Source organism: Pseudonaja textilis, chromosome 1 (assembly GCF_049901715.1).
Source record: "Pseudonaja textilis isolate UNSWEBS1 chromosome 1, rPseTex1.2, whole genome shotgun sequence".
NCBI lineage: Eukaryota > Metazoa > Chordata > Lepidosauria > Squamata > Elapidae > Pseudonaja > Pseudonaja textilis.
Window position 1 is genome coordinate 224642667 of NC_141990.1, and position 132696 is coordinate 224775362.

Below are 132696 nucleotides of genomic sequence, written 5' to 3' on the forward strand. Positions count from 1 at the left end.
GCATAATTTCCTTTGTAAAATGACCAATGTTTTATGATTTTAAAGGCATTTCTCAGAGGAGAGGTCTATAGATTTCGCTGGACTCTCAGAAGGGTCCATGGCGCAGAAAGAATTATAACCCTAGTTTCAGGGTAAAGGTAAAGCCAGGATAAACTGGAGCCCTGACTATAATTTTCAAGTCACAAGTTTCAGAGAGTCAGCAAGGACACTCTGTCCATGACATTTAGCAAATTTCCTTTTGGGTGGCACCTGGTGAGGCTTAAAATGGTGCATCTGAAAGAAGGCATTTACTGACTGCTGTGCTTCTCTAAGATTCAACTGGCTAGCATCCTATCTGCCTTCTGAAGGCCATTTCACACAGGAAGTTCCTTTGCAACCTAGTGGGATCTTGAAAGAAAAAACCAATTAACAGACACCCATGGGAGGAACAGCAAGCTCTCCTTTGGAAGGTTTGCGCCAGCTGTCTACCCGTCAGATGACAGCAAGATAGCAACCATAAAACATACATGAAACCACCCCTAAGAAGTGCCAAACTCCCCTGCAGAGAAAGAAGAAAACAGATCCCTGTAAGAAGGTGGGAGTGGTGGTGAAAAAATAACCACAAGTAATCCAGAGCACCAGAGTGAGGAAGTAGTTAACCCCATTGGTGGGCAGTGGGGTGGGGAGGTCAAGAAGAAGTCTAATGCAGCCGTTGGGGCAAAACATCTGCCTCAGGCAAAGATGAGAGGTGTGTGCCAGGCAAGACTATTTCTTCACAAGCCCTTCTGTTGTGAGGAGATGCAAGCAATTGCCTCTTGAGAGCTAGCAAGGAGAAACTGCTTCCCTGGCATCTCCTCTTTATTCCTGGTTCCTCCCCACCCACCCGTTTCTGTGCTTCTGTGCGTGCATGCATGCACTGGCATGTCCCTGTCTGATCTTCTTCTGCCCACGTCTGTCTCCCAGCTTTTCAGCCACCCCCTTGTCTGCCCGATTCTGCTACCCCCACCTCAAAGAATGCGTGTCCTCCCTCTCTTGTCTCTGGGATCTCACAGGCGCATTTTTTTTAATGCATCCATTGCCTCCTGCTCACCCGCCCCCCCCCACCCCCACCCCTCGCACTCCACCCCGCCCTGGCCACTGCCTCCCCGTCTCAGCTCAGTGGGGTCTGCAGCCCCTCCGCTCTCCTGTTGCTCAGAGATGAGGAGGCAGTTGCTAAGAGACAGAGAAACGTCAGTACCTGGCCCTCAAGGAAGAAAGAGAGAGCGAAAGAAAGAAGGGGGAAGGAGGTGGGGAAAGACCTGGTTGGAATCACACACACACACACACACACACACACACACACACACACAAGCAGAAGCTGCAATTCAAGGAGAGACTGAAATTTCCTCAGTGTCCTTATTTTCAAGAGGAACAGAGGCACGAAAGACTCCATGGAATGGGAAGGCTGACCTGGTGGGAAGCAGAGGCATCTCTAATGGATTAAGGCAACATTTTTTTTTAAAAAACAAAACAAAAATCTTCAGCTCAGAGTAAGTAATTATATTTGCTGGTGAGATGAAACTGAAGGGATGTGGAGAAGGAAAATGGGGCTGCATGCTTGGTACCATACAACCTCTGGTTAAGGAAAGTAAGGTTTCTGGGTTCAGAAATGTGAACAGGGTGTGTCTTAGAAGATGAGGAGATTGCATCTCCTGAGGGTCCAGCGGGGAGAGTAAGGGCAAAGATATGAAAAGAAAGGCTAGTTTAAAAAAAGCATGTGGGGATGTCAGCTCAGCAGAGTTCTGGGGTAAATTATGTGACTTGCTTGTTCTTCAAAAGATAAGGAGAAATGGGAAAAAGGAGGATGGGGGCTATGCAAGGAAAAGATGACCATGGAAGGAGATAGCATCGGCAAGAAAAAGGAAGAGTGAAAATGTGGTACAAGAACTCCTGCCCCAAGGGTGCCCCAAGGGTGAGAAGAGACCTAGGGATTCCGAAGCACAGCACCAGTCTTTTAATGGCAAAATAGAAACCAGATTTTCTCTTTGTATGGAGTGACTCTCAAAACTGCTTCAGAGCTGCAGGAGGAGAAGCTTCAGCAGACCTTATGGATGAGCGGTGCCCTTCAGCTGGGCCCCGAACTGTAGGAAGTAACTGGGTGTTATTTTAGCAGAGCTGCAGACACAAGGTTGAATGCAGTCCCAGGTCCTGTTACAAAAATGTTGGTTGAACTCCCTTACTTTCTACTTTCAAGTAGGGGTGCTCACACTTGGGGATCAAGTGAAAAAGGTTTGGGTTCTTGTATAATAATAGATATGAAAAGGAATAAAAGGTATTTGTGTATTTAAAGAGTTTCAATAATTAATTCCCATTCACTCTCGCGTTCACTTGCTTTTACATGCCATCCCACAATCGGGTTGATCAAATGCTGATTTGTGGTATGTTTGGGAAGAAAACACTAAACAAAGCAGCAGATGAACAACTCAAGTCAGATGTCTCCCAGCCAGTCTAGTGATTCCACTTTCCTTTTATCTTCCAGCATGGCCTGTATATTCTCATAAACTTTACCTCTGAGTAAATCCTCCATGTTCAAGGGAGATTAACTACCAGATAGTTTGTCTTAGAACTAGGTACTCCCTTTTCTAGTGAAATTTGGTGTTATTTCCGGACACCTTCTCACCTAAACTCCTTCCCATTTCTCTCCTTTTTGGAATGATTGGTCTTTTATCGATACCAGTTGATGTCTGCCTTCCCACAGTCATAAAGGGCATCTCGGGTCATTTATAATAGACTTGTAAAGTAAAAGAGAGGTGGGTTACTGAATAGTTTAAGGCAGCTTTCTTCAACCTAATGCCTTCCAAATGTGTGGGGCAAGTAATGGATGAGGAATTTAATTCAGCTGGCTTCATGCTGAACTACAATGCTTTTCCTCCCTCTCAGTCAAAGCTGAATATATTTACTTCCTTGAAGATAAATTCACTCTTTGGCCAAACAAACAGTGCCTCAGCCTTCTTTCTTCTTCCCACACTTCTCAGTCCAGTGCTACAGTAAATGCAATAACAACTGCACATTGAAAAAAAAAACGTGTGGAGTTCCTAGGATAATGTTTATAATAGAGGACAAAGAATAGGGGCTTTGGCAGTGATTTGGGAAGAAAGTGGGGTGTGCATTACAATAAAAACAGATGGCAAAAGGAGAGCTATGTTGAATGCACGAGGGGTATATGATCCCCACTCCCCACTTTGATCTTTCATTATATTTCATTGACAGGTTGTCCTGGAAGAACTTTAATCTGGGAAAGAAGACCAAGCTTCAAGGACAGCATTACACTCCTTCTCCTGACCTTTATATTTGGACCCTGAAAACATGACTGTTCTTAGCATACAGCTTCCAGCTTAGTTTTTCAAGTTAGGCACAGCATGGATTCATGCACCCATTTCAGTGGCTCTAGTTCTGGAGGGGGGAATCTGCTCCTAAAGTGAAAGATAATGGCTAACCATCTTCCCAGACAAGTAATATTTTGGACTGCTAAAAGGCTCCTCATCTCCAGCCTTAGTTTTTCCTGACCTTTCCAAGAGGGACTCACTTGATCCAGTTTAGCAGCAGCTTATCAAGGGGATCTTCTCTCTAGACAGTAGCTTTCTGGCAAGCAGAAAGGGGAACAATCAAAGACAGCTGTTTCATTTATTTTAATAATACCTGAATGATTCCAGGGGAAGTTCCTTCCAGTCTGGCAGAACTGCAGGTAGAATTACTGAGATTGCAAAAAGCAGTGACCTGATTATATTTTTCTAGTGCAATGAGAAACTTCTGCAAGGCATCAGCAAATTATGTTTCCAGCACACCAATACAAAATAAAACACACTTTAAAAAGGAGCACATTGTATCTTAATTCAAGATCAAGAAATCTAGTGATCAGCTAGATTTTATCCAGATCCTGAATAAAAGTTATCAGCTTTGTTTACATTTTTATTATAATCTTTTAACTTCTCCATAGAAATTACACGTGCATGTATGCAGGTAGATTACTCCCTTCTACTTCCTACAGAAAAAAAAAGTTATTCAGGAAGCTAAACAAGCTAACAAAACTTGTCAGCTTCTCACTTAGTTAGAACTCTTTTATGGTCCTGTAAGTGCCTCAAGATCTGACAAACTTGGCTTCAATGTTCCACATTTCTCCAGCCATAACGTAGCAGTTTTTTGTCAGTGATTCCCGTGGCTGGAGTGTGTCTCCACCCATTGCTGCCCTTTCTTGATTGGCCTCTCTTTGCCATGTAGCTTCCACCTTGCCAAAATGAGTGCAGACTGTGTCCAGCTGGGAGGAGAGCAGTTTGTACCCCATTGCTCTCCTGCCATGATATTAAGCCCTTTCCTTGTAGCAGTGGTAGTAGTCTTTGCCAGTGCTGTCACTGGTTGCCCAGTTCTGTGCACATGCCGCAGCCAGGCCGTGGATTGCAGTGGACTACGGCTGTTCTCAGTCCCACCAGATCTTCCATTGGACACCAGAAACCTAAGCTTGGCTCACAACCACCTCACAAGCATCCCTCCTGGATACTTGACCTGCTACTTGGAATTGAGAGTATTGGATTTGAGGAACAACTCCCTTGTTGAACTACCAGTTGGACTCTTTTTGACGTCTAAGCATCTTTCCCACTTGGACTTGAGCTACAATAACTTGACTCAGGTGGTGGCTGACATGTTTCAGGAAGCCTACAGCCTGGTACATGTTGACTTAAGCCACAACCCTTGGCTGAAGAAGATAGACCCCCAAGCTTTCCGAGGCTTGGCCCAGCTACGTGCACTTGATCTCAGCTATGGGGCTCTGTCTTTCCTTAGCCTTGAAGCCTTAGAAGGTCTCACAGGCCTGGTGACTCTTCAAATTGGAGGCAATCCCTGGATATGCGGTTGTACCATGGAGCCACTGCTGAAGTGGTTGAGAAATAGGATCCAGAGATGTATGTCAGGTAGGTGAAATTAAGTGATTGTCCAGTTCTCAGATTTATGTCTTATTGCATCACTTATCTTGCTGTGAAGTCTATTCATTTGTTAATCAAGTTTGTATAGTCACCTATCTTATCAAAGACAACTCTGGGCAGCATACAACAAACCACATATAAAACCACATATAAAAACCCCATCAATATAAATATATATATATATCACCTAAACAGTAAATATTATTAAAGACAGACATACAAGCTCTAGGGAACAAAAATAGCCAGCTCAGCAATGGAGCCATCTAAGCATGTCTTAGAGACAGAGCTAATCTAATTTGGGAGGAGGGGAGGAAGGGAGGGAATGTTCCACAAAGCAGACGCCGTGGCAGGGAGAATATGTCTCCTAGGACCTATCACATGTAGATCCTAGCGGATGGTATCCACAGCATGCCTTCTCTGAAAGATCTTTTAGGCAGAATATTAAAGTTTCATCTGAAGTGTAAGAGAAACATTATTTTATCTCAAAGATAATATGAGGTAATGGGATTTTAATTCAGGTGAAATGTCAAGCGTTTCAAAAGTGTATATAGGGTGTGTGTGTGTGTGTGTGTGTGTGTGTGTATTTTTGGAACTTCAAACTATCTCTAAATAATCAACATTACACATGCGTATATATTATATTGATAAATAAATATTTCAGGTGTACATTTAATGTATACATTATATTATAACCTAGTTATCATAATATATGTACTGAATAAAACAACTCAGGCTAATAATAAAAAGCAATGTCAAATGATACACACACAAACATATTGACATTTATTTTTATTCTTAGCATGAATTATTTTATTTGTCTATTTCTTTTATTAAATTTATATAACTGGCAGTTCTGGGTCTCTAACAATTAAAATATCAATGAAATAAACAAATGCAATAGAAAAAATACATAAGAAAACGAAAGAGGGATAAACTAAGTTTGTCAGTTAATTTGTTAGCAACAAATTCATTCACTTTTAGATTCAATCACCTCCCATCTCAGAAAAAAAATCAAGTACTTAGAAGCTTTATAAAAGGCCAACTGGTATGGGATTAATCTAATCTCGAGAGAAATGGGTTTCTGATACAGAAAAGCCTGCCAGTCTGAGTCTGCCAAGTAACATTCTTTAATTGACAGGACCTGGCATATGTACCTTCTGCCAGATCTGATGGAGCAAGTAATGAGAGAGGGGGGGGAGAGAGAGAGAGAGAGAGAGAGAGAGAGAGAGAGAATAATTCTAGACTATATACGTGCACAAAAGAGACAACCAGCCACTTAGGCAACATTCAGAAGCTTATTGGAAACAGGGATGTACCAAGCCAGACCACTAATTGTTCATAATACCACATTCTGGACCACTTGTAGCTTCCAGATAATCTTCAATAGCACACTGCAGTAATTCCCTTGGAAGTTAATCAAAGCATGAGACACAATGTATGCTACCATCTGATTAAGGAATGGGTACACCACACCAAGTTAAACAACAACCCTCCTGCCCATGGGCTGTCACCTGCTCTTTGAATAGGAGCCATGAATCCAGGAGGACCCCCCCACCCCACCCCAAAAAGTGTTTACCAGTTCTTTCTGCAGCAATACCATCCAGAAGGGATGAAAAATCATTGAGTCAATGAGCTCTGAAACCCTCAATCATGTTTGGGTTAAACCAAAGTCTGTTCTTTGCCATGCTTCCACAGCCTTCAGACACAAAGATAGATCATGCTTATCATGTCATTTGGCTGGCCCACAGCAGAAATAATTTACTTATATGATTTATATGGCTGCAAATCTTACACAGGTGACTGCACCCAAGAATAAGCAATAACTCACTCATCCCAAAAAATAATAATAATACACACACACAAACACATCCAAGCCAGCAGAGTGATGACCCTTGTGTTGTTTATTAACTTCACCCAACAGTTCTTAGAGATGCTAAATAGGAGTGGGATGAGCATCAAGATTTGAACTGGTGATATGGGCTTAATCTCTCTCCCCATTGTCAGTGCTAACTGGAACTGACCCCAGAGGAAGAAGGAAAACCAGCATAAGTCTGTGCCTCAAATTCCTAATCCCAAAGTCAGTCCAGAAGGATATCATGATGGATGATACTGAAAGCTGCTGAGCAATCAAAAAGAGGCAGGATGTATACACAGCTCCCATCCCATTCCAACCAGAGATCATCCACAAGCATGACCAGTACTGTTTGGGTTCCATGCGTAGACATGAAATGCAACTAAAACAAGTCCAGATAATTCATTTCCTCCAGGATTCTGTGAAACTGCAACATGACCTCCTTCTTTACAACCTTTACTAAAAAGTGTCCCCAATTGGACATCTAGCAATGGTGTCTTAAGGAGCAGATCATTATTTTCTTCAGTGGGTCCATCCCTTCTCTCAAAGATGCATTCTCTATAATTTGAATATCTTGAAACAGGGCTGCCAGACCACTCTTTGTAGATGTGGGCAGAAAAGTACATGCACCTTTAAGAAATCATTTCTTGCCTGGAAGACTCCTATCCTGTAGCCTCTCTTCCCTTGTGGATCCCAAGGCTTTCCCTGGTTTACTATGGAGCAGAGGGGACTGAAATGAGCTATAAGATATCTAGAGAGCTTCTGGAGATCAACAGAGAATGAACCCAACAGAGGATAAATTAGACCTGCTATTGAGATCTACCTTGTCGCAGTAAAGGTGGCAGAACTGAAGACAGCTCCACAAAAAGCTGTCTTGGAGCTTGATGGAATGAAAAGTTGACAAGTAGACTGGCTCTTCAATCATTTCTCTCCAGACAAGGACAGATATTGAAATCACCAATAAGTGATCCAGACAATTGCTCTTCATTAGGAAACACTGCAAAACCTGCAGACCACAAGGATTTAGTACTCTGGGACAAAGGAACAGGTATCTTGGTCAAACTTCTGTTGTTGCCTGAAAGGACACATTTGCTTATGCTTACTACTTTTCTAATTAGAATTAGAAAATTAATTTTCTAATTAGAAAAGAAGTAAGCAAATGTTGCATTCTTTCAGGCAGAACTTGCAGAACTTTTAGAACCTGCTTGTTAACTGGTTTTCAGCTAGTAGGAATCTTTGGATCAACAAGTTTTACGGCACTGGGTGAATTTCCTACAATCCTTAGTGAAAGAAGTTTTAACTACAAATTTAAGAACTGGTTTTTTTTTTCATAAATAGCAAAAGGGTGATTAAAACTTCAATTTTAGAAAATTAGAAATAGACTAAGGGTCCAGCTAAATTTGAAGTAAAATTTTAGAATTAATTATAAAAAAATCCTTTCAATGGGAAAATGTTTTTGTTTTTATTTAAAAATAAATAAATAGTAAGATAACACTTTAAAAATTGGACATTGGAGGGAACTAGAAGGAACTGAAGTTTACACTTTAAGAAGAAGACCACTCAAATTTGACTTATAATTATACAATGTAGCAAAATAGTTTAACATTGGATACTTTGAAGGATATTTTTGAACAATGGTCTCAGAAGTTAATTTTAATAGTGTCTGCCTCAATAGATAGACAGGGTCTAAAACATATTATGGAGTAAGGAAAAAATTCTATTTCATAGGATTGAGATTTGATTTGAAAGTGAATTTAAAAATGACAGACTATACTTTTTCCAGGCATGGAAAAAGATGTTACACAGAACATATAAAAGAAATCAGTTGATCTCTTAATAATTAAATGGGATTCACAAATAGCAGACTAACAGGGTGAATTAGATGGTTTTCCCACATTGACTCTACAAAAGAGTTTTGTTAAAGTTTGATTTTTGGGGGGGACAAAAAAACATGAAAAGAAATCAAGTTCTACGACATTGTTCAAAGGGACTAAAGAATTAAATGGAAGGAATATAAATCAAGGTTAAAATAGATGTGTTGTTTGCTAACTTTTATTAGACTTTTGCCAATATCAGGATTGAAATGACAAGGATCTACAGATTTGTTAATAGATAAGCTGGTATTTTAAGAGAAGATAATAAAAAAGGAAAGCCACTTCCTTTTATATTTCTTTTTCTTTTGTCTTAATTTTATTGTAATTATAATTCTTAATAAAATTACTATTTAAAAAAGGGAAGAGAGGCTGCACGGGTGCAATCTGATCAAAAGCTCAGGCAGCCTTTTATTCCAAGTGGCAACCAAGGCTCACTATGTGTCATACCTTTAAAAACAACTCCAACTTTCCATCAAAACTCAACCAGGTCTGTCGGAATGATTATAGAATGTAATCTACCACACTGGTATGATGTGGGTTGCCAGATATTTTTCAGAATAGTTAGCTTTTCAGAGTAGCTGGTCACCTGACCAACTTCAATTAAGACTAGAAGGATTACAACTGGCTCTTCCCACTCCTATCGCAGCATCTTAAACATTACATACACTGGCACTCTCAGTTGTATGAATACATATATGCATGTGTTTATGCATGTATGTATCTGTCTGTCTGTTTAACTATCTCTCTGTCTCTGTATCTCTCCTGCAGAGATACTTAAGACTAGATTAAATATAGATTATGCTCAGTTAACAAAACAGTTAATGGCCAATTTCTCCTTTTAAAATGGCTTGCTTAAATTGACAGAAGTAATTGCTGCACTGGAAATGGAACTGGTCCCGAACTGGCTGATCCCCTCAGCAAAGCAAGGAAAGTAGATTATAAGCAACTTCCTCAGATATAATAAGGATGACCGGGAATTCCCTGGGTGTGTTGGAATCCTGGGATGTGGGGAGGAGAAAAACCCCATATCCTTGCTTGGATTGCATGCCTAGATTCCTGGGGTGGGTAATGTTTGAGGGGAGGCTGTTTTCAAAACCTGAACATTGGGGTGAAACTAGGAACAAAGCAGGCAACATATAGCATCTCCTTGAGTTTGGGTCATATTAGCAAGATGATTCCTGTTTCAGCGAGTTGCTTTATTGGTCATACTTTACAGATGTCTTTTTGTGAATGCTACTAAGATTGGGAAGTGGGGCAGGCAGTTTATCCAAATATTTATGTTTTGTTTATAGGCCAGATTTGGGTGCAAAGGTTCAAGAGGTGCTTTGAAAAAAAATCAAAGTGTATTAGGCTGAAAACCAGTATGGTGGTTCCTATTGCTTCTTCTGTCACCTCTCTGTGACCCTTCCTCAAAGCAAAGCATTGTTCTAATGCTGGCTATCAACTTAATATCTGCCTCTGCTGAAGCGCAGAGAGTCACTGCACACATTGTCTCACCCAAATGCTGACTGTGAAGAAAGTCCATCCAGATGGCCAGCAGACATGCAGGGAGTCCATCAGTTCAAGCCTGGTTCTTAGGATAAAGCACCAGAGTGAGCCGATCCCATGTATGGCTTTCCAACGGGCCCATACACCCTGATGATTTGTATTGGGGCCAGAACAAAGCAGCAGAGCAAGTGGACAGTGCAAAGGTCACTTCCAAAGGACAGGGTGGGTAGGAATGTCAGTAAGTACTTCCTGAAATTCACCACTGCTACTCTTAATCTTCCAATTATGGCAGAGACACGATTCTCTTCTTCGAGGGAGCACAACCCGGGCACATGAGTTGTCTATCCTTACCCTCCAGGACTTTATGAATAGAGATTTACTAGCCACAAGTTCTTCATTTCTGTCAATTACCAAGACCTAAATGGCCACATAACTGGAGGCTGCAGATGACTGCCCTCTGCCCCTGGGCAACAGAACCCCTGGAGGGAAACTTTGAAAAAGAGGAAGAGAAGAAGGGAGAAACAGAGAGAGGCACTTTTTTTAAGCAAAAAAAAAAAGTGAAAACATGGACAACAGCGGCAGTGTTTATTGTGACATTGTGGGCGCTCATTGCAGTCACTATTTCAGGAGTGTTTCAGATACTATCACACTATGAATCAAAACCTCTTTTGGAAGCACTCAGAGATGGGATGATGTCCTTCCAAAGTAAAGCATTGTCAGAACTGGATGAGAAGTACGATGCACGAGAAAGGGCTCTGCAGACATACCACCTTGCTTCTCTGCCCTTTCTGTGCCCTTGTGGTGGAAGATCCCCAGCTTGCATAATAATCAATCGGCATCCTTTCCCATTCTTTGCGGTTTCTTTTGTCCTGACACTAGTCTTTTTCTAACCTTCTTGCTTATCTCTCAAGCTGCAAGGGCCTGAGGGCCTGAGGACAGGAAATCCTGCTCAGGCAATGACAGCAGAAAGCAGCCCTGCTTGAACAGCACCTTCCTCTCCTTCAGTGCCCTTATGCCACTGAGTCTATGTGTATTTTTAAAAATTTGCATCTATCTCAAATGTGAGTAGACTAGATAATGAAGGAGAGGGTGTTATCCAGCATTTGGAAGCAAGGGAACGCAAGTGAAATTGATTTGGTCTCCTTAATCACTTGGGTCAGCAAGGCTAGGTGTTTTTGTTTTGTTTTTTTATAGAAATGTCACCGAGCAGAAAAGGTGGGCTTTCTAGGGGATTTCCATTAGTACACCTGCTATTTACTACCTAGTTACTCTTTACTGCATTATCCAAGATCTGTACAGAACCCAGTATTTTTAGAAGCAGTTGATAGAAGAGTGCAATGGAATCATGTGTATCTGTCAGTTATTATTAAGGACAGGTCCAATGGTGACTTTTATCTGTACAGTCATCAGGAATTAGAATAAATTCAATAGCACTTAATTTTCATTAAGAATGTAGAGTGGGCTTGAAGATATGAATGGGTCATATCAACCGGTCTTCACCTATCCATTCAAAGCAGCGTTAAATTTAGCAAAAATTACTAATTTTGAGTATTTCTACCTGTCACACTAATTTTTTTCAATAAACTAACATGTTTTTAATAAATAAAGAAATTGGTGGTGAGGAGGCACCCAGAAATCACATGAACTCTGCACTCTGAAGTGTTTAATCCAAAAACAGCTGCAGGGTGCGATTCCACTGCATGTGTAAAGTAGTTCTTGCCATTATAGGTTTATAAAAAAAGAAAAAGTGGGTGAGTGAGGCCAGTGATTGAAAATTAATTATGAGCAATAATGGAAGAATGGTGAAGCTTGGCCTGGAATAGTTCTGAAATGGCTATTTTTTAAAAAAACCAAAATTAGAACATATTGTGGAAAGTAATGTTTTATTTTTATTTGTTATTATGCTTTTTACTTCGCTGTTGGTAGTTCTGTTTGGGGAATTATTCAGAGATTCAGCTCTTAGAGGAGCAAGTATAAAAATGCAGTTCATTAATTGATATCCCAGCATTCGCTTATTTAGGAGATCTTTATGTAAGCTTTTATGCACTGGATACTATCCAACATTTGAATAGACATTCACTCATGCAGCAAGACTTTCCCTTGTTCCCCTTCCTCTGAAACCCCCAGATGCTTTCAAAATCTGCTCTGGAAAATGAAGGTCGCAGTGGCTTGGGTCTGGGGAATGTTCCTCCCTCCTTCAAAATGCATTGTTGGCTTTTATTTAATATCAAATCAGAGTTAAGGCTAACCTAATAGAAGTACTATTTTTTTCCATCCCTCAGTCAACTTAGGAATTTCTGATATGTTCTGAGAGAAATGACTAGCAAAGGGGGTGGGATGGGGAAATCAAGTCTTGCTACAGACATGGGCAAGATTATTACTTACCAGATTATTCTTGTTTTCAGATACCCAACTGGCAGAGTGCCGGGAGCCACCCGAAATGGAGGGTGCTTCTTTGCTTTCCCTGACAGAGGAGAGCTTCAAGGCTTGCCACTTGACCTTGAGCCTGGATGATTATCTCTTCATTGCCTTTGTAGGCTTTGTGGTTTCCATTGCTTCTGTTGCTACCAACTTCCTGCTGGGCATCACTGCCAATTGCTGCCACCGTTGGAGCAAGGCAAGTGAGGATGAGGAGATGTAGTCAGCTGGCCTGATCCTTCCTGCTCCTGCATCACTCACAGCCAAGGAAGGGAGAGGGGGCAAGGACTGTCATGCTCAGGGAAAATGAGGACACTTGTCTTTTCCCCCAATATGATGTTTTCCTGAGCCTTCCTCCTCACCTGCAGGCAGCATCAGGCTGCCGTCCATCTATCTATCTGCTTGTTTGGAGACAGGGCCTGTAGGGATAGGGAAGACTGAAGTGTGCCTTGTACAATTCTGTTTGTGCTGGAAACAGCCAGACAAGTCCTGAAAAACGAGAAAAACACATGCTCAGACCACCCTTCATCCTTTGCTTTTTCTTCTTTGCTCCTGCTTAATACATACTTACACCTTTTTTTTCCTATGTGCTTGTTGCATATTCTCTAAATTGCATAAGTGGAGTATATAATCGCTCAAAGATCCACTTGCAATACATATCCATATGACTATTGACCGATGAGGAAAAAAAACCCAAGACTTTCCTTTGGGGAAGCCTGAAGAATTCTGCCCTCCAGATCATTCCATCCCATAACTACATCAAGGAAAGTTGTTTGAAGAAGGTTCATTCTCAAGCATGAAAGCATTATCCTTTGAGCTTCTTCCACAAGTTCCAGTGGCCATCCTTGGGATATATTTATACATTCAGAACTTGCAGTTTTATCAGTAACTCCCCCACCTCAAAAATATTTTGGAGACAAAAAAAGAAGGGCAAATAGACTATTTTTCATCCCAGTTGCTAATTATTTTAGTATAGATGGTGCTACAATTTACACAAATGTCTGTTGGTTTTATGACAAGCCTCATGCTAACCGAACAGATGTTGGCTAGAATGGCCTGCCAAGAGAGTTCTTGACCTGAACTTCAAATATGGCAGTTATGCAGAGAATTACTATACTGCATTACAGGAGGGTAAAACCTGAAATGATTAAAATAAGTACCATTCTAGAATAAGGCTTTAATATATTGCTCATAAAAAAAAATAGATAGAAAGTTGGTTGGTTGGTTCCAAAAGTACTGTTTTGATAGGTGTGGACATTGAGGTGAACATTGGAGGATGATTGTGTTTTGGGTTGGGTGGAATGGACTAGCCTGAAAAGGGGGGGGAAGGGGGGGAAGGGGGGTACTTGTTGGAAATAATGTTTGTGGGAGGTTAAGAAGTATACGATGTTTCTCCTGTAGACATTTTAGAGAATCATCATAATCTAGCAATTTTCTCAATATATTGACTGCTTTGTTTGTTTTTCAATATCTTTCAAACTATATCTGCACCAGTCAGTTTTTATATCCACTTAACTGGATTTCTCTAAAGAATGGGGATGCTAAATGTTTTCCTTTAGGGAATCTTAGTAATGAAGAATTGTATCAAATTTAAATACATAGTGTAGCAAATTTATGCATAGTGACATGGTGCCAATGTATGACTAGCACTAGATGGTGCTAAAAGTCAGAATTCCAAGGGACATGTGGGAGATTTGAAGGAAGCCACGTTTAGTGTTACAAAGATTATTTCTCCAGATCTCACTGAACTGCATTGAAAAATAATGTGCATTTAAGATATAAGGATGATGTTGACAACTCTGTCTCATTGCTACATCCCTTTGCTATCCCAACCCATTCAGCATCTTTCATAAGAACATGTATTCTCTTTATTTTCACAACATGAAAAATCCCTAAGTACAGGAAGAAATTATTATGGAAGTGTCCATAATAGAATAATTAGAACAAATGGGGAGAATTAATTTTTTAAGCTACAAAATCAGGGGAGGGAATAGAACTGAATACTTCATTATTTCAACTACTTATTTACATAGTTCACAAACCCAGTTCCTAAAAATAAGTGTAAAAATCAGATGAACACCACCAAGAACATTGATTGATAACATAATTTCTGCATCTAGATCTACAGTGCTAATGGTGCACATGAAGATTCAGATGTCAAGCAGGCATATTAGACTGTAACTATAGTTAATATTCCTGTCACAGGAAGCACCTTATAAAGCCTGTAACTATCTCATAGAAATGTGTGTCTTCTGATTATAGTTAATATATTTCAACTTTTTAATTTTTTGCATAGGTATAGGACCAAACAAGATACTGAATGCTGCTATTGGGGGAGAGGAACTTGGGAGAGAGAAAGGATAGTAAAATCCCATTGTCCTCAATTACTCCCACTAAAATCAAGAAGGTGGTGAGTGAAGTTGTCATTCAAAGGACACCAGTCCTTTCCTTCTTCTTTTATGTACTTGAGGTTTTTTTATCCTGGTCATTTCATAGTGAGATCTACCAGGTGTGAGACCCATGAAGATCTGAGATCTCACATAAAGAGCCAACTCTGCCATTAGTCAAAATGAAGCAGCTTGCATCTGGCAGAAAATAAAATTGTTAATTATTTAGATTTGTTGCTGTTGCTATTGCTGTTAAGGAACCATTACAGTTTTCATCCCCAGATGCCAAATTGTCCCTGACATGATCATCATTCAGGAAACCTACAAATAAAGATGTTCAAAAATCACATCTTGACACATCACAGAGTAATTTGGGGGGGAAATATAACACTGTGATGAAAGGATTGGACAGAAGAACAACTAATTGTCGAGCAACTCTAAATGTTTGTTTTTATGAGGCTTTCAGAAATACCTGGAAACCAGTTGGTACAGGGCTAAAATTATATAGATGTTCATTTGTAAGATAAAATTATATCATGTGAATTGTTCTCAAGCTCTGTGTAACTTGCCTGTGTTGACTTATCATGAACCACACAAAAAATGTTCAGGTTATGTTTTAAGAATCCCAAGTCGCAGAGCAATCTGTATTTAATTTTCTAATTATCAAGCAAATAGAGATGGAAAAAAAAAGAAACATCATTATTTAACTTCTAATAACTGTTTCCTATTCTCAGTATTGAACACAGTACATATCTACTGGCCAAAGAGGAAAACATCATTTTATGTCTTGTAATTTTATACAGTCGTGGTCAAAAAAGTAGATTCTACCACTCCTTGAGCTTGCTTGATTTCTGTCCAAGCTAATCTAAAATTGTTCAAATAACAAACATCAAGGTGCCTTTCAGTTTGTAATTTCATCTTCACAAAGGTTAGTGGGGAGGATGATCTAAAAAGTATTTTTAGAAGTCCAGCTGGTGATAAGAAAATCATATGATTATTTATGGTATGTTAACCTGCAATTCTCTGACATTTGCAGCTGGCAAAATTGGTAAAAATGAGTTGAATAAGGTAGAGTGCAAACTGGGTTCTGAATTCTTCTGCAGAACTTTCATTGAATATGAAAGCTCACACACACTGAACTCTTCAGATATCCTCTCGAATTCCAATTGTGTTAATTGAATAAATTGTAGAAAAATAAATGTCAGTCACCATCTTCTACAACTCAACTCTTGTGGGATAATTCTACAGTCCAGCCTTCCTCAACCTGGAAATTCTCATAGAGACAGACTCTAAGAATACATAATAATTGCCATGCATTTTAAAGAATTCTTGAAACAGACATCTTGTGGCTGAATGTATCATAAAAACTTTGCCGTGTGTGCCCTTGGCAAACTAACTCCTAAGATGTGAACATTCTTCTTCAAGTAAGCCCATGTTATTTATGAATTATGGAGCCTACATACAGTGCAGGTCTATCAAGCACAAGAGCATATTGTTGAATCCAAATAGTTTGAGTGTAAACTCAAGGTGTCCCACCAGAATTCAGGAGTTAATTACAGACCTCAAAAGTTAAACTTGTTTCTTAGATTAAGAACTGAGATATCTCACAGACAGACTGTGGAAAAAGAATCTACTGCAAACAAAAATGAAGAGTTGATTGTCTACTATCAGTGAAAAATACAAGTGTTTCTTAACAGCTTTTTTTAACCACCATTCCTATGAGTTAACAGACCCTGTACAGCTAGCACTTAGCAATAGCACTTAGACTTATATACCACTTCACAATGCTTTACAGCCCTCTTGAAAAGGTTTACAGAGTCACCATATTGCCCCCGACAACCTGGGTCCTCATTTTACTGACCTTGGAAGGATGGAAGGCTGAGTCAACCTTGAGCCAATGAGAATTGAATTGCTGGGAGCAGAATATTAGCCTGCCATACTGCATTCTAACCACTGTGCCACCACAATGGTGTTGATCTGAGCAATTATTGAGTGTTCACATAAATACTAACTCTGCCCTGAGAGCTACTTTCAGCTTCTCGCTGCTACTGAATAATAGATGATCAGATGTCAATGGTTCTCTCAACCTGCACAAGAGAATATGCCTTGTCTCAGCCTTAATTTCAACTTCAGTTAGATCCTTTGGCAGTGTATTTTTTTCCTGCCACATGCCTGTGATCTTACCTTTATCTTGTCCCCAATTTAACTGTATCAATGTTAAATTTACATTCCCCCACCGCCCACTTCTTTTTCCACTACCCAAGGGCAGTCTCAAATTATGTAAAACCTATTAAGCTTTGTCATCTTTATCTTGGGGGAAGGTCAAGTGGCTAAATTAATTTGAAACATAGGCAATGGAAGGTAGGATAGGCAGAAGCAATGGGAGTAGTACATTGCATGCTAATATCATTTTCTGCCAATTCAGCCAACTCACTTCAACTCTTAAATGGAAGATGTCTCTAAGTGCACCATTTAATACAACCAAGTAAATTGCAAGGAGGTATGAATGTATCCTGAGTAACTAAGGAAGCATTGCTGCAGTTAGTGGAAAGTTTTGGGGTTCTCTTCATTTTCTTTTTGCATATATTTAGGCTTTATTTAGAAAATTGTTGGTAATTCTTAGAAAATTCAGCTAATCTACGTTTTCAGAGCAAGCATCTTTGTGTCTCTTTTTTTTCCAATTCCAATTTTACATTCTATTTTGGGGAGAAAGACCCCGTTATATATTACCTGTCATACCTAATTTATCTTATCCAACATACAGAACCAATGCAAAGCACTTTGCTTTCAAAGAATGATTCAGTTCTTTTCCACCCATTAAACAGAAGCCAAATGGACTGGCAACTAGTTATTTTGTCAAAGCTGAGGGATTATAGGTCAGGCTGGGTGCCATAACCCAGAGGAAGGAATAGCCAAGGGTTTCAGGAGGAATGGTTGGGAACTTGTCACATCCTTCCAGCACATAACACTTGTGGCAGTTGCCTACTTCTTTCAGTGCTACCAGCCCTAGCACCTTAGTCTCTAAAGCTACATTGATATTTCACTGCGAACCAACACCATGCGTTTTAAACATAATAAGGAGATGCGGACTGTTTGTTGGAGGCAAATGAAATAACTACGGTAGTCATAGTGCCTTTTGTGGTACTTGAGTAATATTGTAAAGCTAAATTAAAGTGTGCATACAACAATTTTTTAAAAGATAAACATTAAATGTTGCTATGAAATTCAACTTTGAGGATTAGTCATCAATAATCTTATCTGCATGACCAAATAAAAAACTTCCCATCATTACATTTTCAATGTAGAATTCAGGATTGTCTAACATTTTGCATTCACACAACATTATTACACTTGAGGAAATATAAATATATGAGTAAATTATTTTATAAGATACTTCTCATTAAAAAAAAAAATTCCCTCAACCTCTTTTTTTCACACTATCTAGCTCAGGAGTGTCAAACTTGCGGTGTCACATTGTCATCACATGACATATCACAATTTTTTTCCCCTCGGTAAAATGGAGGTGGGCATGGCCAGCGCATGACACATCTGGTCCATGGACTGCGAGTTTGACACTTCTGATCTACTTGACCCGGAAGGAAAATGGGTGGTCATCTTTGCTTTCTCAGGATGCTGTTTTTGAGGCCTAAGAGCCAGCAGCAGCCCTTGAACCACTATTTGACATAAAATGACACATTTTATGATTGTGGCATAAAAATCCTAGAACAGGGGTGTCAAACTCGCAGCCCATGGGCTGGATGTGTCATGCACTGGCCACGCCCACCCCCATTTTAGCAAAGGGGGGAAAGTCGCAATATGTCACATGGTGACGTGACACCGTGAGTTTGACACCCCGGGACTAGAAGTTCAAAGAAGATTTGTGAAGTTTCAAACAAACTGTGCAATGGGAAGATTTTTAATTCAATAAAAATATTTGTCTAAAATGTCAAGTGGAACATTATATAATATCACCAACACCTTGTGTTAAAATGTGAGTCAAGCCAAATTCATATAAAGTAAGCATGGATATTTAACATACAGCCTGCTTTAACCCATAGAAATGTAACCAACTTGCCATCATCTCAAGTAAGCCATAATATATAGATACACATGTAGACCCACACAGTACATACTTTACTCAGAAATCCTCAGAAACCTCAGACATGTTATCCAGCTAGTCTTAGACTGGGGTACACTGATTTTAGAAATAAATCCAGGTTAAAAAAAATAAAATGAGACAATGAATACTGGTTGGACACTGGTTCATCAACTATTTCTCCGATCTGTCTTTCTAAGAATTCCTCACCACCTTACTTATCAAAAGTAGTAATAGGTTTCCATCAGAAATAATTCATACCACCGCTGATGGAGAGAAACAGAAAATCTCTTATTAAAAAAAGCAATGATAAGTTTCATGTTACAGTATTTCAAGAGGAAAAGAGATAATGTATGCAAAGTTTTTTGCCCAACGAAGGAAGGTTTCAAGTCAAACAACCTAATAAGAATAATGGATAACTTTCTCTTTGCCTGCTTCAAATAAACTTTTTGAAATTTCTAAAAGCTTTTTTTAAATGAAAGTTATTAGTCCATATCTCATACATTCAGCAGAGGCTTGAACCCCTTTCAAGAATAGCAACACAAGATTTTTGGAAAGTTTCCTTAACCAAATTAGTTGGTTTCATTGAGATTCCACTAGCCTCCCCCAACTGGTATCCTCCATATATCTTGGAATTCAATTCCTATCATTCTCAAATGACAAGACCATATCAGAGAAGATTGCTTTAAAACAGGGGTGTCAAACTTGATTTCATTGAGGGCCACATCAGGGTTGTGTTTGACCTTGGGGCACCGGGGACCATGGCCAGGATGGGCATGACTAACTTGACATCACTCATGTCAGGGGCACCTGGGGTGGCCCAAGCACTCTGCCAGTGAAAACGGGCTCCTGAGTTCTATTTCTGGCTGCGATGGCCTCTTGCAGCCCTCTGCCAGCAAAAACTGATCTGTGGGGGCTCCCGAGCTCCGTTCTCGCTGGCAGAAGCACTGTGGTCTGGTCCTTCACTGTTTGAAGGGCAGCCCTGTGAGCCAGATCTAAACACCCTGCAGGCCAAATCTGGGCCCCGGGCCTTGAGTTTGACACCCCTGATTTAAATAGATCATCTTAAAATACTTTTCAAACTCTACCAGTTTTGAAGGATTGTTTTAAGAGTGGAAACTATGTGTTCTACCACCAGAACAAAGCAGACTCAAGACCGGAGTTGAATTCAGCTCTTTATTAACTGTTAGTAACTTCAACTAAAGTCGAGCAGCAGCAGCCCCTTTTATAGAGGTGGCTCGCGGCTCGCAACCAATGGCATTTATTTAAAACTCCCGCCGCTTAGGCAGCCAATCATAACTGTTATTATCTACCAATCGCTGGGCAGCAGTATTTGTCCAATAGGAATGCAGTATTACGAGTATGCAAAGCAAGTATACAACACTATGTATTATTTTTAACGTTTGAACCCCAAACTACAATTTGCCTTGATTAGACAAATATTTACATATATCACACCCATGTGTTATATGAATGTGTGTGAATATACATCACACGCCCATGCATACTCATACATATCGCTAAATATAAAATTATAAAATCTTATTGTCTGGTACTTTTATTTTTATTTATGTTTTTGTTTTGTCAATTGCTTACAAGATAATAGGTATAAGTAAAAACATAGTTATGAATACATGGATACATATAAGAAAAGAAAAGAAAAGAAACAATAGGACAGGGATGGTAGACATGTTGAAGTGCTTATGCACGCCCCCTACAGACCTCTTAAGAAAGGTGTGAGGTCAATAGTAGACAGTCTAAGGTTAAAGTTTTTGGAGTTTAGGGAAGAAACCACAAAGTCAGGGAGAGTATTCCAGACATTGATCACTCTGTTGCTAAAGTCGTATTTCCTGCAATCAAGTTTGGTGTGATTAACCTTGAGTTTGTATCTATTGTTTGCTCTTGTATTATTATGGTTGAAGCTGAAGTATTCATTGACTGGTAGGACATTGCAATGTATGATTTTATATACTATACTTAGATCGGGCCAAAGGTGGAGTAGTTCTAGGTTTTATAGGTCTAGAATTTCAAGTCTGGTGGCATAAGGTATTCTGCAACAAGTAGAGGAGTGGAGAACTCTTGTGAAATATTTCTGGACTTTCTCAACTGTATTAATATCAGATACGTAATGTGGGTTCTAGACTGATGGGCTGTATTCGAGTATTGGTCTAGCAAATGTTTTGTATGCTCTAGTTAGCAGTGTAATATTACCAGAGAAAAAGCCTTTTTAACGCCTTTTTGGCTATGTAGTTACAGTGGGCTCTAGCACTTAGATCATTAGAGATGAGTACTCCAAGATCTTTGACAGAGTTTGGATCATCAACAAGGTCTTAACTATTCAGCCTGTATTTTATTTTCTGATTTTTTTGCCAATATGTAAGACAGAGCATTTATCTGTTGAGATTTGAAGTTGCCATTTGTTTGACCATTCTGATACATGGTCAAGGTCTTTTTGAAGGGTAGCAGTATTGTCTGTGGTGTTGAATAGCTTTACATCATCACAAAGAGAACACAGTTGCTCTTAATATGATCACAGAGGTCATTTATGTAGAGTATGAAAAGAGTTGGTCCTAGAACACTGCCTTGGGGGACACCACTGTTGACAGGTACAGAATTTGATAAGGCGCTCCCAATTTTGACCATTTGTTGTCTGTTTGACAGGAATGCTTCTATCCAGTTATGCAGGTGTCCAGAGATACCATAAGATTTTAGTTTTAGGAGTAATTTGTCATGTACCACTGAATCAAAGGCTTTACAGAAGTCTATGTAGATTGCATCTATTGCCTTGCTCTGCTCGAGTTGTGTAGTCCATATGTTTTTGCAGTGTAAGAGTTGCAGATTGCAGGATAGCTTTTTCCTGAAACCAAATTGTTTATTAGAGAGTATTTATCCCTAAGTGGAGGATGATGGATTGTTAATAATTGATTCCATGACTTTACATGTGACACAGCATAAAGAGATTGGTCTGTAATTTTCAACTAGGCTAGGGTCTCCCTTTTTGAAGATTGGGATGACTGTGGCTTTTGACCATAGTTTTGGCAAAGAGCTGGTCCTGAAAGATTTTTCAAAGATTATGCTTAGAGGTTTGGCTATGGCAGTGGATAGCTTTTTAAAGAAGTAGGCACATATTCCGTCCAGTCCAATAGATAGAGATGGTTTTAGATTGCGTAGTGTTTTTTCAACATTGTCTTCTGTAAAATCAATATGTATTAGATCATTGTAGTTGTCTGTGGTTCGGCTAGGAAATATTGGGCATGATCCATTGCTGTTTACAAATACTGAACCAAAGAATGTGTTAAAGAGGTTGGCTTTAATGGTGTCATCGTTGCAGTCTTTACCATTAGGTCCTTTCAGGGGTGGGATGGACCTTGAGTCTTTTAGTTTGTTGTTTACAAATTGTACAAAGAGCGGGTGGAATTGGTGCATAGAAGGTTTTCCTCTTGTTTTACTTTTACTTGCCAGGAATACAGATAGATAATATTACAGCTATATTTTTATGTGGCATGTGTTTAATTTTTCTATTCACTCTATCAAAAAATAAAATTCAAAAAATGGGTTTTGTTATACTTTTGATTTCAGTATCTTCAGTCATTTTGTCGTACCTGCTGTTTCCTCAGCTTTTTATTAGTGCTCATCTTTAATTTTCCCTTTCCCATTTTCCCTTGTAGTTCACAGAAATTAATTTGGATGCTTCCAGAAAACTTTTTTTTCTTACTTTTCTTACTACATTAGAATGAGGAAGGAAATGTGGAACAACTACACAATGGCTTTTGGTAGATAGTGTTAAGCACCTTTAAAATGTGGAACAACTACACAATGGCTTTTGGTAGATAGTGTTAAGCACCTTTAAAACATGCCAATATTTTCCTTGGTAAATAACTTCTCCTTTAGAGTTCCTCCATATTGCAGTATTAGAAAATACAATGGCATCCCCTGAATCTTATGCAATAATTCCAACAATATAGAATATTTCATGAACATCTGGGTATTTATGGAACAGAAAATTAATATCATATCCAGTAGCCTTAACTTTTGTCATGTGATACCTGAAGATGTTCAAAACAGGTTTAAGTCTAGAAATATAAGTAAAAAGCCTGAATGAATAGTCTGGACTGTATTGTGCAAAAATAAAATAATTTGCACACTGCTTGTTCATTGAGATAAGTCCTGTGCAAATGTGATGAAACTTCCCACATCACCAACCCTGATTATGGGATAATACTAGTGAGTATTATCTTGGCTAGTTCACTGTCCTGCAGATCAATGTATGTCTCTACTCTTGGAAAGTGCAGGAAAGTTGGGGTATTCCCTACCTAATCATTTCTCCTTCTTCGTACTCTTCCATAGTTGAACACTTGTGGAAAAAATTGGGCATTTCCTACATAGCCGCAACTTCTTATTTACAGTCTTCCACAGTTGAAGATCAAATATCTAAGATGAAGAAACCATGTTTTCTATCCCTGAAGGCCCCTTTCATGATTTAAAGTAAGGGTGTTAAACTGGATTTGTTCGCGGGCCAGATCAGCATTGTAGTTCTTTCTCTGCAGGCTGACAGAGAGCAGTGGGGGAGACAAGACAGGATGGACACCTCCTGCAGCACTTTGCCAGCCAAAATGGGGTGGGTTAGTTTTTGGCTGGCAGAGTGCTGCTGGAGGCCATGGAGACCAAAAATGGGCCACACAGGGGCCTCACAGGGCCTCCCTGTGGCCCGTTTTTGGCTGGCAGAGTGCCACAGGAGGCCATGGAGGCCAAAAATGGGTTGCAGGGGAGCCACACGCAGCCCACTTTGGCCAGCAGAGGCACCGGGCCGGTCCTTTGATATTTCCAGGCCAGCCCCACGGGCCAGATTTAAGCACCCTGCCTTGAGTTTGACACCCCTGATTTAAAGCTTTATTTTATTCAAATTTCCCAATTGAGGGAGGCAACTCGGTGATTAAAAAATGTCCAGTTCAGATGTTTCCTTTCCATCTCCTAGAATTATGCAAATGTGGGGGAGGGACTTGAAAGACCAAGTGAGGCCCCTGATTTGCTTAGGCATGTGAATGCCCAAAAGGGCAAATAAGATTAATGTGTTTATTTTCTTTCTTTGTAGCTGCTGTAATCAAAGTAACTGACATAAAACAGTATTCCTACAATAATTCATATAAAAATTAAATCAGAAAATCTATTAGCTTTAAGCCAAAAGGTTATTTTTAATTTAAAAAGACAATTCTTTCTTTTGTTTTTGTAGTAGAAAAGGTAAACAAAGGAGTTGGAAATGTTTTTTAAAAATCATATTTAAATGTTTTTAAATATTCCTGCATGTTCAAATAATTATATTTGCTGTTTTTATTGGGCAAATAAATTTTTGCTTGATGAATTTTCCTGCTTGTTATATAATAATTTTTCATCAAGCTGTCTTCCACATCACCGAATTATCTCTTTCCCATTGTAAATAAGAAGGAATCTGAATATAGTTTAAATTACATATAAAAAAAGACTACAAGGCATTTTCACAGAAAATTTCAAGATGCAATCCAGTACAATTAGTCTGGAAGTATATTCCATGGGACTTAGAAACATATGCAAAATTTGCTTATTTACAGAAATAAATTCTATACAGTTAAAAGAATGTAAGTAGGCAAGTCCACGGAATAACTGTAATTGGTCTTCCAAATATGCCTACATAGATTTACCATCTTAGTTACTAGAAAATGAAAAAAAGAAAGCCACTAAATTGCACTTTTAAAAAAGTTGATTCATTTTAAATTTATTTTTGTCCCTCCTTTCCTATGACAAGGGGAAAAGGGCAAAAACATTTTCTTAATAAAAATAACTTTTCAATTTTGGAAAATGAAATTAAAATTACATTTTTAAAATGAGGATTACAAAAGAATATTTCAAATGTAGCTTTGGTCAATATTTCTTCATTAAATCTAAAAAGAAAAATAAAGAGCCCTTCAGAATGCAGACAATGGATTCCCTAGACAACAGGATTCCTAAAGTTCTTAATAATGGTTGGAGGAATTTTACCTCAGTCCCTGTTCTCCAAATGGAACAAGGAGAATTCTGGTCTAAAAGCTCTTGGCAGGTAAATGTACAGAAGTGAGCCTCTTTGGAACATATTCTAGTTAGACCAGGAGGCAGATTTCTGTGGAACTACACTCTTTTCTGAGATCTTTTTGTATTTTAGCCACTGCTGGAGTAAATGGGACCAACATAAGCATACACAGATATTATTAATGTGTTTTTTCCATATAATTGTGGGAATGTTTTTTCATGAGAATAAAAAATACTCATTTAATAAGTATGGTTATGAGTTAATATGCCATGTGAGGTGTTTTTTTTCTAATGTCACTTTTTTGGGTGAAAAATATAGATATAAGACCGAATAGGGGAGTTAGAGAACTTATTTTTTCCTTTAAAAAAAAAAAAACACGTATATTTAGTTGTATCTCTTTACTGAAGACAACCAAATCATTCATTTTGACTTGAGTGAAACTACAGATGAGTGGTTCTCATGCATGAATGCACCATCAAGGACCAAATGTCACAAACAGAATATTCACGTTATTTTAGGTCTGCTCAGAAAGGCTTTTTATGACTGAATTCATTCACATGGCCATCTGTAAGTGATCATGTGATGAGCACACCATATATCACAAGCAAGCCTTAGTGCATTTACCTTGTGATGGGCATCTGTACAGAAAACTGAATATCCACATTACAGAGTATGTGATACAGGTAAAAGGTCTGGGGGTATTCTTTTCTATTTATACCTATGTAGGAGTGTTTTGTGTCTCTGATTCCTCATCTGCCTATTTAACCTGGAAACTCTCTCTACAATACTTACTTACTGTATATAGATATGAGTTCTTGTACACACTGGTGGCCTTGTGGCTTTGGTGAGCAAGAGGATGTTCAAAGAAGCCAACGCCAAGAAGGATCATGCAGATTTTTCCTTACAGTACGTGCGTCTTCCTGCTTTCAGAGCATCCCAAGAGCCAACAGGAAAGACAAGTCTTTCTGTAGCAAGAAAGGGAAAAAACAAAAGCCCAAATGCAATCTGGAGAAGAAATTAGAAACATTTTCTCTGATCCTTTCTCCTAATCACACTTCCTGTTATTCTACAGCAGAGCCCCATAATCATAACCAAACTCAAAAGGAACTAGATGGATCCAAAAGATAGTATTGCTGTCTCACAGAAACTCAGCCTCAAAAGCCGGAGAAGTTGGTCTGAAAACTTCATCAGCTTTCATTGAGTGAGTTAATTAAATTGCTGGTTCCTTTTCCCTCCATAATTTCCTTTCACAATAGAAAATAGGAAGAAAGCAGGAAAAGGATGTAGAAATTATTATGTCTCCTTTCCCCTGAGGGATTGTTTTTAATTTTGCTAGGTGGAGATGTTTAATAATGTATCTGTTTAATATTCTTCCCCTGTTAATTTATAGCACAGCATTTCTCAAAGAGAGGATCTTGACTCACCATTGCGCCCCAGTGGTACTCTAGACAAATCTTATTTTATCGTCTTCCATCTTCTTGTCAACTCCTGTAAACTGATATAAAAAGAGTTATAAACAAATATTCCCAAAACATCCCACAGAGAAGGAATTAGACAGCAAAGACAATATTAATATTTTATCAATTTCTTTTTCTTCTTGTTAAAGTAAACATTGACCTGTGAAAGCAGATTAGCTTCCTTCTGTGGAGATAGCTCTGTGCTTCACCTCTGTCTCATCTCCGTATCTAACTTCTGAATATCAGGCATTTTAAGCCCCTAACAGAAAAACTCTGTTGAAGCCAAGAAAAGGCCCTCCAAATACAGCATTTCAATGCCACGGTGGCCAATCAGATACTGAGGGGAATTTCACACACACACACAAAAAAACCCTGCAGAAAAAGCAGAATAACATTTTCCAGTCATCTTCTGCAGCAACCAGTTCTGAGTAATATTGCTTAATGAAAACTATCATTGGTTTTAAAATTAAGTGTGTATTTTAGAAAGCACTGTGTTTGAGAAGTTGAGACTTCATTTGGTAAATCACACTGATTTGGCTCTATGAGGAAGTTTCTGCTTATTTAATAAAAGTCACTCTCTCTCAGCCCAACCCAATACCCAACTCACTGGATTGTTGTTGTGGGAAAAAGAGGAGGAGGAAGGTGTGTTAGGTATGTTTGTCAATTATTAAGTTATTTGCAAAAACAATAAAGGGGGGTATAAATAAATGAATAATCCCATCTCTGTATTCTCCATGCCGCCTGTGGTGGTCTTGGAAATCTTTTCCCAAATCAAGGGTTCCTTCAGAGCAATGTAGGAGCTAGTAGGAGAAAGTTTGGAGCGGAGAGAATCAGAACAATGAAGACATAGTAAAGGGTTAATTGGTTAATATTGCCAGATGATTGATAAATACAGCTGAAAAATAAAAATAAAAAGTTGGAGTGAATGGATTTAGCTGATCTTTTTCCTCAGCTTCCAGAGCCTTACTACTTTGTCCTTGTTTGGATTCTTTCAAAATGTTCATTGGCTCCAAGATACATATGGGAATATTGTTTTCCACAATATTACAAACTGTATTTTCAATTCCCTTATGAAAACTTAAAATAAAATAACTACCATTTGTTCTTTACAGTCTACACCAGAGGTCTCATTCTCGTGGCCCGCGGGCCAATTGCGGCCCGCAGGACGATATCCTGTGGCCCCCACCGTGATATGAAAGTATAATATTAGTGCGTTCTCCATGTGTCGCTAGCTGGCTAAATGCGTCTATGTGCGGCCCAGCCTCACCCAGACTCTGCCTCCAGCGGCCCCCAGGTAAATTGTGTTTGAGACCACTGGTCTACACATCTCTGGAAAAGCTTTCTTCATATACTATCTAAGAACATCCTGTAGATACTGTTTTTCTAGGGTTAGGGTTTAGAGCTTTTTAAAATCAAGTGCAGGTAGTCCTCAACTTACAACCACAATGGAGCCCAAAATTTATACTGCTAAGTGAGAAATTTGTTGAGTTTGTTTTGTACCATTTTATGACTTTTCTTGCCACAGTTGTTAAGTGAATCACTGCAGTTGTTAAATTAATAACACAGTTGTGTAGTGGATCTGCCTTCCACATTGACTTTGTCTGACAGGTCACAAAAGGTGATCACATGAACCCCCAAGACACTGGAACCATCATGAATATGAATTGTCAAACATCCTAATGTAAATCACGTGACCATGGGGATGCTGCATTGGTCATAAATGTGAAAAATCATCATAAGTCACTTTTTTCAGTGCCGTTGTAACTTCAAACAGTCACTAAGTGAATGATTGTAAGTGGAGGACTACCTGTACAAACAAAAGTGTATGCATGTTCATGGTTTTATAACTTTGGTTATTCAAACCTTTTGAAAGTTATAATTGTAAAGCTGAGTATGCAAACTTTTGAGATACTGTTTTATAAGATATACAGATGTAGTGAGAGATGTACATGAGCAGTGAGAGGTAAGAACCAACTATAACAAAGGGTCAAAATCCAATACCACATGCTTTCATACTTCCTTGTCAACCTTCATTAAACAAATGCCAATCAACTTTTAACTTCCATAGCTGGTAATTTCTGAATTTAAAATTCCTCACGGCCAGAGTTCCAGAAGTAAATGCTCATAATGGGAAGAATCCAAAGGTAATATCTCTCTTCTATTCCATCCCAAACTGAAACAAAATCAAACCAGCTTAAAAGTAATACAGTGGGAGGAAAGACATTTTTAAAACAAAAAGAATAAAAGATATCTCCACCTCCCTATCTTCTCCTCTAAGTCTGTCTGCAACCAAGTAGGCCCTGGGGAAATTGAGCTGCTTAGTTTCAAGATAGAATGGCTCTAGTCCCTCAGAGTTTAAGGATGCTTACTTGAAACTGACTACACATTTGCATAAACATGTGAAGTTGTGGCAGCATTGGATCTTACAATCTCACTCCCCATTGGTTCCACACAGCCCAGCCAAAACAAACTCAGCATAAGCTGTGCTTTCAAATTCCAAGGGAAGAAGCCCTAAAATGTAGGATAGAAGTCCTTCACATGGCCAAAGCATTCATAATCAAGAGGTTGTATGGGCAGTGCATATGGGGAAAGAAACCCTTCTTGATATTATGGAACTTGACATTATTTTACCAAATTATAAAGTTAATTTTTCGGCAAAAATGTGGGAATCTGGAAAATGAAATGGCTTAATGAAGTCAATAATGTACCATACCTGTTCTAAAGAGCATAAAGTAAAGATGTTAAACAGTAATACTTGTTTGAACATTACTATATGACTTCAAAATACTACTTTGAAAAGTAGCTACTTTTCAAAAGATCAAAATGTCTACGTTTGCAGATTGTTCCTCATTAGTCCAGAAATGTCCACAGGCTATTCATATTGCAGACTTTGGGAAGTGTAAGATAAGCCAGGAAAGTGGAGAGTGACTGGTTTCTATTTTAACATTTCCTTCTACTCTGGACTTAGACAAGGATTTGAACATTAGGCAAAGTCAGAGGTCACTGTAAACATTGTGCCTTTGGAACTAAAAAACTCAGAGGTCAAATAGCAGCTGGCATTCATGTCCTGAAAGAAGTTACCTTACTAGGATGTCTTTACTCAGCTTTCACCCCCTCAGACAAAAACAATATCTGATATCACCCACAGATGCAGGCCTCAGATTCATTCACATGTCCAACATTCATTCATCTAGAATGGATCTCTCCATCTCTAGAGCAAAAGGCAATGACTCGGAGGAAGTACTAAAAGGAAAAGGAAAGAAAGGAGGCACAGGGAGGTTTAAGTTATGTCTTCATTCAGGGGTTTTTTTTTAGAATGATTCCTCCTATATCTTTTTAATAATGAACAATAATTGTCCATTATTATTCAATCCTAAATCTAGCTTCTGGAGATAATATTGGATTACCTAATTAATGTAAATTTGGATTGGGTCGACATTTGGTCTTCTTGCCCCCATAACTCACTGTTAATACCACTCTTCAAAAAGCATCAGAAACCAAATGAATGGTCTAAGAAAAAATATCTGTCTTTCCCTGCTTGGCCTAATATTTTCTTTCCCAAGAAGCATTCACACAGATAAACAGAGACAGACAGACAGAAGAGAGAGGTAGGTATAACAGTTAAGGTCCGGCATTATGAACAGAGACCAAATTCTAATCCTCAGACACAAATACCAGCTGGGACTTTTGGCCAGTGCCTTTGTTTCAGCACTAGACTAGAAAGTTGAAGGGAAAAAAGGCTATCAAGTAGTGTGTATTGGAACGGCATGATATATTACTATATGCTCCATACTCTTCAGTGGCTGATAAAAGTGCCCACACGCTCTCCCTTTGATGTGCATGAGATATAGTAAACTGCAGCTCACAAAACTTTATATCTTTTAATAAAATTTGTTAATCAGTTAAAAAGATGCCAACATACTCCAGAATTTTACACATTCTATATGCATAAGTTCACGTTCTATCTTGCAGACACCCTACTCTGTTTGAAGGATTATCCAGCTCACAAGTATCTTCACACCACATTGTTTTCCTTTCTAATCCCTCATGAGACAATTTGAACCTGACTTGCTATCATTCTCCCCTCTTTGACTTCAAAAGGCTGAAAGCATCATGAGCTAATCAGCTCTTCCTCCAGCTAATTAGTATGAGAGTAGAAAAACCATCAAATCATCAGTATTCATTCCCTGAGCTGCCATAAGTCCTGTAGTAAGAAAAATCCCTTCTCGTTGTTTTCCACCCTAGGTTTATTTTTGTTATCGTATCTGCACACATACCTCTTTATAGATCCTCTAGTCCAATTCACCATTTATACTTCTTTATTACCAACTGTAAGTACACTAATACTTATAACTTGCTACTTGATATTACCCTTGTTTTATTTTTCTTCACATTTAACATTAATGCAGGGTTTTTTTTAACTTTTCATGTTTCCCTTTAAATCACAAATGTGACAACATAAAGTCCTTATAGAAGATAACCTCTCAAAAAGTATTAAGGTAAGTTCAATAAAGTTGGTACAAAAAAATTATCATAACATTATTTTAGTGTAACTAGTAACATTCTATTCTGAATAAGTGAGTTATTAATGTGCAAGTCCCATACAAAGCACAAAGTTTGAGCAACAAAACAATGCAAAATTGAGATCATTGTTTGCCATGCATTGCAATGACTTTACTTATAAGATGTCATGCAATAGGAGCCCAGTTTGAAATATCTGTACTCATTCAGGATGTATGAAATGATGAAATGTAAATAGAGGAAATGCAAGAATTGGAGTATAACTTTTGCAGAAATCTAAATTTTAGCAAACATAGTTAAGAACCTTCAATTTCCTATGGAATTATTAACATTTACCTTCAGAAAGCAACATCATGTATCAACAACCAAAACACACATAGCACAAAAACAGATTGTGAACTTATTAAATTAGTAGGTATGCTACCAATAGTAGATACATTGAGGGAGATTTGAAATCCATTTGCTAGGGTTTTTTTCCAACTTTTTTTATTTAGACATATAGCTAATCAATGAAGAATTTCAGAATTGCATTTGTAGCCTTTGTATTATCCTACTAAGAACTCTTACATGTTTTTGTTTTTCTATTTTGTCTCAGTAATAGGTTTAGGTGATTTAATATCATGCTCTGGGGTGCTTATCAAATTTTAATGAGACATAGAAGCTTCCTATGATGCCAAAGGAGTCAAAAATTGAAGCACCATGGGGGAACAGTGCCTACTGCAATCATACCAAAGGTTGTGTCAATCATTTCCCATGTAAGATTAGCCAATATGGTTTAAACTTTAAAGGCTGCTGAAGGAGATTCCATTTTCATTCATTGCAATGAAAGAGAGGAAACACAAGAGAAATGGACAGTTGAGAGGCAATGCTCACAGTTTTTGGATGACTGGATTTCCAAAGTAGAAGTATGTGTTAACATGTATGATTCTGTACACTTTGTACGGTAAGTGTATGATTCCAAATTATCTAATTTGGAATCACCAACTCTACCTAAGAGCAAACTGGCAACCTCTGATACTGGATTTTTTTTTTTTAAATCATTGATTTTCCACTTACAGAATCACTGACCATCCTGACTCAGTTAAGGACGAACAGTTTACAGGGGAACACTATTTCAATTTCACCAGAATAGATTGAGGATATTTTGAGTATTTCCTCCCTTTATGACTTCCCAGGGCAGAAAATGCTTCTGAACATTATGATCAAAGAGAATAAAATGAGAGAATAAATGAGTTACTGCTTTGTTGGGTTATATTTAGGTTGTCTAATAAAAGAAGATCTAATCCATTTTGCTGCCTGAGGTGGAACAACAAATAATGATGCTCCCTAAGTAGGCAATTAATTTACATATCCTTTCCCACTACTGTCCACTGAGGTCCTTAGCCCAGCTTCAAAATATAACTGTGTTTACTGACTGAATAAGGTGCATAAATAGATAATTGTTTCTTTTATTAAAGTTTTTCTGATTAACAAAAGTTTGGCTACATTCCTCTGTTCTGTGGCATATATAACTTTCCCTGATATGGTTGTAGGACTAATCATTTAATAAACTATTTAATAAATTATCTATCTATTACTTTTCCAGTACAGAAACTGATAATCAAAGCTAGAAGAAGACAGACAATGTTTTGGGAAGAATTCTTCCAGAGAGAGTAGTTTATAAGCAGGAACTAAAGGAGAAATGTTTAGGTTTTGAGGGAAAATATTTTTAAATTTCCTTCTCATAATATTCCATGCCAACATTTTCAAGAATTGTGTCTTTAGCCAGGGTTCATTTAGCACATCTACTGCCCTCTTAATCTTTACTCTCTGAAATGTCATGGCCATACTGTAGCCTTCCTCGTGATCATTCATGGTAGCATGCGCAAAGTTGTTAACTCAGCATATGCAAAGTTCAAGCTAGATGTGCAAAGAAGAAGGTGCCTTCTTCCTGTCAGTGAATGGTTTTTGGCTAAGAAATTCATGGTAACTACTATTTACTTGGAGCTGGGTGAAAATTCAGCAATGTACAAGAAAGTGGAAAGAACTTTAGATCTTTTAGTTGGCAAAAGCAAAAATCATTACAGCAAATTTTCAGTAATCTGGGGCAAATTGAAATGGGAAAATAATAAACCAGTCACAATGGTGTCTGGCTGTAACTTGAAACTTATAGTTTGTGTACACTAAATTACATTCTTGCAAATCCAGAAGTGATAATGCAAGTTGTTACCTGCATACAACTGGAATGTTAGTTATAAGGATAAGGGAATAATAGAAGAAGAGAGAGAGAGAGAGAGACAGACAGACAGACAGACAGACAGACAGACAGACCCACAGACCCACAGACAGACAGACAGAGGCATAGATAGAAATAGGTAGGTAGGTAGGTAGGTAGGTAGGTAGATAGATAGATAGATAGATAGATAGATAGATAGATAGATAGATAGATAGATAGATAGATAAGAGAGAGAGAGACCTAAGTATCCTTAAGAAAAAGAAATATGTTTATGAGTTTATATACTTCCTTGCAGTTGGAAGCATAAGAAGTTGGCCACCATTGTCATCATTCATGTTCAATGGGGAAATAGCCCCTACATTCACATGTATGAAGTCAGATATGGAATGCATGTTAGTGACTGGGAAGTTGCTACTGAAAACTGCCTTTTATTTTGATAATAAAATGTAGAAGTGATGAGTGTGTGGAATAAAGTCACCCTTTCCCCATTTGCAGTAGTCATTTGAAGCGACATGAAAAATAACCCAGCAATCATGGAGTACATTCTTCTCTTCTAAGGCTATATCAGGCACCATTCATAATGTGTTGTACTTATAAACCAGCCTGAGACCCACTTTAGGCCTAGAGTAGAACATTGGCTGTGCAAAATTAGAATACACTGAAGTGAGTTAATCTATGAAAATGTAGAATGTGCCATTTGATTTTTTTAAAAAATGTTTTTTATTTGGGCTTTACTGGAAGAACTTCATCTCATCAGTGAGACAATTTCATCCGGCATAACAGGATTTGTCACTGTCTCTCCCAATTAACTGGAGCAGCTCCCACTCTCACCATCTGCATGTTATTTATCCTGCTGGGCAATATTTGTATTTCCTGTTTCTGTAAGTGAGATGCCTGAAAACTCATTTTATTGAGTCCTCTTTCTTGGTTTACACTTGGCCCTTTCTTTTCTCCTCAAGAAGTCGGATCCCAAACAGCTGGACACAACATGGGGCGGGCTGTGGAGCTCTTTGATGAAGAAAAAGAAATGTAAAAGGAGACTTGACATTCCTCACTTCGTCTCCTACCAGGAAGTGGGGGGAAAGAAGTAAAGAGTGTCCTTTTTAGACAGCACTTGAGAGCATAACACCTAATTTGATTTGCCATATTGCTGGAAACTCTACTTAGAGGTAATCCATAGATGGTAAGAGTTGACTTATCTAAGTTAGACCCTGATCATCTATGTATTAGTTAACTAGAATTAAGTACCTCCAGAACAACCTTTCCTGATTTAATGCTCCTGCATTTGCTCTCATAAAGAGTATAATCAGTGGATTATACATCTGCATCTGATTATGTGAGGGTGATTTCATGATGTCTCCCTGCCTTTATTTTAAAAAATATTATTAGACTCAAGAGACACAGTTCCATTTAACTTTGCAAACTAAATATAACAGAAGAAGCAAGAATAGATAAAGCCATGATGGTCCGTGGGGAATTTTCCAACAACTAAAAAGAGGCTATGAATACCTTTTTAAATTAAAGTTATGTATTTTATTTATTACCTTTAGTATTAGGAGCCATTAAACTGCATGACTCTGACACCTCCCTGGTCTTACTTTTTGTTTAGTGTTTTGATAGACGTTACTTCTTCATCATGTACTCTGTGTTTAATTATTCCCTATATTTAAGGACCTTGTTTGAGGTCATTTTTGTTTTTTCTCCTTTATGATTTGTTCTTATTTAGAATACATATACCGGACCTTTTATGTTATCAATAGAGACTGGTAATTGTCTCTATAGTGCTATGCTTGGTTACATAGTCAGCTGGTTACATAGTCAACAGCTTTAGATTGGATTTGACATGTTTATCCACCTATAGAACCCAAGAATCTGGAATAGTGTTATTATTTTCTTTTATGCTCAAGACATAAGACATTTTTACAGCTATACAAAATGAATGCTGCTTACTGTGACCTGGGATGTTATAATATTACAGAAATGGCAAAACTCATCCAAAGGCTCATTAATAGAATGATTTTCCCCCTTTGACCTCTAACGATCAGCAGTGTCCTATTTTCCACTGTGTGGCCTACCAAATGGTACAGGAAAGCATTTCACGGAGGTCAGTCACTGGTCCTCCATGACACAAGGCTGCCTGATCTGCCTCAAATGGCCACCTCCACAGAAAGATTTTTCTGCATATACATATATACTACTTTTGATGAACAAAGTGCCACAATTATATTATCAGTCAAATGTAGAATACTCTCAAAGGGATACATCAAAGCAACATCCTGGTTTGAAGCCTAGCATAACTGATTTTTCATCTTAAATTCTAGGAAATGATGTCTCGAAAACCTTGACATGTAATACTATGTGCTCCAAGGCATTATGAGAAATTAAAATATCACTGCTCCTAGCTATTCCTGAAAATTTCCATAGGACAAGATGCTCCTCTATTGCACTTTCCCTTGAGCTTCCTGAAATCTGGACCTGCCCTCTATCTAAGAATGTACAGTTGTCATTACTACACCTTATTGTGAAGAGTGTGCCATAAAATAATGTTGGATGAAGACTTACTCCTGTTTGTTCTGAATCCAATTGCCAACCAAATTGGGTCATCTAAGGCCATAAGGTTGAAATGAGCCCTTATGTTGTTCACCACAAATCTGAAAGCTGAACAGAAGGAAAATTTGTTGAAGTCAGGAATAATAAAAATACATCAAAACAAGAAAATTCCAAATGATTAAAGCAATTGCAATCCACCTGGAAATTTGTCTAACATCAACCCAAAAACACTGATTAACACAACTGGCAAGAGCATGAAGTTTATTCATCCAGCTGAGCTTAGCATCCCAGAAGGCAAACTTGACAGTTGCCTCAGGTCTCCGCTACTACCTTCATTTGCCTGATTTGATGCAACCCAGAGGATAGAAAGTACCTTGTAGCAGCCAGGAGATATACAGCTATGCTTACAAAATGCAGACTATAGTTAGAAGTATTCACCTGTTTAGAAATGTCTGCCTCAACTAGTAAACTAAAGCTGAGTAGATTCTTTTTATATATATCCTGCCTTTATATTTATATATATAAAGAACAACTGTAAAAGTCTGACTCACAAACGACCACAATACAGAAGCCTGATGATGGCAGATGAGATTCTGCCGAAACGTTGCTACAACTTTAAAAGCACAACTATAATGACGTGGGAAAATACCCGAACAAAGCTGAATACCATTCATGTAAGTACCCACGAAAACTTAAGAAAACATATATGTATGTATGTATGTATGTATGTATGTATGCATGTATGTATGTATGGTATTCAGCTTTGTTTGGGTATTTCCCCACGTCAGTTGTGCTTTTAAAGTTGTAGCAACGTTTCGGCAGAATTTCATCTGCCATCATCAGGCTTCTGTATTGTACAGAATACAGAAGCCTGATGATGGCAGATGAGATTCTGCCGAAACGTTGCTACAACTTTGAAAGCACAACTATAATGACATGTGGAAATACCCGAACAAAGCTGAATACCATACATAAAAATACCCGTGAAAACTTAAGAAATATATATATATTTTTATATATATATATATATATACCCAAGACAGCAAATTCCTCTGCCTATTTTCGCTACAACCACAACCCAGTGAAGTAAATTGGGCTGAGAGAGAGTGACTGGCTCAAAGTCACCCAACTGGTGCTTTCATGCCTAAGGCAGGACTAGAACTCCCCATCTCCTGGTTTCTAGCCTAGTTTTCATATTTTTCAGGTTTCTCTTCAGCTTTAAATTAGGCTCTCAGATTCTTTGCATTGGAAAGTTTTGCAAAACTAGAATTGAGTGCTCAAGGATTATTTGGCTAATTCAAACAGGTCTGCACTGGCTAAATAGCAAGATAGGTCAGGCTTGAGTATTTCCTAGGGATTTGTGTAACTGAAATGTATATTACTTACCAAAGCATATTCTCTTCCTTCTAAATTTTCATTTCCCTCCCCCGCTCCCTCCTTCAGTTATAATTATTTGCAACCAAATCTAACATGGTTTGAAAGTTTCCTACACTTTTACTGGGGGCAAAAACATTTCAGTTCAATACAGACCATAACTTCGATTCATTTCCCCAACCCCTGCCTTCTTTCTCTATTCCCAGTTTCTACACACACACACACACACACACACACACACACACACACACCTCTCACATTTGGGTCATGATGAAGCACAACAACTCTTTTCAACAGTTTGGATTACACAGGCTACCAAAGCTTCTGTCAAGAACTAATTATCACTGTGCACATCTGCATTCTTTGTTTCCACAGCTTTCAGCCTGTGTGTGAAAATGGGAGTCAACTTGCAAAGGCGTAAATAGCTGTTAGGGAAGTGTGAGTTCTTCTCCAGCTTAATTTTGGATGCAGTCTGACTGGGTGAAGCAGTGGAAGAGGAACTGATCAGGGTGTCTTAATTGAGGCCATACCCCAAATCCTACAACTGGACCATGAGTCCAGCTGGATAGAATTGGTATATAAATTCCATAAATATTAAAAAAAATAAAAATAAAGGAAGAGTTGTAGGAACTTTGTATCCATAGGTTTGATTGGTTGTGCCAGAAGCCATTAAGTGCGAGCAGATGTTGGTATGCATATTTGTATGCTTAAGTTTACATGATGGTCTCTTGTATTGGAGCTAGACAAAGCATTTGGAAGGGTGCTGTCTGTCCCAACTCACCATGCAAAGCATCCCTTCAAGCACAGCTTCTCATTTCTAGTCATTGTATAAAGTTTTCTTCTTTTTCTTTGTATTTATTGAAGCTTGCCATTGGGTAATATCATTTCTAGAACTTGCTGAATGTGTGTGAGGGATAGGATCTGTCTCAAGAGCGGCAATGTGAACCTGGGACCTCCATGGAAGCCTTTTCCCTGGTAGGCACACTTCAGTGGGAAGGGAAAACGTATTCCTCCCATCAATAGCATTCCATGTTTATTAAATAAATGATTGCCTTAGCCCTTGCATAGACAAAAATGCGCGTGCAGCCTGTCCTCATTTAGCAACCACAGTTCATTCCAGCCAAATAATCACTAAGCAAACCACATGACACATACACACAAAGAGAGAGGGAGAGAGGGAGAGGGAGGGAGGGAGGGAGGGAGGGTGGGAGACAGACAGACTGCAAAGATCACTGGTTGCCGCTATCTTATTTAGATAAAGTTCCCTTGTGCAGCAACCCCAGCGTTATTCTCACACTGATATGCATTGTGGCTGGCCACAGAAATTTGGTATTAGTGCACGTATTGGTTAGAAAGTTTTTTACTCCAGTGTATTATCATTGTGTTTGCAAATGTTTGCTAATTGAGGTACTCGCTAAATGAGGACTGGCTTTAATGGGATTTGATCAAGTTCTACAAAACAAGTTCACAAAATTGAGCCTGCCAAAAATATACACAACATATAAAAGTGTGAATGCTCGCAAAGATACATGAACACAATAGTAAATGAACACATGAGGAGGCATACAAGAAAGGGGAAAAAAACTACTACCACTTATGCTCTTCACCAAATTAATATTCATCAAATAAAGGAAGATTGTTATCCAAATGTTTTATGTAGCCAGCACAATCCATCCCTGCATAAGAACATTAAAGAGGATTGATAGTATCTGCTCAAGCCTTTTTGTCCATTATTTTTGAAAGGTCTCAAAATTTTTATTCTAGAAACCATTTTTCCAATGCCTAAATTTGTTTTGCTGTGCAGCTTATAAAGGAGACTTTTGTGTTTAAATTTGTTTAGACTTCTATTAGGGATCTGTACTGTCAATTGCTGCCTAGTTTCCACTTTTGCAGATATCGTCACCAAGGTTCCTCTTTTCCAAGGCTGTGTCAGATTTGTTCCTGCAGCTGACAACACACCTTCTGTTCATTTTTTACAAAAAAAAAAAAAAGGAGATACACAGAAAAAAAGTCATTGTGAGAGAACGGTTTGTGCCGTTTGCGCAACCACGAGGAGAAGCATTCAACATCATCTGAAAATGTGTGGAATTTGCAAGGAAGGATTGTCTCTCCTACTCCTAGGTAAACCTGAGGAAGAGCAAGTGGCACAGATGGTAACAATTAATGACTTTAATGCCCCCAACTTTTTTTTCTTTGCCTTTTTTGGGGTGGGTGGGTTAATTCTTTTTATACAGGATCAAACTGTATTGTCCAGATTTTTCCCATTACGCTAAAAGGGCATAGCATTTCTCCTCCCCCCCTTTTTTTTTTTTACAAAAAGGCAACAAACTGGTAGAGTCCGGTGAAATTCCATGTATGTATATGCATGCATGGTGTATCTGTATGTGCCTATTTGCAGGGTACCCAGGCATTCCAGGAACAGACCCTGCCATAGTAGACAGAACTGCATTCATTCTGCAGTATATGGTTTCTCCTTGCGTGTCCTCCAGACACGATTTTCAACAATGGTCAGTGTGTTGACACCCACCCTTATCTCTTCCTAACATTTTGCTTGCATGCTCCTGCTGCTTCCTTTTCCCCACCCTCCTAATCTGGAAGCAGAGTCCTTGGTTCGGAGTCCTCCTGTTTTGTTTCTTTAAGTGTTAACTTTGAGGGCAGTTTGGCCATTTCCCTCCTTGAAGGGAAATGGAAAATGAGGAGGTGACCTGACAAGCCAAATAGATGCTGCTACTGAGCTGAAAAGTATTGTAGCATCACATCCCTACTTCTGCAAAGAAACAATGGGCAATCTTGTCTCTCCCGATTTTACTCCTTCCTCATAAAAAGTGACAAATCTTCTCAGAGCTCTTCCAGTGAAAATAGCCTCTCTCTTTGACAGAATGCAGGCAAAGAGGCACTCCATTGTTTCTCATCAGAGATGACTGCATTCAAACAAAAGCAGGCATCTCAAGGTAACAACAGGCCTGTCTGTGCTGAAAGTAACTTCCTTAAACAAAATTGTGTTTCTGTGTGTTTGTGTGTGTGTGTGTGTCCGTCCAGCATACTATCCCCTTTTGGGTTAAGCAAAGATCAGAAAGGGAATAAGAAATAGTAAAACAGAGAAAATAAAACCTTCAAAAGAAAAAAAGGAACATACAACATACTGTATAAGCAACTTATATAACATATTATCTAACATATAACCAATACAAACATGAATATCATTCACTATGTCTCCATTGCTTTCTCTCCTTACAACTCTTCCTTGCTTCAGTCACATTCACTTATCATGTGACCACTTACAGTTTAGCCTTTCAACTTCTAAACTTGTTTTGAGGAGTTCATCAGCTCTACCTAACCACAGTTTTTTCTGGCTCCTCTCCTCTGGATCCATTCATTCCTCCATCACATATGGAGTTAAATCAGAGGAGAGAAGTACATTATATTACATACAAGCAACACAAATTCTGGGCTCAATTGTGGTCACAAATCAAGGACTATCTATAATTCTGCCAAATTCAAGATGTTAAATTCTTACGTTTGCTCATCATTTTCTATCATTCTCTCAAAAGATTGAGGCAATCTGCCTTGAATTTGGGCTTACTAACAGGAAGGACCTTACTAAAGATTAAAATAGTGGGAACTTTGGGTGCAAATGAACATGCATTATTAGAGTTCTTGATTCTTAGAAAAGCTATGGTAAATGACGGCTTAAATCATGGATTTCAGAAAAACAGAGTTTAATAAATCAAGACAAATAGTAGGAAAAAAAAATCTGAAAGTGAAAGTTGGCTTAGCTGGCTGGGGCTCCTTGAAAAGGATATTTAAGGTTAATGCAGTGTCAAACAATGTTAGTGAAGAAGCAGTCTAGGTCTAGGAGACATCTAAAGCAGGGCTGTCAAATTCCTGGCCCATGGGCCGGATGCATCATGCGCTGGCCACGCCTACGCCTGGTTTAGTGAAGGGAGGAAAAGTCCCAATGCATCATGTGATGACAATGTGACATGAGTTTGACACCCCTGATCTAAAGGAACCAATGTAGTCGAGTAGGCAGCTTGTAAAGAATCTTTGAAGATGCTTACAGCAAGTTGAAGGAAAGGCTAACAACCAGGAAACCTACAAAGCTTCAGTTGAAATCACACATATGTCTTAAGAAAACCAAGCCCTCTGTGTTCAGCTTTATTTTGTTTCTCTTGACATAACTAGCTCTCACTTTCATATAACAAATATGTGAGAAGCACACACTCCCTTCAACATTCATCCCTCGCAGCTGAAATATCCTATCCCTTCCCTTTCTGCCAGTACATACCCCTCTTAAAAATTGTCACCCATTTTCCCATCATATTTCAAGTGAATCTGAAAACTTACATCAAAATAAGTCATTTTATAGGGGGCCTGGAAATGACACAATATTTTACGGAAACAAGTAGGTGACCAAAGATAATTAATTCATGTAAAGGAGAGGTAGAAGTTACAGAAGGACTGGAACAGATGCTCAGGTCACACATGAATGTAATATAACATATATAATATGGTATGACATTGTACAATACGGTATGGTATGATGAAATGGAATGGAATGGAATGGAATGGAATGGAATAGAATAGAATAGAATAGAATAGAATAGAATAGAATAGAATAGAATAGAATAGAATAGAATAGAATAGAATAGACCTTGAAGGTTTTCTAAACCAACCCTACACCATTTCAGACAAATGGTTGTCCAATCTCTTCTTAAAAACTTCCAATGTTGGAACATTCACAACTTCTCAAGGCAAGTTGTTCTACTGATTAATTGTTCTGTTTGGAAATTTCTTCTTAGTTCTAGGTTACTTCTCTTCTTGATTAGTTTTCATATGTTGCTTTTTGTCTTGCCCTCAGGGGCCTTGGAGAATAACTTGATTTGTTCTTCTTTGTGGCAACCTCTGAGATATTGGAACAATGCTATTATGTCACCCCTGGTCCTTCTTTTTCATTAAACTAAACATACCCAAATCCAGCAACCAATTCTTTATATGTTTTAGCCTCCAGTCCCTTAACCATCTTTGTTGATTATATGACAGACCCATGCCAGATATCCAGCAGAGTTTGGTGTGATGGTGAATGCTATAAAATAGAATAACTTTCACATGTCATGGATAAATGCCAGATATGGAAGATAATTATTCCTGTGATATACATGTTATAGAGGCATGTTAGCTCTTTACAATAAATCAATAGGTAGGCAATCTTTTTATTTGCTGAGCAACTCGAGGCTCATGCTTTTCTATCCCCTTAGGCTCTTCCAACTTCATCCAAACAAATGCCACCCCTCTAAGCCCTAATGCTCCATAAGGCTGTACAGCTTACAATCCAACACTCTACAGAAGTGATCCAAAAGGGAAACACCCCGTTCCCTGCCTAAATGTATTATGTGGTCTTGCACAGTTGAATCATTGCCTCATTCACCAGTCCTTAGCCATCTCCCCAAAATTCACCCCATCCCAGGCAGCCACAGAAAATTGTCCTAGCCTGGTCTGCATGCATGCAACAACTGAAGAGGAAAAAGAATGTGAGTCAGTCCTCAGATTTGGTCTGGCTCTGACCCAAGTACAGTAGCTTAAAAATAAATCAACCTACTGTGCATGGCCTTTGCTTGATTATTTTTTTTAATGTGGGTTAGGTAATAAATCTTATTACTCCTGGTGGAGTTAAAAACTCGACACAAACTGCACATGAGATCACCATGATAAGAAAGTTCGCACAAACAAGACTCAACAAAAGAAAGCTTCCAGATGGTATTAGGGTTTGCATTTGTTCTACTTATAAGCTGGGAGGGGAACAACATAATTTGCAAGTATACAGTACATAGATAGGGTGCCATATGGGCACAAAGAGACAATACAAATCACAAAAATAAGTAAAATAAATAGAACCACACATCCACCCTGACCTCTCACTTGATTTGGGATTTCCTTTAGATGCCTTTAAAAGTGGCAAATCCCAGGGTGGCTTGGGGCTTGAGGCCAAGAGGGAAGTGGTCATTTCACTGCTTTTATCTTTGTTTCAGGTGTACATAATTGTCTACTTGTGAGGTGTCTGTGATTTTTGAGGGGGTTTCTGGGTTTCCCAATCCATTTTATCATTCTGGAATATTCTTAATTTTGTGCAAGTGGTGCTGACCTTTCAACATGCAGTATATGATAACATCATCGCAGGGTTGCCAAAAGCGAACACATACAGCCCTGCTGTACCATCCCAAAACTGTAATTCTCTAAGGCTGACACAATGATGTCACACAATCCTCCACTTCACCAGGGTATTATCATCAGAAGTTTCAGGCTGAAAGAATAAACTAGACAGGTTTCCTTTTGCAATTTTTCAAGCAGTACAGAGAGTGCTGGGGGAAATGAATTCTATGTTTTGTTATACAGGTAGTCCTCAGCTTACCACAGTTCATTTAATGACTGTTCGAAGTTACCACATCACTGAAAAAAGTGAGTTATGACCACTTTTCACGCTTACAACCATTACAGTATCCCCATGATCATGCGATCAAGATTCAGATGCTTGACAACTGACTGATATTTATGACAGTTGCAGCATCTTGGAGTCATGTGGTCTCCTTTTGCAACCTTCTGACAAGCAACGTCAGTGGGGAAACCAGATTCACTTAACAACCCCATGGTACTAATTTAACAAGTACAGTGATTCACTTAACAACTTTGGCAAGAAAGGCCAGAAAATGGGGCAAAGCTCACTTAACAAATATCTTACTTAGCAACAGAAATGTTGGGCTCAATTGTGGTCATAAGTCCGAGGCTACTTGGGATTGACTAAAAACACTCAAACTAAAAATCTGCTTTTCAGCATTGGCAGAGAAGAGAGAATTCAACCCTCCAATGCCAATAGCTAATATTTGTAGCTCATAGTTGACATGAGGGGTCCTTGGTGCTCTCTGAACGTGCTTGTTTTCTTGTAGATTTTTCATTACCTAACTAGATAACATCATCAGTGCTGGTAAGAAGTGCATTCCTTACTAGCACTGATGATGTTACCTAGTTAGGGTAATGAGATGACTGCAAGAAAACAAGAGTGCTCAGAAAACACCAAGGACATCTCTCAAATGGGGAAGAGGATGGAGGGGCATCCTTGAAACCTCTAAGCATCACTTCCACACCTAGCTGTAATATCTAGATCGGTGGTGGGATTCAAAAAATTTTTTACTACCAGTTCTGTGGGCGTGGCGGGGGAAGGATAGTGTAAAATCTCCAGTCAGAGGTGGTATTTGCTGGTTCTCTGAACTACTCAAAATGTCCACTACCGGTTCTCTCCAGAGCAGGTCAGAACCTGCTGAATGCCACCTCTGAATCTAGATGGTCACTAGATGTCAAAGAGGAACCTTTTGTTACTCTCTAGAGGCCGTTCAGACTTTTACAGCCCAGCTCCAGTAGCCCTGCCGGTAATTCACCAATAACTCCAGTTTGTTCATTTCAGTCAGCAGCCAGGATTACATGCAGTAAATCTATCAATAGCTACATTTAGTCCAAAATGACCTTTATCATGACTGTCCTGCTTTGATCAACAAGCTTGGCATGAAATCCTGTTGAGGCCTCATGGCCTTATTAGGTTTCAGGAGGCAATGTTTTTGTCTTTCTTTTCCGGCTGCTATCTTTAGTTTGATTTCCCTAAACAATTCTCAGGGTGGCTTTTTTTTCCCCTTGTTTAGTTTACTTATTCCACACACAAACATACAAAGGGCATTTTAATTAATGAGTTCTGGCTTTTTTAAAAAATATACCTTTCTCAACATGAGGCACAAACTCACTTCAGCACCAGTCCAGTTTTTATAAGAATGGGTCATAATTGCCTGACCAGATTCCATCAGGCATAAACTAAACAGAGATTGCAAACGGGGCCAAATAAACTTGTGCTGATTCTGGGATTTTTCCATGGATTTGTTTCAGATTCCTGTCTTACACGGAGGGGAGGACTTCTAAGCTTTTTAGGATTGGCTCCTGCAGCAAGTCTTCTGGCAAACTCCTGAGTTAAAATCATTCATTGCATAAAAACAAGGGTCTTCAAACTTGGCAAGTTTAAGACTTGTGGACTTCAACTCCCAGAATTCCTAAGCTAACATGACTGGAGGAGGAATTCTGGGAGTTGAAGTCCACAAGTCTTAAACTTGCCAAGTTTGAAGACCCCTGCATAAGAGGGAAGGAAGGAAGGAATGTATGGTTTGTAGTTGTTGGATAATCCTCATTTAGTAACCTTACGGTGGTGGGAGGAAAGTAACTTTGGGACCAATCCTCACATTTATGACCTTCTTAGATTTGTAAAGCAAGAAAAACTGAGGTGAGATTATAAGCTCGGTCATGGTTTCATTTAGCCGCAAGTTTATTCACAATCAAATTGCTTTTGCGATCACTAAATTGTGGTTGTATGTTTCAGCAAATCAAGACAATTTGCAAAGTTTAGTTTTATGTACCAACTCACCACCTTGGGTACAAAGCTAGGGCTTCTGGACAAGGAGGAGTGGCTAACCTTTTCGAAAAGAAGGGGGAGATCTTGGTGGGGGTTCAATGCAAGTGCCTGCATCTGGGGAGGAAAAATGGAAGGGAGAAGTTTAGGTGAAGGGCACCAGTGTTGAGGAGCATCTGAGATTTTTAGCTCATCTCAAGTTGAACAGTAACTTCTATAAGTTAGACCAGAGTTAGAAACAAATACTATGTAGACCTAAAGCTACAGTACTTTTTTTGTTAAAGCAGCAATAGTAACAGAATCATGCAAGTCTGGATGTGCTTCCCTTCCTCCCTCTTTTATCTTCATGGGAATAAGAGTGGATAAGTGCTGCCTGAGGCTTTTTCATAAACCATTCCTTTGGCCTGGGCTCAGGCCTCATTTATCTGATCATTATCTTGGTAGGAGATTTTCTCTCTGTTCTTCATCCTCTATACCAGGGGTGTCAAACTCGCAATGATGCATAGTCATCATGTAATGTACTGCAACTTTCTCCCCCTTTGCTAAAATGGAGATGGGCCTGGCCAGCACATGATGCCTCCTGCCCATGGGCCATGATGTAGTGAATATAGAGCCCCTGCTCTATATTCACTACATCCAAAAACTAAGAGCACAAGGTAACTGCTAAATAGACAACTCCTACTTGGAGATATACTAACATAAATACAGTCCAGATCATGGAAAGTCATGATCTAACTGGAATGGACCCCACTAGGAATACTGGGTCCAGTTCTGGTCTTTACAGTCTAAAAGAGGCTTCAACATCTGGAGGAAGTTGAGATAGCAAGAGAACGAATAACCAACTTCTGGCAAAAGTAAATAAAGGAGTTAGGTATGTTCTGCTTTCAGAAGAGACCACTTAGGAGAGAAATGAGAGCAACCTTCAGATTTTGATTAGATTGTCTTGTAGAAAAGGGAGTGAATTTGTTCTCTGTCATGCAGTGGGTTGAAACTGTGGGTAATTAGAGCAGCTATCAGGAGGAATGTACTGAAGGTATTATACTCAGTAGAATATATCTATCTATACCAACATTTCTTTGCTACCAATATATGCAACTCTACAGTGACTCATTAAATGGTATTTTCTTCTTTACTGGAGATCTTTCATGACTGGATAACCAGGTATCTAAAATGCTTTAGTGAATCTGTACTAAGCTGAGGTTGGAGTGGAGGACCATTGAGATGCCTTCTAACTTTATGATTCTATTATATACTATTAAGCCTCAACTCAGCATTGCTTTTATTTTCTCACTTGTCTTTCATATGTGTGACTCTCAGGGGTAGCCAGACACCAATATCTTATCTATGGATCTTTGCAAAAGGAAAGTAGAAAGACCCCCATTATCACAACTGGCACAGTGGTCCTGCAGCTTGCCAAGGATATTTTTTCATCAAGGAATTTGCTAAAGTTGTCATTTGTATCCTTTTTTTTCCCCAATAGTTTCTGGAGAAGTAATTTCCAAATTTTTGCTCTGAGGCCGAAGTTACATATCCCAATTTCTTATTGATATGAATGTGTGAATTGGAGCTCAGTTAGGAGAGAGAGAGAGAGAGAGAGGGAGGGAGGGAGGGAGAGGGAGAGGGAGAGAGGTGAATATACTCATATACTTCAATACAAATATTAGCCTAAATATGTCGGAATAATATAGACATTGCCACCTTCAATATCCAATAATGGTATCAATCATTTTTTTTCATAATTAACTTGAATTATTAAAGTTGTAACTGAAAAAATGGAGGCAGTAGGAAAATTAACCACAAATCAACATTTGGCACATAAAACATACATCCCCACTACCATAGAATATCCTTTGCTAGATGATCCAAAATTGCAAGTAGTCTAATAGTTCATTTTGCCCAATATATAGTTGCAGGAACACCCAGAAAGATGCACTGAAAAGTCTATGTTGTTGGACATGCTGTTTCCATTCTGATTGTAGTTCTCTGTTTTTTATCTTGAATTCCCAGGAAAGACATTTTTTATCAATGTAAACTCTAGTACATTCTGTCACCTAGAGCAGGGGTTGCCAACCTTTTGGACCTCAGGAACCACCAAACTCATAATTTTAAATCCCGTGGACCACTAATATGAATTTTGACATATTTTGACAGTGGCTTGATGAGGGAGAGGGAGAGAGGGAGAGAGAGGGAGAGGGAGAGAGAGAGACTTTTGGCTTCACACAAGGAAAGCAGCAGAAGCAGCAGAAGTCTTTCTTTCTCTCCCCCTCTACCAGAAATGAGTCTTTGCCAATGCAGCCTCTTGGAGCAGGATGCCTTGCAGGGTCTCAAAGACTAATTTCTGATGGAGTTTGGGGGAAAGAAAGAAAGACTTTTGCTGCTTTCCTTGCATGCAGCCAAAAGCAGAAGAAGAAAGCAGTGGAAAGAAGCAGCCCGGTGGCCAGGTGAGGTGCGTGGGGTGAGTGGGGCAAGTTCCTCCCCTCTGCCCTTTCCCCCTCCCCTCACTACCTCATGTTGTTCGCAATGCAAGCGATGCAAGCCTTGTGTTCCCACAGGCCATATGGGCAGCGCAGCCTTGTGTTCCTGTGCAGCCTGGATTAATTGCTTTTTGGAGGGTGCTCTGGGGGTGACATTTTTCTGTGGACCACCAAAATATTCTCTCAGCCCAACAGTGAGCCACGGCCCACCGGTTGGCAACCACTGACCTAAAGCATCTCCATCATAAATTCACTATTGCCCACCTGATACTAATATGTAGTGATCACATGACCATTACTTTTGAGTAAATATGTTTTTTCCTAAATGCTGCCTTCCAGACTTTGAACTTCTTGAGGATTGTGGAAATTGGTATCCAAGACAATTGAAGTTCCTCAGTTAGAGGAAGATTGTGATAGATTGCTGTGATTCACACCAGTCTCTTGCAGACTGTGGATTTTTCACCCATATGGATCCATTATTGTGTCCATTTTTCTTTATTTGAACTGAGCTGTGAGCCAACAGATCCAACGTATTGTATTACTTGTATCACACCATATTGTACATGTATGCATACACACACCTAGAAAAATGCTTTACTGTCATATTTTAAGGTTGAAGATCTAACTTTCCTAAGGAAGTCTAATTTTAGCGTCCCTTGTTTTCTCTAGTGAAAGGAGAATTAGTGTCTTGCAGTACATTTTCCCAACAAACCCTTAAGCCCCTAACCTTATCAATTCAGTTTTACAACATTTATTTTATTTATCTTGCAACAGTGATAGCTCTGGAGAGAGAGATCTGCCTTGATCTTGCAATTCAGAGTTTGAAACATTTGTGTTACATTTAGGAGACACTATTACAACAGGGTTCAGCTGCTTTGATCTTTTTGCCAATTGCAACTGTTTACAAAACTCCAAGAAGAAATTAACATTTTGCAACATGCGATGTGAAAACTAAACAGAACAAAGGTAAAGAGATTGAATTTCAGAGCAGCAGGGAAGTAAATCAGCAGTCAGAGTTGATTTCTTTTTTTAAGTTTGTAATCTCACCAAACTGAAGAGTCAGCTTTTCTTATGCATCTCAGAAAAAAAATGGCTGCAATTTATACCTATTAAGATTTCAGAAGGCAACTCAAAAACACCACCTTTTTAGGGTGCAGCCAGAAATGATGCACCTAAAACCACATCGTTTTTGTATTTATGGACCCAGGGAAGTACAACTGAACTAAGTACAACTGAACTAACTAATCTAAGAGTAACACTAAGTGTAATCAAACTCAATAAAACCTATGACTAATTCTCATCCCAACACTAACTTTAAACCTCATACTGTAACACCTGATCTAATTTTAGGACTTTTTTTTTTCTCCCCACCACCTGCTTCCTGATATAGTGTTTGTGCCATTTGATTTGGCATAATAAAAACACTGTTGTCTTATTACAGATGTTGAATTCTTTGTCATTTTCATGTTCTCACACTATTTTTTTAAGGTTATCAAAAGGGATTATCAATCCTCTTTCCACTGTATGTATAAATGGATGCTATTTCTCCAGCATCCACAGCAATGTTTAGCTTTTGCAAGCTTTGGTAAAGAAGGATTTCCCCAAAACTCTCTTCGGCCAATATTTATGTATTCCAAACAACTGATATTTTGCCTTCTGGGTCTTATTCAAATGTCCATCTAAGCATTGTTAAAACTAAATTGTTTAGGAAATACAAATTACAAGAACATATGAGAAATTTCAATATGTTATTTAAAATAAGGAACACCTCCAGGGAAAAGATACTGGAGTGCCTCAGATCTATTAGCTAGAACAAAATCTGTCTTTCCACTTCCTAAAGAAAAATGTGCAATAGCCATCAAATTGTTGCCTGTTAGATTGTCAGCATAACTCCTGTGACCTGAAGGGACTGTTTGTTGTTTCCATTTATTCAATATCATGGTCAGATTACAGTCAAGTTGAAAGAAGCCAGTGAAAGTTACCAGATCAATATCAGATTTCAGATATCTTAGAGATTCTTACAGATAGATCCTATTGAAGGAAATGGCTTCGGATAGGATTTTTTCCCAGGAAATAAACTAAAGCCAAAAAAAAAAAAAAAAAAAACAACCCACCCCCTTCAGAGGGTTGATTTTGAGGTTGGGAAGCTTCTTTGATGTTCTTTTCAGTGAGCCTATCCCATGAAAGGAATCCACTTGCAAAGGAGATGAAATTAGTTTTCTTTTGACAGCTCTACCTCCAGATTTCCCACAACCACAGTTGGCTTAACACAATCCCATCACTTAAGTGAACCAGGAGGTTGGCACCTTGTTCACCATTTGTCCCTCTTCATTTTCAAAATGGGCACAGTGGGGAGACTAGAGAGAAAGCCTCATTTGGGACCTCCCAGCAAATAAAGAGACAAGACCTGGTACGTTTGGGTGAAACATTTATTTACTAAAAACAAAACCTTTAGCAATCTAATAATGCAGGAATATGCTTAAAGGCCAAAATCACCTAATGATTTGGAGTATCTAAGCCTAAGCTGGTCCCACATTTTCTCGTATCTACCATCTCCACCAGAGCATACCTGCATAGATATCAAAGGAGATTTTCCTGAATTGCTCCTTTCCTGGTCTCATAACTCTGGGTGGACTTCCAAGAAGCCCCCACCCTCAATCATCTTAAACATGCCTCCTGGCCTCTGAATTTATTTTTCCTCAATTCCTCTGCAGTTATGACCAACCTGAACCCATTTCATGGCCTCCACAATACTAACCCCACCATAATTCAATACCACCAACAAGATTATTTTGCACATTAGATTAATGTGTTGAGAAGCAAAAAATAATAATTTGAGTGTGCTTATATATTTCCCAGGAACAACCTGCCCACACTTTAATTGCAGCAATAAGGCAACCTTAAAATAAATAAAGAGAATTGACTGGAAACAAAATAAGTTTTCATAACCTGTAGACTTTATCCTACTCAGTGTTGGGATTTGTTATCCCTGTGGCCTGAATCTTTCCCAGTCTGGCTATCGTTGCCACCCTTACTGAAAATCTGGCAAAGCAGGCATGACACCATGCAAAGTTAGGTGAATTTGTTTGTGAAAACACTTACAGAGTAGAGCAGGAATAGGTAACTTTGGACTCTGTACAATCCCAGTATGACTAGTTCAGGAATTCTGGGAGTGGAAGTTCACGGGTCATAAAGGATCCATAATTGCCCACCCCTGGAGTAGAGGATGTTTGCAGTCCACTTCACACACCTATCTATGTGTAATGGATGAATAGCAGAATACACATTGATAACCCTCCCTATAGAAAAATGATAATGCCAAACAAAAACATATTCAAAAATATTACACCAGTGTACTTATTCTTATGGTTGCAAGCATTAGTGTCTCTTTGGAAAAAAATTTTCAAATCCATTCCTTCAAGAAAGAAATATTTTGGACAGTTACAAAAAGGAGTTTGCAGCATGGCATAAAACAATATTTGTCATTTCATCCTTGACATTATATAATTTCCTCTGCACTTAATGATTCTTCTGGCTTCCCCATTTGCTAATCCATTCAGCCCATATGTATATCTCTTCGGGACATTTTCTTTATCTCATTACTCATTTTCTTTATCTCTTGATAAGATGCACATTTCAAATTTTCAGGATTAGCATATTTTCAGGGCAGTTCACCCATAAAAATACCACTAAACGTATTATGTCTATTCACTGTATACAATTCCAATCAATCAGAGGATTTTTTTTTCACCTAACAAGGAATATGTATTTCAGCTAAGGACAAGCATGGTTCTAACAGCTGTATTTTATATTTTCAAATGAGGGAAGAAATCATCATTATTAATTAGCTTCTTCTCAGCCACCCATGGGAGATTTCCAGGTACAACCTGAAAGCTGAACAGCATTTGACACAACTGAATTTGAATGTCTGCAAATGTTCATCTGCCTTGAACCTTAACTAGAGTTTACTTTTTCATCCTCTTTATTTTCCTTTTATCACTTTGCATGACAAAACATTTTGGGAAATTCCAAAGCTCGCATGTTGGTTTCTAACTTTGGGGAGCTAATGTGGAATCAGAATGGTTCTCTGAGTTGTATTCCTGACAGGTCAATGGGTATCATAAGTAGACAGGACCTTATGAACCTGGGACATATTCTGCATTGTAACCAGTATTGCAGAAGGACTGACAACGCCCTCCATTACCGTCTTCCCACCCCCACAAGACTATTCCATATATGCATAATAATGTATGTCAGTTTTTCTTCTGCCTCACAGAATAGATAGGAAAGGAAGGAAAACATTCAAACCATATTCTTTTCAATAAAAACTCTGAGGTACACGTTCATTGAGGTTTTATTTAATTCTCCAGTTAAACACTCCATCTTCAGAAGTTGCCCATCTTCAGAAGTTAGGTGAGAAATTGTAGCTCAGTAGCAGAACATAACGTTTTACATACAAGAGGTCCCAGTTGGAGTCCCCAACATCTCCAGCTAGCACTGAAAGGAGTTACAGCTGTAATCTTTGATGGTTGCCACCACTCAATTTGGACAATACTGTCCTAGATGGATCCACACTCTGAATCAGTATCAGTCAATTCCCTGGGTTCTACCCCAGCTGTTCTGCGTCCATCACAATGAAGATTATATAGGAAAATTGAAAATGAAGCCCATGGATATTAATCAAAAGAATAAAAACACTCTTTAGCTTTTTGTTTTGCATTATCCATATTCATACCTGTACATAAAAGAGGAGTTCAGAGATAATTATCTGACAGTTCACCTCCTTCAGTGAGGACCCTATTCTTTCTGTTCCTTCTCTGGTATTTTTAGGCCCTGTCAAAAGCCATTCAACATACTAGATAAGGAATCTTAAAATCTATAATTTTATATTATGTTGAAAGCTAAAACAAAAAACAAAATGACACACCCAAGGTCATCTGATATATTTAACAGAATCAAGAAATTGGGGTTTGGGGGGGGGGAGGGTTGAGCTATATCACTTCTGGTTGTAGTTGCTTGCATTTAAAACCTACTATAGGCCTACAAAGCTAACATGACAGGGAAAATGTTTTTCTGAAATGTGGTTTTCTAAATTTGGAAAGGCAGTGTTTACTCTCAAGGGTATATTTAAAATTTAAACTTTCTATTTTTACCCTAAAATGGAACAGTCCAGGACAAACTTATCTCTTCATTCTTTTACATTTATGTGTCACAGTGATGAGTAGTAACATGTCCAGCCCTGTTTTACTAACTGATAAGAATGTTTTGTTTTATCTTGTATAAAGAAAACTGGCAACTACATTATAAATATTTTAAATCTATAATTCTATCCCCGCAATTCAGATTCAGAATAAACTGTAGAATCTAAAAGAAACTATATATTGAATAATAATAGGATAGTATGAACACAATTGAATATCTTAATTACTTTTTTAATTCAGAAAGAATATTTTCATGTTTAAATCAACTTTTCAGTTTGAAGCACTTCTTGTAAATTTAATTGCAACAAAAATTTTACAGGAAAAAAGATTTTTGATTTTTTTTAAAAAAAAATCATTGTCTCTATAAATGTACAACTTCTTGTCCAGTTTTATATTGCCCCTTAGTTATTAATAATAAAAGATGAACCTTTAAAAGCTTTATATAAAAATTCTTAATCAGCAGATCAATTCAGTGAAATCATTAAGAGACTCAAAGCATTTTTCTGCATGACTTAAAACTTTATTCAGTCTTTTTGTGATATAAAAGGACTGAATAAAGTGAATAAAGTATAAGGTATAGGCAAGTTGAATAATGACACAATCCCTACAAAGAAAACATTTTTATCAATGCAAGCATGATACTGTTTCCCAACCTCTGTTAAAATGGTGTATTAAGCAGCAGGAATTTTACATTTTATTGTGGGAGAAGAAAGAGAGGGGAGGGAGAGGAAGATGAAAATAAAGCTAGATTTTGCTGATGAACCATTTATGTATTTTTTTTAAAGAATAGTTTTGAATGGAGGGCCTTTATTTGACAGGACAAGCATGGAGCAAAGAACCAAGTACAATTGCTGTCTGTTTGAAGAAGCTGTCTTCATGCATAGGAAGAAATAGGCTTTCAGGCTGAAGTTTTCTGTCCATGGTGCCAGTTCTCCATTGCAGTGAATATTTAAACTCTAAATTTTAGGGGGCGCAGTCATTTCTTCCCATAGAACAAGGAAAATGAAAGAATTAGAAGTTGCCAAATGAACCAGGCCTCAAAGTGGCATGATAAGAAAAAGTAAGAAAATCTGGGGTGTAGGATTGAAGCATTTCTTAAACAGGACCTGTTCTACAGAGCTGGCTTGAAACACCAAAGCATGAGGATAGACAGACCAGATATGCAACAAGCTCCCAAGTGCATTCCCTTCAAAATGAACCCCCCCCCCCGATTTCATGCAACTTATGCATAGTTCTACTGTTTCACTTAACATTACAAAAAGCTATGGCAAGTTTTCAAAAACATTTCAAAACACAGGTCTGCAAATAGCCAGCCCAAGCCTCTACAAGTCCATTTAAAAGTCCATGTAATTTTCATTAGAAGAACCACCAGCTGTGTATGCAGCATTGCGTTTCAGAACATAATGAAATGCTTCCCACCCCCCCTCTTCCTAGCACAATTCCTATATAACATAGACATTGTTGCAGTGGATAACCAAGCAGAATACAGAAGGAAGGGATGAATATTGTGTCAGTTAAAACAGACTTACCAATTTAAAACATTAAGAAAAGAAACAGAATCAGATGGTAGAATGATGCAAGGGAAAGGAATTAACAGGAGAGAGGGAGGGGAGAGACTCGTTGTATGCAAAGTTTATCATGGCTGCTTGACATTATTCCATTTTTACCCATGAAGCAAAGTCTCTTGGCTGTCAGGACAGTGTTTCTCCTGCCCTGCTTCCATGTTCTTCCCTAGATGGTTCTGGCTATGGCCAGATGAATAGCTGGCTGACTTGTCTCCTGCAGCTCCAGGCAAATGCCCCGACGTGCAGCAGAGGACAGCCGTGCAAGCTTGTCGGAAGCGGGGATCAAAGAAGGCATAGAGAAAAGGGTTGAGGCAGCTGTTGACATAGGCCAAGCAGCTGCAGTACGGGTGGAGATTGCTCAGAAAGGCATGGAAGCTGCAGGACAAGGGCATCACCTCCCAGTCCATTAGCATGTAGATGGTTTTCACCAAGTGGAAGGGGAGCCAGCAGATCGCAAAAGTGGTCACAAGGACAATGATAATGGTGAGCAGGCGCTTCCGTTTCCTCAGCCCTTCACTGCGCTCCTTTCGGAAGTGACCTGCAATCGTACGGGCAATGAAGAAGTAGCAAATCAGCATGATGGCAAAGGGGATTACAAATCCCATCAGGGTAGAGGACAAGCCAAGCCCTGCTTCCCAGGCCGCCTCAGTCTTGTTGGTTGCCACGCTTGAATAATCCATGAAACATGTCACTTTGTCACTCTCAATGAATACTCCAGTCCTCCGGAAAATCATGGCTGGCAAGGCCAAGAGAGCTGCCATAGTCCAGAGCACAATGGTCATTAGAAGTCCACTAGCTTTTGACCTCAGCTTGGCATTGGCTACAGGGCGAACGATAGCCAAGTAGCGGTCAAAGCTGAGCCCTGTGAGGCAGAAGACGCTGGCATACATATTGACAAAGACCAGGTAGCTGCTGAGTTTGCAAGCAAAAGAGCCAAAAGACCAATGGTAGTCCAGGACCACATAAGTGGCCCATAGCGGCAAAGTGACCACAAAAGTCAGGTCAGCTATTGCCAGGTTTGCAATGAACGTGTCTGCCGACCGTCGCTTTTCTTGCCCTCCTCGGAAAATGGTCCATAGCACCAAACCATTGCCAGTGGTGCCCAGAAAGAAAACAAGCAAATAGATGGAAGGAATTAGGATTTTGGAAGAACTCCAGTCATCGTAGTCACATTCGTAGCTGCTTGAGTTATTGTCAGTATCGTTGCCAAATTCCATTTCTGCTGGAAGAAAAGAAGAATGTGCTCTGAAGAAGTAGTTCCTTTTTTTTTTTTTGCTCTTTATGTCCAGATCACTCAGCAGGATAAATCTTGGCAAAGTTCTTACGTAGAAGGAAGACCAAAAAAAAAAAAAACAACCCTGAGTTGCCCGGTCTCTCAGCTCATTTGTGTCTTTCTGTTACCTCCTTCTTTTCAAAGCTTTAGACAGTTCTGGCCAGTGCCTCCCTCAATCTGGGTCATCTCTCTCACACACCCACTCATTCCTACTGTAGTAGGAGCTTCCTTTTGACTGGTCTTAAAAATCTTTGCATCCCAGCCCCCTTCCCCCCTCCCCAGTCCCCACCCCACCCCTTTGCTTTCACTCAACATCCTTATGTGAATTGGATGAATTGACCCCTGTGGAGCTGGGCAGCTCCATCTGCCCTTTGGATCCTCCCCCTTCACAAACACTCTCTACATGTGCTCTCCCCCTAAGCTTCTCAGAGCAAGGAAAGGAATGTGGCTTAAGACAACCAGAGACGCTGCTGGGTGGGTGGCATGGAGTGATAATCCAAATAACAGGGTTCCCAGATGCCCTGCTAACCTCATCCCCCTTTTGCCTAAAAGACTCGGTTTCCCAATTGTGAGTTTTTCTCAGTTTCAGCAGCAAAGTGATCTAAGTGCTTTTTCCCCCTTTTCTTGCAAAACCAACCCTCATTGACTTTAGGACATTCTGTGATCACCTTATGATAGTGCATTAAGAAAAGTCTGTCAGTGCAAAGAAATGGCGGGTTCATCCATAGACGTAAATAAGCTTTTACTAAGGAAGTTGACCATGATTCTGCTTGGCTCCCTGAAAAGGCTTTGAAAACTAAGCGGGTGGGGACAGAGCTGGGAAGAATGCGGCCAAGGTGTTGGACTCCCAGCAAACATCTCAGAGAGAAGCCTGTGAGAAACGGATAATCTAGACATGCTCTGGTCTGCAGAGACCATTGGTGGTGAATTCTTCAAACTTTTAGGCACATGGGGTATTTCTAGAAGATCCAAATATTTGGAAAAATATTTTGGGAACTTGCCAAACTGTAGACTAAACTCAAGTGTTCCTGAGTTTTAAATATTTGATCAATAATTTATAACAATAATGATATAGTGTATGTATATGAAAATACAGGTATCCCTTGACTTAGGATCAAAATTGAGCCCAGAATTTATGTTACTAAGCGAGAAATTTGTCAAGTGACTTTTGTCCCATTTTATGACTTCTCTTTTCATGTTTGTTAGGCGAATCACTGCAATTGTTAGATTAGTAACATGGCTGTTAAGTGAATCTGGCTTCCCCATTGACTCTGTTTGTAATCAGGTCGCAAAAGGTAGTCACATGACCCCAGGATACTGCAACCGTCATAAATATGAACCAGTTGTCAAGCATCCACATGGCCATGGGGATACTGCAATGGTTATAAGTGTGAAAAATGGTCATAAGTCACTTTTTTCAGTACCATTGTAACTTTGAATGGTCACTAAGTGAATTGTTGCAAGTCGAGGACTGCCTTAGATTTTTACCTAAAAGAAGCAAACCTGAACTGAAGTCTTCTATCAACTTTAAAAAATAACAAAAAAGAGATTATTAAGAATTCATTGTAACCGGGGGTGGGATTCAACCGGTGTTACTGCTGGTTTGGTGACATTTTGCACTGTGCGCGCGTGTAAATAACCTTAAGTTGTGCTGCCCAAACAGCTGAAAAGCACTTTCCGTGAGTGCACAGCATTTGAAAAGCCTCTTTTTTTACTGCTTTTTCAACCTCAGCTGTGCCGCGCAAAGCAGCTGAGGTTGAAAAAGCAGGAAATAAAGGACAGGTAAGAGCCCGGGCGGGCAGGTGGGCCAAACAGCAGCAGACACAGAACTGGTTCTGTGTCTGCTGCTCTTCAGAGCTACCAGTTCTATAGAGCCGGGCAGAACTGGTAGCATTCCACCTCTGATTGTAACTGATCTAAACCTCTGCCACAGCATCTGAAATGCTCCAATTCCAGTTTATTCCCAGTCCCAAAAGAAATGTCTTTGTGCAGTTCCCACAGAAAACACAGCCTTTATTTGAAGGACATAATATCAAGAGTAAAGCAGTTTACAACTTAAATAAGAAAAGCTTTTCAGCTGTACAATAAGCAGTAATCCATCCCAATCTAATGGAGGTTAAGAAAATGGCCAGGTATAAGGAAATTTTAGATAACCAAGGGAATCTAAAGAGTAGACAGAAATTGGAAGAACAGGGAATAAAATTGAATTGGTGGACCTATATGCAAATACAAACAAGATACAAAAAAGACAGTGAGGAATTTGGAATAGACAATGAATTATAAAAACTTGATAAAATCTTGATTGGCCCAGATGAGAAATTATTATCAAAGTTTATAAACATTTATTAGAATTTGACAAAGTAGAAGAAATTGTGAAAGGAACAATGATTGCATGGGGTAGGAACATTGATCTAGAAAAATGGGAAAAGATTTGGAATATGAATTATAAAATAACAAAATTGGTGGCATACAAGGAAAATCAACATAAAATGTTATATTGTTGGCATATGGCACCCTTAAGATTGACTAAGATCTATCCAAATTTAAAACTGAATTGTTGGAAGTGTAGACAAAAACAAGGTACCTTCTTTCATTCTTGGTGGACATGCCCCGAAGTGAAAAAATATCGGAAAGTGATTCAAATGTGGTTAAAAGAGTTAACTAAAAACAAAATTGATTTTGTCCTAGAATTATTCCTTTTAGGAATAATTAAAAAAAACTATAACAGAAAGATAAAATATCTTGTATTACACGTATTAACAGCAGCAAGAATTTCCTATGCCCAGTACTGGAAGAAAAACTCCACACCACCTGAAAGCTTAATAATAATAAAAAATTTAGAATGTGTGGAAATGGACAAATTAACTATGGAACTAAAAGGGAAAGCAGACATGAAATACAATGCAATATGGGAAACATGGTATATTTGGATTGACGCTATAAGAATAGAAATGTATATAATAGATACGAGGGTATGAAAGTATTGTGTATTTTAAGTTTAGATAGGATACATAAATGTATATATAATGTCACAGCACTGTTTAATAAGTATTGGTGTTATGTATAAATAGAAAAAAAACTCAATAAAGCATTTAAAAAAGAAAGAACAATTTGAAACCAGGCAAACTCCACTATTCTAGTCTCTACTGGACAGACCCAGAGCATATTTGCTATCTGTCTGTAGACGATATCACCAGCTCCTTTGAAGTACCTGTAGCGATAGAACTACAAGCCACCTATCTTGCCTTTTGATGGGTTTTATCTGCCTTCCCAGGAATATCTGGCTTGCTGGATTAGAGAATGGCTTCATGATGACCATAACACCACTCTTACAAGCCATTTAGGGCTTTGGTGTTCAATCTTCCCTTTGTGCTTTACTGATCAGCCTGATATTTTCCGTCAGCTGTCCTGGTCATCATCCATGTGTCTGTGTTTATAACATAAGGAGTTCTGTGTTGCACTATCATCAGAAAAACAAAGCACCTAGCAAGTAATTCAGGCCTGTCCCAACTCTTTGAAATGTTAGAATTTTCCCTTGGTTGAAAGTAGGAAAAACAAAATATTCCAGAACAACTTCAAAATCCCTGTGACCTGCATCCTTCAGAGGCTCCAAAAATGACATTTATAACTCCCTCATTTAGTATATGCAGCCTCCCTGTAAAGTAGGTTAGGCTAAGATTAAATGACAAGCACAAAGTCACCCAGTGAATGAAGGGGGATTTGAACCCAGGCGCTCTCAAATCCAGGTAACCACTCTTCTCACTGGGATTAGTTTAGAAATTAAAGCAAGTATGTCTGGTTTAAACAAGGACTTAATTTGCTCAAATTATATAAATATCTATTGTTAGATAGTAAGTAACTGTTTAAATTCTTGGAGAACATATTGATCAATCAAAATCCTCAGTGGGACCAACCAAAATGTCAAGATAATCAGCACGCTTTTTAATTTTCCAACAGTCCGTGTCAGAATAAATAGAATGCAAAATGCTGGTCAGGAGAAAAAAGCTGTAAGAGTGTAAGAAGCCATAAAAACCTACTTGGGTCACCATCTTCAGATGGAGTCCAGGAAAAAGTGACAAGCATACTGAGTTATGCTTTCCTGCCAGATGCTATGTTGGTTTCAGGTTACCAGCAGTGATGCTTGAACAAAGACACATAGTAGGTGATTTGATCACCCGTGTTTGAAAAAAAAATAAAATCTAAAACTTATCTAGGTCTGTCTCAAATCTTAAATGAAACATACAAGGTGGGTTTAGACTATTGTACTAGGCCTGGACTTCTTAACCATAGTTTGTTGAACCAGTCAGCTTGGCTGGCTTGTGCAGGCATTGCACTAACCATAAGCCATGTTACAAACGGTGATTGGATATGCCCAACCGTCTAAACCAGGGCTGTCAAACTCGCAGCCCACGTACTGGCCACACCCATGCCTAATTTAGCGAAGGAGGGAGAAGTCCTGATATGTCACATGACGCCACCGTGATGACATGAGTTTGACACCCCTGCTCTAAGCTAAACCCAAACAGCCTACATTGGGTTTAGAACAATGTGTGAACCCAGTTAAGCAACAGCATTTTTTATTCAATCTCATTGAACAGAAGCTTGAAAAAGCATGGGCTGGTGCCAGAGGTGGTATTCAGCAGGTTCTGACCAGTTCTGGAGAACCGTTAGTGGAAATTTTTAGTAGTTCGGAGAACCAGCAAATACCACCTCTGACTGGCCCCACCCCCAGCTATTCTCTGCCTCCCAAGTTTCAGCTGATCTGCTGGCTGGGTCTTCTTTTGTTGCTCTGCACAAGAGAACAGAGCTGGAAAGCAGGTTAGTGGGGTAGGGAGGGAATGGGATTTTGCAATATCCTTCCCCTGCCGTGCCCACCAGGCCACGCCCACAGGACCGGTAGTAAAAAAAAATTGAATCCCACTACTGGCTGGTGCATTAATGAAGTATAGAGAGATTATATGCTTGTGTATGAGGCTCAAAGCACATCTTCCAAATATTTTTTTCAAGTGTATGCCTAGCTGTACTGTCAAATTTTTGATGTATGATCTCAAATAACTATAATTTAATATTTTGGAGCTGCTTTAGAATATTGAGAATATTCCATGCTTTACTTCATTAGTCCTTAACAACTCTACAATGTAGATCAGTGAGCAGAATATTGAATACATAAGTAGTTCTTTAGAAAGCAGCCTAGTTGTCAAGAATAGGACATCAGAGGCAATGACAAATTCTCAGATTTTAGTATGCTCTGATAGTACCACCCAAAGTATTTGGTATATTGCCCCTGTAGAGACAGCTGAATAAATGGAATCCAGCTTTTGTTTTCCCTTCCAAAGAAAAACTCCCCCATATAATTCAATTTGTAGTATAGCCCCCAACAAGTGAAAATGAGATCATATCTTTATTGATCTACAAAGGGTTGCTCCGTTGGTATATTCAACTACTAGGTAATTTCTGATATGTTGCTAGTTTCAGAATAGCAAAGTAGAACATTTTCCTTGATTGAGCAAACAATAGTTCATCTTCATCTTATCTTTCTGTTATCCCTACCAAATAAGGGGATAAGGAAGGAAGGAAGGAAGGAAGGAAGGAAGGAAGGAAGGAAGGAAGGAAGGAAGGAAGGAAGGAAGGAAGGAAGGAAGGAAGGAAGGAAGACCTCAGCATAGAGGATTTGCCTATCAATAAGTAGAATCTCTGTTACATCTAAAGATTTAACTTAATTATTTTAACAAAGGAATTTCTTATTAAAACCTTCTCCATCTGCAAGGCATCATGGTTATTGTGTAGTTACTTTTTTACACAAGGTTTTTTAAACTCTGTCATTGTAGACTTTGGGAACAGCTAAAACACTTCCTTTCCTAATTTTCCTAGAGGTAGGCTGAAGGTCTTGGTAGATCCTAGACAGACTAGAATATGTGGCCCTGACTAGGTCAGCCTATTATATTTATTTCTGGGCAATCCTTGGAAAAAAAGGAGGTCCACCCCATAAAATCCATATTCTCTATTAGCAGCACCCACCAATTGTTGTTCAGCTATAGACTTCAAACAAAAAAAATGGTCATATGACCCGAGGTTAGAGTTTATACTATGGAAAAAAAGCCTGAAAATGGGCTATGTTCATATGATTAAGCATATAAACCAGAAAGCTTGATTAATAAGCATGCATAACACCATTTTAAGACCCATGTGTGACTTTTAAACTACCTTAAGCCTAGTGGCTTTGTGAACCAAAGGTTGAATATGATTCAAGAATAAGCATGAGATATTATTTCTCAGTCAACCTTGGTGACCATGAGCCCTAGTTCTAATTTATAAACTGCGAGAAACCAAGGCCAAAATATTAAAATGTGTGCAGTAATGGTGAGGTCTTGCATAAAAATTGCTTCAAGATTGCATAAAGTACAATTCCTACGAGATGAAAGAGATACAGAGGAATGAGACCTGAAAGCTCCATCAAGCCTTAATAGTCAGAATACATTTGCTTTAGCAAGAATTGGTACCCCAGCTGCCATTTTTGTTGCTGGAATTCCTTCAATATTGGAAAGTTGTATCAATCCTTTAAAACTCATAAATGAGAATAGCTGTTCATTATTTTTCATACAGGCTATTTGTGTTTTTAAGATTAAAAAGATATAGAAAAGGCAAGGAAGTGAAGCATTGATTTGAGTCAAGTAGTTCAATGGGATAAACTACCTGATACCCTTATTGAAGATAAGCAGAGTGCTGTAAATCAAGAAGAGCTCTGGAGATTATTTTGTTGTTATTAGTTTTTTAGGCCAGAGTCATACTTCATGGAACAGCACAAAGAAGGAAAAGGTTTCTATATGAAAAGATTTGCTATTCAGCTGAAAGTTAGTCAACATTTTTTCCTTCGGCCCATCACCTTTCTATTTCTGTCACTTTAAACTCTGTGCTGCAAATGTGTGAAGTTAGGGGGGGGAAATTGACAAGAAATGGGGGTGGGGAGAGGAAATAGGATGGAGACAGGAAGGCAAGTCAGGAAAAGAAGAAATGGGTCCCGAGCCCAGGACATAGCAAGCAAAATATTTATAGTCTGTCTCACTGTAACAATAAGAGGATATGAATAGCAGAGAATCCCACTCTGGATGAGGAGTGGCTTTACAAAGTTTAAAAAGTTTTTAAAATGCCTGGGTCTTCCTCTAAGATCTCAGTAAATTGCGATAGAGTTAAGACATTTATTTCATGACAAACAAGCCATAATCCAGCCATATTATTGTTTGTAGAAAGGAAAGGAAAAATACTATCTCTTCGCCATTTTATATTACAGTGGTCATAATATAAACCCTTGCCGTTGCCATGCTGGTGGAGATAACAGGAATTTAATTAAGTGTACATTATCCTCTGAATATTTTATGTCGGCAACCATGGGACTCAAGATGGGCTTGATTCTGTCCCTTCACTGTCCCAGATGAACACCTTAATTCAGGAGTGGACCGGTTCTGTGGGTGTGGCTTAAGTGGTGGGCGTGGCTTGGTGGTCATTTGACTGTGTGGACAAGGCTTGGTGATCATGTTATTGGCTGGGCGTGGCCAACTCAATATCACTCACATCGAGGCATGCATCTCCTCACTGGCCTCTCCTGACTGTGGTGATGCTGCAACAGTCGTAAGTGTGAAAAATGGTCATAAGTCACTTTTTTCAGTGCCATTGTAACTTTGAATGGTCACTCCACACAAGCAAAGTACCAGCAAAGGAGGGGAAAAAAACTACAGAGATGTTCCTGAGACAGGAAGTCTAGTCCTACCAAGAACGTAATAAGGGTTAACAGAGAGGCAGTTTCTGTAAGCAACACCAAAATGTTTCCTTCCTGCCTTCCTTACAGGATTAGGCCGGTAATTTCTTCTAACAACTGGTTCTCTGAACTGCTTAGAATGTTAACCAGTTCTAGCGAATAGGTGCGAACTGGTAGAATTCCCACCCTTGCCTTAATTATAAGTAGTCCTTGACTTACAACCAACAAATTGAGACCAGAATTTATGTTGCTAAGTGAGACATTTGTCAATTGAGTTTTGCCCCATTTTATGACCTTACCACATTTCTTAAGTGAATCACTGCAGTTGTTAAATTAGTAACATGGTTAAGTGAATCTGGCTTCCCCCATTGACTTGGCTGGTCCAAAGCTCTCAAAAGATGATCACATGACTCTGGGACACAGCAACCATCATAAATATGAACCAGCTGTCAAGCATCCAAATGTAAATCACATGATCATGGGGATGCTGCAATGGTCAGAAGTGTGAAACATGGTCATAAGTCCCTTTTTTCCAGTGCCATTGTAACTGAACGGTCACTAAATGAAGTGGTGTAAGTCAAGGACTTACCTGTATTAATAACACAAATTATAAAAAGAAACTTAATTGTGTCCTAAATGTATAGCCTTTAGCAGATTCACATTTTAAATGGGTGTGGAATTTTAATAGGGATATAGAATAATAATGTAACAAGTAACGTAACGTATAATTGATAGCATGTCAACTTCATGTTAACCTATTTTACTGGGAGTACCCAGCCAGTCAGTGGTGGGATTCAAAAATTTTTACTACCGGTTCTGTGGGCGTGGCAGGGGAAGGATACTGTAAAATCTCCAGTCAGAGGTGGGTTTTGCTGGTTCTCTGAACTACTCAAAATTTCCTCTACCGGTTCTCCAGAACTAGTCAGAACCTGCTGAATACCACCTCTTCAGCCAGTATAGTATGCAGAACTATGTCAGACCAAGTAACTATAAGATCACAGGTCATGGTTTTTTCCATATGGATGGCATCAACTTAAAGATAACAGATGAATGGTAACGCAAATTCAGTTCAGTATCTACCTTTGGTGAAGGCAGAACTAGATGCTTTGCATTGCATATCATGGGTGAAAAATAGATGAAACTTTTGAAATGGACAACAGGGCACCTGACCTGACCTCACTTTCTTTTTGAGCAGCCTCTAAATAATGGCTTCCCCACCCACCCAGCTTTTAACATTGTGTGGCATATACAAAGACCAGCAGTTTTTATGTCAACAGCAAACCTGCATGTAATAATCCTTAATGGTTTATGACAGTGATGCAGCTATAATTCTTCACAACTATTACAGAATGAAGGAACACGCTATTTATGTGACATGGAAATGGATTGCTGGTTAAATTTAATTAAATTGACCATACTTTGACAAGCAGATCAAAAATATATTTTAATAGTTGGTGAAGTTTTGCATACAGTGCATACAGGCAGCTTCTTCAGTGAAATTCTGTTAGCCACTTTAGTACATGAGAATTATTCCAAAATTCATTGACAATTAATATATGAGTACTGTCCAAAACCTGCACCAGATTTTGGAAAAAGCTCAATAATCATTACCCCCAACCCCTACCCCAAATGAGCTTGAAAACTTTTTCAAAATGCCTTCATATTCTTTTATAGTCTAGCACAATATATGTGGTGTGTAAACCATACTGGTGGAGTTTCTTGAGCTTTTTGGTTTACTGTTTATAGCATTCTCAGTATAAATTGAATATTGTATGTAAGGTTATGTGAATGTGTGCATTAAAGGTATTATTTCATACAAAGCTGCTTTAATACTAATTTGCACGTAAAAGTTATGTAGAAAAGATGCCCCGGAATAGACTAGTTTATTTTCCACTGATGAGAACAGAAATCCATTGACCCCAATGCTTAGCAATATCATGCCTCCATATGGTCATATCTGTCATACATCTGTAATGTACAACTGTGATGTCATTTCTCGTATTTCATTTGGAAATCCCTGCAGAGCATGAATCCTGCAGGAAATTCTGTGGAGCCAAGGCACAAGACTGAAGGCAAAAATCATTAACTAGAACACCCCAGTCCATGGATCATTTTCAAAAAATGCCCCCTGGAAGGAAGAAAATGATACTGGTAGGACTTCAATACCATTCAAAAAGGTAGTCTAACAATTATAAATCTTGAAGATTTATTAAGTTACAAGTTGAAGTGTTCAAATGGAGAAAACAATATTCTTTAGATAGGGAAAATTGAGACTTTGTGGGTAAATATGGCTGTTAACTATAATATTGGTTATAGTGATGGATGGAAATATAAGCTCAGATCATTATTGCAAATTTAAGTTTGGCATAATTGCTTTAGATTGAAAAATGAAGGTGTAGATTCTGAAATTACCCCACAAAATCTCATAGGTTGAATAAGGGATTACCATTCCCATCTTCCCAGACTAGTCTTATTTGGTTGGCATTTCAATTTATCATCTGAAGCTACAGGTTCCCTGCTAATGTGTTATTAACGCTTCAACTTAATTGTTTAAAAATAATCTGTTATTTTAGCGTCTGGAACAAGATGTTAAGAGAATCACGTTAGCAGGTATTTTCTATTTAAACCCAGAAATTTGGGCTGTTAATCTAGCCTTCTTTCTTTTCTAGAAATCTCCTTTTGCTCTCACCACTAATTTGTTTGCATTCCCTAATTTCCCTTATTTGCTATTAGTTTAGCAAGTGCAGTAGTGGCCTCTGCTGGCTGAAATAACAGTTGCAGGCAAAACCCGCCACTCAGAAATAGCATACCAAAGTAAGGAATAAGATGGATGCTGCACTGTGGAACTCCACCCCATCTTCGATTACAATTAAGGGCAAAATAGAAACATCTCAGCTATATTTCTTTTTCCTAAGCTGAACATATGAAAAATGCTGACATACAGGAACCAAAAGTTCATTATCCTTCATGGCAGTCAACAAGCTGGTTGATTCCAAGTCAAGACTGTACAGAAGTATCATTTTAAAAACTATACATAAGAACTCTATTTGCATCCTTGCATAAGATAGGTAGGATCAACAGGGCCCTTATTTCCAACAGTACTAAGTATTCCCAGTTTAGGAGCTTGTATTGAGAGGAAAAAAAACAAAATTTCAGCCACTTAGCATGTATATACTAAGGATGTGGTTTCTTGTGTAATGTATCAAGTCCCTGATTATATCATGACTATGGAATTACATTCCTGGATAAAAATCACAGGAAAGTCAGTGTTAAAAGACCATGTATACTAATGCACATTTTAAAAAATGTGTCTATCACATGTACTTACCAGCAATTCCAGCCACAGGAGTTGTCCCTCACACCATGTTCTTGAATCAACCACACATTGTTTATTTGTGCATCTATCCATGTATCCATCTACAGTGTTGGTTGTTTATTTAAAGAATCAAGCACCTGTTCATTAAGTACTTTATTGAATAAATATTATGAATAAACGATCAGGTGCTTAATCAAAATAAAACTCAACAAAGCTCTTCTTCGTAAAGTGGAATCCACAAGGCCTAGCTCTTTTGCCAGCCTTAACCCAGAGAATGATTACTCAGATAATGGAATTTGCAAAAAGAAAACAACTTACAGTGTGACATATCCCAGGTCATAAAGTCAGCCACACCTCCTTCCAGTGTGCTCAAATCTAACTAACAGAGTTCCTTCGATGTTAGGCTTTTTCATTTACTAAACTTTCTAGATTTCTCTAAACCCCTGGTTAAATGTCTCCCAGTGAAAGTGAAATATCTTTCGGCTATCCAAGATTCTTGGAGAATGAGTCTGCTTGGCCCTTTAGTGCATCTGCATCCACTAGGCTTCCAGGCAGTACTCAAATTATTCCTCCAATTTTATTTGTGGCAAACTAGAACATGCCAAGATCTTGTGGCAAACAGAGATCTCACAGCTTTATTCGAGGTGCTTTTCACCCTATCAAGTTTTTTTTTCCTTCCCTAGATGTATGAATGGTTTTTAAGTCATAGGTGTGCATAAATGAGGATGTTGATTGAGATAGTGTACAGCTATTACTGTGGTGGCAGGAGGAGATTGTACTTTTGGGTCGACATGTGCATATATGGGAGAGGGACTGGGTATGTGGGTGTGTACGCAGGCTGACATCAGCACGTGCAGGTGTAGGTGCCCTCCAGCTTCAAGAAGTGTCATTTCCCAAGAACAGTAAACAAGTATGCAACTTGATTGAGAAGGTAACAGTTCTTGTTATGTACTTCTACATCCTTCAAATACCTGCAAGAGGTATGTCAATCTCCCAGATCAAATATTCACTATAGTGAAAGCTCTTTCCAGTAAATCAAAAGACATTTCTCCTGAACTCCCAAAAACCAAAATAGCCTGGCTTTTAAAGTTGTAGCAACGTTTTGGCAGAATCTCATCTGCCATCATCAGGCTTCTGTATTGTGTTCGTCTGATGATGGCAGATGAGATTCTGCCGAAACGTTGCTACAACTTTTAAAGCACAACTATAATGACGTGGGAAAATATCCAAACAAAGCTGAATACCATACATGTAAGCACCTGCGAAAACTTAAGAAAACAAATGTGTGTGTGTGTGTGTGTGTGTGTGTGTGTGCGTGTGTGTATCTTTGGTTATTCGGGTTAAAATTGGAAGTATCTAGGAGATGTTTCGATGAAGTCTCATTCATCATCTTCAGGCTTGTGTCTTCAGCTTTGTGCTTCTCGAAGTAATGTGAGCTTGCAGCTGCTTCTTCCTTTTAACTGCTAGTGGGGTGTGACTTGATTGGGTGGGGGTTTGGCTGTGTTCTGATTGGGTGGGGGTGTGTTCTCATGGGTTGGGGGTTTGGCTGTGTTCTGATTGGTTGGGGGTTGGCTGTGTTCTGATTGGCTGGGGGTATGTTCTGTTCAGGTGGGGGCTTGGTTGCGCTCAGGTTAGTCTTAGTTGCTGGGGGATTTGAGCTGGCGAGCTGTGATCCTGTTGTTTGGCTTTGCGTTCGTGGTTGTGCCACATCTTCATAGTGGGCATCCGTTCGCTTCATATATGGGTCGGAGGGGTTTGAAGAGGGTAGTGATGCAGCTGCGGTACGGCTTCTGGTCCGTGGTCATGTCTCATCTTCTGTGTGGGTGTGAGTCTGCTTTCTACGTGGAAGTATGGTGGTAGCATCTTGTGTGGCCCTCGTGGGTATGGGTCTGGTGTCATTCTTCATGTTAAGTACTCATTTGTTAATGAGGGCGGGTTTCCAAATGTCTGGTAGGTGGGAGGTATCATCTCGTTTATTCATGCTGTGTGGGCGTTTTTCTATCTCTATGGCTTCTCTGATTATTCTGTTGTTGAAGTGTTTGGTTTTGGCGATAGTTCTGGTATTTTTAAAGTCAATCTCGTGTCCTGTGGTTTTGAGGTGTTGGACCAGGGAAGAGGTCGGTTCTTCTTTTTTGATTGAGTTCTTGTGTTCTTCAATGTGTGCACTTATTCTTCTGTTAGTTTGTCTGGCGTATGTGGTGGAAGAGGCGGTGCAAGGGATTTTGTATACTCTTCAATTTTGTCTTTAGGGTTTCTTAGGATGGTGGATATTTTTCTGTTTGTGCAGAATGCTGTTTTAATGTTGTGTTTTTGGAGGATCTTGCTGATTTTGTCTGTAGTGCCTTTTATATATGGGAGGGGTTTTTTGCCGTTCTCTTGTTCTCTGTCTTGGATTTTGGTTGGGGTTTCTTTTTGGATTAGGTGGGTAATCTTCTTTCTTTGGAATCCATTGGCTGTTAGTACGTTAGTGAGTGTGTGTAGTTTGGTTTTTAGGTGTTGTTCGTCGGCTAAGCATTTTGTTCTGGAGATGAGTGTCTCGGCTACGGAATTGATCTGTGCTGGGTGGTGGTGTGAGAGTGCGTGTAGATAGCAGTTTGTATGTGTTTTCTTCTGATAGATGGTGTGTCCTAGGGAGCCATTGGATTTTTTTGCATATTAAGACATCTAGGAAGGGAAGTTGATTGTTAGCTTCTGTTTCCATGGTGAATTGTATTTTGGGGTGTAATTCCGTAGCTGAGACAATTCAATTCCGTAGCCGAGACACTCATCTCCAGAACAAAATGCTATAGCCTTGTCGGCTGCCCAGCTCTAGACTTTGTTGCCAAGTAACAAGGTTGGCTCTGGAGACAGATCAGAGGATTACATTTTAGCAAATACGACAGCAGGGCCTTCATAGCCATAAAACCTTTATTTGTTTCAAGTGACTGAAGAGGAAACAATCCTTTCCTCTTTGTCTGAAATGCAATATATGGCAGCAGAGAGAGCGAAAGCCTCACTTTCTTGTCTTGCCTCCCTATCTTAGTGTGAAAGAAAAGGGGCTAGTGCCAAGTATTTTGATTACAAAAAAAAAAAAATTCATAAAATTATATGGAACATGAGAAGGGGGAAGGGAAGAAATGGGAAATATAATGGCAAAAGAGAATTGACCGCCATATGCATGAGTGAGTGAATGTGATACAAAGTGCATAAATGTGCTTCATTCTCCCTCTTCCCACAAATCCCTTCCCTCCCCCAAATCCCTCCAAGATGTTAGATGAGAACTCCATCTCTAACCCATAAAATGCTGACCGGAAGATCTGCTGTTAAGGTCCCAGAAGTAGGGCAGCACATCTGCAACAACAACAAAGAATGACAAGAATTACAAAATTGGCAGGGTGTCTGCTGAAGCACTCCATCTCACCTACACACTTATGACAAGTCATTGACTCCAGGTCATGGGCAAATGTTTAGTCTCCCATGTAAACATTCTACAGAGGAATTATTGAGTCTGTCATCTGCACATCTATAACTGTCTGGTTTGGTTCCATAACCCAACAAGACAGACACAGACTTCAGAGAGGAATTAGGACTGCAGAAAAAAACAATTCGTACCAACCTGCCTTCAATTGAGGACCTCTATACTGCATGAGTCAAAAAGAGGGCTGTGAAAATATTTACAAACCCTCACATCCTGGACATAAACTGTTTCAACTCCTACCCTCAAAATGACGCTATAGAGCACTGTTCACAAGAACAACTAGACACAGGACAATTTTTCCCCGAACGCCATCACTCTGCTAAACAAATAATTCCCTCAACACTGCCCAATTATTTACAAAGTCTGCATTACTATTACTATTAATCTTCTCATCATTCCTTATCGCCCATCCCCTCCCACTTGTGACTGTATGGCTGTAAATTTGTCACTTGTATCCTTACAATTTATACTGACTATTTTCTAGTATGATTTGATTGCTTATTGTACTCTATGACTATTATTAACTGTGTACCTGATGATTCTTGACTATTGATGAATGTATCTTTTCTTTTAAGTACACTGAGAGCATTTGCACCAAGACAAATTCCTTGTGTGTCCAATCACACTTGGCCAATAAAGAATTCTATTCTATTTTATTCTAAACCAACACATTCCCTGGAACAACTTAATTGTAGCAAGGTGACTTTCTTAAACTCTTTTCAGTTGTGCATTGTGTCAGATCCCATGCAGTACATTTGGGTCAAGGGCTGCTATGGAAAAAGACTCTGTAACAAAACCATTTAAATCAAGGGCTGGTGACTTTTTCAGACTCTGCTACCCAAACACCACTTTGAAATATTTTAGAGCAAGACCACTCAGCTCTAACCGAAATTACTAGCTTCTTGTGAGCTCTTGGCATTCTTCATTCAAGATTCAGTGGGAATTCGGTAATATTTAATTCCCATTATTGCTACTATTACTACTAGTACTATTAAATGGGTGCTTTGGCAGGAACTGACTTAACTGGACAAACCACTATAATGAAAATTCAGTTAAAAGTCAGTCAATCAAAGAATGGCAAGTAAAATACAGGATGATTTATCAGGCCACTCTGCACTGGGGGACATTATTCATGCAATTCCATGGTGGAGAATGATAATGTAATAACTGCATAAACCGCAGAATGCTGATTCTTGCAGAACTATTTCCAAGCACGTCTCCTTAGGGTCACATCATACGATGAGCTCCAGGATCATTTTTACCCAGGCTATTCACAAAGAAAAATTACAAAGAGGGTCTGCAAATGTCACCATAGCTCAATTCTGCCAAGATATGGGTACCAATATCTGGCTGCCGGTAAAAGAAAAGCGGAGGCTATTCCATTGTGCCTGACTGCAGAGATTTCAACAAGCAAGAGCGAAAGTATAATGAAACCTTAAATTAATATACCTATTTAGGATGCAGGAGTGCCATTCTAGGCACAGCTGCAATGCATATCTAAAATAATTTACTGGTGCAGTCTTCTCTCCTTCAAGCAATTCTAAGGAAAAAATATGTCCTCTAGTAATGCTGGGCTCCCATCAGAACAAAACATTTAAATATATGAGATGCCCAAACTGACAGCATTTTTATTAAAAGCCAAAGGAGAATATAGACAGTGCAAAGTTTTGCCTAGAAAGTTATCTCCTGATCTTCAAAGAAATGGGATGAGTCCAGTGGCAGCAAAGAAACTAAATCAATTCACATTGCTATGTTACTGTATGTCAGAGGATGCAAATATTCCCCTAGCATCAATTAATTAAAAAGTAACTGCAATCTCAACTATGGAATGCTAATGAAAACTGTTTGACACTGCAAATATATCTCAAGTCAGAATGTGATGAAGCACATGGAAGAGATAATTTAGAATTTATGGATGCCGACAATTCAGAAATCTAACAGATACTCTTTATGATTCTTCCAAACATGTCAGCTAGAAGGAATGTTGGAGTTTAAGTGCCTGATCTTCCTTAGGGACAGCAATTCCAAGTCTAAGAGCAGCCATAAGCATTTTGCTGTGGGAACTCTGGCCCAGCTGCCAAATTCCACAAATGTTATTTGCAGCTGCAGAACCAAAAGGCCCAAGTGTGTGGTATGGAGCACATTTAATATGATTCCACTGCAAAACTACAGGATCAAATGCCTTCTTGGGAAGACAGATTCAAATCTCCTCCCGAGATACTTGCCTGAAAGTTGGTTGGATTTCAACTTTTCTTCTTTTTCAGCTTCAGAACCTGCAACCAGTTGGGCGAGGACGTTTCTGATCTGAAAATCAGAAAATGGTTAAAAAATAAGAATGGAAAAAAATAAGGGCCACGATGTGAATGTAATGTTGAATTATATTATAAAAATATAGAACCCATCAAAGAATGAAGAAGTTGATTTATAGTTCATGAGCAGCAGCTAAGGAGGTTCTTCTATTTTGGTGGAAAGATTCTATGCCATTCTGGATAGAAGATGCAATCTGATTAATTTGTTTATAAACATTGTCATACAGTATACACCTTCTCTTCACTTGTGTGTGATTCTCCAGAGACTAGCTGGACAACTCCCTGCAGTTTTCCTGGCAAGGTTTTTCAGAAATCTGAAAAATCTTGCCAAGACAGATTGTCATTGCCTCTATCTTGGGCTGAGAGGAAGTGACTGGCCCAAGGTCTCACAGCTGGCTTTATGCCTAAGGTGGGACTAGAAGTCACCGTCTCCCAGTGTCTAGTGGTCTTAACCACTACACCAAACTGGCTCTCACATTTGCTTTAGTTATATGTTATGTTTAATTATAATTTTTGATATATTCCAGTTTATTTCATTTTTCTCTCTCCACTATTCTTTGTTTTTTTATTCTTTTTACTTGATTATTATACTTTTCTCTTCTGTTATTGATGGAAAATAAAAAAAAAAATAATTAAAAAAATTAATAGTGTGGTTCTGTGGTATACAATTTGAAAAACGATCTTATGGTTTGGAAGCAAGCTTGAGCATATGTAGATTTTTCTTTTCACTCAACAGAAATGTACAAATGACTCTTCACTCCACTCTACCTTACCTCTCCTCTCTTCAGAAAATAGTTTTCAAATATTGAAATATTCAAATATTGCAAGAAGCACCTCTAGAAAGAACATTCAGCGTGTCAACTATGCAGACATTCCAGTGCAGGCTGAACAAAAATATAGTAACATTTATATGTACCGTATTTATCGGCGTATAACACGCACTTTTTCCCCCTGAAAATAGGGGGCAAACGATGTCCAGGGAGCGGAATCCTCTTTAAGGGATCCCGTTCCCAATAGTGCCTAGCGGCGGCACAGCGTCGTGACGTGATGTCAGCGCTGCGCCCGCCGCATATTTTTTTCCTGAAATTTCCCTCTTAAAGGGAATGCGTGTTATACGCCTGTGCGTGTTATACGCTGATAAATACGGTATTTCTTTCCACCCTCATTTACTAAAGCATACTGAAGGGACTTATAATAAAGCCCAGTATAATAATACAAACCATAAACATAAATCAATGAAATAAATCAAAGCAACAACTTAATGAAAAACTTGATTTGTGAATGCTCTCTGAAGCAATTTACTTTCTGAAAAGCAGACAATGAAGAAACCAAACATGTTCTTTGAGGGCTCCTCTGCACATTTATTTTTTGGGCCTTCTATCAGTGTTGACTCCTGGCAACTGCCTGTGCAAATCCTTGAAGTTTTCTTGGCAAGGGTTTTCGGAAGTGGTTTGCCATTGTCTCCTTCCTATAGCTGAAGAGAATGACTGACCAAGGTCACGCAGCTGGCTATGTGCCCAAGGCAGGCCTAGAACTTACGGCCTCCTGGTTTCTAAACTAGTACCTTAACCACCACACCAAATTGGCTCTGCACATTAGTGGCCCGCAAACCATTTCTCAAGGAACAAGTCAAATCAACTCCAGCCCAGGCCCAGTTCTCCATAAAGGCAAACACTGCACGTCTTGTCTTTCTCTGCATCAAAAGGATGTTTTCTGACTTCTCCTTGGCAGAAGTGCAATTGAGTTGTTCACCTGCTCTGGTTCAGTTCACTGGGGGTAAATGCGGTCACTTTAATTTTGCTATGGCAGAAACACCACCCTCTCTGCAGTCACCGATTCTGCCTACTATGCCTATTTCAACCTGAGCTGCTAATCTGCCAGCTCCTTCTTGAAAGTACCTTCCTTTGCTGGATTGGTGACCGTAAACTTGCTGTTTGTTTGGCCAGTGGACTTCCAAAATGATGAATCTTTCATTTAAAAAACAAAAGTTTATTGGTTCACCAATGAATCAATAAAATGACAACTGTTCTGCGAGTTTCCCCTTCTAGAACAAGTGACAGGAAATATAAAAATTGGACAAGGAGAATATTAGATAGTTTAGAACTAAAGAAACATAGATGGAAAAAGATAAATAAAAAGACATGCTTATAGAGCGATACGGCTGCTAGATTCTGTACAATAATAAAAATAATTTTAAGGGATGGGATATGTGCTATGCAACTACAGGCAACAGGTAATCAGGAATCACTACTGTTACACACTATAGATTTTACAACAGGGTTGGGCTTTCAAGAGAAGCATTGTCCAAATGGCAAATCCCTAAATCATGAACTTTGGTACTATGCTAAAGATACCGACAGGCCTCCCAAAAGCATATAGCTCTCCAAAAATTTTTTTTTCAAAAGGGTGAGTACAGTGAGGAAAACTTGTCACAGCAAAAGGTGCAGCACTGGAAATGATTGGGTGGCTCCATATTTTCTATTCAAAAACTTAATCCCTTGAAAACCAAGAGGTATTTCAGCATGGGTGGCAGGAGAAGAGGAGAAAAGGTGGGCATGAATAGCTTCTTTGCTGCCAGTTCTCTGATCAGTCCACGGCACCAACAAAGTGACACCAAAGACTTACTTCAGCCTTCTTCTCCCAAGGCAAGGAAAGCAGAAGAGAGAGAACATGGCTCTCTTCTCACCTGCCCCTCTTGCCTGGTGCATGAGACGCAGGGCAAGAGAAAGGGAAGGAGGGAAAGAAGAAGGGTTCCTCAGCTCCCAGTGTTGTGATCACTGTATGGGATTACTCTGCGAGGTTGGAGAACTGACAATGGAAGCACAGGTCTCTTCTGCTAATAACCCAGATAAAAGGAAAGGTTCCTGCCTTTTTCCCTCTGGGCTTTCCTTTTTGTTGCTGAGGCAGCAAAGGAGTCAGCAGTGCTCTTTAAGCTGGCAGTTTTCTCCCAGCACCCATTTTGGATAGTGGCAGTTAGTGCTCCTAGACAGGAAGACACACTCTATCTTCCTTGTGCTCTCTGACAACCAAAGAACACCGAGAGGACTTCTGCGGTAGAAGAGAAAAGTCTGAGGAAGTTCAGAAGGAGAATGTCATTCTAAAAATGCATCTAACGCTCCATTCAGTTTCAGCACTTTCATCATAAACTATCATGGAATTTTTTAGCCAAAGAACAAGCAATTACAGAATTCGTATACGGATTTAAAAGGAAGAAACCTACATGAAGCTATTGGATACAACTATCCATCTATGCCACTCTCTCTAATACGGAAGGGCAACCTTCGTTTTTTTTCCTCATAGGAAGGTCATGCTCCCTTAAGAAAAAGCCCTATAATGGGCAGGGCCAAAATTTAAACCAGCATACCCACACATACACTATATATACAACATACTTGATTAAATATTAATAAACTTGAACATGCTCAAATGTGACAAGTTAGTATATCTGAGGTTCATAAAAAGTCTCACCAAATAGCCTTCAAACATCTGAAACTAAGCAATAATAGGTACACAGTGTTTCAAACATGGAATGCTTTTAACTCAGCATTCCAGGGATTTCATTACATTCCAAGCACCTTGATTTCCCCTTTTCCCGCCTGGCATTGGGAGCTCATTCACTCCTCAATAGACTATTTTCAAGATCCGGTTTTAACACTTATATTTGTGTGTGTGATTCTTTTGTAAAACAAGGATTAATCAGAATCATTAAAAATTACATATAGTCCAGCTTCAGATATAAAACCAAACAGTTGACAAATTGATTGGAAGCATCACCCAATGTATCTACAGGACAGTTAAGCCACTGTACCAATTTTGCTAAATTGAGGAAAACTATTTAAAAAAATATTTTTTTTCTAAACATAGTAAAAATTAATGCAAAGTAAACTAAAAGGAAAAAAGAAATATGCAGAAAAAAGTAGTAAAGAAAAAAAGACAATAAGGAGGCTACCAATCTTCATCACATCAAGTATAAGCTAACAAACTAATTTTTGTTCCTCTTTTAAAATTACAAATAGAAAAAAATTCTTCTCCACAAAACCTATTATCTACCGTATACGCTGTCCAGAAATTATCATCTTTTTATTTCAGAAGTTAACATAAATATCAAACCAATAGTTTCTCTCTGGTCAAATAGTCTAATTTTATCATCTTTCTTTTTGCTCTGCACAATCTTTAAATCATTCCTGTGACATTGCAGGAATTAATTTTTCATCATGCTCTAGAATTTAAAAGAAGACTTCAAAGCTTTCACCAGCTATTTTGTAAATCTCATAGAGAGAAGGAGGTTTTTTGGAAGCTGTTCCATATCCAGATCTTTTTCTTCCTATAAAGAGGCATTGTCCAGAATTTCATTTTGTGATTGTTCCAGATCCAGATCCTTTTCTTGATTTATTTTTTGTATTGCCATTTTGCTCATCTAAATTTTATTGTCTTCCATGCCCTCAAACTATGACAGTTTTTTAAAAAAATCTCATTGTCTTCTAAAAGATTTTAGTTATTAATATTTCAGTCCATGTAAAAATTCTTTAAGATAAGAGAAAGTTATAGTCGGCTTAGTCATTTTAGCTCTTTTCTGTCTGGTCTTTTAGGTCCCTCTGGTATCCATCTGCAACCTTCAGCAAGCCCCAGTTCTTAACATAAATTTAGTTCCACTTCAGTTGTTTCCCATGAGCATATTATTCGATTATATTGTTTTTCAAATCTTAAAACAAAAATAAAGCATATTCCAAATCTCTCTGGTCGTCTGATCTGTTTAAAAATTACTTAATTTGGTTTTGCTATTTGCCAATTATATATTATTTTAAATTCTTAAGACTCAATTTCTTAAATCTGAAGAAGATAAAACACACTGGATATCAAATGGAGCTTGCTGTTTTGAAGGTCTCCAGTATCCATAAAACAGTTAAATTGATGATTTCCCAAGGTGATTAGAAAGTGATTTTGGCAGGCTTTATGTCCTTATGAAAGGCTCTGCCTTACTGAGAGGAAAGATGTCATCTCCTTCAGCTCCTGACACTTAAACCCATAGAAGACTGCTGTTTTAGTCTCCTCAGAGAAACTGCCATTCAAAGCCCTTGTGATCTCCCAGTGTCTCTGGAGAAATTCAAAGTACTGGTCTACTCACCAGTCTTTCATTCTGCACAGTGGCTATCATCTCTGTTTGTTTGCAGAGATGTCTTCAAGTCAGTCAGGACTCACACTAGAAGCCCATCAATCTAAATCTTTACACGCTATTTTTTCACGTTGCACAGTGCATTTCATTGGGACATTCCATATAGAACCAGAGCAGAATAAAGTAAAACAGAGTATGGATAAGTTAAATCACTATCATCATCATCATCCAAAGCTAATTTTTCTTCCAGAAGGTTTGGGCCTTCAAACTCCAGATAATAATTAACAATATTCCTAGAAATGTGGCATTATTGACAAACTGCACCAATATGAATATGCTTTTGAGGTGATGCTGGCCTTGAACTAACAACAAGATATTGCAAAGCTTAAGTAGAGAATTCCAGATTGAACTTAGTCAATTTCTACAAGGACTGAGCTAAAAAACTAAGAAAAAGTTCCTGAAAACACACATGGCTCACAAATACCACAGAGATTCCAAGTTAATATCATGTGATACCCTTACCATCAGTTCTCAAAAGCAGCTTCAAAAAGATCCCCTTTACAGAAGGACTTTGCCCTTGCAGTAGAGCTGGCACTGAATCATTGGCAAAACCCATTCCTGCCTAGCAGAGTACTATGTTCATCAGCTGCTGTCACACAAGGATCCTAGAAAAGGGGTCCCTAACCCCCAGTCCATGGCCTGGCACCTGTCCATGGTATGCCAGAAACCAGGCCATGCAAATAAGCGAAGCTCCGTCTGCATGATGCAGGCAGCACGCAAAACCACGCCCCCTCCGGTCTATGGAAAAATCTCTTTCTGCAGAACTGGTCCCTGGTGCCCAAAAGATTGGGGCTGCTGTCCTAGAATACTGAAACCAAATTTGCTTCGGTAACCTCCAGGATTCTTTTACCTGCAATTCTCCAGCCCCTCTTCCTGAACAACCATACCTACCCTGAGGATTTCTCTGGCTTAGGTGGCAGCACCAGAGGCTTCCCACTCGTGCTGCCCATCTTGCATGATTTAGAACGCTGTACAGGAGCCTCCTTTACTTCACCTTGTGATTCCCCTTCCTCAGCGGAGCGGTTTCTTCCTCGCAATTTAGCCTATGATCAAGAGCAAAAGAATTACAAGCAGGCCCCAGCAAAACTCTTAACCTTTGCTAATAAGCTATCCCACACTTCCTCTCCCAGTTCTTCATTATGATCCCCTTACTTTCATTACACCTTAACAGATTTAGAAGATCAGATGTTTGGGTCCCTTTTATATCTTAATCTCCAAATCCCACAGGCAAATTTGATTTCAATTTGGGATGATTTTAGCAATCCAGTTTCCAGAAACCAATGTGTCAATATACTCTAATCTCTTCTGTTTTGTCCTCACTTCCCTTTACACCTTACCTTCAAAGCTGAAGGACTGAGGCCTGGGAAGAGGGCTACCTTTACCCCCTTGGACAATGGAGAGCTTCGTGACTTCTTGCTCTTTGACTCCTCGTGGAGTTCTTCATCAGAGATTGTAGAAACTAACTGAGGCTCTGGGGAAGGGTGAGTAGAGAAAAATCCACAAAAATTAATGCACAATGAAGCATATGTCCTAAAACCAAAATAATGCCAGACAACTTGGTAAAATTTTGGAGCCTATAATAAAGGTTCAAAGCACTCATCTGAAACTGTGATTATCTAAAAAATCTGTCCCTTGCCTCCAATTCTCTTCTATTTTTAGATTGCTTTTATTTTTTATTTTTAGACTATTTCTAGATCATTATGGAAGAGACCTGCCTTCATGGACTCTTTCAAATATCAAGTACATAGAATACATACATACTTAGAATAGATTTCAGAACTTCAGTAAATCATTAATAATGAACTAACATAGGGCAAAGTATAGGTGGTGCCTTCTTTTGGAAACAGGTAAATCCATAACTAACAGTTAACTAATTGTTAACTAATAGTATGTGAGAATGATCTTGGGAGACAGGAGGAAGAGCTGCACAATAGGCAAAAGTCATATAAGAGGTTGTCAAGCCCACAGAAAGAATGGGGGTGTGGCAACCACCTCCGAAGGGATCTCTCTAGTTTCTAGAACTGTAAAAGCAAAGGGCGAGGGAAAGATGTACTTTCAGACTTGCAAGATTATGTTCATGAAACCTTCAAATAAAGATAGGGCTAGTACTCCTTGATGTGCTTCTTCTCTGTTCTGCCTCACAAGGCTGGCATTAACAAACACAACAGTGTCAAAGGAACATGATGCAAACAAATGACAGAACCAAGCAAAGCATATAGACACAACCCATAACACTGGTAACAAAAATCAGTAATTCATCCCCTGGTGGCATTTTACCTGTAGAATCTCTGAACATCCAGCTGTTCCTGTCATTCTCTAACACAGTACCTCCTGCTCGGGTGACTGGGGCTCGATGACCCCGCTTTCGGCCCAAATTTGCACGATCCCGATGTGCACTATTATCAAGAGTTTCTGTATCCTGAAAGCATATAGAAGTCAAAAACATGATATATTCTTAAGATGGTGTTATTTAGGATTTAATTACTAAATTATTGCCAGTATCATAACTCCCACATTGCTACACCAATGTTACCACAGAGCTTTCCTATCTTACAAGTAGCCACCTCTGGTAGTACTTGCCTCCAAGAAAATGAACTTTTCCCTTGTTAATGCTTCAGCTCCCTCCGAAGCACAATCGTCCTGGGAAACAGGTTGTGTGTCTTGACTTTCACTTTGCCTTTCAGGTGGCTTGCTCCCATTTCCACTGTTCAGCTGGCTGATGTCACCATCCACATCAGATAAAACCTCTCCTACATCCTCCAATGGGAATGGAGATGGCCTGACCTTTTCAACGGCCGGCGCCAGGTCCCTGGGCAAGTTATTCAGCTTCCTCTCTTCTTCTGCATGGCAGCTATGGAAGGAGGCAGGCCTCTTCTGCTGGACCTCTAGTCTGTTGGCACTACTGGAAAGCATTCCTTCCAGCAGGCAGCTGGGACTGGACAGGCGCTGACTATGGCATTTTCTGCTTCAGTTTGAGATAAAGAGACAAAGTAGAATTCTTAACAAGATTTCATTTTATTAGTTTGCTCTACCTGCTGTCCTGTCATCAACGTGCCCCAAGTTCAGCTGCTCCCTTTTTAAAAATGTTTTCTCACTGTAAAAGGGTAATGAAAATGTATGTACGACCAAGATGCACAGTCAATGGGAGTGGGAGGACTTTCTAGATATAATAAAGAGATATACTGAAGTGGACACGAGAGGAATCAAACAAACATACACTTTAGGGCTGCAATCCTAAAGTCTTCAACTTTACTGGACTCCTGAATGGCCACTTGTTATAAGAACCATTGGTCTAATGGTGATAGCGTACAATATGAAATGAAATAAGCAGTATAAACATATTGAATATGAATCATTACAAAAATTGTGAATCTTTTATGAGGCTGTACCACTTCAAAAATGCATGCAAGATTCAAAAAAATCCAAGACAACTAAACATTACACAGAAAGCAGAAGAAAAATGTATACTTCATCTTACCCTCGAATGAAATAGAATAGTGACTTTATAAGTGTGACTTCCATAGTGAACTATAACTACAACATCAATCCCCTTTATATGTAGTTTGTAACTCACAAGCTTACAAGATCCTGGCTTAAAGCCTTCTTGACGTTTTTTCCCCCAGAACAGCCAAACAATAGATATCGATATTGTGCATCAAGCATAAAATTGTTAAGTCCCCAAGCTATTCAATGTGGCTGCAATCCTAAAGCCTTTAACTTTACTGGACTCCTGAATGGCCACTTGTCATAAGAACCATTGGTCTAATGGTGATAGCATACAATATTCAGGCCCATTCTAGGTGAGAAGAAAGTGAAAATAACAATGGTTCGGGAATGCTGTATCGAAACAAAAGGCAGAATTCAGTAAGCCTTAATTAAGGAGTCAGAATAAAGTTTGACATGCAGATATATTCCTACACTTTATGTTGTCTATGAAGTTTAGAATTCTTTTAGTCAGATGCTTCAATATGCACAAATCTTAAAGATGAAGAGAAATGAAAGACAAGGATTTTTTTCCCATAATTTTTTATGTTGAATAAATTACTAGCTCCTTTAACCACAAAAAGTTTTGGAAGACTCTGAAAGTTTTTAAAGGTTCAAATACCAAGAAAGAGATTTTCAACATGTATAGCAATTTATGCAAGTGTAGTTAGTACTGTCCAAACTAGCAGTTTGAAAACATGTAAATGCAAGTAGATAAATAGGTACCACTTTGGTGGGAAGGTAACAGCTTTCTGTGTGCCTTCGGCGTAGAGTCACGCTGACCACAGGACCACGGAAATTGTCTTCTGACAATGCTGGCTGCCTCAGCCAAGAAACAGAGATGAGCACTGTGCCTTAGAGCTGGACATGACTGACAAGGAAACCTTTACCTTTTACCTTTAGTTACCACTACAATTCTGTATCAGAAGTTGTATTTCCTACTTATGGAAGATTCTTTGTGTCCTGTGCTTGTAAGACATTTTATGAAGGGAGTCTTACAATATAAAAGACAAGAACCCACACTTTTTGTCAGCTGCTTTTTGTCAGTTATTTAAGATGGGCAGCCATCTTTTAAATAAATAAAACAAAAAAATGTATCCATTGTCTGATGGCTAATTGATTCTATTCTTTATATAGTGTTTGCCATAACACTCCTCTAACCACAAGTCTAATAACAAACTGAAAGATCATCTGATTCCACGTATGCAACACTAAATTTGGTATAATATGTAAAATAACAGTTCAGAATTATCTTTCTAAAGGTTATTATGCTCTTAATCAGATTTTACAGAACTCTCCTAAAAAGTCTCAGGGATAGGGAAAACATTTTTTTTTTTGTAGATTAGAATTAAGTCTTTCTCTTCTCCCTTACTCGTTGCCCCATCATTTTATTCTGAAAATAATTTCCTCCCGAGCAGCATCCTTTCACTGTTACAATTGTATTATGTATATGCAAAAGTATACACAACCTGTTAATATGACAGGAAAAATTAGTTATGATTTCTTGGAATTACAATCTGGAGGGTGATTGAGAGGGGAGGACTGACATCATCAATGCAGAGTGAAACTTGACAATTGTTTACATTAAGCTGCCAAAATATCTCTCTCAGTATAGTGCTATTGTACAATCTGAAAATATCCTACCAATCCAGATTTTGAGCTGGAAAGAGAAACAAGATGCAACATTATTTAACATTATTTAGAATACTTCCTCTTCCCTATCTATTCAAACCAACTTGGCCAGTACTTCTTTTGAATAAGAGCTATTATTCATCTTTAAAAATTGTATGTGTGTGTGTCCTTGATTGTCATGTTTTGCATCTCCTTGACCCTTTACAGAAGCCAAATGAATATCTTTTAGCATCTTTTAGCATCATAAGCCTCATGAATTACATGATGGCAGTTTTGAATTATTTAAAATTGATTAACTTTTCCTCTTCAATATCTAGAGATGTATGGAGAACACAATTTAATGACATCAATGTGCCAACATTGTTATTGTTATAAAGAAGGACCTATAGATTTCTTTATAAAATTATGTAGAAGCATTTTCTCATATGCTCTTCCTTTCACAATGTCAAGCAGTGAGGGCATTCTGAGCCAAGAATCTATATGCCTTATTCCATGCAGTGAGATGAATTCCTCTAACAGTAGGATACAGAGAAAAATTGATTATAAGCCACAGAAAATGAGGTACAAACATGAATGGTACATACATTATTCCAGCTGAAAATGGACCCAATGTCAGTGCAAGACTGACAAGAAGAGAATGACAGAGTAAGAATAGTGGACTATAATTCTGCATTCCTGTCAAGCTAACTTGTTTTCAAAAATTTCTTCAGTAAAAGCAATAATCATGGTTCCAGAATTGAGAATCTCCATGGGGTAGTTCTGTTCCACTACTTTGGCAAGAGACAAAATTGTTCCATTTTTTTTTTACCACTCACATTATTTTTCCCTTTGGATGTGTTATCTACTAAATATAAAATAAACATCTCCTCAGGATAGGTGGGGAATTCCTGTTGCAACATTACTCCACACAGCTGTGGAAGCTCTAAATCTTCAGCCATACTTAAACTCCATCAAGGTCCAGGGTTCAACAGGAAAGATATATTGAGGTCATGTCAGGATACGGTTCAGTGAACATTTACATTAGCTATGAGTCCTTGCAATATGCTGATTGTTGTCATCAGTCTGCAACATTATACTTTTTTTTTTTACTGGAAGCTGTGTGATATTTCATGCAGAATAGCATGAGTCGCAATAGATCAAAACTGGAATGTGAGGAAGGGTGCTAATGAGAAGCTGTCATATAAGAAGATCCATGATCAGGAAAATAGGAAAGTCAATGATAGTCAATATATATATATTAAAAAGAAATAATCTCATTATCTTCTTAAGAGGATGGATTCTGAAGGTCCTTGGTGTTACTAATACTTTATAAATTTTGAGAATGTATGCACTTGCTAATAGAATGCAGAAGAAATTTGACCCTATTAGCCAGAAATTACTGATTAATATTGCTTTTTTAACTATCATCTTTCGGAATTAAAATTCAAGCATTGTGGAAAATGGAAAAATATCAGCAAGGCCAAAGTGAGATGTGGATCTCATTGTAGGTAAAATATGCTGAGAAGAGATAAAAACGAACAACAGTAAATTTTAGGAAAAAGAATACTGGATATTATCTTGCATTTACCTCAGAGGACACAAGAACAAGACAGGAGAGATCACCTTCAGAGAGAGAGTTGGCTGCTATTGTGCAAAAAAGACTAGAACCTGCAGATATAGACAGCTAAACTCAAGCACTGAATGGAATTTAGAAAATATTAAGTCCCCTTGCCATCCCTTCTGCAGAACATGGCAGCTACCCAAGACAAAATAGGACAATGGATGAATTACTGATCATACAACAGCAAATGGTACAGCTCTTGTACAAAACTCGAGATGAACTTTTTCACATTTGATCATTTGGAGCAAGTCCAACTGACATCTGTATATTCATTCTGTAGCAATGTTGGTATTCTGCTACATTTTCCCAAGTAAAAAAATCAAAGCAGTGTTAATTGTAACTAAGTCTACAATTGGGGCTTTTGGCTAGATTAGAATGCCAGGAAGCACAGCTTCAAGATTCATTAGATACTATTATTTCTCTATGCCTGCCTCTCTCTCAACAAAGAGCATATATATTCACTTTCCATTTGCGGTCATCCTCTTACATCTTCCCTGTCTTATTATTTAATGGACAAATTTATTGATACATATAGAATTTTAAGTATCAGTTCCCAATGACCCTAGCTAGCAATTCTACTTTAACAAGTGAAAAGTACAAGTTATTTCCCACTTGGCTTAAAACAGCATTTTCAGCCTGTGTATTAATCAGAGATGTGGCATTCAATTTCTAGAATTTCAATTCATCATAGCCTTACTGAGAATTCTGGAAATTAAAATCACACATCTTTGTGTTCAGTTGGGATAGGCTGTTTTAGACAAGAATAAACATAGCAACCATCTTAATTGTGAACTGAATTGTATTTCTGCAGAACTGCAATACAAGCATTGCAGATTTGGGCTCTTCCAATGCTGTCTGACTTTCAGAGCAAGTTGCAACATATTTCATCAAGTCTACATTAGCACTGCATACACCAATAACTGGTAACTTGCAGTGATGAAAGGAAGCACAGCCAAACACAATAAGATATGAGCAATTACTCATTCACCATAGTTGATTAACAAATAAATGCAAGAGCAAAATTAATTGCTACTTTTAATTCCTTGTCTTTGTCCATTGCTTCCTTCTTTGCATCTCAACTATCAAATAATTGTAACAGTTTTTACCTCTCTCCACATACTGGTGTTGCTCCTTGATGCTGCATCACATCATCTTCCAAACCAGTAGTCCCCAAAAGACATCTCTCATCCCTATATGCCACTTCAGCCCCATCCAAAGCTTTGGGTCTCAAATCAGATATATCTATCTTTTCGCTGTCAGATACATCCATATTGTTCATGAAATCTGCTTGTCCAACATCAGGTTCTCTGCCTCCTTCTGCATCTACCAATCTTGTATTTGATGAGGCAGATGAAGTTTCCACGCCAAAAGGAGGGACCCAGTCAAGGTGCTTCTCCACAGGTTTTTTATAAGCTTCTAAGCTCTCAAGTTTTAAGTCACCGGAGATAGCCAATTCTCCAGTGTCAAGATGTTGAGTCCATTCAGGTTCACCTTCTCCAATTCCTCGGGGTTCACCCATGGCCAAATTTGTTAAATTCCCAGCCTGATGTATTAAGTTGTCAGTTGATTCCTCTAAATTGACTGTGACTTTTTGATCAGACAAATCTAATGAGACAAATCCAGCTATTAGGTCCTGTCCTGTAGTATCATTCTGTTCACTTTCTGATAACTTAGAGTCTTTGATCCAATCTCCTCTATCAATAGTAAAACTATCCTCTCGTGGTTCAAATTTACCCAGGCAGTATTCATCAGACCAGACTGGTCTTCGGGCATAGAATTCCTGATTATCTACCTCCATTTGAGAGTTACTGCCTTTGATGCCACCATCTATTTCAATTCTACAACCCATCTCCCTATCGTATTCTTTGGCTCCATCTGACTTACCAGCACTGAACTCACTGCCTTGATTCTGGGCAATTTCTGTATCACACCTACTAGGCAAGTCATACCGTTTGACATTCAGTTTAGACTCTGGATAACTGCCATCATCAAAGCCGTATGTTTCAGGTCCCAAGTCCTGCTGAAAACTAAGCTGAGCTTCTGGGTGCTTCTGAGGTTCACTAGACAGTTCCACTTGATGGGCACTGAATTCTCTTTGTGGTTGACTGGTACCACTGCCAGAATCAGATTCACTAGGCCAACCTAAATGGCTGGCACTGAACAGAGAAACTGGGGCCCTGTCATCTGAAAGTTTTACACTGAACTCTGTTTCCAGCTGGCTCTCAATAGTGTATTCGCTAGGCACCTTTGCCGATTCGGGGCTGACATCTGATTCTGGACAACTGACATTTTCCATCTGATACTTTGGCCAGTCAGTCACTGTAGCAGCAGCATCATGATATTGGCTGCTCCAATCTGTCTTCTCAACTGCAACAAACTCACTGCTCTGTTGATCACTGCCAGCATGGCAGAGACTAGGCCAGCCGGGCTTCCTTATATAGGGTTCTGCGTGCTGACCCTCAGCAGTAGGGATGCTGTAGGTGCTGCTCCAATTTGATTCCTCAGTTGGATGATCAGCACAATGGCTACCGTAAGAAGCAAGCCACTCTTCTTGCACTGGACTGGAACTGCCCAGTAGTGGTGATCCTCTAGCCCATTCTTGCTGGCTGGTACCAAATTCCAAATCCTGACTTTTGGCATTACCAATAGGGTAGGAGTTTGGCCAGTCCTGTGAGCCAGTGCCAAACTCTCGATCCTGTTCCATTTCTCCGAGCCATTTAACTTTGGTCACATCGGCGGTCCAGTCCAAGCGAAAGGTATCAGAATGATCAGCCCCTACAATGCCAAACTCGCTATGAAGGTCCTTCCGTGACCATCCCAGAAGATCCTAAAAAAATAAAATAAAAAAAGAGGGGGGAAACAAGGCAAAGGGAAAAACTGTATGAGATTCTTATGGACAAAGGGTTGGGGATAATAAATTAAGAGAGAGGTGAATCACAAGAAGTACAAAGGATACAAAGCGGAGAAAAATAATCTAGGAACTATTCATATTTTACTTTTTAAAAAAATCAAAATATTTTAGCAAAAGTCCATAGTTTGCCCACAAAAGATACTGGTTTCAGCTTGTATACAGGTAGTCCTCGACTAACGACCACAACTGAGACCAAAATTTCTGATGCTAAGGCATTGTTAATTGAAGTTTTCCCCCATTTTATGATCTTTCTCTCCACAGTTGTTAAGTGAATCGTCGCAACTGTTAAGTTAGTAACATGGTTATTAGGTGAATGTGGCTTCCCCATTGACTTTGTTTGTCAGAAGGTTGCAAAAGGGGATCATGTGACTCCAGGACACTGCAGCTGTCATAAATAAGAGCCAGTTGCCAAGTGTCTGAATATTGATCATGTGACCATGGGGGATGCTGCAACAGTCATTGAAAACTGATCAAGTCCCTTTTTTCAGTGTTGTAGCAGCATGGAAGCTTCTGGTGCTAATACAGAACCAAAGCTGACACAAATGGTCACTAAACAAGCGGTTTCAAGTTGAGAACTACTTCAACCTGGGAAAGACCTTTGACAGCCATTTTTAAAATCATTCAGATATTAAGAGGTAAACATGTGTGGTTCTCCAAATATCGCTGAACTGTATAATTCGCAGCAATTTCATAATGTCCAATGTTACTGGAGCAGCTCAGATCTATAGTTCAGTTTAATGAGAGCTACAAATTCCCCACCTTGTGTATGGACCAGCGACTTTCAATTGGCCAGTCAGGATCAACAACTAGGACAGTCTATATCATATAAATGTTTGGTGAAACCTTCAACATTTGATCCAAAAGTCAAGATTAGAAATAAAAATTAGTCCCAATTGTGAAAAGTCTAAAGCACCACATTTTTCGCTCCAAAAGACGCACTTCCAACCCCCCGCATCCTCCCCAAAAAATTTTTTGGTGGAAATGTCTATGCATCTTATGGAATGAAAAATACAGGCTGCCGTGGCGGGGTCCTTTTGCAGTGTTGAACCCTGCCTCTTCTGTCTTTGTCATTGCCTGTCTTCCTCCTGTAAACCTAGGTGTGTTTTATGGTCAGGTGCGTCTTATAGTGTGAAAAATATGGTACTTGATGAGACAATACTGAACTAGATGGACAAGGGGCTCTGACTTTTTCACAGTAGCTTTCTACATTCCCAAGCTACGCATGAACTGTTTCTTAATAGAAGCCATTTCCCATAGTAAGACCATTCTATCTCTACACATAATTCATGTATTACGATCCTATTTACAGTTACACATGTTATCAATAGGTTTGAAAGCTATATCCAATCATACATAGATGCAGTATGTTACGAATACCCAAAGACAAAACAAATTCTCACGTTTTGAAATAGAAAAGCAGTATGCTGTATAAAAATGAAATATGCCATTAAAAATAAGCAATCACCTTTAAGGAATAATTCAGATATTTTGGCAAGAAAGATGAGAAAAGTATAGAGAAGTTTATATGGCCCAATGGGAACATATTTGTTGCAGTTGCGAAGAGAGATTAGAACAGCCAATATCAGGAATTTCCATTCAAATTTCAAACTGGAAAATTAATTTTCAATGGAAATTAATCAAGTCCTAAATCTATCAATGCTCTTGATTCTTCAGCTTTAATGACTACATCAATGGGCCCTTAATGGAATAAAGTCTCACTCAATAATTGACACAATGTATATAACTTAAGTCCTTCTTAACTGAGAACAACTACATTCACTTTTGGACAAGACTGTAATGGATCCAAACTATAACGTCTTAATAACCAAGAAATCCAACAATCAAGAGTATCGTTCATGCACAAAGAGAACTGGATCCGGGAAGAGAAAAATTAACTTCTCCCAGATGACTGGAGGATTATTTCATATGGCAGCACCTTTTGGCTCAGCCTCTGCCCTTGTACATTCTGCAACCACCCAACCAGTTTAACTACTTTGCAGCTTACTCAAAAAAAGGCAGCCTGCTGTTCTTAAAGACAAGCCCTGGCTCAGTCATCTAACTGGGCAGGAATGTTTACTCATCTAAACATGCTTGTGTCCATTTAACGCCTTCTATGCCACATTCTTAGGCGCTGAGGAAGTTTAATGCCAATAAGATCTTCTCATCCCAACTCTTTTTGAATAGAACACTGCCTTCCATAAAATTAATACCGAGTACAATGTTTTTACCTGTGGTCCTGTGGGGTCTTCTACCTCGGATGTACTTCTTTTCTTTGTATCATCAGCGCTAGGTGGAGGAGATGCCAGAAGCTCATCTAGCCAATGTGAACTAGGATCAGGTTCAATTCCACCCACTAGGTCAGAGTTCCCCATCTTGGCTTCCTGTGCCATACCCAGGGCATCACATTCTTCCTGACAGGTATCAGCTGTCTGTACCTGGGCGCTTTCTGAGAACAAGATGCAAGACTCTGCAGGAGGAGCAGTTTCTTCTACACTTGGTAATGGCTCCATTGCTCGTAGAGCCTCTTCCTCATAGTTTGGGGAAAATTGGAGGAAATCATCATGATCCTCTTGAACAGTAACCTCTTCAACCTCCACTGGGCCCTTTAGATTAGGGCTACCAATCTTTCTCTGAACAGAGGGACCACCAGGTGCTGACAACTCAAGAGTAGATTGGGTTTCTAACTGCCCCTCAATCTTCTTCCAGTTCCTTTCAGATTCCTTATTGGCACTGTGCTCACTAGTCTCAGTCTCCTCCTCTTTCCCGATTTGTCCTTCTGAACCTGCCTCTTGATATGATCCTTGAATGGGAGGGATCTCTCCACCCAATTCTGCTTCCAAAAGGTCGTCATCATCGTGTTCCTGAATGGGAGAGTTGGGAGGAGATACTAGTCTCTTCCCTCCCAACTCCAGTCCCTGGTTAGGGAATGACCATTCAAATGATTGTGACAGACTCCAACTGGACTCTCCTCCCAAAGTCTGCTCTACAGATGGGTCTTTCTCTCTTGGCAGTGCAGCTAAGGAACCTCCTAGTTCTTCCCTCACCATTTTTTTACCTTGTGGTTGCACTACTCCCTCTGAAGCACGCCGCTGATTTAGCAGGGGAGCCTTCTCCTTAAGAGGAAGAATTTGTGCTTGATTTTTGAGATAAGCTCTTTCCCTGTTGAGTAGGGTGTCTGGTATGCATGAAGGGGAACCTGGAGGCTGATCAGAATAAACATGGCACTTTGAAAGAATGCTAGGGGAGCCAGGGGATTCCGAGACTCCTGTAAGACATTGGTGAGACTGCAGATTATATTCAACGGGTGGATGGCTCAAACTAGCAGTATGCTCAGGGAGAAGAGGGACTTCAGAGTAACTTGAAGAAACATCTGCCAAGTCTGAAACCAAGGACTGTCCTGGAGAAGTCTTAATAGGGGATCCTGGAGGCCAGGGATCTGCAATGGTTACAGGGGAATCTGCAAACTGAACATGACTGACAGAGTCTACCAGAGGACTTCTGGAGGATTTAGCAGATCCATCAGGGGAGCCTGGTGGAAGCAAAGCTTCACTACATGGGACATCTGTTGGAAGGTATGGAGCACCAGGGGGTTGGGTTGTTTCAGAAGGGGCATCAGGAGATCCAGGTGTGACTCTGGAAGAGAACTTGGTCTAGGGGAAAGACACACACAGGAAGAACAAGTTAAATTACTTCCTTTCCCTGAAAACTTCCGAAACAATCTAGCAAAATCTTAGAACTTGATCATCTTGTATCCTACAGACCAAGAATTATTACTATTGGGCCCAATTATATCCCTTTTCATTGAATCACTCCATGTGCAGCATCTTCCTGTTTTTACACATCAAAAACTACCTTGAAAGCCCCCCTCCAAAGTATCTGCCCTATATTGTTAAAGCCAGAAGATAATGAAATGCAAAGAGCAGAGCAGGAAGGGAAAAAGAGAAGCTGAAGAAATCAGTCAACACTGTGAAGTAACAACAAAAGTCCAGGCCCCACCCACCTCAGCATTTGCCTTCTTTTTGATTAGATTTACAAAAAGAGAGAGAGAGTGTACAACACAAAGGAGAGCTAAATTAAACACACCTAATGAGCTGATGGCTCTCTTTCCTGAAGTAAGGCAAATGGAGTTAATCATTACCAGCACCCATTCACAGCAACCAGCAAGAGGCTGCTGGGCCTTCTCTACTAGCGAATTTGGCTACAAGCCGAGCAGTGGGAACTGTTTCATACATACCTGGCAGGTCATTGAACTACATACTGTGAGTCATAACTACTCCCTTCCCTCTGGCCATGGCCCTGTAACTTTGTACTAGCTTTGGTTCTCTCTGTGTAGTTAGCTTGGGCTCGTTTGTTTTTTTAAGATCTGAAGAAACATTGCTCTATTCTTCCTTGCTTGGATATGATTAGTAAAAAACAAAAAAAGTACTGAAATTACTACCTAGACTCTCACAATCTACTAACCAGCATAGCTAAGATTTCTGCACTCTGGGCAATGCCATTCAGCATGGGAAAATATAAATTACAGGTGATAACATCTAACACAGCTAGCAGAGCTGAATATTTCACTTTGAAACATCAAGCACTTGAACATATCGGCCTATAGAATTGTTTCTTCTGTTTACAATGCCATAGCCTGTGCCCCCAAAGAGCAACAAGTTTGGGCTAAGATAACCAATACTGATGCATGAAAAGTTCCCCGCTTCTTCTTGAAGAGAAGCATTAGTAGAGAAAGGAGACACGCACCCTACAGAGAGGGAGCCTGGAAGAAGAGAGGTGGCAGATACCCCTGAGACAGAAGAGAGCCTGGGAGGAGAGAGACCAATGGAGGAATTGCCCAGCTGCAGATAACTCACACCAGGAGAAGACGGTGGGCTGCTGGATTCAACTTGGTCTCCTTCACAGCTCACGCTAGGCTGGCTGGAGCTGCTAAGAGAAAGATGTGTTATCGTTACAGAACAGAATCACCTTTTATTACTTCTATTATTATGAAGGGAGGATGAATACCAAGTAAATCAACAACCACAAACACCAGAAATAAGGATAAGGGCATTGTGCCTATCCCATGTACAATCTACTTAACAATGGAGAAGCTAGCTATTCATGCCTAATCTAAATAAATGGATTATACTGTTAAGTGCAAAAATTAAGGGCATCATGCCAAACACACATGCAATCTACATAAGAATGAGGAAGCTCTTAGTGACTGAGGGACTGATTCTAAATGAACTGATTGCAGCATTAAAGCACAAAAAATATGGAAATGTTAAGTCTCGCTGAATATTCCAAGTATCTTGTATTTCATCAGATGTCATTTTCTCTGCTTATCAACAAATCACTTAGATCTGAGAGCTGCCATCTCTTGCAACCCTATATTCTTTATATCTGTGATTTGGCAAAAGATGGAACCATGAGAAATAGGCTCAATTTCAGACATGATTAGTCAGAGAAAAGTCACATCAAATTGAATGAGACTGACCCAAGTATGGATATATAGGAGGGCTTGAATCTTAAAAAATGTAGTAACCTTATCTTTTATTACTGTATTAAAGAAAGCATTTACCCCCCACTAATGCCAAAGGTAAAAGAACAAAAAAAGAAAAAAAAGAAACAGCCGGATACATTTGGTGCATTAATTTCATTTTTCTTGGAATGCTAGCACTAGAACACCTACTAATCTAGAATCAATCTCTGTTCTAAGAATGTATTTGATGAGTCTCATAGCAAAGCTGAATTCAAGGCTACTCAGCATGGTCCATTCTGGTTATATGACCCTCACCTGTCTGTAGGAAGGAAGATCTCATTTCTTTTGACCTCTGTCTCTGGCTGTTGAGATTCCGACGCATGCTGCTCATTTAAGCTCCTGTTTTCTTCCTTTAATTCCTTGTTCCTTGACAAACTCCTCTCCTTAATTTCACAGGAAACTCGGTAAGCAAGTCCTTCTGAATCTGTTCCTACTCCTTCTTCTCCACTGGAGCTTCTCCGGAAAGCAACATAACCCTTAGGCCCTAGGTGAACACTTGAACCACCATCCTGGCTGAAGAAAGAGCGTACCAGCCGAGGCCGGTCAAAGCTGGGTGAACTCTCACTGGGTTTTTCTATTTTGGCCAAGATTTCCTCCACTGTGGTCCCAGGAAAACGTTCTGGCTTAGTTGCTACGGGCACTGGTTTCACTTTGAAGGGGAGTGTGCATTTGGCTACACTGGAGGATTCTCTACATTCTTCCTTGGGAGCTGTTTCAATAGCACTGGATTTTTTGGTGGGCTCAGCATCTTCTTTATCTGCAGAGGACTTGCTTGCAGTGGAGAAAGAAGATGGAGCCTCTTTCCCATTGGTAACTTCTCTTGGAGAGCACTTCAGGTTAAAGGAGAGGCGCTTTACGGCACTGCCAGCTCCACTGCTATAGGGCTTAGGCCCAGCCAACAAATTGATCTTTTCTGCTGAAGGGACCTCAGAAAGAGTCTGCCGCAGTCCAGGCATAGGCTTCACTGGCACAGCTGGCTTAGGAAGAACACAAGGCTTGGGTTTCACAGGTGGCTTTGGGCGGGCATCCCCTGAGAGAAGCATTTAATAAGAAATCGTTAACACGTGGCAATTACATTATAAGACTCCAGTACAAGAATTCTTAGCCTAAATTAGTGTTACTAAAAGCCCTTTATGCTTAATTTCCCAATTTTCAGGGGATATGATTGAATCTGTGCTCTATGCTGAGGAAAGGTTTAACAGTCCACTGTCTTCCTGGCAAGCCTAGAGTAGCTTGCTTCTGAAAAGATTTAAGTCCTCTCATCCTTTTAGCAGTGGAAGCTTGTTCAGAGATTGCAAGAATCTGTGATTAGACAAGTGCAATAATACGCATGTATTTCAAACATCATTGCTTTTCTCTAATAAGAAGCCGTAAGCAATGTTGAGCTAAAAATGGAGTGGCAGTATTGGGGAGAGGGGCATAAAGTGAGCATGATTTGTTAATGTTTTCCACAAAGACTGTATGCAATCTGAGACCCAGGTCACACTGGACAGCTTACCAAGCCTGCAAATTCCCAGTGACAAAGAAAAATACAGCATAGCCCATGAAAGACCCCGTCGGCTTCATTTTAAGGTGCAAGAGTCTCAGGCTAAAAAGTAAGATCAATTCTTGATAGGACCACCAAATTCCCATGGTTAAAGCTCATGGCTTTATGATTATATCATTTCAGGCCAGCAATTCCCCCCCCTTTTTTTCCTTCATTACCCAAAATTATGTATCAGAAAGTCCTGTTTACCCAATGTAGGCAAAATATTTAAGGTCAATTTAAATGTTCTTGCTGTGATTGGATAACAACACATGAACCCATTACCCAAAGAAAAATAAATTTTTATCCATTTTAATGTTGGGTTTACCCAGGTATAGGGAGCACTGCTTTAGACTATAGGAGGAGTGGAATGTTAAGAATCCTAATCTGTGTCCTGAAAGTAACAACAAAATCTTCCTGAACCTACAGCATGGAATTAAAGTGCCCTTTAATTTAGTGTTTAATATTTCAGAAGTGGGAAGGAGAATTATGCATAAATTGCAATACCACAAAAAGAGTCATTTCATATAACATTCAGCACTTAATTCTTAGGAGAACCACTCCCTTATTATCAATAGAAAACCTGGCCGGTTGTCATGTGGTAAGGAACCCAGTTCTGCTGTCCTTTGGAATATACCTATCTCAGAGCTGCTTGATGGTAGTTTAGAGTCTTTACGGCCATTGGCAGCGGTAATGGAAAAGGAAGAACACAGCGATTGAGGCTTAGGATCCATCACATCAGGTGATGACTCAGAAGTCAGCATAAAGGCCAGCCCCTAAGACAGACACAGATACAAAAAGGAGGTTAGGCAATTTGCAAAATCCTCTTGAGAGATAACCAAGGCTTCTTATCAGGTGGCACAGCACTGATATTAAACCATCAAAATGAAATTTCCCCAATACTTTTGTGTACTATTTTTAGCTTGGTTGTAGCTTTAATACGAGGTACTATTCCTTGTCTTTCTGTTTCTGAGAGAGAAAGAGGAGGGAGGGAGGGAGGGAGGGAGGGAGAGAGAGAGAGAGAGAGAATGAATATCATTTTAGGCCACTCCCAGGGCAGGCTGGAACAAGGATGAAGGGAGCACAACTTTCACAAGCAACCAGCCCATGACTCACATTGAAAGTAGAAAACCTCAAATGTATCAGGTTTTAGGTTTCCTAACCTATGCTGCCCTGTTCAACATAGTACTTGCACCACCTTCGTCGCACCCTCTCCTCCTCTGCCAGCTTGCTATTCTCTCCATTTAATTCCGAATTTGTCTCTTCCACTCCTCTGCTGCTCTTTCTTTCTTTCTTTCTCCTGTCAGCTCTTGTCATTTTGCCACAGCACTCCCATTTGATTGCTGTTCTGATGGAGCCATTCTCCTCCTTCCAAGTTCCTTTCAGCTACCTCCCTCTCTTCACCACCACCACCCCCAGTAATGGGAGAAATTCAGCTCAGCGCCATCCCAGCTGTACATGTTCCCAACCAGACTGTGCAGGCCAAGGAGTAAACATCTGGAGTGCTTCCCCTCTCCTGATTTCTCAATCACTTGGCAAAGCCACTGGAATTCAATGAGGTAAAGCTGGGGCCTGCTCCCATCACTACAGCAACGACCTCCCACTAGATTTCAACAATGGGCCAAACTCTCTCTAAGAAGGGAAAACAGCATTACGAAGAGTGTGTGTAGCAGAAACTGTTCCAATTGACTGTATTCAAAACAGAACTGGACCCAGAATGAGGCCACAGAAGGGCTCATGAAGAGCTCCCCCTCAGTCAGATGGGGGGAACTGTCACAGTGGACAAAGAGGAGGAAGACAAAGTATCCCTGAAAGACCATAAAGACACCCCCATCCTCAGACTGCCTCTTGGGGACCAGCAAGCAACTTCTTCCATGCCTGAATGAAGGAGACTGAAGAACAGACTGACTGCTTATTGCTTAGTCCTTCACCTCATCCCTTACTATCTACAAGCCAACCTCTTCTGCGGATAACACGGACTCAAGTTGAATCTTTGTACCACCCACATACAAGTAGTCCTTGTTTAGCAACCAGAATTGGTACCAAAAACTCAATCATTAAACGAAGCAGTTGCTAAGTGAAATCTCACAGTACTTATGTTCTTACTTCAGCTTTCAGATAACAGATAATCAGAGTTGGAAGGGACCTTGTAGGTCATCTAGTCCAACCCCCCGCCCAAGCGGGAAACCCTACCTATACCATTTCTGACAAATGGCAGCCCAATCTCTTCTTGAAAGTCTCAAGTGATGGCGCTCCCACAATTTCTGAGGGCAAGCTGTTCCATTGGTTGATTGTTCTCATTGTCAGAAAGTTTCTCCTTATTTCCAGGTTAAATCTCTCCTTGTTCGGTTTTCATCCATTATTCCTGGCCTGGCCTTCGGGTGCTTTAGAAAATAGCTTGACCCCTTTCCTCCCTGTGGCAGCCCCTCAAATATTGGACTACCGCTATCATGTCTCCCCTGGTCCTTCTCTTCACTAGACTAGCCATGCCCAGTTCCTGTAGCTGTTTTTCATATGTTTTAGTCTCCAGTCCCCTAATCATCCTGGTTGCTCTTCCTTGGCCTTACAAGACATGCAAAGATTGTGTCTGCGAGGACTGGTTATAAAGTTACTTTTATCACCACTGTATCGATCAACAGTCATTAAACAAGGCAGTAGCTAGACCAGAACCTTACTGCTGCTTTGTAGCCTTTTCTCTCTTCTTAATATTAATTCCAATTATGCAAAGACAGCTCTTGAAGTACCATCCAATACATGCTATTCAATCTGTTTTGATCTATAAAGACACACAGTAGTTACAAGGGTTGGCATTTCTGGGTTGTAGTCCTATTGTATCTACAGAATCAGATTGCAGAAAACGTTCATCAACCAGGGTAAAACTGACAAACATTTCAGTCTGCAAAAAGTAAGGAAATGTAGCAGTATTTTATCAAGCAATCCAGCCAGTGCACACATAAGGTTAACCTACGTGTTACCTGTCTCTGAAAAGTAATGTATTTGGAGAAAGAGAGAATGCATTCATGTTATTAGGTGACTTAACTTTTGTCCCTGCACCGAAAATAATGTTATCCATATAAAATAAGTATGAAGTAACCTTCAAAGAGGAAGTACATACTTTGGGAAAATATGCACAATGAGTAAACACAGAACCAGGAAAAAAAAAAAAGCTCTGTTTGGCTGAGAATATCACATGATGAAAAAAATTTATTGTGTTTTTGAATAGGTAGAAATTATCACAGCAAAATTCTTTTCTTGAAGCATTTTTCATGTTGCAAGAACCCTGGGGGTAAGGGTCGAGGGATGACAGGAGGCTTCCTTTCATAGGTCTTCTACATTTTGGTTTGAAAGCCTTTAAAACAAATCAATTTTTCTATTACAATCTCTCAGGCAGATGCAAAATCTAACCATAATTAACTCCAATTTTTCTAGGCAGGTAGTCCTCAATGTACAACCATTTGCTTAATGACCATTCAAAATTACAATGGCACCGTAAAAAGTGACTTAAGACCAGTTTCCACAGCCATGACGATTGCAGCATCTCTACAGTCACATGATCAAACTTTAGGTGCTGGGCAACCAGCATGTATTTCCAATGGTTGCAGCATCCTGGAGTCCTGGAATTGTCAACCGCAACCTTCTTAGGAATATCTGACAAGCAAAGTCAATGGGGGAAGCCAGATTTATTTAATGACCCCTTGATTCACTCAATAACTTTAGTGATTTCCTTAACAATCATAACAAAAAAAAGATTGTAAAATGAGACACGACTCACTTAGCAACTATATTGCTTAGCAACGGAAATTTTGGGCTCAACTGTGGTCTTCGATTGAGGACTATCTGTAAGTACTTTCTCATAGAAAAAAACGTTGGGAGGAGTTAAAATTATTTGTAATGCATCTTCAAATAAAGTTTTTGGCCAAGGAAATACATCGTATTATTCAAATGAGACTTGGGCCAGTGATGGAAAGTAGATATGCAGAAAATAAATTTGCAGAATTGTATTAAGCTACAAGGACCTAAGAAAAATAGAAAGATTCAGTGTGCAAAGAAAAAAGTTGTTTATAAATCAGAGTAATTATTGCCTTCTATATAGAAATGTTCATTATACTTCCTTAGAATTTGGTGATGTAAGACAAAATTAGTTCCCTCTGTTTAGGGAACTAAAACAGAGAGAGACAGTGACTTAGCCAAGGCAGATAAATTAAGTAATAGCGAAGTACAAAGTTCAACTGAAGGATCTAAATCCATCTAGCGATTACATGACAAGCAATATGAGAAAGAAGAGTTTCCTAGAACTTGAATCAGAATCAAACCTACTGCAACTTGAGACATTGCAACTTTAAATTGCACAAGAGCCCCACCCCCTCCCTTTGGGATTATAAGAAGGATCTGGTTGAGGAAATCCTGGGAAACAAGCAAAGAGCAGAGAAAATATGGAATAAAGAAACTTGAGACACAGAGACGCCAAAAGGTATATGTAAGAAGGCAGAAGTGCCAAAACTGAACCAAGAAATAGAAATGACAAGAGTGCCCAAAGGGCACTGTTAAATATCTACATAAACTGTTGTAAAATATTCATACATCCAAGATATTAAATAAAATATCTCCTACAGAAAAATCCAAAGAAGACGTATTTTGTAGGCTTCTCTACACTACTGGTGGATTAAGCATCTATGACCATCATCATGATTATCGCCGTATAACCTGTGATCAGCTAGTTCAAAACCAATTTCTCTTGAGCAGAGATGGGGACATTTGGCTTGCAGGTACAGCAGTTTAGATGTCAACTCTCATGTCTACACAGCCAATGAGCATTATAAAGTATAATAATCCAATAATATCTACAAGGCTTTCTTCTTAACTAAGAGGGCCATTCACACATACAGTTCTATACAATACTTCTAGTTGCCTTTTCCAACATCAAGTCTTGTTCCTTACTTGCTTCCAGAAATTTAAACAAGTTTCCCTGAATTATTGCATTCTAATTTTTTTTCTATCTATTTAAAAATGCCGATCAACAGTAATTGATATAATGTAGGAATAAACATTCTATTGCAATATACATTTCTTATACGCTTGTACTGAACTAGCCTACCAGTAGTTGTTCCATTTGGTTGAAAATGTGACTCACAATATGTAAACTCTGCCTCTTACCACCCTAAGGAGTGTCCCTGCACTCTGTTCTAAACTCAATCTAGCCAGAATTTGAAGCTCTAGGAAGACACAAAAATGGGTGAAATTAACAAAGCCCTATTCATTTCAGATACATTTACCTCCAAAATTACACCTGAGACTGATTTTTCCACTCTACTATAAAAAAATTAGAACTCATCATTTATTTACATAAGCATTCTTCAGAAGTGGATGGACAGAGAAAGGTAAACTTACTAAACATTTCCTCCACCTTCAGCAATTCTATGCTAAAAGGAAGAAATAGATAAAAGTAGAAACTCTTGCCAAACAGATAAAATTGAATTCTCGTTTCATACAATGTTAACAGCCACATGGGAACCCTTACTTATAGGGAACGGGCTGAGTGGATTTGGGTTCCCTCCATAGTAGTGATAACTACTCCAGGTGTGGATAATAAGTAAAGTTTTCTTAGCACAACTATCTCTTCTGAAAGTGCTTCATTATGTGGGAACTCATGCAATTAGTACTCAACCAAGTTCCCAGCTGTATACCTCATCACATTTCTGCTTTGGTCACATTTCTCTTAAAGGAACGAGGCAATGAGGTTACTTCTTCAATGAAAGAAAGTAATGACAATGGTCCTCTCTTCCAAGGAGGTACGCCTGGCAGGACCCAGAAGAAAGGCCTTCTCCGTGGTGGCTCCCTCCCTTTGGAATATCACCTCCACGGAAATTAGACTGCCTTCCATTTTGACACTCTTTCTCAAGGCCCCAAAGATCTGGTTTTGCCAATGAGGAACCTAGAGTGAGATGGGAGTCTACCAAGTAGTTTGATTAATTGCTGTCACAGGGAGGGGGGCGGTGTAATATTTTTACTGTTTGTAAATTGGGTTTTAACTTTTTATAAGCCGCCCAGAGACACGGTGAGTGAGTAGCTATATAAATTCTCTAAGCAAATTCATTAATAAAAAGAATAAGTAGAGAAAGTTATCACCATGTCTTTCAAGAGCCCCCTCCCCCAACATGTAATACAGTCTGAACTATAATATACATTCAAGGAAATCCCTTGCCATTTGTGGATTCTTGTTTTACATACTAACCTGTCTATAAAATGTTGGCAGATAGGGCATTGATCTCTATTATATGTGTGAAAAATTTACCTGTAAAAAGCAGCCTTCCCGAATTGGGGGAATTTCCAGATGTGTGTGCATCAACTCTCAGACTTTTCCACTCAGAATGATCACTGATAAGAAATCTAGGGGAAATTGAAGCCCATACACCTGATGTCCATGGTTAGAGAAGACTACAAAAAGAATCCCAGCATGATCACAGCGCACACGCAATTGTTATAAAAACAAGGATTAAAAGCTCTCATGGGATGGTTAACCAAGAGGGGCCTCCTTGGGGAAAGGACAGCAGTAGAGACGTAGAGGAAATATAAGTAGGCGCAGATGAACTTTTTAAAAATTGCAAGAATAGGGGTTTCAGATGAAACCAAGCTGGCTTGATAAAAACCCAAGCATAAATTTTACGCTAAAGGCTTATTTTAACACCACTTTTCGTATAACTCTCTTCCAAAGCAGTTTACATTCGCCAAAAGAGAAAGGCCCTGCCCACTAGTTCATAACCCAAAAAGACACACACAAGAGACAGGGAGTGGAAAGGAAGAGCAATATGCTGGCATTTATATGTAATTTAAACTGGGCTGGTCTTGGCTGCTTCCAGCCCCTTTGCAAAGCAACATGTGCCTCTTGTTCCTTCTGCTTGAAAGGAACACCAAAGGGTTACCCTTCCAGTCTCCAGATAACTGTCCTTAGTTTCTGATGTTCCTTCTGGTTGGTGGAGAAACCAGTCTCTTGAGCCACTCCCCCCTTGTTGTGGTTTTCTTTTTCCTCCTCCTGGGAAAGAATAGTTGGTGGCTCTTTTAGTTCAAACTGATTTCTGAGTAACAGATCCAAATAAAAACAGGGCAGACGGAGGAGGTTATCTTAAGATTTTGAAAGCCAAGCCAAAAAGCTGCCTAAAGATCAAAGGATGCAAGCAATTCTGTTAGGCAGATTAGGAGATGGTTTTAAAAACTGGAAGGTGTGGAGGGATTTCTCACAAGGAATTTGCTCAAAGAGTTCCTATCAGATAAGGAGCTGCATTGTAAACAACTGGTCCCCCACCAAAGGCAGAAATCATGATGCCAAAATGCCGTTTGAAGAATTATCCTTGACTGACTCAAACTGCTCTTCTCCCAAGAAAGGCAGGGACTGGGAAAGAACGCGTTTCAAGAACAGGTCAGAGGGTGTATTTTAGGGTCACACAGCTTGCCTCCATTAATTGCTATTCGGTAAGTTTTAAAAGGAGGTGTGTGTCTCTACCTGGAACCTCAGCCAAGAGAGGGTGCGGTTGGAGAGAGGTAGCGTTGCAAAGTACGAGGAGGAGGAGGAGGAATTTAGAAATAAGATTGACCCCAGCTACAGGAAAACGAGGCACCACAAGGTTCCAAATTTCGGCGAAAAATCAGGGCAAGGAACAGCCTCCGGGAGTCCAGGCGACACACCAAGTAGCGCAGCCCCATACCATATGGCACCAACCTCATTGGCCTTCCCGCTACAGCCAGTCCGCCATCCTTGCGCCCCTACTACGAGCCGGTCAGAGTCTTCAGACCAGGCCTTTTACAAACCCTTGCAAGCAACAACTAGGGTCTCCAGAACAGATCGCCGCCGCGGTGGCTCGCCTCTCCTCCCTCGTCGTAACCTTCCCCTCCCGTTTCCAAGATCCCAACTCTTTTAACATCTGGGATGGTCGTCACGGCCTCCCTCCCCTTTTCTTTTCCCCACATGCGCTCAGCGTACCTTCGGGCTCTTTCCCCCTTTCTTGCACCCCTTATCTCTCCCCCCCCCACCCTCGGCCTCCACCCCTTCCCCCTACCTCTCCCGCTGAGCGCCTCCGGCACCCCGCCACTTTCTGCAAGCCGAAATTTCCCCGCGCGAGATGCGAGAAGAACCACGCGTCTCCCCACCACCTCGGGGAGGGGGGGGCAGAAAGAGGGGGCTGTCCGCGAACAGCTTCTTACCAAGCTGCGCAGTTTGGGGCCCGACTGAGGCTCCGGCGATCCTTGCACTGTTTGCATATTCATGACGTTCCCTCTCAAGGCCCAGGCTTGGCCCCGCCCGCTCTACTTCATATTCATGGCCTCGGTGACACCCAACCCCACGTGTCACGGCGAGGAGGCCAGAGTGGTGAGGGAAAAGGCCGGGCTATCGCAGGGAGTCTCAGCTTACGTTGGACGAGAACCCGTTGCCTGCCGCCTTATTAAGGAAAAAACTGGTCTCCGAGAACGGCTGAAGGGTGGGGCTGTGCGGATGCGCCTCCCTTTTGTAACCTGAAGCATTTCTGCAACCAGCTCCCCGCCCGCTAAAAGCATGGATGCTAACGAGCCTGTAATTTGCATTTGAAGTATGCGCAATAAATACGCGGTGCTCCTTCTGGCTGGTTGCGTTCCCCTGTAGTTATGACTAATGAGCAAAACTTTGAAAGCAAGTCCCTGCCCGCGCAAGCCTCCAACCCACGCAGCTTTCCTTCTTCGATAACACACAGATATAGATATAGATATATAGAATATATATATACCGGTACTTGCCGAAAAAGAAAAGCTACGTGGGTTGGAGGCTAGAAACATATATCAACTGCGTTACTAATCTCGACTCTCCGCTACAACGGAGACGGGCAGGCAGCATCTAACAGGCACCACACCCACCCCAAAAGGAAGGCAGTCCCTTGATCCTTAAAGCTCTGCCCAGATACCGATGATCGCAACTCTATGGGGTGAGGCTCTCTTCTGAGAGCTCAGACGTCCGAAGACTGAAAAATGTGCTTAGTAATAGTCTGCCCCGGCAACTATTTTGGGGCTGGGAGGTCACTCTTTCATATTTCTTCTCTTTTAGGCTAGACATCATAGTCTCTAAAACGGGTCTCAAACTCGTGGCCCACGGGCCAATTGCAGCCCGCAGGACGATATCCTGTGGCCCCCACCTTGATATGAAAGTATAATATTAGTGCGGTCCGCAGGGGGAATGGACCTCTGAAGGAAGTCCCGCCTGCTGTTCCTCGTCGTGGCTTCTTCTCCACCCTGAACTTTAACAAGACTTACTGATGATCATCTTCAAACCATACTGAGGGTCTCAAGTGCCTCCTCTCTCAAGCCAAATGTGGCTCAGATATGTGAGAGGAAGCGTCAAATCTCTGGCAGCAAGGAGTAAGCTGGAGAAGCCATGTTCTGAGGAACTGTTCATGATCTTCATTCAATGTTCCATTCATGTGTTCAGGACAGTTCATGTATTGGAGAAATCATTAACTGTTGATGACATTTGAGGATATTTTTTTAACAACGTTCTTTGTGGAATCCCTTATGCGGCCCAGCCTCACCCGGACTCTGCCTCCAGCGGCCCCCAGGTAAATTGAGTTTGAGACCCCTGCTCTAAAATGAGTTAGCAGTAGCAATGGTGCTTGTATACTGCTTCACAGTGCTTTCCAGCCCTCTCTAAGCAGTTTACAGAGTCGGTATATTGTCCCCAAACAATCTGGGTCCTCAGTTTACTGACCTCGGAAGGATGAGTCAACCGTGAGCCTGTGGGACTCGAACTGCTGGCAGCCAGCAGACATCAGAATAGCCTGCAATGCTGCATTCTAACCACCGACATCACTGCTCTTACTTTTGAGAAAGCTTAGTATGTAACAACAGTATATGTGACCTATTAACTTACTCCCTTATCAGCAAGGACCACTGAACCACATTAAGCCCATTGCGTTTTAGCACTGTGCGTTGCATAAACCCAATAGCCAGTTTATTGTGTGCCATAAGGTTGGTGCAGACTCAATTACCTGTAGCCAGATTATTTCTGGAATGATCTGTCCCCAACCTGGCCTTACGGGTTTACCAATGGTAGATCCATCAGCCTTGTACAGTAGCACAGTGCATCCATCTGCTGGTGGTAGCACCACCTTGGTGCCCTAGGTTTATAGTTAGATCTTCACATAATGTGTCCAAAATGTGATAACTTGAGCCTGATCATTTATCCCATGAGTGAAAGGTTTGAATTGATTTGTTCTATGAGCCATTTGTTTATTTTCATAGCTTTTTATGGTGTTCCTGTGAGTTTTCTGCAACACCAAAGTTCAAAAACATTTAATATTCTTTCTGTCCTATTTGTTCAAAAGCCAACAATGGGAAACAAATGCTAGCCAGATTCTGATCTTTATATAGATACATTCAGGCATCTGAATAGCTTCCTCAAGGCCTTCATTGCTACTCTTAGTCTGTGGCATATTCCTGGACTGCTAGTTCCTTTACTGTTGTTAGTCCAAGAAAGTTACAAAATACCTGTTTCCTTCATTTGTTTCAATGTCAGACAACTGAAGTCAATCTACCCAGTAAATGCTATTTTCTATATTTTGTGTGTTTTCAGTAATTTTTATGTTTGATTCTCTCAGACATTTCTTTCAAAATTTCTTTCTGTATATGTGCTGACTGGCACATTTACAGTTTGTGATTTTGCAATGTATGGCCAAGTCTTCCCTTTGTATCTACCTGATTTACTCAAAATTCCAATGTCCCAATTTTCTGTATCAAAATTCAAGGCAATGCCTCCTTTTTCATTGCTTTGCTTTGCTAGCTTTCCAAGTCCAACTGACTCTCTTCTACCAGAGAATTTATAATCCTTTGGAGAATCCACTCTGAAAAGTCCAGATTCCAATAGGGTTTCTTTCAAAGTGGCTCTCTGTTCTTACTTGTTCTTGAGCAACCTCTATCAGCAAATTCAACCTTAAATTTCTTCTGGACTACATAACTCACGTTCAGTAAAATGGAGTCCAGATTTAGAAGTCCAGTGCATCTACCACACATGCCTCTTCACCAGTCAGTCTGGATTATGTCCCAGCAGTCCTTTGCAAATTTATTTGCTTCCCATTTGTCCCTATAGTCTGCCCTTTGCAACCTGTATTAAGATCAACAAAGAAATCTTTATTTTTAAACATTGGAACAGTTGCTCCACTATCCTGGGTGTTTACCTGAATAGAGTTCAATTGGCTACCCTCTTTGGAAGTTCTAGCATCTAAGGAAGGGCACCACCTACTTCATCCCAACAGGCGTCATTTCCTGTCATTTAGGGCGTTAGCCCTATCTTTTTCATCTTGTCTATTTTGCCTTCCTTTGAGAGTATAAGCCTTCCTTTTGGCTAATTCTCCCTCATTTGCCTCTCTGATGGGGGAGGAGGGGCTTTGCTTGCTTGGGTTCAAAATGCCTTCAAATGTGATCTCTGTTTGCAGACCAGGTAGAATTTTTCTCTAGCCTAGAAATTAGAGGCTTTGGGTAATGTATCTGTTTCTGCTAGTTATTCCTGCTCATGTATTTTGGCTATTATAATCTTGATTATTGCTTGTTTCAGTGCCTTAAAACACAGAGGCAGAGACATCTGAACAAAAGTACCTAGAACTTCACCACCATTTTTAAAATCACGTTTATTGCAGATTTTAATTACAACAGTAAAAGCAACTGCAAAAACTCAGAGAGAAGGAGAATAAAAGGTGCAAAGAAAGGTAAAGGAAAAGAAGATAGAAAAGAAAGAAAATAAATATAGTAAGAGGTGACTTCTGATCCTCATCACAAGAAGTATAAACAAATTGGATGTGGTGGAATATAGTCTGGATTCCCAGGAGGGGAGGACTGCACTCCAGAGGGCCAAAAGACAGTAAAGCTTAGTTTGGGTGAGTGCTAAAAGGCTTCCCCTTAGCAATTCTCGAAGTATATCTTTAATTATGCAAGTAGTTGTTTTATCTTGGCAAGATGTCTCTGTATAGATGAAGAATAATAAAGGGAGTTGCTCAGAAGTAATTATACATATCTTTCTTGGTTCATGAGGACTGACATTTGATGCCCCTTCCCTACCTATAAGGCTACAAACAAGTATCTCTTCTTCTCATAATCCATCACTTATCAATATGCAAATGCATAAATTCTCAATATTTCAGTCCTGGTGTCAGCAAAAAGTCCATAAGTTTTATTAGCATAGAAATATGTCTTAGATTAACCCTGGTCAAACAAACCAAGTATATACTTCTTCCTGTACATCAAACAATCTTTAATTCGTTCAGATATTGTCATAGGATTTGGTTTCTCTTTTTTAATTTTTCTCCATCTTTGAGACTTTAATAAATCTCTTGCAAACCCAATGAAAAATCATTGTCTGAATCATTCTCTTGGTGTTCAGCCTGCTCAGTTCAGAGATTTGGCCTGATGCTTGCATTCTTAAAGAGCTCATTCTTTCAGTCGGATATACAGTGGAGCCGATAGTCTTTGTATGGTCAGCTTTCTTTCAATTTGACCTAAACCACTCCCATATTTCTCCATTCTCTCATATAAACACATTGCTATGCAGATGGGTTTTCCCATTTTTGCCTTACCAGGCTTGTTGCTCCTCACCTGCAGAAATGCTTTGCATGTCCAGGACTTGCCATAATCCAAGAATTTCCAAAAACATCACCTAATAAACCTACTCTGCCCAAATCTAAGCTATGAAGATAAAAAGGATCTGGGATGTTTTGTCTATTTGAACCTGTTTCTTTGCCCCTTGCAGGATAGGATAGGACAGGGCAGGGCAGGGCAGGGCAAGGCAGGGCAGGGCAATCAATCAAACCACAACCATCTCAGCTGCCTGTCTTGCTTCTCTACGCTTACCCTGCCTATCCAGGGATACTTACACTCTCTTCTGTGCTTCTTTACTCTGGATTATTTTGCAGCTTGGAAGCCAATATGGGCCTGTTGCATTGTGAGAGATTTTGAATTCATTGGAAACCATTGTTAGAGAAGTGCACCTGAACCCAAGCAGAGTACTAAAAGAATACAGGGTAATTAAACAGCAGAACTTCCATAAAAAGAATAAAATAAGTTCATAGTATGGCTAGCTTGGATTTGATCCTATCATTGGATGCAAATAAATGTTCATTGTCTTTGTGGTAATATGATAGAAAAGCTTTACTTCTATCTCAGCTATACTTTGAAGAGGAAGAAGCATGAATCTTTTGTTTCTTAAACCCAAGAGATTCATTCCACTAACAATAGGTGAGTAAGAAGCCCAGGGGCAAAAATAATAATAACAATTGCAGGGGTTGACATGGGCTGATAATAATAGATAAGAGTCTCAAGTCCTTATCTATTATTATCAGCCCATATCAATCTAATGAAAGACAGTGGTTATTTCACTGAGATTATGAACTATAATATGTCCCACCAGTTCAATGCAGGCTGGTAGGTAGATGTTTTTTTAAATTTCCCAGTCTATGGCTAACAGGCACTGACTGGCCCAAACACACCCAGTTAATTTCTATGCCTCAGGAAAGACTGGAACCTTCTTCACTCAAGGCATTTTCATCACTATGCCACAGTTGCTCTCTCCCCTTATCTGTGTCTTGCTGTTTGCTTCAATTGACTAAACAACCCCCAGAAGCAAAAGATGAAACATTTCCCAGGTGTTACATTCTTCTGGGTTAAAACATTAATTATTCATATTTTCAGGACAGTGCTATAGAAACAGGTGGGGAAATGTCTCATTTAGTTCAGTTCTATGTTATTTCTAGCTATGTTTGTATACAATCACAGCCTTAATTGTTGTATTGGGAAAGTAATCCATTCCATCATTCTCCCACACTGCACATGCTGGCAGGTGCTACTTTCAGTAGTAGTACAACAGCTGCTGGACCAAATTACCTTCCTTGATATAATTTTTTTAAATGTCATTATTTTCTTGCATTTCTGTTTTGTTACTGTGTAAATTAGTTACAAAAGATACTGAAAGAGATCTGAGAAGCAGACATCTACTGCTCTTTCATTCATGTTTCCGAAACCAATCATTGCTTGGCCTTCAATCCCAGCTGCCTATAAAATACAGTTTATCTGTTCCTGTTGAAAATAATTTCCCCCCTTTCTTTTCCTTGTCATGTATACTTATCAGCCTATTGTTCCCTCTGGAAGAATACAAAAGATTAGGACTGAGCAACACTTCAAACTGGGGGTGGGGGGATAGGTTGGAGTTCCCACAAGTGCACATATAGTGATCTGTCTGCAGCTGTTTAAACCAAGAACATTTCCCCTGGCATTGTATTGCAGCTGCAGAAAGCAGTCTTTGAAACCAGGAAAAGATACCGCTTCTTTAAGGAGCTATTGACAAGTGGCATTTTGCTGTATCACAGAATCTGTGATGTCAACAACCTCAAATGTGACCCTAAATCTCTTGGCCATATTTCAGTCTTCTTCTTAAGGTTACTATAATGCACATTTAGGGTTCCACAGGCTTTACCCACATTATTTCAGAAATAAACTCAACAATTCATGAATGCTGGCTGGAGAATTCTGGAGGTTGAAGTCCACAAGTCTTAAAGTTGCCAAGTTTGAAGACCTCTGCTCCAGACTGTGAAGGACTATATGTAAGAAACTACATGGTTTGGAAACTAAATCAAGTATAATAAAATGTCTGGAGAATTTACCTATTAGATATTCGCAAAAAATATGGTTTTAGACATGCACTATGGTTGTGAACTGTTATTACATATGGCAGAAACTGGCAGCCATATTTTTAAAATATGCTATAAATAGCAGGGGAAAACACATGGCTAATTGTCTTCTTTTTATATGCAACATGAAGAGATTGTATATTTAAGAAACTATAATACTATATAAATGTGGCCACCAGGTGGAGACTTAGCACCTTAAAATGGGTTTTTAAACTTTTTTCAGACCACAGATGCTATTAGTTGGGGGGAGGTTGGAATTCCTGGAAACCCTAGTCAAGAAGCCAAGTTCTAGTGATGGAAAATTGGCTGGGTCTGAGTAAATTATTATTTTTTCTCTCTGAGTCTCTCATTAAGTTCTCACAGAACCTATTCTGAGGAGCCCTTCCTTAAAGGAGTACCTCGGTTGGGCTCTATATTCTTGGTGATTTCATGGGCAGATATGTCCGTGACATTTTCTTGATAACATGGCCTTGACTCCCTTTTTAAAGTCAGCTGGAAACAGCTATCTAACACTGATCCCTCTGTTGTAAGATTTTGGTAATTACACTCCTTATCATCAACACAGTCATTTGTTTGGTCTTACTTTCTTCTTCATACCTGCCAACTGTCCTCCGTTCCAGTGGTGGGATTCAAATAGTTTTACCACCGGTTCGGTGGGCGTGGCTTGGTGGGTGGGCGTGCTTTGCGCCAAACACACTTTGCATGTGTGCATGTGCCAAACGTGCACTTTGTGCAGGCGCAGAGGCTTTCTAACTCACCTCCTGCAAGCCTGCACAATCCTGGTTGCTTCAGCATCTGCCGTGCAGCCCTCTTCTATGCCGTGCAAAGCACCTGCACTTCATATTCAGAGGGTAAAGGTGAGTATGGGAGCCTGGCCGAGCAGGTAGGCCCAACAGCAGAACCGTGGAGAGAACCGGTTAGGTCTTTGCTGCTCATCGCTGCTACCAGCTTGTCTGAACCAGTCCGAACTGGTAAATACCACCACTGCTCCATTCTCTTTTCCCCATAAATACAAATGCTTTCACTGCTAACAAGATGGGGGGGGGGGGAAGCTATCAGCAAAAGGCAGGCTAAGCAGTTCTGTCAAGCAGAACAGCATCTTTGTATTCTGTTGAATGTGAATTCTCTGATGCCTGACAATGCCTCCCAGGTGGAACCTAAAAGTAATCCACAAAGGAGGAGGGGTGAGATTTATTTATTTGCAATATTTATAACCTATCCTAATTCTAAAGGATTGCGGGTCTCGTATAGCGAATACATCACAAAGAGAGAGAAAAATGACAGCAAATTCCTCTACTCAACAAACATATAATTACCTCCTGCCAGCCCTTTGAGATAAGCCAGGTCAGGAAACAGACACGACTAGGATTCCACTTATTGTTACTGGGTATAATAACAATAACTTGAAATCCTGACAGAGTTTCCCTCTGCCCCTTCTTATCCCAACAGAATCAAAGTCGGGTTATTTTGAGCCACTTTCTCATGCTCCCTCCTTTCCCAGGAGCTGAAATGTTATTTACTGTTTCTTATTAGCTAAGAGCTCTTGCCTACTTCAACTTCATTTCTGTTTTCACCTACACCCTCAATAAAATCAGCTGGGGCAAAAGCTTTATTGAAATAGCATTGCTTTTTCTTATTTGTAGAAGCTAAGAAGTATGCCTCTCTGGGAACAGGGTATTCCAGAAGTGGAGCTGCCATGGAGAAGACCGTCTTCTGGTTCCTCCCACCCCGCTCCAATATTTTCCTGGGGTGGGATTTTTTAAACAGGTCTTCTTTAAAAGATCAGATCAGCAAATTGAGTTCTGATAAGGTATAGACTTGTGCATCTAGTGCTGGACCAAAAAGAGACTTTCTAAGTGTTAACCAGCACTTTCCACTGAGCCTGGAAACCAAGGGTGGGATTCTACCAGTTCGCACCTATTTGCTAGAACTGGTTGTTAACATTCTAAGCAGTTCGGAGAACCAGTTGTTAGAAGAAATTACTGGTCTAATCCTGTAAGGAAGGCAGGAAGGAAACATTCTGGTGTTGCTTACAGAAACTGCCTCTTCATTAACCCTCATTACATTCTTGGCAGGACTAGACTTCCTGTCTCAGGAATGTCTCTGGAGTTTTTTTTCTCTTCCTTTGCTGATACAATGCTTGTGGGGAGTGACCATTCAAAGTTACAATGGCACTGAAAAAAGTGACTTATGACAATTTTTCACACTTACAACTGTTGCAGTATCTCCACAGTCATGAGAGGCCTGGTGAGGAGATGCGTGCCTCGATGTGAGTGATATTGAGTTGGCCACGCCCAGGCAGCCACATGACCACCAAGCCATGCCCACAAACTGAGCCATGCCCACAGAACCAGTTGTTAAAAAAATTGAATCCCACCCCTGCTGGAAATCTACTAGCAATCAATGTGCTGACTTCAGAATTGATATTATTCTACACTGGAGAGTTGTTCCACCAGTTATCCCACAGACTACTGCATTTTGTATCTGCTGAAGCTCTTCTACAAAGACATCCTTGGGTTTACTATAGTGCAGTGATGGCTAACCTTTTTGTCGTCACATGATGAAAGTGCGGTTGCGCATGCGTATGTGTCTGTGCCCATCATGCAATGCATGTGCCACCCCCCTGCCGCCTACACATGCATGCACGACACCCCCCATGCCCCATGCCTCTGCGCATGCATGTGTGTCCCTTCTGCGCGTCCCTTCCTCCCTGTGCATGCGCGTGCGACTCTCACATCCATGTCTCCCCCTGCGCATGCATGGCATACCCAACAATCAGCTGGCTGTCGGAGGGGCATGTGCACTTGCGCAGTGGATCTGTTCCAGGTGACAGCTCGCATGCTGGCAGAAATGGCTCTGCATGTCACTTCCAGCACGTGCCATAAGTTTGCCATCATGGCTATATTGCATTACATTAATCTAATCAGGTGATGATCCAGGTGTATCTTATCAATGTCAGGGCATCCTTGGATAGGGTTGTACTTTGAGCCAGAGTTGTACAAAAGACCCACTGGCCATGTTTCTATCTGCTGTTTGAGTAGCAATTAACAGTCCAAAAGGATGCACCTCCCTCCCCAATTTCGAACTACATTTTTCAGGAGTTTCTCCATCCAAAGTAACTGCTAGAACTAGTGTTATGGGGTGATCTATACGTTTACTGATTACTTTCTTTATTCAAACTTGTTTTAGTCCAATCAATCCTTGTAGCCTTCAAAACAAGTTCAGGACTTTTATGGCATCTTCTGTTCATCCTGCAGTGTCAAAGTATATAGTAATGATATAATGGATCTTTCTCCAGGAGTTTGTATAGATATTGAGCAGCATGGATGGAACCTTATGGGATTCTATATTAGCATACCCATTGGGTCAAGCTCTTTCCTTTCATGACCATTGACTGGAATTAACTATTCAGCAAGAGCAGAACGGCAATAAAATACAGATAGTCCTTGCCTTACGACCACAATTGAGCCCAAAATTTCAGTTGTTAAATGAGACTTTTGTTAAGTGAGCTCTGCCTCAGGTTACAACCTTTCTTGCCACAGTTGTGAAGCGAATCACTGCAGTTGATGCATTACCAGCACGGTTGTTAAGTGAATCTGGTTTCCTCGTTGATTTTGCTTGTCAAAAGGTTGAGAAAGGAGACCATATTGTTCTGACCCAGGCTTCGTCAAACACAAACTTGTTTGAAAAGCAAAACCTATTTTAATGCAACACTGGGAATTATTTTCATTCACAGCCAAAACTAACTTAAACAAATAAGCACACACCTGTCAGTGCTGTGGAATGATGCCAAAACAAAAGTATCCCAAATTTGAACAGTACCAGAAAAAAACCGACCAGAATATGCAGAGCTTCAAGGACTTAGAATCTATTGAACTGCTTTGCTTCCTGCAAAGCGTTCATCATTGAGGTCTTACTTTTACCCCTTATGGGAGGGGCAATCACCTCCCAGCCTTACTCCCAAGTCACCCCTTCTGCTTCAGTTGCTCTCCCCTTCTAGCAGCTCTGCGCACACGCACACTGGGAACAGGCTCCCCTGGGTCCTCTGCTTCGCTGCTGCCAGACTCCAAAGGCAGCACCCCACTCCCAGATGGTCCTGGCCCCATTCCTGCATCGGATGCAAGACCCTCATCTGAGTCCTCTCCAGACTCCCTGACTGGTTCCCTTTCATCCTCACTGTCCGATACCTCTGCCGTCTGCACCGGTGCCGGCGAACCACAACTCATATGACCTTGAGATACAGCAACGGTCATAAGTATGAACCAGTTGCCAAACTTCTGAATTTTGATCATGTGACCATGGGGATGCTACAAAGGTATCATAAGTGTAAAAAATGGTTGTAAGTCACTTTTTTCAGTACCGCTGTAACTTTGAATGTTTACTAAATGAATTGTTGTAAGCCGAGGACTATATGTAGTACCCCTGACTTCCAAACCTTGTAGTCTATCCAGCATTCCACAGTTGATGTAAGAAAAGCCAATACATCTGGGAAAAGTAACTCTAAAATCTGGCCCAGAAGGCAGCATTGGCAAACTACTTTTATATTGTCCTCAAGGAAAATACATGGCATAAGCTTGATTAATGCTGTGATTTATTACATTTCTTTTTTGTATTGTCTATTTTTGACTACTCAATGGCTGTAACATTGAGATACGTTTGGATGCCAGATGTTGAGACGCCACCCACCACTACTCCATCCAAGTTGGAAAGACACTCCTCAAATATTTGGGAAGATCTGGAGATGCTAATGTATCCAAACTAAAGACACAGAGTAGTCTGTTTACTGATGGTACCAATAATGAAAAGAAGTTCCTCATTTTGCAAAGACCTCATTATATCTGTGAAAAAATGTAATAAGTACATCATGTTGCTATAGATGCATTGAGAAAAATTCTGAATTAAAGCAGATGTTTTACAGTGACCTAAATTTGTGATGTTCTGGGAAGAAATTATTGCACATTAAAAAAAAAAGCCATTTGTGGAGAAGCGGGGGTGTGATATAGTTTCAAAAACTCAGTATACTGTTCTTTAAATTTCTATGGGTTTCTATCTTCACTCTGGAAAAAATATGTAATCGTCAATGGAGGTTTCAAGTTCTCAAATTTTGAAATACGCATCTATTTTGAATAGTATTACATTCCACAGACTTTGCATAGGGTAATTCTCCTTCCGAGACACAAAAAGGATCTTTTGATAATTGGAATGCTTTTGAATTTGAAATATGATACGATAGAATATAGTATAATGAATTGTGCCACTATTGTGTAGATTAAAAAATTGCGGTATACTGGACTAGGCTGTGAATCAGAGATGAGTACTGCCCCCTAGAATCAGACACAACTGGCAGAGGAGACCTTTCTCTTTCCCTTTTTATCCTGGACTATATCTGGCAAATTCTATTTTAATCTTTTTCTCATGCTAAATTAACATTACGAGCTAATCCAAACTTTAAAGTTGCTTAAAAGTACATTATATAGATTTGGATATGTGTTTGGGTTGGGGTTTTTTTTTTTTTTACTTTAGATCAATTATTGGACAAAGATTCTTTAAAAATCATTTTCTTTGTCAGAGGATAAATACAATTTGTCTGTAGTAGTCATTCCTCATACTGACATCTTAATTTGAATCGGTATCATTTTCAGCTTAAGAGAGACCTCAGTTATTAGAAGCGATCGTTGAACTTTATGAAATAAAAAGCCTGCAATTTATTTCTATAAATGAATTGTTATTGATAAATCAATTTGATATCACAACTGATTTAACATTACCGTAGAATCAAACATTTTAGAAATTCTTAAATCAAGTCCTCTTCAGCAAAAAAGTTATACTTTGGGCTTATTGGATCCAATTGCATTTATATTGAAATGAAATGAATAACGTCAGGTTGGCGATTTAGTAAATATCTTGATTAAAGCATATGTTGTTATAAACTTATTGTCTTCTGGGGAGATGTAATGATATATATCAATTTTATTTTGGGACATCCATATTTTTGGAACAACATATATGGAAATGTATTCTCCAGGTTGTTCTTACTGTTAACAGGCTTGTCTTTTTACATTGGAAAGATGCATTGTATTTATGGTCTTAATTACTGAATGAATTGAAGACTTCACAGCAGCTGTAATTTATGAAGGGGTTGCTTACAGACGGATTATATATGAAGAATTTCAATGAAATATGGATACCCTTTATTGAAACCACAGAGGAAAATGTTAATTCGGTATGAATAAATATGGAATAAGTTAGTATAGTTTAGGGATAAGAAATATGGTGTATGTCAGACACCGAAACAGAAAGATACAAGAAATGTTCACATTATCAAATCATTAGTTCCTCATACAAAGTTTTGCTCAAGAAAAATGCAACCACAATACATGAAAAAATGCCAAACAGGTAGGTTTTATAAACAACTAAGCTACCCCAAATCAAATAATTAATATAAGATGGATGTTAGAAAGGACAAGAGATGACACAAAGGGGGTTTGTCTTTACTTCATTGGCAATTTTAGGGCCTTTGACTATGTGGAACATGCCAGAATGTGGAACCTATAAAGACTAATGAGTGTACTGGAATGCTTGATTATTCTCCTGAGGAATCTTTTCAATTAACAAGATGCTCCCATAAAAACAAGTTTTGAAAAAATAGAACTGAGAAAGGGATGCATTAAAAATGGCAGGATTGCAAAGCCTGACAGCTGGAGTAAAAAATGAAAGTGGAAACAATACCAGAGATGTAGACGATGCCATTTTATTAGTTGAAAATACAGATATATCACAAAATTTATTGTGAAACTGCTTTAATATTATACATTATATGAACCAACTAATGTCAACCTGCATACTTTGTGAATTCACACTTAATGGGGAAAAGCTATTTGATAACTTTGACTATAAAGATACCCAGAAAGTTGGAAAAGTAATGAGTTTAACTTTAGAGAGAAGGCAATGGCAAGCCCAGACAAAGATATTCTTTACACTGACAGTAATTAAAATAGTTAAATCAATGGTCTGCTTAATAGCAATGCATAATTATGAAACCTGAACACTGAATGAGGAAGAAAGACTTTAAATGCCTTTGAATTATGAATTTGAAGATAGCTATTGTAAGAGTACCATGGACTGTAAGGAAAATTTATCAGTTCTGGACCAAATAATAGTTGACTTCCCCCTCAGGAAAGAATTAGCAAGTAGATAGGCATACGATGTATTTTAGATATGGGAAGTGAGCAGATAATGAACTAGGGAAAATGTTGTGTTTGGCAGGATGAAGAAACAGAAAAGGAATATACTGGAAAGAATTGCCAGGATTAAAGGAATTACAGAATTGTTCTTGTAAGAGCTAAAAATTATCACTAAAGACATTTTTTGTATAATCAACAGGAGTAAACCAGGGGTGGGATTCAAATTTTTTAACAACCGGTTCTGTGGGCGTGGCTTGGTGGTCATGTGACTGGGTGGACATGGCTTGGTGGTCATGTTACTGGCTGGATGTGGCCAACTCAACATCACTTACATTGAGGCATGCATCTCCTCGCCTGGCCTCTCATGACTGTGGGGATGCTGCAAGTCGTAAGTGTGAAAAATGATCATAAGTCACGTTTTTCAGTGCCATTGTAACTTTGAATGGTCACTCCACACAAGCAAAATACCAGCAAAGGAAGAGAAAAAAACTCCAGAGACGTTCCTGAGACAGGAAGTGTAGTCCTACCAAGAACGTAATAAGGGTTAACGGAGAGGCAGTTTCTATAAGCAACACCAGAATGTTTCCTTCCTGCCTTCCTTACAGGATTAGGCCAGTAATTTCTTCTAACAACCGGTTCTCCAAGCTGCTTAGAATGTTAACAACCGGTTCTACTGAATAGGTGAGAACTGGTAGAATCCCACCCCTGGAGTAAACCCAATTCTGCAACATTTAACTATGTAGGGAATATATACAACTGCATCCTGGTTAGTGAGCAAGTCGGTGAAAATACTTGAACGCTTTCCACCAAAGTCTTCAATATCACTTGGATTCCAAACAAAAATTTTCTAATCAATCCACAAGATTATTTTAGAAGTCCCATATTTTTTTATAAAAGCCTACGTGAAATGCATATTTGGTGCTTAGCACAAATAGCAAGGTGTCACCAAATTCCTGCTTTTTCTTCAGACTTTGTATTTCACATATGAGTAGAACTTAGTGTTCTTGTAAGAGTCTGTGAATAAGAATTGAAATTAGCTACAGCCCCCAAAAAAAAAAAAATGTAAGTGCCAGGAAAAGCAGGAATGGTGTAATAGAAGGCTGGTGTGGTGTAGTTATAAAAGTGTTGCTTAGAATCTGGGAGATCCTGGTTCATGTTTCCCCTCAACCCTAGACATTCATAGGCTTATCACTAGAGGGATAGATCACTAGAGTTCTGGCAAACGGACTGAAAAAGATCATGGGACAAAGCCAAACTCAGACATGAGGTTTTCAAAGACAACAACTAAGATAAGGGTAAATGGGTGGAATGCAGAGCTCCTACTTTCAAGTGATAGTTAACAGTTATCTTTGGAGACTAGAATAGAATAGAATAGAATATTTGGAGGGGACTTTGGAGGTCTTCTAGTCTAACACCCTGCTCAAACAGGAAACCCTATAGCATTTCAGACAAATGGTTATCGAATCTCTTCTTTAAAACTTCAAGTGTTGGAGCATTTAAAACTTCTGGAGGCAAGTTGTTCCACTGATTAATATTGAATGTCATGCAAAACACCAAGGGGTCATGAGTTGGTTTGTGGCATAATTCATGTGTAATCTATTTTTTACAAGACTACCCATATATTCAAGTACTAGGTTCTAGGATCTATTTTTTTCTTTCTCAAAACAGGTAGTTCTCAATTTACCAGTTTATTTAGGGACCATTCAAAGTTAAAATGGCACTTAAAAAGTGCCCATTTTTCCCACTTACGGTTGTTGTAGCATCCCCATGGTCCTGTGATCAAAATTCAGGCGCTTGGCAACTGGCCCATATTTATGACGGCTACAGTGTCCTGGGGTCATGTGATCAGCTTCTGTGACCCTCTAACAAGCAAAATCAATGGGGAAACCAGATTCACTTAACAACCAGGGTACTAACTTATCAACTGCAGTGATTCGCTTAACAATTGTGGCAAGAAGGGTCATAAAATGGGGTGAAACTCCCTTAACAACTGTTTCACTTATCAGCAGATATTTTAGGCTCAGTTGTGATCATAAGTCAAGGACTACCTTTACTTCTCATTTTTATGCTCTACACTGTATATTTTTACAGTCTGAATGAGTTTAGCACTAATTGACTTTGTACCTGTAAAAACAAACTGTTGCTTTGCTAGCTAGCATTTTTAATATTCAGATAACTGTGCCCTACCATTTTTAGCCCCTTATATGTAGTTGATGAACCAGTAACTTGCAAAAACCCATGCTATAATAATGCAGTTTATCTTTAAGTCACCATGACACCCAATATTTCTTTTGTTAAAAAAATAGCTAAAAACAAAGTCATAGAGGGCAGAAGAGCATGCAAAGTGAAGCAGAATTTGCCACTTAGTATGTCTACATCTTTCCCTTAACCCCTCTCTCCACTAAATACTAGTTACTGCCTATCTGGAAATGGTTGCAAAAAGCAGGTGCCTTCTCTCCTGGCCAAAAGGAGGATGGGCTATCCACAGGAGATCAACAAAATTCAGCTGGCCTTGAAACTGTCAAGTTGAACTAACACTTTTTACAAAAATGGTTGCCTATCAAAACAAGAAAGATGAAGACGCCAGTCCAGAAAAAAAGGATTGTTAAGGCAATGCAATAGGATGTTAATAGCTCCCATTTGCCCAACCTTGTTACTTAGATCGAGCACCCAAGCAGGGGAATGAAGCACATCCCAAATTATTTTTGGCTACTGATCTGTACATCCCCAGTGAATGCAAGAATCACCAGACTTGGGGTAGTAGGGGAAGGGATTCTAGATTTGCTTTGCTTCCAGTTGGACCAAAAAGTATTTGTCTCTGATTTCCATCGTACCTTTCTTAAGCCAGCTTTTGCAGCCCTGAAGCATTCAGTCCTCAGTCTTGCCCTCACCAAGTAGCAGAGGAAAGAACAGACTCTTCCCTGACAGCTTCCAGCAAAACAATTCAGTACTTATTAAATTATCCCATAGCAGAAAATGTAATCTGACAGGCAGGTGATGGGAAGAGAGTCTCAGAGGTTTCCACATCCTTTTAAATGGATGGCTGAAATCAGGTAATCCACTCTAATTGGATCATGCCTCTCGACACAACACACCCCTTCCCATCCCCAAATGTATTGTCCTAGCAGATTGGGGGGGGGGGGAAGCAGAGCCACTTCAGGCGTTCTAACCATAATATAGTAGGTTGAATATCCACGATCACCAAGCAATTACAAGAGATTTAAAAAAAGAGAGTTAAAAAGAAAAAAAAACCAAGAAATTCCAGTTGCCTCCTGAAAAAGCACCTTTGGAACATGATCTGGATGACTGAGAATCTCTAGACTTTTGGCTATACAATTTGGGATGAACACCCTTTGAATGGTGTGGGAGTAGGAATGGATTTCCAGAGGAAAAACTGCAGACTACAGGAACCAGGAGTACTACTCAGGTGACCCTGAGGACACAGATAAACCTCCAACTGCTTCAACCACCCTCTAAAAGGATGCAAAAGTCTAGCTGTCTCCAAGGAATATAAATCCTTCCATTCCACACTGTCCTGTCAGAGCTGAAGAAGCTTCTTGGATGAGAAGCGAAAGTTTTCAAAAGAAAAAAGTCCAGTTGCCTCCTGAAAAATCACCTTTGGGACAACCATGACCTGGATGATTGAGAATCTCTACAAAGAGATTAAAAAAAAAAACTACTACAGAGATGGAAAGCAATGATAGGAGAAAAGGAGAAGAAAATAGGCATTAAAAAAAGCTTTTTTGCAAGAACTGACCAGATCCTAAGGACCATCAAATATTATATATTGCTTGTTGCATAATATTCTACAAATATGGATGAAAACTGCTGAGAATATGGACTAGACGTGACCATAGCAAGTGTGTAGGTTTAGCTGTCATGGGTGGACAGGAGTTTACATTTAATAACTCTAAGAAATATGCATATGGAGATAACTAAAATGCTCCATCCACTCCATAATTTTTCTAGGTATATGTATGTTTTCCTTTCCTTTTCCCCAAATATATTCCCCCACCCCCAACATCAAAACTAGATGGAGAAAATCATTCAAAGATAAAAGAAGTCATAAAGAAAAGCCCCAGAAAAAGTTCAAGACTTTCAAATTAATCTCTTGCATTTACAAAGGCACATTCCTACTTTCTTTATATGTGACTGAGGGAATTTCAGACTTAAATGCATTAAACTGCCATAATTGCATTTGAGTAAAAGACCAAGCAACTTCACACGATAATTTATGTTGGAAAATTAAAAATATTTTTATTAGGGCAATATTCTTCTTATGCAGCCATCTTCTGAGTTTTAAGATAGAGGAGTCCAGAGTTGCTTTAATTCGTGGAAAAGAACAAGAGCCAGTAAAATCTCCTGCTAGATACAAAACAAATTGTGTCCATTTGCTGTGTGCCTGTGCTCTGTGCCATTTCAAAAAACTATTCTGGAGGGTAGACTGCCTTTTCTTTTCTTTTCTTTTTTACCAAGTAGAGTTTTCAAGGCAGTCAAGCCTTGAATAGGAAAGAGGAACGGGCAGATTGCCTCCCCTCTCTTCCTTTAGCATAAACTTCACATCCAACACTCCATGCCAAGAGAGAAGGGCACATATAGTGCATCTGCTGCCAAAGATGGAATACGGTAGGCAACCTTATGTATGTTGAAATCAAGAACATTTGAAGTTTTCCTCCAAAAAAATCATGGCTACCTCAGAAAAGCTGACGGCCAGCTGGACTGTTGATACACCAACAGAATATTCTCAGAGCTGTGAAATTGTGATAGAGACCTAGTAAACCAGTGGCATTCCATTTCCCTATTCTTTTAAGATCTTCCTGCCGACAATGCCACATCGAAAAATTGGAAGCCAAGTCACCACGGTACAAAGCAGATCTTTCCAAAGGTGATTATTTTCAAGAGGCAACTGGACTTCTTTGTTTTTCTTTGAAGACGTTTCGCTGCTCATCCAAGCTTCTTCAGCTTCGACTGGATCGTGGGGAATGGAAGGATTTATATTCCTTGCAGACAGCGGGTCAAATCCTTCCATTCCCCACCACCCAGTCAGAACTGAAGAAAAAGGTTGGGATAAGAAGTGAAACGTCTTCAAAGAAAAACAAGAAAGTCCAGTTGCCTCTTGAAAAAAGCACCTTTGGGACAACCATGACCTGGATGAGGGAGAATCTCCATAGATATAAAGCAGAACTTCATGTTTATTTCAGTTTATTGGCTGCTCAACTCCAGTGGGCTTTTGTTCTGTGGAAAATATGATCCCAGGCAGTGGTCTATACACATATAGGCATAGTATTTGGTCATAGCATGACTTCAACCTTGTCGGAAAATAAGTTTAGAGCCACGAAGATGGGTATATTCAGGGTATATTCAGAAATCATTACGAAAAAGGGCAGAAGCATTCCTTGAGCTCTGGGGGAGAAGATGGCTTTAGGAAGAGATTGGGGATGGGTCCTCCGTGACCAAAGAGAGTATAGGAGGGAGGGAAGACATAACACAAGCAGCGCTGCAAGACTATCTTCCCACATAGATAAATAAATAAATAGGTATAGATTTATTTATCTATACCTATTTATTTATTTATCTATGTGGGAAGATAGCCTTGCAACGCTGCTTGTGTTATAGATTTATTTATCTATACCTACTTATAATTTCCCAGAAAATTAAAATACAGGCATAGCTTTCCTGTAGAGTTGGTTTCTTGATGTGTCTGCACCCTAGAGCTGATAGCATGTTATTTTTTAACTGGGAGACATTGCTAAGGATAAAGAATTGAGAAAAGTCATGCAGTTATTCGTGGGGCAGGAGAAGAAAAAATCCAAGAAGGAGAATCCATTAAATCTGTCAGAAGGTTGAAAGGTAATGAGGCCTAAGGCTTTTTTTGCCTTTGATAAATTGAAGCCCTTTTTCAGCAGAAAGGTTAGTAAAGGCTATGTATCCTATAGTTTAATTCCTCTCATCCTGCTCCTAAATTGTTATTATCCTTTTGGAATTAGAGGAAAACTAACACTATGTCAGTGTACAAACTCATAGAAGACATCTGTTATACTGTATCTCCTTTATTTGATCACTGGAGAGAGAAATCTAAAAAATCCTGATGTGCCGGGAAATTATATCACACCTTCACTTTTGACATGTTGTTTAAATGTCTTGTAATCCTATGACAATCATGTTTCTCTTTTATGTTTACCTTTAGAATAATTAAGAATTAAGAGAAGCGTGACACATTTTATGCAAAAAATTATCTTATGTGTACATAAATACAGCGTTGATCATAATCACTGAAGGAAGATAGCTATGAAACAGAGAACTACAACTTAATTGACATTATTAGTAAAAAAATAAAACCTTCACAGCATCTAACTGCAGGGGCAAACTATCTCTTTCAGCCAGCGGATATATTTTTTTTAAAAAGATGAAAAGGTACTTTCATAAATCGCCAACCAAAACCAGTTGAAACATTCCAGAAGCCAAAGAGCATCCTTAAGTGTTCCCTTGTTTTGTCTTTTTTCCTGGGTAGATGAGGATTCTTACAGAATTTGTGGACTACAGCTATGCTACAGGGCCAAGGTGAGAAATAATTTTTAAATAATGAAGCTCGATTCTGGACCTTCACAAGTACATAGCCTCTCATTTATTCATTAAAAGAGCAAAGAATATCAAATAAAACCCCATGAATTCAGGTTGTGCAAGAAGGGAAGAACTAACAAAGGGGTCTGCCTAGGATTCTACATAATTTGTCTCTGCGGAATAACATAAATTATATCATAGGTAGCCAATATATGAATGCAGAAATGTATTTTTGACAGTTCAAACATCCCCACGAAAGGGGGTCAACTGCAGATTATCTGTCCATAACAACCAATAAGGGCACCTCCTGCTCCCATCACAAATGTGCACACATCCCGTTTCAGAGGGATATAGAAAAGAGACAGGAATAGAAGAGGGAGCATCTTATTTTGCCCAGGCAGATAGGATTCAAAGCATGTTTGTTATTAATGACAAGACTTTCTGGTCATTTCATCAGGAAATTAATAAAATAAAATGGTCTATATTAATTGTGAATGTTATTTTATGAGAATGAAAAACACAAGAAGCATTAGACTGGTACGTGCAACTAGAGTAATATGGGGAAATGAAATCTGGAAAACCAGCCATTCATTCCTAATGTCTAAACAGCCAGGTTGGAACATATAAATTATTCAAAGCAATGCCTAATACGTATGACCCAACTCTCTAACGATGTGACAGCCGGTAGCATGCACTGGTTTTCCCTTTTCAGATTTTAGCCAAGAGAAAATCCTGTAACAATGCAATATGCCGATTGGGATAAATGATTTCATTGCCATTCTGCTTCCATGTCTCTCTAATGATTTTTCTTTCATATCCAGGGGACAGAATACTGATTAAGCTGGAATCTGTTTTATGCCAGGAGAATCCTTAATGTAGAGGCTGGTGAACTCTGTGGGCTGAATCAGGAATACCAACTGCTTTTATTTTTGTATTCATGAATCTTTGGGCAGATTTGAGGAATAACCTCCTTATCAATTAAAGAGCCACTATCATGCAACCAGAGACCAGACCTAATCCACCATTAACCCTTCCAGAGTTGTGCATATCGGTAAGTGCCTTCCTACTGGTTGTTATGGACAGTTAATTCTAAGAGAGAAGGAAAAAAAAAACCACACTGTTAGCACTGTGTTCCCTTCTGGCCTTTACTAGAAGGCCAGAGCACAACAGCCTCTCTCTCCCCACCCTGCCTTACGCAGCAGCGCTTGTAGGAGAAACCAGGAATGTCCTAAGTGCTAATGCCAAAGAGGCTCAAAGCCATTACCTCTGATGGGAGCCTCCTGCACTGCCAGACCTCTATACTATTGACTGTTCCTTGCATTAGCCAAGTCCCAGCAGCACACAATGGCTCTTTAAATACAATTAGTGCTGTTGCTAATGGAAGGCAGTAAAGTTAAGACCCTTGGCCCAAAGCAGAGGAAGATACAGCTGCCACACTACTGCCTCCAGGGTAATCACTGGCTCAGGTCAAGAGAGGTGGCGGCAAGGGAAGTCTTTCCCTGCATTTGCTGCTGCAGGAACCCTTGGCTACTTTTTCCTTTCTCCTCTTTGCAGCTCTCCAGATTGAAAAGACACTTGCTCATTGGTCTGGCTGTTACCTTGGATTATATTACAACAAACCCCATCTATAGCCATTTTATTTTTTATTAATTCAGTTAGCCATGATAAAACAGAAATGCGAAGAGAACTTTTAAAAAACCGGGAAGGGAAAGATAGAAATACCAACTGAACTTGACTCTGGAGACCGTACAGTGTCCCAGCTTTCAGCTGTATGCCATTCAGTTCGCCATCTGAAAGGATACAGTGCGCCTGCAACAACATGGAGGCAGAAAACAAGGGAGGGCTGGCTTTCTCAATTTTCTTTAGGTGGCATCCTTTCTCTCCAAAGGCAGTAATTGGCTCTGACTAATTACTGTGGGATTGGAAGGGAAAATAGCTGAGGAGGCCAGTGAAAAAAGAAAGATATCCCTATGCCTTGCCAGGTCTTCAGCCTATTGGCCTGGTTGAAAATGTCCAGTCAGTCTCCCCTCGGCAGTATAGCTACCATGCCACCTGCAGGAGGGCTAGGGGAACCAGTGTGATGGCTTGAGTATTCCTGGCTAATCAGAGCCAGAGGCAGATTCTGATGAGCTAGGTGGCGTGCTGGCTATCTCCTCCTCATCAGAGTCCTGGAAGAGAAGGAGTGCGGTTAGGAATATGGAAGACAAATAGGATTAGATACATGTTTTACAGGTTCTAAATTAAAAGAATCCTATCCAAAAAGAAAAGCTAGCATTCCCTCCCCTCGTCCTATTTTAATACTCTTGCATTGGGGTTGGCAAATGGTGACAGATGCTGACCACTGGGAAGATGATGTTTGGACAATCATCTCATCCAGTCTGATGGTGTGCAGGCAAGTGAAGTAGTGATGTATTCCACATGTGCTTTCAGCCCAGGGGAGTCCAGGCACAGGGCCACTCCACACACCAAATTGCAAGAGAGAAGCTTTAAAGAGTAAAATGTTCTGAAGTCGATAAAACCCAAGTATTCAAGGCTAAATGCAAACCTAATATATTGTCTCAGATCAACAAAGCAATTGGGATTAATTCTGAGTGTGACAATTTACAATTTTTAGAGGGATGTTTACGTAGGTTTTTCTGAAGCAAGCCCAAGCATTAAAAAAGAATCTGGATAAAATTGAGCAGTGCCTTTTTCTGGTTTTTTTTTTTTTAAGTTTACAGTCAACATCAAGCATTAGCATTAGCATTAGCAATATCACTTAGGCTAATATACTGCTTCACAGTGCTTTACAGCCCTCTCTTAAGCTATTTACAGAGTCAGCCTATTGCCCCCCGACAATCTGGGTCCTCATTTTACTGACCTCGGAAGGATGGAAGGCTGTGTCAACCTTGAGCCTGGTGAGAACTGAATTGCTGGCAGTCAGCAGGATTAGCCTGCAATATGACATTCTAACCACTGTGCCACTATGGCTCAGCATCCACCTCCACTGTATTTTAAAACTCACCTCCTTCTTGTCTTCGCCTGAGGAACTTTCATCACTGGACACAAATTCCTTGCTCTTGAAGCTCTCACTTAACTGTTTAGGAGGAATCTTGCTAGCAGATTTTACAGGTGTTGCTACCTTCTTCTCTGTTTTGCCTTTTCCTGATTTATCAGGCTTTTTCTTTTTGGCTTTTTCTCTGCACACATACAAAACACAGACAAGTTTCTGCAATAGCAGAGTCCTTTTGGTTTAGGAGAGATGGGGTCGGGGGAACAACTCTCATATACCTGCTCACCTCTTGGAACTGTCCACTTTGCCCCCCTCACTGTAGTCCTTCATGGCCTTCTCATAATCCCTCTTGGCCTCTTCTGCTTTGCGCTCCCATTCCTACAAGCCAAACAGCCAGTTCTACACATCTTGTTTAAACTGCATAATCCCCATGCATACATATAGTACCTGTTAATGCATATAATATTCCTACTAACTCCTGAGTGTATCCTATCCAAATGTCATGGAAACAGAAAGTTACACTTCAAAATCCCAACTTCTTTAAATCAATAGTGTTTTCCCCTTCGGCTGATTTGCTAAGGTTTTGAAGGTCAGTTTTAGACTCAAAAGCTGGTAAGAGATTTAGTACTCCTGTGGGAACGCCTAATGATCAGGAGAGGATTACTCTGCCCTAGAAAGTAAAGATATGCAAAATGTTCCAAAGCAAAAGATTCCAATCTTGGAACAGACTAGAGTGTGATCTTACCAGAAATGGACTATCACGAATTAAACACTCAAATGTATCTGGGGAGATAGACACAGCGCATTAGGGAGTTGAAGCATTTCGATCTTGAAATGGTTGTTTACCTCTAGTGAATAGCAGAACAGCGCAAAAGTTTAGCAGCTCTGTTAAATCCAGCACAGACTCTCACTGGGTTCAGGAAACCCCTAAATCCTCAGCAATACCAATATAGATCATTCATTTATTTGGTTTAAATCATGCTTAATATTCAGGAGTTCAGGAAAGCGGACACAGTACTTCCCCTCTCCAATTTCTCCCCAAATCAGCTTAAGAGTTGACACAGTTTGGAATGAGAGGGCAACTGGCCTAAAGTCATCCAATGAGCTTCTGGTCAGAAAGTAAGACTGGGTCTCCCCACCCTAGCCTAAGAGTTTAAGTATATAAACTCCCCAGATTTGTAGGCAGAAGTCTTTGCCTCTCAGGCTGGTTGCTAATGGGGATTGAGTTTAGTGTGCTCTGTATGCAAGGCATATTCTCTTCCATTGTCTTTAAAGTCCCCATCAACCATACAATTTCAGAAGTACCTATCGTGCCTCATAACTGCGTCGAGACTTTGGTTCTATTTTTAAAAACTCAAGCATTCAATTTAAGGAATTATGTATCTTTGATCTTAAGTGGCACACAAAAGTCCATATGAAATGTAGTATTCCTGTGGGAATGCCGAATGGTAAGAACAGGATTACTGTGCGCTAGAAAGTTAGTATTTTGGGATTTATTATAACACATTTTTTCAGAAAGAAAATAAATCCCCCCCACTCATTGTCATCACCCCCAAAAATGGGATTCCGGTCAGCACCATCTCTTGACTCACCTCTTTCTTCTCTTTCGACATTCCTTTCCACAGTTCCCCAGCTTTCTTAGACACATCAGTGACGCTCATGCCAGGACTGTCTGATCTGATCTTGTCACGATTAGCATTGAGCCAGAGCATATATGCAGATAGAGGCCTCTTTGGGGCATTGGGGTCTTTCCCTTTTTTACCCTAGGAAGGGGCGCAAGAGAAGAGAATCGGAAGAAAAGATACGTAAGAAAGAGACGCCTTTTCCCCAGTCTATCCTACAGATATAGTATTGCATGTTTCTCTTGTGAACTGTGTGACTTTTTAGGCCTTTACTTTCAAATAAATGGGATAGCCAACTTGTTCCCGGTTGTACTCCAGCAGCCCTCTGCTATGTGTTTGGCTCATGGTCAAGACTCTCCCTGAGCTCTTTCTACCCCTGAATGGAGACAGCCTTCCTACAACCATGGGAGGGCAAACTTTACTGAGACACTTTACTGAATGTGCTGGGAATTTTCAGTATCTATCATGAATGGTCTCAAGAGAGGCTCCATTGGCAAACTGATTGTCAGTGAAAGTGGTCAATCACAAAACATGCGTTTAGAAATATCATTTATAAATCAATATAAGCAATATTTATAAATAACATTTGTAAGGAGCCCCAAACCATTTTTAGCCATTTAATTCATGCTCTAGGGCACAGGTGTCAAACTCAATAAGGTCATGGGCCGGATGGTGACGTATCGCGATGTTTTTTGCCTTTGCGGAGCCGGGGTGGGTGTGGCCTGTGCGTGATGTATCCGGCCCATGGGCCCCCAGTTTGACAGGCCCAATCTAGGGGATCCTGCACTGAAGACGCAGTTGCACTAGGTGACCTCGATGGTTACTTCTGATTCTGTAATCCTGAAGTTTCTCAGTACATAGAATCCACTTCTTTAGGCCTTCTAAAACTTTGATTATGATACTGAAGCCTCACGAGAATCTATTTCCAAGGTTAATCTCCTCATAAAAAAAGGTAAGGCCTATACTCAATTCATTTTTTACATTGTAATTCAGATATAATTTGCGAAACTGATTTTGATTTGAGTGTTTTCCTTCATTAGTTAGTCTTGCTGATAGTGTCTGGAGACAGAGGGGTGTTGCTCAATTAAGTCATATGTGAAGGTTCTCTAACCAACAAACCCTTCAAATTAAGTCAGAGGTCAGCTACTCTGAACAAGATTGAGTCTCCAGTGATCTCTGAGCTACAGAAGAGTGTACTCAGCAGGATACAAGATTGCTTCTAATTATACTGAATGCAATCATTATCTTGTCGGGCAGACACCGTTAAACATGTTAAGTTGAGCACAGTTTTCACCTCAGACTGTTTCTTGCGGGGCTTCCGTTCTTTAACAATTTTGGCTTTTTTGACAGGTTTTTTCTTCTCATCACTATCCCCTTCATTACTAGACGAACTAGCAGAGGCATTGCTATCAAACCTGTCTCAAGAAAAAGTCAAGAGGGGTGGGTCAAAATTGATCAGCGAAATAAAGGTGCATGTATGCAGTTTCTGTTCACAAGTTTGAATAATTTCCTTACCCTAATAAAAACCCAGATCTAATCTACAATTCCTGACACTTCACACCACAGAATCATGTCAAAAACAAATCTTACAAAAAATTCTTCAAGAGATTAGGCACTAGAAGTTTTTTTTAAGAGTTTACATTGCTACAAATTATTGCTTACACATATACATAGTAGCAAAGGGCACAAAGCCATTACAGATTTTTTTAATAAAACACAAATAGGTTTCATTATATGAAAAATCATCAGGAAAAATGATTTTTTTGACTTAATCTTCTATTTCTGCAAGTATTTTTTTCTTTTCAAAAACCCATGAAAAAAGCTTCCAAAATAAGCAAGCAAAACCACTCATAAATACTCCATTCTAGACAGATTGTTTTTCCTGACATCATTTCCTCCAATAAATTATCCAGCAGCTTCAAGGAAAGTATCCAGATTTCTGATGCTCATGATTTTCCTGAAGATGTAACTTTTACTATAACATATGACTCTGTTGTAAATGCAATTTATCTTGCAGAGATGATTACTCTTCACTGTTGCTTTACTGTAAAGTTAATTTACGATTACACTGTTGGTTGCCCTAAAATTGCAGTTCTGAAAGTTGGCTAAGGAGATTTATTAAATAAACTCCAGTTTTACCTTATTCCTACAATCCTTACAAATTATGGTATTTCTACAGTCAAACTCAACTGTTCTCATTTTTCACTATATTTCTGTAGTCTTTCTTAGCACAGATATTTAATATTTTTCTCTTGGAAATATTTTAATTTTGAGATTTTCCTGTTTCTGCATTCTTAGGTTATCTCAATCATTTTCTAAGACACAAACAGGCAATTTAGACTTGCAAATACTTTGAACTACAACTTTCCAAAAGCCCAGACTTCAGAATTAACATTCGGAGGTTATAAAGATAATATTTGCAGGGCAACAGGTTGCATATTTTGGTTCTAACATGGTCATAGTGACCTCATGTTCATTGTAAGGAAAAGCAGCACCAGCCCTTCTAAAAATAGTTATTTTTTAAGATTTGTAGCCTGCCTATTATTCAATAACTCAAAATATGATATGAATCTAACGCCGCTGATACTACTATTAAACAATGCTAACAACTACCCCAATTTCATTAATACACCATAGACATTAAACAAGAGAATCTAACTAAATAGTTATCTTTTTTTAAACTTACTCTTCTGCCACATCTTCCTCCTCCTCTACCGGATTGAATGACTCATCTGGAAAGAAAAAGAAACAGGAAATGCACGGCCTTTCCACTCCCAACTGCAAGTGAAAGCAATTTGGAGAAATCAGGCCAGCCACTGAAAGAAAGCTCACCCGTCTCCTCTCCGGAGTCTTCACTGCTGTCATTCGCATGTTCCTCACGAATCTTGCCCTCCTCTTTCATCCGCTCCAAGTAGGCATCATGGGAGTCTTCATCAGAACCATCATATTCGTCGTAGGTCACGTTCTTCATGCCCTGGTAACACACACAATGGGTTCCATGGATACGAGCGCAAGGGTTTCACTTGCCGCAAGCAGATAAAAATTCTTCAGTCGTATTGACACCTAAAGCATGCAGAGATTCTACACCTGTAGAATCCCTCCATCCCACCATGCTCCTAGGCACACAAACTGCAGAGAGAAAGTTTCCGGTACCACAAATTTCGCAGATGCCTCAACAACCAATTACATGCTGCTTCCCAGAATCTGCTAAAACACCCTCTCCCTCCCCAGGGAAAGGGAGGGATCATGCTGGTGACTTTTAACAACTGATTAGATAGAAGCCACTCCTGGAGCAAAGCAGGCTACTGCCCCATCCTTGTGGTTCATGCAAGGTTATACTATGGTGATTAGAAATGTTCACCACAGCCATGCAGAGGAGACCTGAACCAAGAGGAGGAAGAGGAGGGGATAATCGCACAGACCTTTTTCTTCTACAAGGAGAGAACAGAAATTGAGAAGGAAGAAAGCTCTGGAGAGAAAGAGAAACCCCCATCCCACCCCAAGCAGATCAGGAACAGGACTAGATAGCAATTGCCTTTCCTTGCTCTCTCTAGCCCACCCCCTGAAACAAGTACCTCCTTAAGTCCCCGATTCTTGATGTTCAATTTCTTGGCATTCACAAAGTCAAAGAGTTTTCCATATTCTTCTCTGTGGGGAATAGAAATCACAGGTATGTCTGTAGGACTTAGCATAGGACCAATATTCACCTGCCCAGGGCAGAAACCGATCAAACAGGAGCAGTACTATTTTTTGTTGCTAAGGCAGGGAACTGAGGGCAGGGAGAGAAGGGTGGTGGTAGTAGTGGTGGAGGGGGAGGAAAAGGATCAAGAAAGATGAAGATCAAATGAAAAACAAAACATTTGAAATCATGGGTCACAGTAGCAGGCAAGCAATACAAACGGAATTTTTGAATCACAAAGGTTCTGCTAGTATCCTCTGAAATGGGAGACAGCCTATACATTACAAAGCAGCAACTGAGATGGGCGGGGGGCATCCGTCAATAGCGCTGCTGGATTTGCTCTCACTTACCTCTCTATGCTGCTGAAAGTATACTGTGTCCCTTGCTTGGTTTCTATCTCAAAGTCAAAGGAACGTGTTGTTGTGGTCCCACGAGCAAAGTTGACAAAAGCAATCTCATCAAAGCGGATGTGAACAGGTGGCTTGTGCACATAGATGAAGCCACGTTCCAAAGGATATAAGAGGCCCGAACTAGCCTTGTAGGAACACGTGATGCACTGGGCTCCAGAATGTCTAGCAAAGGAAAAGAAACATCAATATAAATGTTGTTGAGCCAGATGAAGGCATTTATTAAAAAAATACCGAGACAGATTATCAAACTTGGGAGCCCAAGCATCCTTAGTTTATCACCATTTGGCTTAACCTTACTAATTAAAGAGGAAGAAGTACACAATAGAGGTAGTCTATGTAGTTCATGTAGTGACCACTCAAAATTACGCCCGCACTGAAAAAAGTGACTTATGACCATTTTTTACACAATGATTGCAACATCTCCTTGGACACATGATAAAAATTCAGATGTTTGGCAACCAAGTCATATTTATGATGATTGCAGTATCCCAGGATCACGTGATCCCCATTTGTGATCCTCTGACAAGCAAAGTCAATGGGGAAACCAGTTAGTAACAACTGTGTTACTAACTTAACAACTGGCAGTGATTCATTTGACAACTGTGTCAAGAAAAGTTGTAAAATGGGGCAAAATTCACTTTGCTTAGCAACTGAAAGTTTGTGCTCAATCACAAGCCAAGGACTACCTATCAACAATCAATAACCTGTAGTTATTACTGTTA

The 132696-nt window shown here is 39.5% G+C and overlaps 4 protein-coding genes across 18 annotated transcripts in view; 1 reads left to right on the forward strand and 3 right to left on the reverse strand.

Annotated features, from left to right (window-relative positions):
* Positions 1-16290, forward strand: part of LRRC55 (leucine rich repeat containing 55) — a 23765-nt gene extending 7475 nt beyond the window's left edge. The window contains exons 1-3 of one of the 3 annotated variants that reach the window (XM_087920686.1): positions 1-1508; positions 3229-4922; positions 9953-12003. The exon at positions 1-1508 is cut by the window's left edge and continues 1433 nt beyond it. In XM_087920686.1, coding sequence (XP_087776812.1) covers positions 4253-4922; positions 9953-10062 — 780 coding nt within the window. In that variant the 5' untranslated portion in view covers positions 1-1508; positions 3229-4252 and the 3' untranslated portion in view covers positions 10063-12003. Of the gene's footprint in view, positions 1509-3228; positions 4923-9952; positions 12004-12553 lie in introns of those variants that run through there. The other 2 variants (XM_087920683.1, XM_087920684.1) reach the window with 2 other exon arrangements.
* Positions 16291-52456: 36166 nt separating this feature from the next.
* APLNR (apelin receptor) lies at positions 52457-56404 on the reverse strand. The gene has a single exon (XM_026719722.2). It carries the CDS (start codon positions 56101-56103, stop codon positions 54985-54987), a length of 1119 nt encoding a protein of 372 aa, XP_026575507.1. The 5' UTR covers positions 56104-56404; the 3' UTR covers positions 52457-54984.
* A 13713-nt stretch (positions 56405-70117) lies between these two features.
* Positions 70118-103288, reverse strand: CNOT12 (CCR4-NOT transcription complex subunit 12). 11 transcript variants are annotated; one of them, XM_087920693.1, is made up of 13 exons: positions 102982-103125; positions 95477-95615; positions 93570-94344; positions 92647-92719; positions 90022-91443; positions 87526-87709; positions 85989-86487; positions 80748-81132; positions 80445-80586; positions 79505-79638; positions 79059-79210; positions 72911-72989; positions 70118-70558 (listed from the first exon to the last, which is right to left on the reverse strand). In XM_087920693.1, exons 1-12 carry the CDS (start codon positions 103096-103098, stop codon positions 72929-72931), a joined length of 4083 nt encoding a protein of 1360 aa, XP_087776819.1. In that variant the 5' UTR covers positions 103099-103125; the 3' UTR covers positions 70118-70558; positions 72911-72928. The 11 variants fall into 11 exon arrangements, with proteins under 11 accessions (XP_087776819.1, XP_087776820.1, XP_026575495.2 ...); XM_087920694.1 differs by having other exon boundaries at positions 92647-92716; positions 102982-103124; XM_026719710.2 differs by having other exon boundaries at positions 85989-87709; positions 92647-92716; positions 103036-103288.
* Positions 103289-124899: 21611 nt separating this feature from the next.
* SSRP1 (structure specific recognition protein 1) overlaps positions 124900-132696 on the reverse strand; it is a 15545-nt gene continuing 7748 nt past the window's right edge. For all 3 annotated transcript variants that reach the window (XM_087920695.1, XM_026719714.2, XM_087920696.1), the window contains exons 9-17: positions 131915-132136; positions 131461-131533; positions 130718-130859; positions 130572-130617; positions 129180-129300; positions 127856-128026; positions 126550-126641; positions 126276-126450; positions 124900-125439 (exon numbers count right to left, since the gene is read on the reverse strand). In XM_087920695.1, coding sequence (XP_087776821.1) covers positions 125371-125439; positions 126276-126450; positions 126550-126641; positions 127856-128026; positions 129180-129300; positions 130572-130617; positions 130718-130859; positions 131461-131533; positions 131915-132136 — 1111 coding nt within the window. In that variant the 3' untranslated portion in view covers positions 124900-125370. The remainder of the gene's footprint in view (positions 125440-126275; positions 126451-126549; positions 126642-127855; positions 128027-129179; positions 129301-130571; positions 130618-130717; positions 130860-131460; positions 131534-131914; positions 132137-132696) is intronic.

Excerpts from the sequence above, each read along its gene's own strand:
- APLNR (XM_026719722.2), bottom strand. The coding sequence starts at position 56,103 with ATGGAATTTGGCAACGATACTGACAATAACTCAAGCAGCTACGAATGT.
- CNOT12 (XM_087920687.1), bottom strand. The coding sequence starts at position 103,098 with ATGAATATGCAAACAGTGCAAGGATCGCCGGAGCCTCAGTCGGGCCCC. Across the intron at positions 80,587-80,747 it reads AAAAGTTCATTTTCTTGGAG|GATACAGAAACTCTTGATAA; the intron begins GCAAGTACTACC and ends ATATGCTTTCAG. Across the intron at positions 79,639-80,444 it reads GATGTTCAGAGATTCTACAG|AGCCTCAGTTAGTTTCTACA; the intron begins GTAAAATGCCAC and ends ACCCTTCCCCAG.